We start from the raw sequence: 144,179 nt of genomic DNA, 5'->3' as shown, positions 1-144,179 counted from the left end.
GTCTTATAATGCTTGCAATATGTTCTTATGTAAGTTTTGCTGTACCGGTTCATACTTGAGTTTGCTTCAAACAACCTTGCTAGCCCTAAGCCTTGTATTGAGAGGGATTACTTCTCGTGCATCCAAAATCCTTGAGCCAAAACCTATGCCATTTGTGTCCACCATACCTACCTACTATGTGGTATTTTTATGCCATTCCAAAGTAAATTGCTTGAGTGCTACCTTTAAAATTCCATTCTTTGTCTTTGCAATATATAGCTCATGGGAAAAATAGCTTAAAAAACTATTGTGGTATTGAATATGTACTTATGTATCTTATTTCTTAATAAGTTGCTTGTTGAGCGATAACCATGTTCCTGGGGACGCCATCAACTATTTCATCTTTGTTGAATATCATGTGAGTTGCTATGCATGTTCGTCTTGTCTGATGTAAGGGTGATTTATCATGATCAAATGGTTTGAGTATGCATATTGTTAGAGAAGAACATTGGGCCGCTAACTAAAGCCATGATCCATGGTGGAAGTTTCAGTTTGGACAAGAATCCTCAATCTCATATGAGAATTTTATCTGTTGTTGAATGCTTATTCATTAAAGAGGAGTCCATTATCTGTTGTCTATGTTGTCCCGGTATGGATGTCTAAGTTGAGAATAATCAAAAGCGAGAAATCCAATGCGAACTTTCTCCTTAGACCTTTGTACAGGCGGCATAGAGGTACCCCTTTGTGACACTTGGTTGAAACATATGTTATGCAATGATAATCCATGTAAATCCAAGCTAATTAGGACAAGGTGCGGGCACTATTGGTAATCTATGCATGAGGCTTGCAACTTATAGGATATCTTATACATAACACATATGCTTTATTACTACCGTTGACAAAATTATTTCTTGTTTTCGAAATAAAAGCTCTAGCACAAATATAGCAATCAATGCTTCCCTTTGCGAAGGGCCATTCTTTTACTTTTATGTTGAGTCAGTTTACCTACTTCTTTCCATCTTAGAAGCAAACACTTGTGTCAACTGTGCATTGATTCTTACATACTTGCTTATTTGCATTCATCATATTACTTTGTGTTGACAATTATCCATGAGATATGCATGTTGAAAGTTGAAAGCAATTGCTGAAACTTATATCTTCCTTTGTGTTGCTTCAATGCCTTTACTTTGAATTTATTGCTTTATGAGTTAACTCTTATGCAGGTCTTATTGATGCTTGTCTTGAAAGTACTATTCATGAGAAGTATTTGCTATATGATTCAGTTGTTTAATCATTGTCTTTACCATTGCTTCGAATCACTTCATTCATCTTATATGCTTTACAATAGTATTGATCAAGATTATGTTGGTAGCATGTAACTTCAGAAATTATTCTTGTTATCGTTTACCTACTCGAGGGCGAGTAGGAACTAAGCTTGGGGATGCTGATACGTCTCCAACGTATCTATAATTTCTTATGTTCCATGCTACTTTTATGATGATACACACATGTTTTATACACACTTTATGTCATTATTATGCATTTTCCGGAACTAACCTATTGACAAGATGCCGAAGTGCCAGTTCCTGTTTTCTGCTGTTTTTGGTTTCAGAAATCCTAGTAAGGAAATATTTTCGGAATTGGACGAAATCAACGCCCAGTATCTTATTTTTCCATGAAGCTTCCAGAACACCGGAGAGAGACCAGAGGGGAGCCAGGGGGCCCCACATGCCAGGGCGGCGCGGCCAAGGGGTGGGGCGCGCCCCCCTATGGTGTGGCCCCACCAGGGCCCCTCCGAGGCTGCCCTTCCGCCTACTTAAAGCCTCCGTCGCGAAAACCCTAGGAGAATAAGCCACGATACGAGAAAAGTTCCAGAGCCGCCGCCATCGCGAAGCCAAGATTCGGGGGACAGAAGTCTCTGTTCCGGCACGCCGTCGGGACGGGGAAGTGCCCCCGGAAGGCATCTCCATCGACACCACCGCCATCTTCATCGCCATCGATGTCTCCCATGATGAGGAGGGAGTAGTTCTCCCCCGAGGCTGAGGGCTCTACCGTAGCTATGTGGTTCATCTCTCTCTTTGTGATCTAGTTGAATATCATCTATGTGCTACTCTAGTGATGTTATTAAAGTAGTCTATTCCTCCTCCATGATGTAATGTTGACAGTGTGTGCATCATGTAGTACTTGGTATAAGCTATGATTGTGATCTCTTGTAGATTATGAAGTTAACTATTACTATGATAGTATTGATGTGATCTATCCACCCTTTCATAGCCTGACGGTGACGGTGTGCATGCTATGTTAGTACTCGGTCTAAATTGCGTTGGTCTATTATGCACTCTAAGGTTACTTAAATATGAACTCCGGATGTTGTGGAGCTTGTTAACTCCGGCTTGAGGGAGCTCTTGTAGCCCTACACAATGAATGGTGTTTGTTATCCAACAAGAGAGTGTAGAGTAGTTTCAGTTATGTGATCAATGTTGAGAGTGTCCACTAGTGAAAGTAGGATCCATAGGCCTTGTTTCCGAATATCGAAACTCCGTTTGTTTACTGTTCTGCTACATGTTTACTCGCTGCCATATTTTATTTAGATTGCTATTACCACTCATATTCATCCATATTACTTGTATTTCACTATCTCTTCGCCGAACTAGTGCACCTATACATCTGACAAGTGTATTAGGTGTGTTGGGGACACAAGAGACTTCTTGTATCGTGATTGCAGGGTTGCTTGAGAGGGATATCTTTGACCTCTACCTCCCTGAGTTCGATAAACCTTGGGTGATTCACTTAAGGGAAACTTGCTGCTGTTCTACAAACCTCTGCTCTTGGAGGCCCAACACTATCTACAGGAAAAGAAGCCAACAGTAGACAGCAAGCAACAATGGAGGTGAAGAAAGGGGAAGAACTGTTTGTCTCAAGGTGGAAGAAAGCTATTTATAGCAAGGGAGGAAGAAATAACCGTTGGGGAGAAAAAGACAAAGAAAACGCAAGAAAAACGGGCAAGAAAAACGGCCCAGCCGGCCTGGAAGCCGGCTGACCGGATTACGGGCTGGGGAGGCCGGCCATGCGTCCGGTCGGGCCGGCCCACCGACCGGACGGGGCGGCGACCGCGCGCAGCCGGCGGTTAGCAAGGGGCACGCGGGGGTGGGCCGCAGCAGGGGCATGAGGCGGCCCAGGCCGGATGAGGAAGGCGGGCTGCGTGGGGGAGACGCGGGGGCAGGCCGCGGGTGGGCCGCGCGGCGGTGAGGCGGAGAAGGCCCGGCTGGGGCGGGCGCTCAGTTGGACCGGGGCTTACGCCGGGTGGGCCGGTGGCCGCCGGATCCTGGGCCGGACCCAGCCGGTGCAGACCGGGTGGGCCGGCGTGCCGCCCGGCAGGCCGGTCGGCCGGCCGGCTGCACCCCCCTTTTTCTTTTTCCTCTTTTTATTCCTTTTCTCCTCTTTCCTTTTTCTTTAATAACTAATGCTCCCCAACTCCGATTCGCATGAAACCAATTTTGTTTGGAAGATAACAATAAATGCTATCTCATAGAAAGTGAAAAACCCAAGAATCTGTAGGAGGGGATTTTATCATGAATATAAAAGGTAGAACCTTATATCATGAATAACCGGTAAAATCACCCAACCTCGAAAACGCAATAGAAGATGCATGCGAACTCCGTTTTCAATGAACTTGGGCTTGTTGTAAAGCTAGCAACAAGCTAAAGAACCTCACACCGAGAAATACCAAGAAGCAATAAGAATATGCAAAGTATGCAAAGGATTGAGCTCCCTAAGACGATGTGATCAAGTTACTCAACCGAAAGCCCCTCTTAATAGTGCGGCTATCTATCCTACAATCCGGTCTCCCATCAACCACCTCGAGACCGGTAAAAGGAAAACCTATCAAGGTCATACCTTTGCCTTGCGCATCCCGCTTGATCTTGATGATAACACTTCAAGCTCCACTCAAACCGGAATGCCACACTTGATCATCGTTGCTTCAAGCATGTGATTCACTTGAGATGCTCATCATGAACTTTCCCAACTCAACCTTGTATCTTCTCATACTCACTTAAGATAGAGCATGGCTAATATTGAGTTCCACATAAGAACTCCATCTTCATTTCTTCTTCTTGATCATATCACATATGTATCTTTAAACCGATGATCTTGATGCCAATACACAAGGTATGCCTTTATCTTCATGGCATCCATACTTGAATCCAACACATGGAGTACAAGTAGTACCTATGGGATATTCCTTCATATAAACTCAATGAAAACATTAGTCCATAGGGGTTGTCATTAATTACCAAAACCACACATAGGAGCAATATACCCTTACAAGGCTACGCCCACGCCCACGACGTGGAGACGGCCGACTGCTGCCCGCCAGGGCCGAGCCTCATTGCCGCCGCCTCGCGACCATGTACCTTGCCACTGCCGCCCTTCCGCCCCGCCGAGTTCCTCCACACCACCATGTCCCCCGCCATGATCCAGGTGATGTAGACGAAGGCCACCACCACTAGACCCGCCATCCACCGTCGGCGCCCCTGAAAGACCCCGCCTCCGCGTGAAGGGGAGTCCATGGACGCACCACCACCGCCCCTGCCTTTGGCAGCCGGGCGCGGCCGCCACCGCTGACCCCGATGGCGGCATCAGCCGGGAAAAGGAAGATCAACTGCCTTTCTAGGGTTTGGGTCGTCGCCCGGATCCGCCTTGCGCGAGACGACCCGGGGCGAAGATCGGGTGGGGAGGAAGAAGAGGGGGAGGGAGGGGACGGTGGTGGAGGGTGGAGGGGCCGCGCTGCAGGGAGGGGTCGGTTGGGGAGGGAGCCGCCGAGGCGGTGGCTGGGTGGGGAGCAGATCCATCTTAGCTAGACTCCCTGTTTTCCCTGTTCAAATTGTTCGTCGCGATTGCCTTTCGAGTTTCACATTCACACCTGTAAACCTTCTTTGCAAGCCTTTTTGAGTTTAGCAGTTTACCTAAAGCAACAGTAGAGAATCATGTACTAGATCATTCCCTTGGCTACAAAGGTACTGCAGAATTTGCTTCAGGTCCAACCAAACACACGCGCACACACGCACCCAGGTGACCGGCCGGGCAGATGAGTTGGGTTTGGTGAACGTCAAAGCAAATGTCAATGTGTCTATTTGTATATGCATGGTAGCCAATCTGCATTCCAACCACAGCAAGTGTTAATATCCTACCTACATAATTATAGATTTTTGTACTTCTTAGCGCTTGATGACTTCTTTGTGGCCTGTCAAACTTTGTTGATTAAGCTCCGTTTTGGTTGGATTAATGTTACGCTATATGCATTGATGATGCAGAGCGCAGGGTAACGAAAGATTCCATTTTCTAGAAAAAAAAAGCACATATTTGTTTCCTTTGAAAAAAATCACATGTAGAAGAGAATACAAAAATACTAGCTACTGGCTAGTTTATTTTGGTTCACTTGTGTACATCTGTGCCAGAGCCTTCTGTGATGGGTTTCACCAACTCTGCCTTCGCACATAACATAAGTAAGGTGGCGCCTGAAGCAAAGAAATGACAGGGGTGAGTGAAATTAAAACACAGACATGTAACCAAAGAAGACATAAACGGACCAACTGAACAGTCAGGGTAGTGTCTTAGGTTTGGAAGATCATGCATGCAACTCCACATGTAAAGTTTTGCAGGCTCAGCACCAGGATTATGTTTTTGGCATTCAGGTGACTGGTTCCAAACACAAGCGAAAGGGACCAGGGCTTCCTGCCTGCACGAACTTGTCAACCATGCTGGTCTCTTACTTCCTCACCTGCCCATTGCCAATTCTATATATATATATAACTTCATTTGTTGCCTGGCTTGGAACTTTCATTTTGCCTCTTGAGAGTCCCCCTTGATCACAGCTCTCTTTTTACCTTGCTTGTACATACATATATGTGCCTATCTATGTAAAGCACACCTATTGCTTGCTTTGTTTTGTGATATCGAGCAGTTCTATGATTTGAACAGCTCCATTCTTTGGGTTGATATACAATGAAAGAAGATCAACAATCAGGGTGCAAGTGACAAGGAAGGTACTTAGGATTATCAACAAAGTTCATCTCGGGGTTACCTTGTGCTGCCTGAAGAAGAGATAGGTACATACTGAAGATTTTTGGTCAGAGGTGCTTCCATCAAGATGAGAGGTTTTGCGTGTGCACATGCAGAGAAGAGGCATCGCCTGGATAGAACTTTGTGAGTTTCTGCTCTCATCAGCCCTGCCTCCATCTGCAAGCTTAATTTCTAACTGCTACATCATCATCTTATTATCTTCTGCATCATTCATGCCGATACCGCAGTATTCCATGGTATGGATATGTGATTAAGTCAAACTGTTCTTTCTTGATGTGCTGCTCCAAGTCTTGCTCAGTTTTTTTATTATTATGAAGTATTGTTCTTCTTGTGAGATTATAACTTTAGGTGATGTTTTGATCTACGATATAAGTTTACATACAATTTTCACATATGTTGCAGTGTATATTATTGTTTGCTTATCGAGTAAGTGTGGTTTTTACCTTCAGAGTGAGTAAGCATCTCATTTTGGTAACTTCCAAAGCACAAGTAACTATCCAATATAGTAATATTCTCTATTAAATAAAATAAAACCATAGTAACGTGTGCATCTAAGAAAGAGAACTCATTTTTTTCCAAAGTTGGCGTGTAATAACCAAATTTCTTCGTCATGTGGTTGAACGAACACATAGTAAAACACGCACCGAATCAGTCACGTAAGGACTAACATCACGGTTTGCTCGCCTGCTTTGACCTAAAGCAACCAATCAGGGTGTTCATGCAGTTTGGCGAAGACAAAGTCACAATTTTTTAACACTGTTCCAGTTCGGGAGAATTGTTCTTTTCTCCTCCATCTTTCGCATGCCAAGTAAAGGCAGAATAGGTAGCTTCTGAAGAGACAAGCGAAAAGGGACAATACGGCAGAAGAGATGGATGGAGTCAAAGATCATTTGGCGAAAGCAACCGCGATACTGCAAATTAAAATAAGTCATTGATAACGATGAGAAATCGACGCGTACTAGATGTAAAGCCTGGACCGTTAGGAGTATGCATGGTACTAACTGTCCCTGATGACTTGTTCATAGATTGGGTGAAGATTGCATACCTGACTTTCAGTTTCAGGTCATGAAACTGGAAATAACAGGGAAGGTCTGCAGATTTTTTTTTTTCGAGAATACAAAGTCTGCAGAATTTATTCGTAATCCTCAGAGGGTAAATTAACATAGGTAGAAGTTAATATACAAAAAAACGAAATCAATTCCCGGTAAGAATTGATACTAATTCAATTGCAGATGATTTTGATCGCAAGCATGTATTTCTGTCCTTTAACTATTTAACTTTTTGACCTTGATGAAAACTCAGGTGCTTACTTGACATGTTGTGTTAATTTCAGGAACTGTGTTAGCAAGAAGGGCTATGTGGGAAGCTGCTATGCTAAGGACGTCAAGTACAAGCCGTTGGGCGCCCTGTTACCTGAAGGTTTCAGCGGCAAGATGTTCTATGTGAAGCTTGTCCTCCTCGTTCTCATGTGCGGCTCCTTCATGGGCCTTCTCCACTCGCCATCGATCCACCATGGCGACGACGAACACAACACGCAGTGAGCAAAACATTTTACATATTAAGGGCGACCCTGGTGTCTGATCTTGGAGATGAGTGACATTAGATTGATGATTTATTCTCAATCTGCCTGTCTGGAAACACAGGTCCCCTGAAGCGTCGAAAGTGATGTGGACATCGAACGCCGATCACAAGGACTCGGGTTACTTGTCGAACGTGAGGATCGACTGGTCGCGGATTTCCATGGCGGTGCAAGAAGTTTCTATAGCAGAAGATCAGTTACGAGTAGGGCTCCTGAACTTCGACGGGGAGGAGATGGACCAGTGGAGGACGCTGCTTCCGCGGGATGCGGCCGTCTCCGCGGTGCACCTGGAGCGCGTCTCGAGCAACGTCACCTGGGAGCACCTGTACCCGGAGTGGATCGACGAGGAGGAGCTGTACGCCGCGCCGACGTGCCCGGACCTGCCGGAGCCGGCGCCGGCGCCGGAGGGACTAGAGTACGACGTCGTCGCGGTGAAGCTCCCGTGCAGTGGCGCTGCGGGCTGGTCCAAGGACGTGCCGCGGCTGCACCTGCAGCTGGCGGCGGCGAGGCTCGCCACCGCGGGCAGATCGGAGAAGGCGGCGCACGTGGTCGTGGTGAGCCAGTGCTTCCCGGCTCCAAACCTGTTCAGGTGCAAAGACGAGGTCATACGCGACGGCGACGTGTGGGTTTACAGACCGGACGTGGGCGAGCTCCGGCGGAAGCTCGCGCTTCCCGTCGGGTCCTGCAAGCTCGCCATGCCGATCAAAGCACTCGGTACGTACTTGAGCTGCGGCTGCGCGCGCCACACATTTTTTTTCCGTCTCAACATTGCAGTCTCTTACTGATTATTCGCGCGATTGACCGAACAGGGGAATCGTACGTGTCGTCGGCGCCGCGGCGGGAGGCGTACGCGACAATCCTCCACTCGGAGCAGCTGTACGCGTGCGGCGCCATGGTGGCGGCGCAGAGCATCCGGATGGCGGGGTCGGACCGCGACATGGTGGCCCTCGTCGACGAGACGATCAGCGAGCGCCACCGGAGCGCGCTGGAGGCAGCAGGTTGGAAGGTGCGCACCATCCGTCGCATCCGGAACCCGCGGGCGTCCAAGGACGCGTACAACGAGTGGAACTACAGCAAGTTCTGGCTGTGGACGCTGACGGAGTACGACCGGGTGGTCTTCGTTGACGCCGACTTGCTGGTGCAGCGCCCCATGGAGCCTCTCTTCGGCATGCCGGAGGTGAGCGCCACGGGGAACCACGGCACGGTGTTCAACTCCGGCGTCATGGTGGTGGAGCCCTGCAACTGCACGTTCCGGCTGCTCATGGACCACATCGGCGACATCCAGTCGTACAACGGCGGCGACCAGGGGTACCTCAACGAGGTCTTCTCCTGGTGGCACCGGCTGCCGTCGCACGCCAACTACATGAAGCACTTCTGGGAGGGGAACTCCGCGGAGCACGCCGCCGCCAAGCGCCGGGTCCTGGCGGCCGACCCGCCCGTGGCCCTCGCCGTGCACTTCGTTGGGATGAAGCCGTGGTTCTGCTTCAGGGACTACGACTGCAACTGGAACGCACCCGAGCTGCGGCAGTTCGCCAGCGACGAGGCGCACGCGCGGTGGTGGAAGGCGCACGACGCCATGCCGCAGCGTCTGCAGGGGTTCTGCCTCCTGGACGAGAGGCAGAAGGCGCTGCTGCGGTGGGACGCCGTAGAGGCGAGGAAGGCCAACTTCTCCGATGGACACTGGAGGGAAAGGATAGCCGACCCTCGCCGGAGGATCTGCGCCGGCGATGAGGGGTGCCGCGAGAGGGAGATCAAGGGCAGGCGGGTGGAGGGGAACAGGGTCACTACGTCCTACGCCAAGCTCATTGACAACTTCTGACTTTTCCTTATGAGAGCAGAAGCCCCGCATCACAACCGTCGTCTGCTGATTGGACGGCCCGTGTGTACCGCCACATATGCCCGCAGCTAGCTAGGGACGCAGAGAAGAATAGTTTTAGTTTGGGCCTTCGACTTGAGATGTTCAAGGTTTCATGCTGTTCACCGTTTTTACGAGCTGGTGCAAAGCATATATGCCACGAGGAGGAATGTATACTAATTACCCTAGCCCCGATCATTGCCCGGGGGGGGCAGATGTGAATAATCTAAATCTAACATTATTACTCCCTGCATTCCAAACTAAGTGCCACGATATTTATTTAGATTCACATGTATCTAAATATGGTTTAGTGCATAGAATGCGAGTCTAGATAAATCAGCCACACTTAGTTTGGAATAGAGGGAGTACTAGATTATAGCAGTAAAAAATGTTCTCGCAACAAAATACAATAGAAAAAATAGTACAATATTTTTTTTTTTGAGCAACACAGTACAAACACAGACGCTCACATACACGCGCATACACTCACCCCTATGAACGCACACACGCACACCCTACCCCTATGAGCACCTCCGGAAGACTGAGCCGTCGGATTGGATCTTGAAATTCACGAAGTCACCACAGGCGCCTCGCTGTCGACGGGAACGTCGCCTCCCACTGAATGAATATTCCGCCTTTACGAGACACACAGATGTCAAACCTGGGGTTTGAACTCTGGTGGGCTGGGGATACAACCATCCTCCTAACCACCCAACCTCAGGTTGGTTCTCAAATAGTACAATATTTTTGTTTTCTCTTTCTAGCTAAAACATATTTTTTCGTAACAAAAAACTTCGGTTACTTAAATTTACATGGGGTACATTAGGCCCCAAATCGTAGCTTAACTTAGAGTGTGTGATTTTAAAACATAATAGGAAGTTTGTCACGGCGGCACTCCGCACCATTGGCTATTAGACGGTTGGTCATATTATTGTAAAAGTACTATAATATCTAAGTTACTAAATTACTTTAGAAGTATTGGAGTGGAATATCAGTTGAAGAAACATAAAACTGGTACTGTAGCACCATGGTTTTGTTTTTTAAAACGCCCATAAGTATTAACGAGGCGATGAAAAAAGAGGTTAGTCTGTACGAAAAACACGGGATAATCATAGGGCAATGAAAAAAAAAGATTAATAGGCTAGTAGCACTACACTATAGCTGCAGTGTCCAAAGCAAGGATAACTCACACCGGTTTAAAGGATTGACTGGTAACGGAGCAAGTCTTGTTCAAGAGATATCATTAAGAAGGCAATACTATTTTCCCCAACTAAAAGATGCGATGGATGGGGGAATTTCTTTGTTTTCGGAGTTGCTAGTGTGGAAAATGGTAGTGTATTCTTCGGCTGAAAGAGATAGCAGGTGAAGTAAGTATACCTTTGTAAAGGTATGGTAGAATAAGGCAATAGTATTCTCTCGAGATAAGAGAGGCGATAAAACGTGGAGTAAGTATATGTTTTTTCGATGGTACGGTAGAAGGGCATAATATTATTTTACCTAGGTAAAAATGGCGGCCAATGTTGTAATTATTTTCTAAAGTGCCATCAAAGAATTATGCACCAGTGAACAATTACTACGGGTAACTACCATCCAGAACTACAGTTGAAGCTGAAGATTCATGTAAATATTACCACACTTGTGTGTCATTGAGAAATTACCATTGCTAAGATGTCCATCCTTAAAGAATTGCTATTAGGTAGTTAAAACTATATTTTGTAATATTGCGACAGTTGAATATTTCTAAAGATGAATTACTGCGAAATATTACTATCGAAGATGAAAAAAGTCTATAAAAAGTGCAAACCTAAAAAATGACTGTGAAAATCAAATTACAATGAAATTTGAATATTTTCAATGAAGAATTATTGCGGAAAATACGATCGCAGACCTGACAAATTACTACGGAAGTTGTACATGTCCACTAACGAATTAAAGTAAAAAATGAATATAACAAACTTTTTAAAATTACTGTGGGTAATTGAAAAAGAAAAAATAATAATCCAGCCCTTACCCTGGCCCATGATTCGGCGGCGCGACAGAGCAGCCGGCTTGCTCGCAGTAGCCTCGACCAGCATGTCCAGCCTCGGTCCGACCAGTCTAGCCAGCCGGAGTGTACCAGCCAGGCCCGGAAGGTCCGACTGGGCCAGAAAAAGCCCTCGCTTTTCCCAATGGCTAGTTTTATATAAAGGGGTCTCCTCCTATCTTGAAACTTTGACAACCCACACTCTCTCTCCACCATTACTACGCTTCATAAATTCATTTAGATATCCTCATTGCTCCATCCAAACACCTTATTTCTTGGAGGAGTGAAGGATAAGCCCTAGATCTACAATCCCACCAAACCGATTTGTTACCACTGCTCAAATCCTTCGCGTTTCTTCATGTGTTATTTGTGGATATTTGTGAGGTCACCACAAAGCTAGTTCTTGTGTAAAGCTTCAAGGGCGTTATTTGGGAGCCTCCAATTTGGTTGTGGATATGCGTCTCATACTTGGTCTAAATGTTCTGGTTGCCACCTTCAAGGCTACCACTTAGTGGAGCACGAGTTAAACTTCGTGGTTTGCTTATCGGGGAATAAGGTGAGGCCTTTGTGGTATTGGTAGGACTTGTGGCACCACACCACTTCAAAGTAGATGTACTTCCCCTCAAAAGGAAGGAACTACGAGAATCAACCCTTGTGTCTCCGCGTGCTCCTCTCTCGGTTACCTATATCATTTTACCGCACTTCACTACGTGTATGTTGTATCTTGTGTTATCGCTTGCACGTTATCATTTAGGTAGGTTCACATAGGTGCATATCTAGAGAATTTACCTTTGTGTCAAGCCTAAACTAAAAAAAAATCAAATTTGATTAGCACCATTTCACCCCCCCCCCCCCTCTAGGTGCCCATACGATCCTTCCAGCTATAAAGGAGTATTCTTCCCCAATTTATAGAGTTCTTGAGCATGAAAATATACCTCCATTGTTTTCCTTAAAAAGCTTGCTTCCTCTCAATCCATCCTATGATTTTTGCATCTTTTTGAGGGGTTTGAAAGAGGAGATCCAAATCTACAACCTCCACCAATCAATTCCTCCTCTAAGTAAGGGGAAATCATTCTCAATTGTACTTCCTCTCTAATTTCTCCCTAGCACTTGTTGTTGTGTGCGATTTGAGAGTGAAGGATTTGAGCACCCTTGGTGTTCTTGCTTTGCATTCTTGCATAGGTGTTGAGTTGTCCACCACAATTTGTTTGACTAAGAGACCATGCACTTGTTACTGTTGAAGAGTTGCCTCCTAGTTGGCTCAGCGGTTGGTGTTGTGGTGACCTCTTCGTGGAAGATTGTGAAGAGTCCAGGGATTTTCCTTTCATGGGATTTGTGATGTGGTCGTGGGATTCCGTTACGTCTCTTATTGGTGATCCCAGTGCCAATTGATTTTCCTGCCCAATTGCCATTCGTTCTCTATTTGACTCTAACCCTGCACAAAGGAAAAACAAATTATACTCTAATTAATATCTAGGCCCATGATATATTCAACGATTATTCTATCTGAGCTACATTCCTCACATTAATATAGAGTGTGGCGGCTCCCAGCATAGCTCATTTCCAACAGAGTGTGGCGGACTGGCGGCACCTGGTATAGATGACGGTTTTTCCGGAGGCCCGTTGGGGGCGACCAGAGGGCTATTATGGTCGCTCTCTTCCGGCAAAGACTCCGACGACGACAAAGACTCCAACGACGGCTCTGACAACGGATCTGACGAAGGTAACGTTGAAGACTCGCCGGTGGGGATCTCCCTCGAGGCGTTATCGGTGTACTGCAAGACGCCAGACGCAGAGCTCTGCACTCTTCCGTCCTCGACGTCATCTGCGGTTCGCCGGCGAGTGCAGAAGAAACTTCTGCAACGAGCAACGGCGATTCAGCTAATACCAGGTACGCCGAACAGACATGGAAGTTCAGTTTCACCTTGTTCGAAGTTCACTGCAAAGGCGAGGAAAGTTCAGATTCAATCGCCAATCCTTTCTCCGGCTACCTTCTTGCTCGACTCTTTTGATGCATCCGAGTGGGTAGTGGTGCATAGGAGGAAATGAAAGAATCGCTTCTGGCGACGTCGGGGCGTATGGCCGCCGGCGAGATCTGCTCGATCTGTCTGTCAACGTTCAAATCCTTTCGATCGGGTTTCAAAAATTTTGCCTTTGGACCAATTGGGCTTTGTAATGACATGGGTTAATGACAATACTGCGACTGATGGTCGTATGGGCCAACGCATTGCTGATACGTCCAAAACGTATCTACTTTCCCGAACACTTTTTCTATTGTTTTGCCTCTAATTTGTGTATTTTGGATACAACTAACACGGACTAACGCTGTTTTCAGCAGAATTGTTCTGGTGTCTCGTTTTTGTGCAGAAATTCAACTTTCAGGAAAATTCCCGGAATTTATGTCGAAGGTCTTATTTTTCCAGAAGAATCACGGAGCCAGAAGGGCAAGCCTGGTGGAGGCCCGAGGCCCCCACACACTAGGTCGGCGCGGCCCAGGAGGGGGGCGTGATGCGTGTGGTTGGCACGTCCGTTGGGAACCCCAAGAGGAAGGTGTGATGCGCACAGCGGCAAGTTTCCCTCAGTAAGAAACCAAGGTTTAATCGGACCAGTAGGAGTCAAGAAGCACGTTGAAGGTTGATGGCGGCGGGATGTAGTGCGGCGCAACACCAGGGATTCCGGCGCCAACGTGGAACCTGCACAACACAACCAAAGTACTTTGCCCCAACGAAACAGTGAGGTTGTCAATCTCACCGGCTTGCTGTAACAAAGGATTAACCGTATTGTGTGGAAGATGATTGTTTGCAGAAAACAGTAAAACAAGTATTGCAGTAGATTGTATTTCAGTAAAGAGAATTGGACCGGGGTCCACAGTTCACTAGAGGTGTCTCTCCCATAAGACAAGCAGCATGTTGGGTGAACAAATTACAGTTGGGCAATTGACAAATAAAGAGGGCATGACCATGCACATACATATCATGATGAGTATAGTGAGATTTAATTGGGCATTACGACAAAGTACATAGACCACCATCCAACTGCATCTATGCCTAAAAAGTCCACCTTCAGGTTATCATCCGAACCCCCTCCAGTATTAAGTTGCAAAGCAACAGACAATTGCATTAAGTATGGTGCGTAATGTAATCAACAACTACATCCTTAGACATAGCATCAATGTTTTATCCCTAGTGGCAACAGCACAACACAACCTTAGAACTTTCTGTCACTGTCCCAAGTGTCAATGCAGGCATGAACCCACTATCGAGCATAAGTACTCCCTCTTGGAGTTACAAGCATCTACTTGGCCAGAGCATCTACTAGTAACGGAAAGCATGCAAGATCATAAACAACACGTAGATATAACTTTGATAATCAACATAACAAGTATTCTCTATTCATCGGATCCCAACAAACGCAACATATAGAATTACAGATAGATGATCTTGATCATGTTAGGCAGCTCACAAGATCCGACAATGATAGCACAATGGGGAGAAGACAACCATCTAGCTACTGCTATGGACCCATAGTCCATGGGTAGACTACTCACACATCACACCGGAGGTGACCATGGCGGCGTAGAGTCCTCCGGGAGATGATTCCCCTCTCGGCATGGTGCCGGAGGCGATCTCCTGGATCCCCCGAGATGGGATCGGCGTTGGCGGCGTCTCTGGAAGGTTTTCCGTATCGTGGCTCTCGGTACTGGGGGTTTCGTCACGGAGGCTTTAAGTAGGCGGAAGGGCAAGTCAGGAGGGCACACGAGGGCCCCAGATGACAGGGCCGCGCGGCCAAACCCTAGGCCGCGCCGCCCTGTAGTTTGGGTGCCTCGTGGCCCCACTTCGTTTCGTCTTCGGACTTCTGGAAGCTTCGTGGAAAAATAGGCCCCTGGGCTTTGATTTCATCCAATTCCGAGAATATTTCCTTACTAGGATTTCTGAAACCAAAAACAGCAGAAAACAGCAACTGGCACTTCGGCATCTTGTTAATAGGTTAGTTCCAGAAAATGCACGAATATGACATAAAGTGTGCATAAAACATGTAGATAACATCAATAATGTGGCATGGAACATAAGAAATTATCGATACGTCGGAGACGTATCAGCATCCCCAAGCTTAGTTCTGCTCGTCCCGAGCAGGTAAAACGATAACACAGATAATTTCTGGAGTGACATGCCATCATAATCTTGATCATACTATTTGTAAAGCATATGTAGTGAATGCAGCGATCAAAACAATGTATATGACATGAGTAAACAAGTGAATCATAAAGCAAAGACTTTTCATGAATAGCACTTCAAGACAAGCATCAATAAGTCTTGCATAAGAGTTAACTCATAAAGCAATAATTCAAAGTAAAGGTATTGAAGCAACACAAAAGAAGATTAAGTTTCAGCGGTTGCTTTCAACTTGTAACATGTATATCTCATGGATATTGTCAACATAGAGTAATATAATAAGTGCAATAAGCAAGTATGTAGGAATCAATGCACAGTTCACACAAGTGTTTGCTTCTTGAGGTGGAGAGAAATAGGTGAACTGACTCAACATTGAAAGTAAAAGAATGGTCCTCCATAGAGGAAAAGCATCGATTGCTATATTTGTGCTAGAGCTTTGATTTTGAAAACATGAAACAATTTTGTCAACGGTAGTAATAAAGCATATGCATCATGTAAATTATATCTTATAAGTTGCAAGCCTCATGCATAGTGTACTAATAGTGCCCGCACCTTGTCCTAATTAGCTTGGACTATCTGGATTATCACCGCAATACATATGCTTTAACCAAGTATCACAAAGGGGTACCTCTATGCCGCCTGTACAAAGGTCTAAGGAGAAAGCTCGCATTTGGATTTCTCGCTTTTGATTATTCTCAACTTAGACATCCATACCGGGACAACATAGACAACAGATAATGGACTCCTCTTTTAATGCTTTAAGCATTCAACAACAATTAATTCTTTTCTCATTAGAGATTTGAGGATGTTTGTCCAAAACTGAAACTTCCACCATGGATCATGGCTTTAGTTAGCGGCCCAATGTTCTTCTCTAACAATATGCATGCTCAAACCATTCAACTCAGTGTAGCTCGCCCTTACTTCAGACAAGGCGAACATGCATAGCAACTCACATGAAATTCAACAATGAAAAGTTGATGGCGTCCCTAGTAAACATGGTTATCGCACAACAAGCAACTTAATAAGAGATAAAGTGCATAATTACATATTCAATACCACAATAGTTTTTAAGCTATTTGTCCCATGAGCTATATATTGCAAAGGTGAATGATGGAATTTTAAAGGTAGCACTCAAGCAATTTACTTTGGAATGGCGGAAAATACCATGTAGTAGGTAGGTATGGTGGACACAAATGGCATAGTGGTTGGCTCAAGTATTTTGGATGCATGAGAAGTATTCCCTCTCGATACAAGGTTTAGGCTAGCAAGGCTTATTTGAAACAAACACAAGGATGAACCGGTGCAGCAAAACTCACATAAAAGACATATTGAAAACATTATAAGACTCTACACCGTCTTCCTTGTTGTTCAAACTCAATACTAGAAATTATCTAGACCTTAGAGAAACCAAATATGCAAACCAAATTTTAGCATGCTCTATGTATTTCTTCATTAATGGGTGCAAAGCATATGATGCAAGAGCTTAATCATGAGCACAACAATTGCCAAGTATCACATTACCCAAGACATTAATAGCAATTACTACATGTATCATTTTCCAATTCCAACCATATAACAATTTAACGAAGGAGAAACTTCGCCATGAATACTATGAGTAGAAACCAAGGACATACTTGTCCATATGCTACAGCGGAGCGTGTCTCTCTCCCATAAAGTGAATGCTAGGATCCATTTTATTCAAACAAAACAAAAACAAAAACAAACCGATGCTCCAAGCAAAGCACATAAGATGTGATGGAATAAAAATATAGTTTCAAGGGAGGAACCTGATAATGTTGTCGACGAAGAAGGGGATGCCTTGGGCATCCCCAAGCTTAGACGCTTGAGTCTTCTTAATATATGCAGGGGTGAACCACCGGGGCATCCCCAAGCTTAGAGCTTTCACTCTCCTTGATCATGTTGCATCATACTCCTCTCTTGATCCTTGAAAACTTCCTCCACACCAAACTCGAAACAACTCATTAGAGGGTTAGTGCACAATATAAATTGACATATTCAGAGGTGACACAATCATTCTTAACACTTCTGGACATTGCATAATGCTACTGGACATTAGTGGATCAAAGAAATTCATCCAACATAGCAAAAGAGGCAATGCGAAATAAAAGGCAGAATCTGTCAAAACAGAACAGTTCGTATTGACGAATTTTAAAATGGCACCAGACTTGTTCAAATGAAAATGCTCAAATTGAATGAAAGTTGTGTACATATCTGAGGATCATGCACATAAATTGGCTTAATTTTCTGAGCTACCTACAGGGAGGTGGACCCAGATTCGTGACAGCAAAGAAATCTGGAACTGCGCAGTAATCCAAATCTAGTACTTACTTTTCTATCAACGGCTTAACTTGGCACAACAAAACACAAAACTAAGATAAGGAGAGGTTGCTACAGTAGCAAACAACTTCCAAGACACAAAATAAAAACAAAGTACTGTAGGTAAAAACATGGGTTGTCTCCCATAAGCGCTTTTCTTTAACGCCTTTCAGCTAGGCGCAGAAAGTGTGTATCAAGTATTATCAAGAGACGAAGTGTCAACATCATAATTTGTTCTCATAATAGAATCAAAAGGTAACTTCATTCTCTTTCTAGGGAAGTGTTCCATACCTTTCTTGAGAGGAAATTGATATTTTATATTACCTTCCTTCATATCAATGATAGCACCAACAGTTCGAAGAAAAGGTCTTCCCAATATAATGGGACAAGATGCATTGCATTCAATATCCAAGACAACAAAATCAACGGGAACAAGATTATTGTTAACGGTAATGCGAACATTATCAACTTTACCCAAAGGTTTCTTTGTAGAATGATCAGCAAGATTATCATCCAAATAACAATTTTTCAGCGGTGGCAAGTCAAGCATATTATAAATTTTCTTAGGCATAACAGAAATACTTGCACCAAGATCACATAAAGCATTACAATCAAAATCTTTAACCTTCATCTTAATGATGGGCTCCCAACCATCCTCTAGCTTTTTAGGAATAGAGGCTTCGCGCTCTAGTTTCTCTTCTCTAGCTTTTATGAGAGCATTCGTAATATGATGCGTGAAAGCCAAATTTATAGCACTAGCATTAGGACTTTTAGCAAGTTTTTGCAAGAACTTTATAACTTCAGAGATGTGGCAATCATCAAAATTCAAACCATTATAATCTAAAGCAATGGGATCATCATCCCCAATGTTGGAAAAAATTTCAGCAGCTTTATCACAGGCAGTTTCAGCAGTTTTAGCAGTTTCAGGCAATTTTTCGCGCTTTGCATTAGAAGTGGAAACATTGCTAACACCAATTCTTTTATTAGTATTAGTAGGAGGTGCAGCAACATGTATAGCATTAGCATTACAAGTGGTGGTAATAGTCCAAACTTTAGCTACATTCTTCTCTTTAGCTAGTTTTTCATTTTCTTCTCTATCCCACCTAGCACGCAGTTCAGCCATTAATCTTATATTCTCATTAATTCTAACTTAAATGGCATTTGCTGTAGTAACAATTTTATTATGATGATTCTCATTAGGCAAAACTTTTGATTTCAAAAGATCAACATCAGCAGCAAGACTATCGACTTTAGAAGCAAGTATATCAATTTTCCCAAGCTTTTCTTCAACAGATTTGTTAAAAGCAGTTTGTGTACTAATAAATTCTTTAAGCATGACTTCAAGTCCAGGGGGTGAACTCCTATTATTGTTGTAAGAATTCCCATAAGAATTAGCATAGCCGTTGCCACTATTATAAGGATATGGCCTATAGTTGTTACTAGAATTGTTCCGGTAAGCATTGTTGTTGAAATTATTATTTTTAATGAAGTTTACATCAACATGTTCTTCTTGTGCAACCAATGAAGCTAACGGAACATTATTAGGATCAATATTAGTCCTATCATTCACAAGCATAGACATAATAGCATCAATCTTATCACTCAAGGAAGAGGTTTCTTCGACAGAATTTACCTTCTTACCTTGTGGAGCTCTTTCCGTGTGCCATTCAGAGTAGTTGATCATCATATTATCAAGAAGCTTTGTTGCTTCACCAAGAGTGATGGACATAAAGGTACCTCCAGCAGCTGAATCCAATAAATTCCGCGAAGAAAAATTTAGTCCTGCATAGAAGGTTTGGATGATCATCCAAGTAGTCAGTCCATGGGTTGGGCAATTTTTAACCAGAGATTTCATTCTTTCCCAAGCTTGAGCAACATGTTCAGTATCTAATTGTTTAAAATTCATTATGCTACTCCTCAAAGATATAATTTTAGCAGGGGGATAATATCTACCAATAAAAGCATCCTTGCATTTAGTCCATGAATCAATACCATTCTTAGGCAGAGATAGCAACCAATCTTTAGCTCTTCCTCTTAATGAGAAAGGGAACAATTTTAGTTTAATAATATCACCATCTACATCTTTATATTTTTGCATTTCACATAGTTCAACAAAATTAGTAAGATGGGCAGCAGCATCATCAGAACTAACACCAGAAAATTGCTCTCGCATAACAAGGTTCAGTAAAGCAGGTTTAATTTCAAAGAATTCTGCTGTAGTAGCAGGTGGAGCAATAGGTGTGCATAAGAAATCATTATTATTTGTGGTTGTGAAGTCACACAACTTAGTATTTTCAGCGTTGGCCATTTTAACAACAGTAAATAAAGCAAACTAGATAAAGTAAATGCAAGTAAACTAATTTTTTTGTGTTTTTGATATAGCAAACAAGATAGCAAATAAAGTAAAACTAGCAACTAATTTTTTTGTATTTTGATTTAGTGCAGCAAACAAAGTAGTAAATAAAACTAAGCAAGACAAAAACAAAGTAAAGGGATTGAGAAGTGGAGACTCCCCTTGCAGCGTGTCTTGATCTCCCCGGCAACGGCGCCAGAAATTTGCTTGATGCGTGTGGTTGGCACGTCCGTTGGGAACCCCAAGAGGAAGGTGTGATGCGCACAGCGGCAAGTTTCCCTCAGTAAGAAACCAAGGTTTAATCGGACTAGTAGGAGTCAAGAAGCACGTTGAAGGTTGATGGCGGCGGGATGTAGTGCGGCGCAACACCAGGGATTCCGGCGCCAACATGGAACCTGCACAACACAACCAAAGTACTTTGCCCCAACGAAACAGTGAGGTTGTCAATCTCACCGGCTTGCTGTAACAAAGGATTAACCGTATTGTGTGGAAGATGATTGTTTGCATAAAACAGTAAAACAAGTATTGCAGTAGATTGTATTTCAGTAAAGAGAATTGGACCGGGGTCCACAGTTCACTAGAGGTGTCTCTCCCATAAGACAAGCAGCATGTTGGGTGAACAAATTACAGTTGGGCAATTGACAAATAAAGAGGGCATGACCATGCACATACATATCATGATGAGTATAGTGAGATTTAATTGGGCATTACGACAAAGTACATAGACCGCCATCCAACTGCATCTATGCCTAAAAAGTCCACCTTCAGGTTATCATCCGAACCCCCTCCAGTATTAAGTTGCAAAGCAACAGACAATTGCATTAAGTATGGTGCGTAATGTAATCAACAACTACATCCTTAGACATAGCATCAATGTTTTATCCCTAGTGGCAACAGCACAACACAACCTTAGAACTTTCTCACATCGTCCTGTGTCAATGCAGGCATGAACCCACTATCGAGCATAAGTACTCCCTCTTGGAGTTACAAGCATCTACTTGGCCAGAGCATCTACTAGTAACGGAAAGCATGCAAGATCATAAACAACACGTAGATATAACTTTGATAATCAACATAACAAGTATTCTCTATTCATCGGATCCCAACAAACGCAACATATAGAATTACAGATAGATGATCTTGATCATGTTAGGCAGCTCACAAGATCCGACAATGATAGCACAATGGGGAGAAGACAACCATCTAGCTACTGCTATGGACCCATAGTCCAGGGGTAGACTACTCACACATCACACCGGAGGTGACCATGGCGGCGTAGAGTCCTCCGGGAGATGATTCCCCTCTCCGGCAGGGTGCCGGAGGCGATCTCCTGGATCCCCCGAGACGGGATCGGTGTTGACGGCGTCTCTGGAAGGTTTTCTGTATCGTGGCTCTCGGTACTGGGGGTTTCGTCACGGAGGCTTTAAGTAGGCGGAAGGGCAAGTCAGGAGGGCACACGAGGGCCCCAGATGACAGGGCCGCGCGGCCAAACCCTAGGCCGCGCCGCCCTGTAGTTTGGGCGCCTCGTGGCCCCACTTCGTTTCGTCTTCGGACTTCTGGAAGCTTCGTGGAAAAATAGGCCCCTGGGCTTTGATTTCGTCCAATTCCGAGAATATTTCCTTACTAGGATTTCTGAAACCAAAAACAGCAGAAAACAGCAACTGGCACTTCGGCATCTTGTTAATAGGTTAGTTCCAGAAAATGCACGAATATGACATAAAGTGTGCATAAAACATGTAGATAACATCAATAATGTGGCATGGAACATAAGAAATTATCGATACGTCGGAGACGTATCAGGGCGCGCCGCCCTACTGTGTGGCCCCCTCGGCTGGCCTCCGATGCCCTCCTCTGGACTACTTAAGGGTTTCGATCTAAAAACGCGAGAAGGGGAAGTCGAAGTCACCAGAAACCATCCAGTACGCCGCCACCGTCGCGAAACTCCGTCTCGGGACCAGAAACTCCGTTCTGGCACTCCGCCGGGACGGGGAATTGGAGGAGATCATCGCCATCATCACCACCGACGTCTCTCCATCGACCAGCAATATTTCCCCCATCCATGTGTGAGTAATTCTCCCGCTGTAGGCTGAAGGGGATGGTAGGGATTGGATGAGATTGGTCATGTAATAGCATAAGATTGTTAGGGCATAGTGCCTAGTGTCCGTAATTGGTACTTTGATGATATTGTTGCAACTTGTTATGCTTAATGCTTGTCACTAGGGCCCGAGTGCCATGATCTCAGATCTGAACATGTTATTGTTTCATCATGATATGCATTGTTTTATGATCTTACCTGCAAGTTGTATACACATGTCGCTGTCCGGAACCCGAGGCCCCAAAGTGACAGAAATTGGGACAACCGGAGGGGAAGGCGGTGATGTGAGGATCACATGTGTTCACGGAGTGTTAATGCTTTGCTCCGGTACTCTATTAAAAGGAGTACCTTAATTTTCAGTAGATTCCCTAGAGGCCCGGCTGCCACCGGCTGGTAGGACAAAAGATGTTGTGCAAGTTTCTCATTGCGAGCACGTACGACTATATACGGAACACATGCCTATGGATTGCTTAGTACTTGGACACCGTTTTATTATTATCTGCAAATGCCCTGCTTTGATTGTTACATGAGTTTTTCTCATCCATGCAACGCCCATTGACACGCGTACAGCACGCGTCCGTTGGGAACCCCAAGAGGAAGGTGTGATGCGTACAGCGGCAAGTTTTCCCTCAGTATGAAACCAAGGTTTATCGAACCAGTAGGAGCCAAGAAGCACGTTGAAGGTTGATGGCGGCGAGATGTAGTGCGGCGCAACACCAGGGATTCCGGCGCCAACGTGGAACCTGCACAACACAACCAAAGTACTTTGCCCCAACGAAACAGTGAGGTTGTCAATCTCACCGCTTGCTGTAACAAAGGATTAGATGTATAGTGTGGATGATGATTGTTTGCAGAGAACAGTAGAACAATTGCAGTAGATTGTATTTCAGATGTAAAGAATGGACCGGGGTCCACAGTTCACTAGTGGTGTCTCTCCCATAAGATAAATAGCATGTTGGGTGAACAAATTACAGTTGGGCAATTGACAAATAGAGAGGGCATGACCATGCACATACATGATATGATGAGTATTGTGAGATTTAATTGGGCATTACGACAAAGTACATAGACCGCTATCCAGCATGCATCTATGCCTAAAAAGTCCACCTTCAGGTTATCATCCGAACCCCTTCCAGTATTAAGTTGCAAACAACAGACAATTGCATTAAGTATGGTGCGTAATGTAATCAATAACTACATCCTCGGACATAGCATCGATGTTTTATCCCTAGTGGCAACAGCACATCCATAATCTTAGAGGTTTCTCTCACTCCCCCAGATTCACGGAGACATGAACCCACTATCGAGCATAAATACTCCCTCTTGGAGTTAAGAGTAAAAACTTGGCCAGAGCCTCTACTAATAACGGAGAGCATGCAAGATCATAAACAACACATAGATATAAATTGATAATCAACATAACATAGTATTCTCTATTCATCGGATCCCAACAAACACAACATATAGTATTACAGATAGATGATCTTGATCATGTTAGGCAGCTCACAAGATCCGACAATGAAGCACATAAGGAGAAGACAACCATCTAGCTACTGCTATGGACCCATAGTCCAGGGGTAGACTACTCACTCATCACTCCGGAGGCGACCATGGCGGTGTAGAGTCCTCCGGGAGATGAATCCCCTCTCCGGCAGGGTGCCGGAGGCGATCTCCTGAATCCCCCGAGATGGGATTGGCGGCGGCGGCGTCTCTGGAAGGTTTTCCGTATCGTGGCTCTCATGCGGGGGTTTCGCGACGAAGGCTATTTGTAGGCGGAAGGGCAGGTCAGGGGGCCACACGAGGGCCCCACACAGTAGGTCGGCACGGCCAAGGGCTGGGCCGCGCCGGCCTAGTGTTTGGCCACCTCGTGGCCCCACTTCGTCTCCTCTTCGGTCTTCTGGAAGCTTCGTGTGAAAATAGGCCCCTAGGCGTTGATTTCGTCCAATTCCGAGAATATTTCCTTACTAGGATTTCTGAAACCAAAAACAGCAGAAACAAAGAATCGGCTCTTCGGCATCTCGTTAATAGGTTAGTGCCGGAAAATGCATAAATATGATATAAAGTATGCATAAAACATGTAGATATCATCAATAATGTGGCATGGAACATAAGAAATTATCGATACGTCGGAGACGTATCAGCATCCCCAAGCTTAGTTTCTGCTCGTCCCGAGCAGGTAAACGATAACAAAGATAATTTCTGGAGTGACATATGATCATACTATTGTAAGCATATGTAATGAATGCAACGATCAAAACAATGTAAATGACATGAGTAAACAAATGAATCATATAGCAAAGACTTTTCATGAATAGTACTTTCAAGACAAGCATCAATAAGTCTTGCCTAAGAGTTAACTCATAAAGCAATAATTCATAGTAAAGGTATTGAAGCAACACAAAGGAAGATTAAGTTTCAGCGGTTGCTTTCAACTTATAACATGTATATCTCATGGATAGTGTCAATGCAAAGTAATATATCAAGTGCAATATGCAAGTATGTAGGAATCAATGCACAGTTCACACAAGTGTTTGCTTCTTGAGGTGGAGAGAGATAGGTGAACTGACTCAACAATAAAAGTAAAAGAAAGGTCCTTCAAAGAGGAAAGCATCGATTGCTATATTTGTGCTAGAGCTTTGATTTTGAAAACAAGAAACAATTTTGTCAACGGTAGTAATAAAGCATATGTGTTATGTAAATTATATCTTACAAGTTGCAAGCCTCATGCATAGTATACTAATAGTGCCCGCACCTTGTCCTAATTAGCTCGGATTACCTGGATTATCATCGCAATGCACATGTTTTAACCAAGTGTCACAAAGGGGTACCTCTATGCCGCCTGTACAAAGGCCTAAGGAGAAAGCTCGCATCGGATTTCTCACTATTGATTATTCTCAACTTAGACATCCATACCGGGACAACATAGACAACAGATAATGGACTCCTCTTATATGCATAAGCATGTAGCAACAATTAATTTTCTCATATGAGATTGAGGATTTGTCCAAAACTGAAACTTCCACCATGGATCATGGCTTTAGTTAGCGGCCCAATGTTCTTCTCTAACATTATGCAATGCTCTAACCATTTTGGTGGTAAATCTCCCTTACTTCAGACAAGACGAACATGCATAGCAACTCACATGATATTCAACAAAGAGTAGTTGATGGCGTCCCCAGGAACATGGTTATCGCACAACAAGCAACTTAATAAGAGATAAAGTGCATAAGTACATATTCAATACCACAATAGTTTTTAGGCTATTTGTCCCATGAGCTATATATTGCAAAGGTAAAGGATAGAAATTTTAAAGGTAGCACTCAAGCAATTTACTTTGGAATGGCGGAGAAATACCATGTAGTAGGTAGGTATGGTGGACACAAATGGCATAGTGGTTGGCTCAAGGATTTGGATGCATGAGAAGTAATCCCTCTCGATACAAGGTTTAGGCTAGCAAGGCTATTTGAAACAAACACAAGGATGAAGCAGTGCAGCAAAACTCACATAAAAGACATATTGTAAACATTATAAGACTCTACACCGTCTTCCTTGTTGTTCAAACTCAATACTAGAAATTATCTAGACCTTAGAGAGACCAATTATGCAAACCAAATTTTAGCAAGCTCTATGTATTTCTTCATTAATAGGTGCAAAGTATATGATGCAAGAGCTTAAACATGAGCACAACAATTGCCAAGTATCACATTATCCAAGACATTATAGCAATTACTACATGTATCATTTTCTAATTCCAACCATATAACAATTTAACGAAGAAGAAACTTCGCCATGAATACTATGAGTAAAGCCTAAGGACATATTTGTCCATATGCAACAGCGGAGCGTGTCTCTCTCCCACACAATGAATGCTAGGATCCATTTTATTCAAACAAAACAAAAACAAAAACAAACCGACGCTCCAAGCAAAGCACATAAGATGTGATGGAATAAAAATATAGTTTCAGGGGAGGAACCTGATAATGTTGTCGATGAAGAAGGGGATGCCTTGGGCATCCCCAAGATTAGACGCTTGAGTTTTCTTGATATATGCAGGGATGAACCACCGGGGCATCCCCAAGCTTAGAGCTTTCACTCTCCTTGATCATGTTGTATCATCTCCCTCTCTTGATCCTTGAAAACTTCCTCCACACCAAACTCAAAACAACTCATTAGAGGGTTAGTGCACAATCAAAATTTACATGTTCAGAGGTGACATAATCATTCTTAACACTTCTGGACATTGCACAAAGCTACTGAAAGTCAATGGAATCGAAATATCCATCAAGCATAGCAAAACAGGCAATGCGAAATAAAAGGCAGAATCTGTCAAAACAGAACAGTTCGTAAAGACGAATTTTATTGAGGCACCAGACTTGCTCAAATGAAAATGCTAAAATTGAATGAAAGTTGCGTACATATCTGAGGATCACTCACGTAAATTGGCATAATTTTCTGAGTTACCTACAGAGAATTAGGCCCAGATTCGTGACAGCAAAGAAATCTGTTTCTGTGCAGTAATCCAAATCTAGTATGAATCTTACTATCAACGACTTTACTTGGCACAACAATGCACAAAGCTAAGATAAGGAGAGGTTGCTACAGTAGTAAACAACTTCCAAGACTCAAATATAAAACAAAGTACTGTAGTAAAAACATGGGTTGTCTCCCATAAGCGCTTTTCTTTAACGCCTTTCAGCTAGGCGCAGAAAGTGTGTATCAAGTGTTATCAAGAGACGAAGTGTCAACATCATAATTTTCACGATTTGTCCCATTAGGTATCTTAGATGCTCCCTTATCTATAGTGGTTTTAAGAGCTTTATCAATTTTAGGCCTATAATAGCTTTTTGGTTTAGGCCCCTTAGAGACATACATGAACTTTTGCTCCTTACCCACATAAGCTTTCTCTCTAAACTTTATAGATGAAAAGGTTGAACCCAATGTTCCCATAGCCTCTTCAAGTTCACTAATCCTTTGGGTTTGATTATCATGAATAGCACAAGATTCCAAAATGGCAATTTTCTCATTAATTCCACCTAGAGATTTATCAAGTTTATCAGTGCTATCAAGTAATGCTCCCAAAGTAATATCAATACTTGGAAGGTTTTGCTCTATGGTTTCCAACTTTTTCATGACATCTTCAAGAGAGGTTTCAATTTTAACTTCATTAACAGGTGGTATTCCAAATAAACTTTCAATAATGCAACTAGCTTCTAAGGCAGGAGTACCTAGGAAGTTACCTCCCGCGAGACAATCAAGAACATACCTATTCCAGCTAGAGATACCAACATAAAAATTTCTCAGTAGGATAGTGGTGGAGTGTTTCTTAGTGCACCTATTATGGGCATCACTAATTCTATACCAAGCATCTTTTAAACATTCTCCCCCTTTTTGCTTAAACGCGCGAACTTCAACTTCAGGATTACTCATTTTAGCAATAGTAAATAAAGCAAACTAGATAAAGTAAATGCAAGTAACTAATTTTTTTGTGTTTTTTTTTTGATATAGAGATCGCAAACAAGATAGCAAGTAAAGTAAAACTAGCAACTAATTTTTTTGTATTTTGATTTAGTGCAGCAAACAAAGTAGTAAATAAAATAAAGCAAGACAAAAACAAAGTAAAGAGATTGCGATGTGAAGACTCCCCTTGCAGCGTGTCTTGATCTCCCCGGCAACGGCGCCAGAAAATCTGCTTGACACGCGTACAGCACGCGTCCGTTGGGAACCCCAAGAGGAAGGTGTGATGCGTACAGCGGCAAGTTTTCCCTCAGTATGAAACCAAGGTTTATCGAACCAGTAGGAGCCAAGAAGCACATTGAAGGTTGATGGCGGCGAGATGTAGTGCGGAGCAACACCAGGGATTCCGGCGCCAACGTGGAACCTGCACAACACAACCAAAGTACTTTGCCCCAACGAAACAGTGAGGTTGTCAATCTCACCGGCTTGCTGTAACAAAGGATTAGATGTATAGTGTGGATGATGATTGTTTGCAGAGAACAGTAGAACAATTGCAGTAGATTGTATTTCAGATGTAAAGAATGGACTGGGGTCCACAGTTCACTAGTGGTGTCTCTCCCATAAGATAAATAGCATGTTGGGTGAACAAATTACAGTTGGGCAATTGACAAATAGAGAGGGCATGACCATGCACATACATGATATGATGAGTATTGTGAGATTTAATTGGGCATTACGACAAAGTACATAGACCGCTATCCAGCATGCATCTATGCCTAAAAATTCCACCTTCAGGTTATCATCCGAACCCCTTCCAGTATTAAGTTGCAAACAACAGACAATTGCATTAAGTATGGTGCGTAATGTAATCAATAACTACATCCTCGGACATAGCATCGATGTTTTATCCCTAGTGGCAATAGCACATCCATAATCTTAGAGGTTTCTCTCACTCCCCCAGATTCACGGAGACATGAACCCACTATCGAGCATAAATACTCCCTCTTGGAGTTAAGAGTAAAAACTTGGCCAGAGCCTCTACTAATAACGGAGAGCATGCAAGATCATAAACAACACATAGATATAAATTGATAATCAACATAACATAGTATTCTCTATTCATCGGATCCCAACAAACACAACATATAGTATTACAGATAGATGATCTTGATCATGTTAGGCAGCTCACAAGATCCGACAATGAAGCACATAAGGAGAAGACAACCATCTAGCTACTGCTATGGACCCATAGTCCAGGGGTAGACTACTCACTCATCACTCCGGAGGCGACCATGGCGGTGTAGAGTCCTCCGAGAGATGAATCCCCTCTCCGGCAGGGTGCCGGAGGCGATCTCCTGAATCCCCCGAGATGGGATTGGCGGCGGCAGCGTCTCTGGAAGGTTTTCCGTATCGTGGCTCTCGGTACTGGGGGTTTCGCGACGAAGGCTATTTGTAGGCGGAAGGGCAGGTCAGGGGGCCACACGAGGGCCCCACACAGTAGGTCGGCGCGGCCAAGGGCTGGGCCGCGCCGGCCTAGTGTTTGGCCACCTCGTGGCCCCACTTCGTCTCCTCTTCGGTCTTCTGGAAGCTTCATGTGAAAATAGGCCCCTGGGCGTTGATTTCGTCCAATTCCGAGAATATTTCCTTACTACGATTTCTGAAACCAAAAACAGCAGAAAACAACAACTGGCTCTTCGGCATCTCGTTAATAGGTTAGTGCCGGAAAATGCATAAATATGATATAAAGTATGCATAAAACATGTAGATATCATCAATAATGTGGCATGGAACATAAGAAATTATCGATACGTCGGAGACGTATCACCCGTCATCCATCCCTGTGCCTACAGTATTTTAATCATGTTGTTTACTATAATCACTACTGCTGTCTTTGTTCCACTGCTGCTGTTATTTCACTACTGTTACTGCTATAAAACTGTTACTACTGATAAACTCTTGCGAGCAAGTCTGTTTCCAGGTGCAGTTGAATTGACAACTCCGCTGTTAAGGCTTTCAAGTATTCTTTGTCTCCCCTTGTGTCGAATCAATAAATTAGGTTTTACTTCCCGCGAAGACTGTTGCGATCCCCTATACTTGTGGGTCATCAATTGCACATATCAATTGATCAATCGATCGCATACCCCATTTTGCTCGGAGTTTACGATACCGGTTAGGGTTGAGTTCCAATTTTTCTCCCATGGTGACTATCCCATCGCAACCGTCATGCTTCTTCCCAGCACTGACGATGGCGAACCGTGGAGGTGGTAACCTTGGTCAGGGAAGGCCACCGGGAGGCCACAGTGGTTCTGGCTGGTAGGATTGCTTTGGTAGAGGCCGCAGTGGTAACTTCTATAATGGAGGACCAAGCGGAACAATGGGTAATGAAGGAGAGGCCGGAGATGGTGATGGCAATCAAGCGAACGTGTTTCGCGATGGGGTCTTCCGAGCGGCTCAAGGAAGACAGACTTTTGGTGGTGACCGCGGATACCACCAAGGCTTCAACAACTACAACGATGGTCGTCGTAATGCCGGGTATAATAATAGCTATAATTCCCGTCAGTTTGTTCCAAATTCGAATTCCAACTCCAGGACTGCGAGTAGTGGGTATGCCGCTGCTGTTCCTGGTCTTTCAGAAGCGCAACAGAGATTGGTTTCGGAGGCGGCAGAGGCGTTTGCGAGGCAGCTTGCTGGGGCCGGAGCTGTTTAATGCGGATACTCAATCAGCTGCGAGAGGTGGTGTCGAGCAGCCGACTGTTCCTCTTGTTAGACAGTCGGGGTTCGCTAGAACGCATCCAGCACAACAGCAAGTCGCGCCACAACCACATCCGGCAGAAGATGTTCTTATGGTTGTGGCCGGTATTGGGTCCAAGGACCAGGTGCTTTATCATGACGGGATGTCCGAGGCGGAATTTGTGGCTGCAAATAAGAGGAAGGGACCGAGCTGTTTTAGATGTCGCAAAAATGGGCACTTTCTCAATGACGGTGAGGCGATTTTGTGTGATTGCTATCAGAAACCAGATCATGCTACAAAAGATTGTCCTTTGCATAAGGCTCCACGTCCTCGACTAGCTATGTATGGGCTTGGTCATCCTGATTTGGAATTTTGGTTATTACCTCTATCTACCTCTGTTAGACCACGTGTGGAGAATACTCGGCTGGGTAGAGTAGAGGTGTCTGGTGGCACTCTTTCCTCGGAACAGGTGATCACACACTTGCAATGGATAGTGTCTGATCCTAGTTATCAGTGGGAAGTGCAATAGGTGGAGGAGAATGTTTTCACAAGGTCAATTTCCCAAGTAAGAATGAGGTGGTGAGAGTGTAACACTTTGGGCGGTTCCATGTTCCTGACTCTACTATCATTTTGTCTTTTGATTTTTGGAAGAAAGAGGTTCAGCCAGTTTGGGCTCCTGGAGATGTTTGGGTTGTTGGAGATATGCCCAAGAGGAAATAATAAAAGTGGTTATTATATATCTTTATGTTTATGATAAATGTTTATATACCATGTTATAATTGTATTAACCGAAACATTGATACATGTGTGTTATGTAAACAACAATGAGTCCCTAGTAAGCCTCTTAACTAGCTTGTTGATTAATAGATGATTAGTTTCATAATCATTAACATTGGATGCTATTAATAACAAGGTTATATCATTATATGAATGATGTAATGGACACACCCAATTAAGCGTAGCATAAGATCACGTCATTAAGTTATTTGCTATAAGCTTTCGATACATAGTTACCTAGTCCTTTCGACCATGAGATCATGTAAATCACTTATACCGGAAAGGTACTTTGATTACATCAAACGCCACTGCATAAATGGGTGGTTATAAAGGTGGGATTAAGTATCCGGAAAGTATGCGTTGAGGCATATGGATCAACAGTGGGATTTGTCCATCCCGATGACGGATAGATATACTCTGGGCCCTCTCGGTGGAATGTCGTCTAAATAGCTTGCAAGCATATGAATAAGTTCATAAGAGACCACATACCACGGTACGAGTAAAGAGTACTTGTCAGGAGACGAGGTTGAACAAGGTATAGTGAGATACCGATGATCAAACCTCGGACAAGTAAAATATCGCGTGACAAAGGGAATTGGTATAGTATGTGAATGGTTCATTCGATCACTAAGTCATCGTTGAATATGTGGGAGCCAATATGGATCTCTAGATCCCGCTATTGGTTATTGGTCACAGAGAGTTCTCAACCATGTCCACATAGTTCGCGAACCTTAGGGTGACACACTAGGTTTGATGTCATATTAGTAGAACTTGAATATGGAATGGAGTTCGAAGTATTGTTCGAAGTCTCGGATGGGATCCCGGACAACACGAGGAGTTCCGGAATGGTCCGGCGAATAAGATTCATATATAGGAAGTCATTTTATGAGTTTGAAAATGATCCAGTGATTTTATGGAAGGTTCTAGAAGGCTCTAGAAAAGTTCGGAAGAAATCACTTTGGAAGGCGGAGTCCCAAAGGTACTCCATCACCCATGGCCGGCCAACCCTAGAGGGGTGGAGTCCCATGTAGACTCCACCAAGGGGGCCGGCCACCCCCCTCATGGAAGGGTGGGAATCCCACTTGAGGTGGGAGTCCCACCTTGGGTAGGTTTCCCTACACATGGAAGGTTTTGGGTTGGGGTCTTATTCGAAGACTTGTAGTCCAACACTTGGGGGTTCCACCTATATAATGAGGGGCCAAGGGGAGGGGGCCGGCCACCACAACACCACCACCTTGGCCGCACCCCAAGGAGGCCGGCCACCTCCTCTCCCCAAACCCTAGCCGCCCCACTCCTCCCCCTCTCCCGCAAAGCTTAGCGAAGCTCCGCCGGAGATCTCCATCGCCACCGCCACCACGCCGTCGTGCTGCCGGATTCAAGGAGGAGTTACTAATTCCGCTGCCCGCTGGAATGGGGAGAAGGACGTCGTCTTCATCAACACCGAACGTGTGACCAAGTACGGAGGTGCTGCCCGATTGTGGCACCGTCAAGATCTTCTACACGCTTTTGAAAGCGGCAAGTGATCGTCTACCGCAGCAACAAGAGCCTCATCTTGTAGGCTTTGGAAATCTTCAAGGGTGAGTCTCGTTCATCCCCTCGTTGCTCCCGTCTTCTAGATTGCATCTTGGCTTGGAATGCGTTCTCGCGGTAGGAAATTTTTTGTTTTCTATGCAACGAATCCCTACAGTGGTATCAGAGCCATGTCTATGCATAGATGGTTGCACGAGTAGAACACAATGGTTTTGTGGGCGTTGATTCTTATGTTGTCTTTAGTTTGAGTACTTTGCATCTTTGTGGCATAGTGGGATGAAGCGGCTCGGGCTAACTTTACATGACCGCGTTCATGAGATTTGCTCCACACTCGACATGCAACTTGTATTGCATAAGTGGCTTTGCGGGTGTCTGTCTCTCCTACTTGTTATCACCAGAATTTGACCGGATCAGAGGTGGGCCGTGATTAAAGATGGACTTGAAGAATATATACGGAAGATATACATGAATCGGCCTTGTACACGAAGTTTGGGCTAGTTTGGCCGTGTATCTGTAAATATAGTAGGATACGTGTCGGTTAGTTAGAATTTGGCTCGTACACGGTTGGGATTATTCCCACGTTAGAAAGTCTACGGACTATAAATATGTATCTAGGGTTATTGAGATAAACAACAATCACGTTCACCACAAACCAATCTAGGCGCATCGCCAACCCCTTGTTTCGAGGGTTTCTTCCGGGTAAGCATCATGCTGCCTAGATCGCATCTTGCGATCTAGGCAGTATATGTTTATTCGTTGTTCATGCGTTGCTCGTGCTGAAGCCTTGTTGATGGCGAGCAACGTAGTTATCATAGACGTGTTAGGGTTAGCATTGTTTTACCACGATACATGCTTTGCTCCATGCTATCCCTAGACGTCTAGCCGCCTTTACACCTATCTTAGGTGTAAGGGCGGCACCTTGCTTGATCCATGTTTAGTAGATCCGATCTGTTATGATTGTTCCTTGTCCTTCAAGGATTAGTTTAATATATGTGTAGTTAGGCCTTGCAAACGGGTTGAAGGATCCAGTAGCACGTAGGGTGTAGTTTGCTAGCCCTAGATAAGATGTTCCGGGAATCAACTCCATGTTGGTTTTTAGGCCTTATCTAGGGCTGGTTTACCATCATCTTGCGTGGCTGCCAGGCTCAATCACGTGTAGGATGTTCCGATTATGCGGTGAAAACCCTAAATCGTCGTAGGTCGTTTTAGCTATATATTGATCAAGCAGGACCACCATGTGATCGTAGACCTCATACGAACCATGGGTGGATCGGCTCCTTGAGCCGATTCACAGGACAACCTGAGAGCCGATCGAGGCTCGTATTTAATGTTTACGTGTATGCCATGCAGGAAACTAAGCGAAGCAGATCATCACCTTCCTGACCAGGTATAGGTCAGGTGGCACGCCCTTGCACCAGCATCGGGACGTGCGTGCCGGAGCTTTGCGGGCCGTCGCTCGAGGGACCAGGGCCAGCCGCAGTTCTGGGAGCCTCCCGGCTCTTCGTGTTGCCAGCCGCTACTCGCCGGTGGGTTTCGGACGCCAACACATTCTGGCACGCCCGGTGGGACAGTCTTTGACATCAACAGCATCAACGGCATCGCCATCTGCATCTGAGATGGCAGAAGGTCCTCCAGTTACGTACGAAGATCTGACTGAGGAGCTCAAGAAGAAGTATGACGATGTCAAAGCTATCTTCGAAGCCGACCTCATCGGCTCTTTCCAGAGGACCCGTTCACACGGCATCAGGTGGAAAGGGTTCTCACCTGAAGGCGCGCTCGATGGAGTGGACCTGTCTACCCCTTCAGAAGAACGCACCAGGTCTCTTCGTCAGGAGGTTAATCACATGGTAGCTCATTCGCTACACCGCCATTCTGAGAGCCTGGTGAACGCTTTGGAGCGTGTCGCGCTTCGGGTGATCCAGGAAATCATGAGGCACCAGTACTCTCCGACAGGACCTGCTCTGGGGACTCACCAAGGAGAGATACCACTCCAGACCCGACCACCGCTGCCGTTCGCGCTGGCAGCACCAGAAGTGCCGAGTTCACCGGCATTCGTCGTCCACAAGATCGGTGGTGATCCTAGTGATTACCAGTTCTTGTATGAGGCGCCTAAGGAGATCCCGCATGGATACACGTGCACCTATGTGCCAGACTGCAGTAACTGGGCACTCACGAACCAGACTGCAACAGCAGGGGTTTCTGGAACAGCAGGAGGGGCTTCTGGATCCGATCTTGAGAAGCAGACGTGGCTAACTAAGTATGCCACTCCAACAAATCTCCAAAGCTCAACTCCTGCAGCTAGCTCAGATCTTGAGAAGAAAGCGTGGCTAGCTAAGTATGCCACTCCAGCGAATCTTCAGAGTTCGCCTCCTGCAGCTAGCACCGCGGATCAGATCAGTACCATCTTGAGAGACCAGTTCGGCATGGTGCCGAAAAGGAGGGCAATCGGCTATTCCAAGCCGTACCCCAACGAGTACGATTTGATCCACTACCACCCAAATATCGGCTCCCTGAATTCTCCAAGTTTAGTGGGTCAGATGGCTCCAGTTCAATCGAGCATGTGAGCCGATATTTGGCGCAGCTGGGCACAATCTCAGCGGCAGATGCACTACGCGTGAGGTTCTTCGCACAGTCCCTCACAGGATCGGCTTTCGGGTGGTACACCTCGCTGCCACCAGATTCAATCCGGACTTGGAAGCAGATGGAAGAGCAGTTCCACATGCAGTATCACTCAGAGGCTTCCGATGCTGGCATTGCCGATCTAGCACAAGTACGGCAGAAGCGCGGAGAAACAGTGTCAGAATACATCCAGCGCTTCAGGGCCATCAGGAACCGATGCTATTCGGCTCGTTTGACTGAAAAAGAAGCAGTCGAGTTGGCGGTGGTGGGTCTCGCATCGCCGATCAAGGATATGGCTTCCCAAGCAGATTACCCTTCACTGGCGCACATGGTTCAGAAACTGTCATTATATGAACAACGCCACCCAGAGTTGTATCAGGACAAATTCAAGCGTGCGGTAGTCCTGGTTGAGACAGAGGAAGATGAAGGCTCTGCGGGAGATCAAGAGGTAGCAGTGGCTGAATGGACTCGGGGGGCAAGCCCCGTGTCCTGCAAGTGGGTTAAGCCACAAGGTCCTCCAAGAGGGTTTGACTTCGACGTGACCAAAGCTGAGCAAATTTTCGACCTCTTACTCAAGGAGAAGCAGCTAAAGTTACCCGAAGGCCTCAAAATCCCCACGGCACAGGAGTTGAACGGAAAGCCATACTGCAAATGGCATAACACGTTCACCCATACCACCAACGACTGCAGGGTGTGGCGTCAGCAGATCCAAATGGCGATAGAGCAAGGGCGTCTAATCTTCAGCCAGTACGCCATGAAGGTCGACACGCACCCCTTCCCCGCCGTTAACATGGTGGAGTGCACTTACCCTGGGAGGTGCCAGCCAGGTTTCTCGTTCAGCATTAACATGGTCGGGCCTGGGCACCACTCTGGTAAGGACAGAGACGAGGGCACCCGCTCTCGTGGCAAGGACAAGGAGGAAGCCGCTCCACGCGATCGGCTCCGACACGATGGCAAGCGCTACATCACAGAGGGAGAAGTGAAGAATGTGCGATATCAACGACCTCTCTCTGATCATCTCCTCAACAAATATGTGAGTCAGTACGACCAGCGCCGGTGATACAGCGACGACGAAAGAGATCGTCTGGCTAGCAGGGACGCCAGGAGATATCGTCGGCATGATCACGACGAGGAGAGATATGAGCGCCACGCCAAGGAAAAATCAAGAGAGCAGGACGACCTGGACAGGCACTGGGACTGTCCCTTCTTCAAGCACTGCTGGGATTCAGGAATGAGCCGATTGCCCACAATCGGCAACTGCCCGAAATGTAGACACAAGAAGAAGAGCGCAGGAGACGTGTCAGTGTTCAAGCGTCTGGGACCTCTCCCATCTCGGAACAAGCAAGATGAGTCCTCTCGGGTGGAAGATCTCGAGGAGTTGGAAGACGACGATGAAGAAGAAGAAGATAAGTACCACCGGCCAAGGTGGTGCCCTGATGGACTCAGCCGTTCCCAAAAGCGTAGGGTTCAGCGATTACGTGGCTTGGAGGAAGCCGAAAGGTTATACCTGCACACGTTAAGGAAGGCGTGGCCTGATCTAGCCGCAAAAATTCAGCGAACTCTGGACGAAGAGGGTCGACCACAAAAGAAAGAGTGGCGCCCCAAACAAAGGAAAGCCGATGACGAGACATCGGCTGGCACAAACATGGTGTTCATCCTGCCAGCAGAGTTTTGTGCTCCTGGAGCAGAAGAGGCATCTGTGGCACAACTTGACTGCGGCCCACGGCCGGTTATTTTTGAGAAGCCACGAGAAAGAAGCTACAGACACCTGAAGGCCCTGTACTTATGAGGTTATATCAATGGGCAGCCTGTCAACAAGATGCTGGTGGACACCGGAGCGGCAGTCAACATCATGCCATACTCCATGCTACGTCGTTTGGGACGCTCTAGCTCGGATCTGATCAAGACCAATGTCACACTGAGTGATTTCAACGGCCAAGCATCAGAAGCTCTCAAGGTGTTCTGAACGTGGATCTGACCGTGGGGAGGAAAACCATCCCTACGACATTCTTCATTGTCGATAGCAAGAGCACCTATGCTGTCCTGCTAGGGAGAGATTGGATCCATGCCAACTGTTACATTCCATCCACGATGCACCAATGCTTAATACAGTGGGATGGAGATGAAGTCGAGGTCGTCCACGCAGATGACTCAGCCGAGATCTCAATGGCTGGCATGAACGTTTGGGAGACGGCAGGCCAAGAGCCACTCTCCGGAATCACTTTGGACGACTGCGAGCGCATCGACGTGACAAAAAACGGGGTGAGGCTGGTCTTATCCACCGGCCTGACCGTGTAACAAGAGCAAAGGCTATGGACGCACGTGGCAAGGCCGATCCTTGTGATCGGCCCCAAAAAATAAAAAGTGTGTAGGAAAACGTTGCATAGAAAACAAAAATTTTCCTACCGCGAACACGCAATCCAAGCCAAGATGCAATCTAGAAGACGGTAGCAACGAGGGGGTATCGAGTCTCACCCTTGAAGAGATTCCAAAGCCTACAAGAGGAGGCTCTTGTTGCTGCGGTAGACGATCACTTGCCGCTTGCAAAAGCGCGTAGAAGATCTTGATCATGATCGGTTCCGGCGCCACGAACGGGCAGCACCTCCGTACTCGGTCACACGTTCGGTTGTTGATGAAGACGACGTCCACCTCCCCGTTCCAGCGGGCAGCGGAAGTAGTAGCTCCTCTTGAATCCGACAGCACGACGGCGTGGTGTCGGTGGCGGTGAAGAAGTCCGGCGGAGCTTCGCTAAGCTACGCGGGCAATATGGAGGAGAGGGGGGCGGCTAGGGTTTGGGAGGGGTGGCCGGCCACTCTATGGGGGGCGGCCAGCTTGTGGTCTTGGGGTGGCCGGCCCCCTCCCTTGGCCCCTCATTATATAGGTGGATCCCAAGTGTTGGTGTCCAAGTCTTCGAATAAGACCCGAAACCAAAACCTTCCATAAGAGGGGGAAACCTAGCCCAACTAGGACTCCCACCCAAAGGTGGGATTTCCACCTCCCATGTGGGGGGTGGCCGGCCCCCTATGGTGGAGTCCACTTGGGACTCCACCCCATCTAGGGCTGGTCAAGCCATGGAGGTGGAGTCCCATGTGGACTCCACCTTCCTTGGTGGTTTCTTCCGGACTTTTCTAGAACCTTCTAGAACCTTCCATAGAACCTTCCGCGACATTTTATTTCACATAAAATGACATCCTATATATGAATCTTATTCTCCGGACCATTCCGGAACTCCTCGTGATGTCCGGGATCTCATCCGGGACTCCGAACAAATATTCGAACTCCATTCCATATTCAAGTACTACCATTTCAACATCCAACTTTAAGTGTGTCACCCTACGGTTCGTGAACTATGCGGACATGGTTGAGTACTCACTCCGACCAATAACCAATAGCGGGATCTGGAGATCCATAATGGTCCCACATATTCAACGATGACTTTAGTGATCGAATGAACCATTCACATATATTACCAATTCCCTTTGTCTCGCGATATTTTACTTGTCCGAGGTTTGATCTTCGGTATCACTCTATACCTTGTTCAACCTCGTCTCCTGACAAGTACTCTTTACTCGTACCGTGGTATGTGGTCTCTTATGAACTCATTCATATGCTTGCAAGACATTTAGACGACATTCCACCGAGAGGGCCCAGAGTATATCTATCCGTCATCGGGATGGACAAATCCCACTGTTGATCCATATGCCTCAACTCATACTTTCCGGATACTTAATCCCACCTTTATAGCCACCCATTTACGCAGTGGTGTTTGGTGTAATCAAAGTACCTTTCCGGTATAAGTGATTTACATGATCTCATGGTCATAAGGACTAGGTAACTATGTATCAAAAGCTTATAGCAAATAACTTAATGACGAGATCTTATGCTACGCTTAATTTGGTGTGTCCATTACATCATTCACACAATGATATAACCTTGTTATTAATAACATCCAATGTTCATGATTATGAAACTAATCATCCATTAATCAACAAGCTAGTTTAAGAGGCATACTAGGGACTTCTTGTTTGTCTACATATCACACATGTACTAATGTTTCAGTTAATACAATTCTAGCATGATATATAAACATTTATCATAAACATTAAGATATAAATAATAACCAATTTATTATTGCCTCTAGGGCATATCTCCTTCAGTCTCCCACTTGCACTAGAGTCAATAATCTAGATTACATTGTAATATACCTAACACCCATGGTATTCTGGTGTTGGTCATGCTTTGCCCTAGGGAGAGCTTTAGTCAACGGATCTGCTACATTCAGATCAGTGTGTACTTTGCAAATCTTTACTTCTCCATCTTCGATGTACTCGCGAATCGAGTGGTAACGCAGCTTGATATGCTTCAGCCTCTTGTGTGACCTTGGCTCTTGTGCATTGGCGATGGCACCCATGTTATCACAGTAAATGATTAATGGGTCCAATGCACTAGGAACCACACCGAGCTCTACAATGAACCTCTTCATCCATACCGCTTCTGATGAAGCCTCTGAAGCCGCTATGTACTCTGGATTCTCGTTGAAGACTTCGCCACCGTGCACCGCTTCGAGCTTGCCCAGCCATCTGCAGCACCATTCAATATAAACACGTACCTGCATTGTGACTTAGAGTCATCAGGATCAGTGTTCCAACTTGCATCGGTGTAACCGTTTACAACGAGCTCTTGGTCACCTCCATAACAAAGAAACATATCCTTAGTTCTTTTCAAGTATTTCAGGATATTCTTGACCGCTGTCCAGTGTTCCATTCCTGGATCACTTTGATATCTGCTAGTCAAACTAACGAAAGATGTGCTATATCCGGTCTAGTACATAGCATGGCATACATGATAGATCCTACTGCCGAGGCATAGGGGATGTTACTCATCCTTTCTCTTTCTTCTGCCGTAGCCGGTCCTTGAGTTTTACTCAATACCTTGCCTGGTAACATAGGTAAGAACCCTTTCTTACTTTCGTCCATTCTAAACTTCTTTAGAATCTTGTCCAGATATGTACTCTGTGATAGCCCTATTAGGCGTCTTGATCTATCTCTATAAATCTTGATGCCTAATATATATGATGCTTCACCAAGGTCTTTCATTGAAAAACTATTATTCAAATAACCCTTAACACTGCTTAATAGTTCTATATCATTCCCGATCAATAATATGTCATCTACATATAATATCAGGAATGCTACAGAGCTCCCACTCACTTTCTTGTAAATACAGGCCTCTCCATGACACTGTATAAACCCGAAGTCTTTGATCACCTTATCAAAGCGTCGGTTCCAACTTCTTGATGCTTGCTTCAGTCCATAGATTGAACGCTGAAGTTTGCATACTTTGTCAGCATTTTTAGGATCGACAAAACCTTTGGGTTGTACCATATACAACTCTTCCTCAATGTCTCCATTAAGGAACGCTGTTTTGACATCCATCTGCCAAATCTCATAATCGAAAAATGCAGCTATTGCTAACAAAATCCTCACAGATTTTAGCTTCGCTACAGGTGAGGAAGTCTCATCGTAGTCAACTCCTTGAATTTTTCGGAAACCCTTTGCGACAAGTCGAGCTTTATAGACAGTAATATTACCATCAGCATCTGTTTTTCTCTTGAAGATCCATTTATTCTCGACAGCCTTTCGGCTATCAGGTAAGTCTACCAAAGTCCATACTTTGTTATCATACATGGATCCCATTTCGGATTTCATGGCTTCTTGCCATTTGTTGGAATCTGGGCTCATCATCGCTTCTTCATACGTCGCAGGATCCTCATCATTGTTATCCACAATCATGACATTTAGACAAGGATCATACCAATCAGGAGTGGCACGTTCCCTTTTCGATCTGCGAGGTTCAGTAGTTTCCTCGTTCGAAGTTTCATGATCATTATCATTAACTTCCTCTGTTGCCGGTGTAGGCGGTACAGGTACAACTTCCGATCGCGCTACTTCCGATCAACGAGTATAGATTCATCAATCTCATCGAGTTCTACTTTTCTTCCAGTCACTTCTTTAGTGAGAAATTCTTTCTCAAGAAAGGTTCCGTTCTTAGCAACAAAGATTTTGCCTTCGGATCTGTGATAGAAAGTGTACCCTATAGTTTCCTTAGGGTATCCTATGAAGACGCATTTCTCCGCTTTGGGTTCTAGCTTGTCCGGTTGTAACTTCTTTACATAGGCTTCGCAACCCCAAACTTTCAGGAACGACAGCTTAGGTTTCTTATTAAACCATAATTCATACGGTGTCGTTTCTACGGATTTTGATGGTGCTCTATTTAAAGTGAATGCGGCTGTCTCTAATGCATAACTCCAAAATGATAACGGCAAATCAGTAAGAGACATCATAGAACGAACCATATCTAAGAGAGTTCGATTACGACGTTCGAACACACCGTTACGTTGAGGTGTTCCCGGCGGCGTCAATTGTGAAAGTATTCCGCATTTCTTTAAATGCATGCCAAACTCATAACTCAGATATTCACCTCCACGATCAGATCGTAGAAATTTAATCTTCTTGTTACGTTGATTTTCTACTTCACTTTGAAATTCCTTAAACTTCTCAAAAGTTTCGGATTTATGTTTCATGAAATAGATATACCCATATCTACTCAGATCATCTGTGAAGGTTAGAACATAACGATAACCACCGCGCGATGCTACGCTCATTGGTCCACATACATCGGTATGTATGATTTCCAATAAGTCAGTAGCTCGCTCCATTATACCAGAAAATGGAGTCTTTGTCATTTTTCCCATTAGACATGCTTCGCATCTATCAAGTGACTCAAAGTCAAGTGATTCAAGTAATCCATCAGTATGGAGTTTCTTCATGCGTTTCACTCCAATATGACCAAGACGACAGTGCCACATATAAGTAGAATTATCATTAAGTTTAATTCGTTTAGCATCAATGTTATGTATATGCGTATCACTACTATCGAGATCTAACAGAAATAAGCCATTCTTTTGTGGTGCTCGACCATAAAAGATATTATTCATAAAAATAGAACAACCATTATTCTCAGACTTGAATGAATAACCGTCTTGCATTAAACAAGATCCAGATATAATGTTCATGCTCAACGCAGGTACATAATAGCAATTATTTAGGCTTAAAACTAATCCCGAAGGTAGATGTAGAGGAAGTGTGCCGACTGCGATCACATTGACCTTGGATCCGTTTCCAACGCGCATCGTCACTTCATCTTTCAGCAGTTGTCGTTTATTCTTTAGTTCCTGTTTCGAGTTACAAATATGAGCAACCGAACCAGTATCAAATACCCAGGTACTAGAACGAGAACCAGTGAAATGAACATCTATAACATGTATATCAGATATACCTTCTTTCTTCTTCTTGACAAGGCCGCTCTTCAGATCAGGCCAGATACTTGGAGCAATTACGCTTCCAGTTGTCCCTTCTCCTTGCAAGAATAGCACTCAGCATCGTGCTTAGGGCCGTTCTTAGGTTTCATAGGAGGCGTGGCAGCTTTCTTGCCACCCTTCTTGAATTTTCCCTTAGACTTGCCCTGTTTCTTGAAACTGGTGGTCTTGTTGACCATCAACACTTGGTGCTCTTTCTTGATCTCAATCTCAGCAGCTTTTAGCATGCCAAAGAGTTCAGGTAACTCCTTGTTCATGTTCTGCATATTGTAGTTCATCACAAAGTTCTTGTAACTTGGTGGCAGTGATTGAAGGACACGATTAATCCCCAGTCTGTTAGGAATCACTATTCCCAAGTCATCGAGTTTCTTCGCATGCCCGGTCATGGCGAGCATGTGCTCACTAACGGAGCTGCCTTCTTCCATCATACAGCTGAAGAAATGTTTCGATGCTTCATAGCATTCCACGGCCGCATGAGTCTCGAATATAGCTTTCAGCTCATTCATCAACTCATGAGGATCATGGTGCTCAAAACGTTTTTGAAGATCGGATTCCAGACTGCACAGGATGGCACACTGAACTTGAGAGTACCGAGTTTTCCGAGTTGCGTAAACAGCTTTTACTTCATCGGTTTCATCTTCTCAGAGGGTCACCTAGCGGTGCATCAAGCACAAATTGCAGATTTCCGCCAGAGAGGAAGATCCTCACATGACAGAACCAGTCGGTGAAGTTGCTACCGTTGCTCTTAAGTTTTTCTTTCTCTAGGAACTGATTAAAATTGATTGTGGACGCCATCTCTACAACATATATTTGCAATAGTTTAGACTAAGTTTATGACAAATTGAGTTCAAATTTTAATTTAACATAATTAAAAACCTAAGTGAACTCCTACTCAAAACAATATCCCTCGCATTGTCTTAGTGATTACACGAACCAAATCCACCGCACCTAAACCCGATCATCACGAGAAAAGGTGTGATTTCAATGGCGAACACTCAAAGTGTTCATCATATCAACCATATGATTCATGCTCTACCTTTCGGTATCACGTGTTCCGAGACCATGTCTGTACATGCTAGGCTCGTCAAGGCCACCTTAGTATCCGCATGTGCAAAACTGTCTTGCACCCGTCATATGTACTTATTGAATCTATCACACCCGATCATCACGAGGTGCTTCGAAACGACAAGACTTGGTAACGGTGCTACTAAGGTTGAACACTTTATTATCTTGAGATTTTAGTGAGGGATCATCTTATAATGCTACCGCCGCGATCTAAGCAAAATAAGATGCATAAAAAGGATTAACATCACATGCAGTTCATATGTGATATGATATGGCCCTTTTGTTCTTGCGCCTTTGATCTTCATCTCCAAAGCACGGACATGATCTCCATCATCTTCGGGCATGATCTCCATCATCGTCGGCGTAGCGTCAAGGTCAATGGCGCCGTCTTCATGATTGTCCTCCATGTAGCAACTATTACAACTACTTTGAAATACTACTCAACATGAAATTTAAAGACAACCATAAGGCTCCTGCCGGTTGCCACAATACAATAATGATCATCTCATACATATTCATCATCACATTATGGCCATATCACATCACCAAACCCTGCAAAAACAAGTTAGACGTCTCTAATTTGGTTTGCATATTTTACGTGGTTTAGGGTTTTCGAGAGAGATCTAATCTACCTACGAACATGAACCACAACGTTGATACTAATGTTTTCAATAGAAGAGTAAATTGAATCTTCACTATAGTAGGAGAGACAGACACCCGCAAAGCCTCTTATGCAATACAAGTTGCATGTCGAACGAGGAACAAGTCTCATGAACGCGGTCATGTAAAGTTAGTCCGAGCCGCTTCATCCCACTATGCCACAAAGATGCAAAGTACTCAAACTAAAGATAACAAGAGCATCAACGCCCACAAACCATTGTGTTCTACTCGTGCAACCATCTATGCATAGACACGGCTCTGATACCACTGTAGGAAAACGTTGCATAGAAAACAAAAAATTTCCTACCGCGAACACGCAATCCAAGCCAAGATGCAATCTAGAAGACGGTAGCAACGAGGGGGTATCGAGTCTCACCCTTGAAGAGATTCCAAAGCCTACAAGAGGAGGCTCTTGTTGCTGCGGTAGACGATCACTTGCCGCTTGCAAAAGCGCGTAGAAGATCTTGATCACGATCGGTTCCGGCGCCACGAACGGGCAGCACCTCCGTACTCGGTCACACGTTCGGTTGTTGATGAAGACGACGTCCACCTCCCCGTTCCAGCGGGCAGCGGAAGTAGTAGCTCCTCTTGAATCCGACAGCACGACGGCGTGGTGTCGGTGGCGGTGAAGAAGTCCGGCGGAGCTTCGCTAAGCTACGCGGGCAATATGGAGGAGAGGGGGGCGGCTAGGGTTTGGGAGGGGTGGCCGGCCACTCTATGGGGGGCGGCCAGCTTGTGGTCTTGGGGTGGCCGGCCCCCTCCCTTGGCCCCTCATTATATAGGTGGATCCCAAGTGTTGGTGTCCAAGTCTTCAAATAAGACCCGAAACCAAAACCTTCCATAAGTGGGGGAAACCTAGCCCAACTAGGACTCCCACCCAAAGGTGGGATTTCCACCTCCCATGTGGGGGGTGGCCGGCCCCCTATGGTGGAGTCCACTTGGGACTCCACCCCATCTAGGGCTGGCCGGCCATGGAGGTGGAGTTGGGACTCCACCTTCCTTGGTGGTTTCTTCCGGACTTTTCTAGAACCTTCTAGAACCTTCCATAGAACCTTCCGCGACATTTTATTTCACATAAAATGACATCCTATATATGAATCTTATTCTCCGGACCATTCCGGAACTCCTCGTGATGTCCGGGATCTCATCCGGGACTCCGAACAAATATTCGAACTCCATTCCATATTCAAGTACTACCATTTCAACATCCAACTTTAAGTGTGTCACCCTACGGTTCGTGAACTATGCGGACATGGTTGAGTACTCACTCCGACCAATAACCAATAGCGGGATCTGGAGATCCATAATGGCTCCCACATATTCAACGATGACTTTAGTGATCGAATGAACCATTCACATATATTACCAATTCCCTTTGTCTCGCGATATTTTACTTGTCCGAGGTTTGATCTTCGGTATCACTCTATACCTTGTTCAACCTCGTCTCCTGACAAGTACTCTTTACTCGTACCGTGGTATGTGGTCTCTTATGAACTCATTCATATGCTTGCAAGACATTTAGACGACATTCCACCGAGAGGGCCCAGAGTATATCTATCCGTCATCGGGATGGACAAATCCCACTGTTGATCCATATGCCTCAACTCATACTTTCCGGATACTTAATCCCACCTTTATAGCCACCCATTTACGCAGTGGTGTTTGGTGTAATCAAAGTACCTTTCCGGTATAAGTGATTTACATGATCTCATGGTCATAAGGACTAGGTAACTATGTATCAAAAGCTTATAGCAAATAACTTAATGACGAGATCTTATGCTACGCTTAATTTGGTGTGTCCATTACATCATTCACACAATGATATAACCTTGTTATTAATAACATCCAATGTTCATGATTATGAAACTAATCATCCATTAATCAACAAGCTAGTTTAAGAGGCATACTAGGGACTTCTTGTTTGTCTACATATCACACATGTACTAATGTTTCAGTTAATACAATTCTAGCATGATATATAAACATTTATCATAAACATTAAGATATAAATAATAACCACTTTATTATTGCCTCTAGGGCATATCTCCTTCAAAGTGATGATCTTGTCTCAAGCATGTCACGTAGTTATAGTAAAACACGACCAAGATGTAAACCTTCATTGAGCAATCCAATCAAAATGGGGGCCGATTCCAGCAATCGGCCCATACTATTATCCTCGCCATACGTTTTGCCTGTGTTCAGCGTCGATCTAACAGGTGACGAAAAGCTAGGGTATGGGTTTACATCGGCTGATGAGCTAGAAGAAGTCGACATTGGTCCTGGGGATAAGCCACGACCAACTTTCATCAGCAAAAAGTTAGATCCACACCTCAGGAGCCAGATGATAGCTATGTTAAAGGAATACCCAGATTGCTTTGCATGGGATTACACAGAGATGCCTGGGTTAGACAGGAGCATCATTGTGCATCGGCTCCCTCTCAAGAAAGGATTTCGGCCGTTCCAACAACGAGCACGCCAGATGAAGGCCGAAATTCTTGAAGAAGTCAAGAAGGAGATCGAGAAAATGTTAGCCGCCGGGTTCATCAGGCCATGCAGGTACGCTGAATGGATCTCCAAAGATCGCACTGTAGAGAAAAAGGACGGCCGATGGCGTGTGGCCATAGATTTCCGAGATCTCAACAGAGCCACTCCAAAGGATGAATATCCAATGCCTGTGGCAGAGACATTGATCAATGCAGCTGCTGGCCACAAGGTGTTAAGCTTCATGGATGGCAATGCCGGCTACAACCAAATCTTCATGGCTCCAGAAGATATACACAAGACTGCATTCAGAGTACCAGGATCGGTGGGCTTGTTTGAATATGTGGTCATGACTTTTGGGCTGAAGAATGCCGGTGCAACGTACCAACGAGCCATGAATTATATTTTTCATGATTTGATCGGCAAGTTGGTGGAAATCTACATCGATGATGTGGTGGTCAAGTCTGTCTCCATGGAAGGACACTTGGATGATTTGCGACGCATCCTAGACCGGACTCGGAAGTTCGGACTGAGAATGAATCCAAAGAAGTGTGCCTTTGGTGTGATGGCCGGTCAGTTCCTAGGTTTTCTGGTTCATGAACGAGGGATTGAGATCGGCCTGAAAAGTCAGGAGGCAGTACGTACCATGCAGCGGCCTACCACGAAGAAGGAGCTCCAACGTCTTATCGGCAAGATCAACTTCGTCCGACGGTTCATCTCTAATCTGTCAGGACGAATCGAGCCGTTCATGGCGTTGGTGAAGATCAAATCTGATGACGAGTTTCACTGGGGGGCAGAGCAGCAGCAGGCGTTTGATGAGATTAAGCGGTATCTAACAACGCCGCCTGTGCTAGTTCCACCTCAGCAAGACATGCCGTTCTATATCTACTTATCAGTAGCTGACACGTCCATCGCTTCAGTGGTGGTGCAACTCTACGAGGGTGCTGAAAAGGTCGTTTTCTACCTCAGCAGAAGGATGTTGGATGCAGAGACAAGGTATCCTGAGGTCGAGAAGTTATGCCTCTGCCTATTCTTCACCTGCACCAAGCTTCATCATATCTTGTTGACGGCAGAGATCATCGTCATATGCAAGTCAGACATTGTCAAGCACATGCTGTCGGCTCCTGTTTTGAAAGGCCGACTTGGTAAGTGGATGTTTGCGTTATCGGAGTTCGATCTCCGGTATCAGCCTGCGAAAGCAGTCAAGGGACAAGCGTTGGCCGATCTCATAGCTGAACGGATCAATACTAATATAGCAGCACTATCTGTACGTGCATGGGCTATGTTCTTTGATGGATCGGCTTGTGACGATGGTTGTGGCATCGGCATTCTGCTCGTGTCGCCTCGGGGGGCAACATATTCCTTCTCTATCAGGCTATCTACCCCTTGCACCAACAATGTCGCTGAGTATGAGGCAGTGCGCAAGGGAATGGAGTTGCTTTTGGAAGCCGGGGCAGAGGCGGTGGAGCTTTTTGGAGACTCGAAGTTGGTGATCTCCCAGCTCACGGACGAATACAAGTGCGAGAGTGAGTCACTCTTCCCATATTGGATGGAATGTCGTGAGCTGATGACACATTTTCGGTACATCAACTTCAATTGGGTCCCAAGATCTCAGAATACCGACGCTAATGATCTCGCACAGATGGCGTCAGGATACAAGGACATACCAGATGGGTCAGAAGTTCAGGTGCAGTTCCTGGAACAGGATGACTGGAGAGCCGATATCTTCAATTACTTGAAGGATTCGGCTCGGGGGGCACCTAAACGGATAAGGTACAAGGCCATGAAATATGTCCTTATAGGAGATGACATGTTCTACAGGACGTTGGAAGGGTTACTACTCAAATGCCTGGGACCAGCTGAGTCTAATCGGCTCTTACATGAGGTGCATGAAGGCGCCTGTGGAACTCACCAATCGGCTCATAAGATGAAGTGGCTGATCAGGCGATCAGGGTTTTATTGGCCCACCATGCTTGAGGACTGCTTCAAGTACTACAAGGGATGCCAAGCGTGTCAGATGTTCGGGAAGATTCAGATGGTACCCGCATCAGCAATGAACCCCATCATCAAGCCTTGGCCATTTCGAGGTTGGGGCATGGATATGATCGGCAAAATCCATCCTGCGTCAAGCAAAGGCCACGAGTGGATCCTGGCCATTACAGATTACTTCACCAAATGGGTGGAGGCCGTCCCTATGAAGAAGGTAAAATCAGAAGATGTGATCAAATTTGTGAAAGAACACGTCATTCATAGGTTCGGGATTCCTCAAACCATCACGACCGATGGAGGTTCGGTCTTCATCTCTAAAGAATTCAGAAAATTCTGTGATGAGATGGGAATTAAGCTGATCCGATCATCTCCATACTATGCTCAAGCCAACGGGCAAGCTGAAGCGTCCAATCAGAGCCTGATCAAACTGATTAAGAGGAAGATTGACGAAAACCCTAGGGTTTGGCATGAAACATTGTCAGAAGCTTTGTGGGCCTATCGCATGTCATGCCATGGAGCTATAAAAACTTCGCCATACCAGCTCGTCTATGGGCAGGAAGCCGTATTGCCTTGGGAAATTACGGCTGGATCGAGACGTGTCACGTTTCAGAATGATCTAACAGCTGAAGAATATGCAGCCCTGATGAGTGATACTATTGAGGATGCAACGGAACTTAGACTTTGGTCCTTGGAGAAGATTAAAGAAAATAAAGCCAGAGTAGCTCGTGCATACAATAAGAAGGTGAGACCAAAGGAGTTTCAGGTTGGTGATCTAGTATGGGAAGCCGTGTTGCTGTTAGGAACCAAGGATAAAGCATATGGCAAATGGTCTCCTAATTGGCACGGTACGTACAAAGTTGTCCAGGTTTTGAAGGGTAATGCATACATGTTGGAACAGCTGGACGGTGTTAAGTTCCCAGCAGCCGTCAATGGTCAACACCTCAAGAAATATTTCCCAAGCATGTGGGACGATGGACAGTGAAACGTGGGGGCCGATGTATAAAATCGGCCAATAAAAAAAATTTATATACATCTCACAGCCGATGCTCGGACATCGACTTTAGAATAATGAAAAAGCCGATGCATGTTCATCGACTCTAGAGGAACAAGCTCAGTTGAGCAGGATAACAGATCAGTTCAGGCCAGAATCCATGGCATTTGAGATGATTCTCCCATTGAATCTGGTGAGGGGTTGAATCTGCATGTTCGAGATTAGAGGATGGCGTGGACACGTATTGGATCTGTTTGACCGTATGAATAGGCAACTGGTTTGGCCTTAAAGCATGTTTATGGTGCAAGCCGATGCCCTGCCATCGGCTCTTTGTGCATTGACTTCGTTCGACAATCGGCAAAATTAGCAAGAAAGCAGAATTAATAGAGGAATATATTCTTCATTAATAAAAGGGACTTCTTACAAAGAAAGAGCCGATTGCTCGAGGGGAGAAGAACAAAAGAAAGGCCTATTGGCCAATCTGCTACTACTACTAGACCTATACTAGTAGACCCTACTCTACGGGCCGTCGCTGCCCTCGTCGTCGGAGCTCTCGTCGGTGCTGCTGCCGGCGAGCTCCTCGTCGCTGCTCCCATAGCCCTCTATGGGAGCTTCCTCCTCCTCGTCGTCGTCGTCGTCGTCGTCATCATCCGATCCGGCGTGGAAGCGCTTCGCCGGCGGATAGTCCTCGAGGGAGTCGTCGTCGTCTTCTTCTTCCTCCTCCTCGGAGGAAGTGTAGCCGTCCCAGGAGAACGAGTCGTCCTTGCTCGTCGCCTCCAGTTCCCCATCGGCAAGGAACTGGAGGTCATCGTAGCCGCTGGTCAAGGAATTGTCGTCCTCGGACCAGACGTAGGGCTCGTGGTCCTCGTTGTCCCACTCCGTTGCGGCGAGGATGTCGTGCGCCGCCAGCGAGCCCCACTCCGGCGTTGGCTCACGAGATGAAGAAGAATTGGAGGAGAGATCTGACGATGTGGAGGAGGACGAAGAGGAGAAGGACTGGGAAGAAAGATCCGACGAGGCGGAGGAGGAAGAAGAGGAAGACATTGCTACAGGAGATGGGGAATTTTTGGGTGCCGATGGCTAGAACAGAGCAAGGGGATGAAGAGGCGAACTGTTCGGCACGGTTAAATAAAAGGGGGTATAGTGGATTTAATGCCACAGCAGTTTCCGAGGAAGTGGTGCCAAGAAAAAAAAACAACGGTCAAATCACGCGGAGAAGTTGAGAAGGCAAGGCATCATGATGAAGGATACTGCGACGGTTTTACCCTGCCACGACATGACCCGACGAGGAAAAAGCAGAGTGGTTTTGGAATTATCATTTCCAAAACCAGGGGGGCATGTGTTATCACCAGAATTTGACCGGATCAGAGGTGGGCCGTGATTAAAGATGGACTTGAAGAATATATACGGAAGATATACATGAATCGGCCTTGTACACGAAGTTTGGGCTAGTTTGCCCGTGTATCTGTAAATATAGTAGGATACGTGTCGGTTAGTTAGAATTTGGCTCGTACACGGTTGGGATTATTCCCACGTTAGAAAGTCTACGGACTATAAATATGTATCTAGGGTTATTGAGATAAACAACAATCACGTTCACCACAAACCAATCTAGGCGCATCGCCAACCCCTTGTTTCGAGGGTTTCTCCCAGGTAAGCATCATGCTGCCTAGATCGCATCTTGCGATCTAGGCAGTATACGTTTATTCGTTGTTCATGCGTTGCTCGTGCTGAAGCCTTGTTGATGGCGAGCAACGTAGTTATCATAGACGTGTTAGGGTTAGCATTGTTTTACCACGATACATGCTTTGCTCCATGCTATCCCTAGACGTCTAGCCGCCTTTACACCTATCTTAGGTGTAAGGGCGGCACCTTGCTTGATCCATGTTTAGTAGATCCGATCTGTTATGATTATTCCTTGTCCTTCAAGGATTAGTTTAATATCTGCGTAGTTAGGCCTTGCAAACGGGTTGAAGGATCCAGTAGCACGTAGGGTGTAGTTTGCTAGCCCTAGATAAGATGTTCCGGGAATCAACTCCATGTTGGTTTTTAGGCCTTATCTAGGGCTGGTTTACCATCATCTTGCGTGGCTGCCAGGCTCAATCACGTGTAGGATGTTCCGATTATGCGGTGAAAACCCTAAATCGTCGTAGGTCATTTTAGCTATATATTGATCAAGCAGGACCACCATGTGATCGTAGACCTCATACAAACCATGGGTGGATCGGCTCCTTGAGCCGATTCACAGGACAACCTGAGAGCCGATCGAGGCTCGTATTTCATGTTTACGTGTATGCCATGCAGGAAACTAAGCGAAGCAGATCATCACCTTCCTGACCAGGTATAGGTCAGGTGGCACGCCCTTGCACCAGCATCAGGACGTGCGTGCCAGAGCTTTGCGGGCCGTCGCTCGAGGGACCAGGGCCAGCCGCAGTTCTGGGAGCCTCCCGGCTCTTCGTGTTGCCAGCCGCTACTCGCCGGTGGGTTTCGGACGCCAACACTACTATAGTGAAGATTCAATTTACTCTGCTATTGACAACACTAGTATCACCGTTGTGGTTCATGTTCGTAGGTAGATTAGATCTCACTCGAAAACCATAAACCACGTAAAATATGCAAACCAAATTAGAGACGTCTAACTTGTTTTTGCAGGGTTTGGCGATGTGATATGGCCATAATGTGATGATGAATATGTATGAGGTGATCATTATTGTATTGTGGCAACCGGCAGGAGCCTTATGGTTGTCTTTAAACTTCATGTTGAGTAGTATTTCAAAGAAGTTGTAATAGTTGCTACATGGGAGAACAATCATGAAGACGGCGCCATTGACCTTGACGCTACGCCGACGATGATGGAGATCATGCCCGTTGATGATGGAGATCATGTCCGTGCTTTGGAGATGAAGATCAAAGGCGCAAAGACAAAAGGGCCATATCATATCACATATGAACTGCATGTAATGTTAATCCTTTTATGCATCTTATTTTGCTTAGATCGCGACGGTAGCATTATAAGATGATCCCTCTCACTAAAATATCAAGATAATAAAGTGTTCATCCTTAGGAGCACCGTTGCCAAGACTTGTCGTTTCGAAGCATCTCGTGATGATCGAGTGTGATAGAATCAACAAGTGCATACAACGGGTGTAAGCCAGTTTTGCACATGCGGATACCAAGGTGGCCTTGACGAGCCTAGCATGTACAGACATGGTCTCGGAACACGTGATACCGAAAGGTAGAGCATGAATCATATGATTGATATGATGAACACTTTGAGTGTTCGTCATTGAAGTTACATCTTGTCTCGTGATGATCGGACTTGGTGTGGTGGATTTGGTTCGTGTGATCACTAAGACAATTCGAGGGATATTGTTTTGAGTGGGAGTTCACCTAGTTTTTAATTTTGTTGAATTAAAATTTGAACTCAATTTGTCATAAACTTAGTCTAAACTATTGCAAATATATGTTGTAGATATGGAGTCCCCAATCAATTTTAACCAGTTCCTAGAGAAAGAAAAGCTTAAGAGCAACGGTAGCAACTTCACCGACTGGTTCCGTCATGTGAGGATTTTCCTCGCTGGTGGAAACCTGCAATATGTGTTTGATGCACCGCTAGGTGACCCTCCTGCAGAAACTGAAACCGATGATGTAAAGAATGTTTACGCGACTCGGAAAACTCGGTACTCTCAAGTTCAGTGTGCCATCCTATGCAGTCTGGAAGCCGATCTTCAAAAACGTTTTGAGCACCACGATCCTCATGAGTTGGTCAATGAGCTGAAAGCTGTCTTTTAAACTCATGCGACCGTGGAATGCTATGAAGCATCGAAACACTTCTTCAGCTGCATGATGGAAGAAGGCGGCTCCGTTAGTGAGCACATGCTCGCCATGACCGGGCATGCGAAGAAACTCAGTGACTTGGGAATAGTGATTCCTAACAGACTGGGGATTAATCGTGTCCTTCAATCACTGCCACCTAGTTACAAGAACTTTGTGATGAACTACAATATGCAGAACATGAACAAAGAGTTACCTGAACTCTTCGCCATGCTAAAATCTGCTGAGATTGAGATCAAGAAAGAGCACCAAGTGTTGATGGTCAAAAAGACCACCAGTTTCAAGAAACAGGGCAAGTCTAAAGGTAAATTCAAGAAGGGTGGCAAGAAAGCTACTACGCCTCCTGTGAAACCTAAGAATGGCCCTAAGCCTAATGCTGAGTGCTATTACCGCAAGGAGAAGGGACACTGGAAGCGTAATTGCTCCAAGTATTTGGCTGATCTGAAGAGCGGTCTTGTCAAGAAGAAGAAAGAAGGTATATCTGATATACATGTTATAGATGTTTATCTTACTGGTTCTCGTACTAGTACCTGGGTATTTGATACTGGTTCGGTTGCTCATATTTGTAACTCGAAACAGGAACTAAAGAATAAACGAAGACTATTGAAGGATGAAGTGACGATGCGCGTTGGAAATGGATCCAAAGTCGATGTGATCGCTGTCGGCACACTTCCTCTACATCTACCTTCGGGATTAGTTTTAAACCTCAATAATTGTTATTTTGTACCCATGTTGAGCATGAACATTATATCTGGATCTTGTTTAATGCAAGACGGTTATTCATTCAAGTCTGAGAATAATGGTTGTTCTATTTTTATGAATAATATCTTTTATGGTCGAGCACCTGAAAAGAATGGTTTATTTCTGTTAGATCTCGATAGTAGTGATACACATATTCATAACATTGATGCTAACGAATTAGATTGAATGATAACTCTACTTATATGTGGCACTGTCGTCTTGGTCATATTGGAGTGAAACGCATGAAGAAACTCCATACCGATGGATTACTTGAATCACTTGACTTTGAGTCACTTGATAAATGCGAAGCATGTCTAATGGGAAAAATGACTAAGACTCCATTCTCTGGTATAATGGAACGAGCTACAGACTTATTGGAAATCATACATACCGATGTGTGCGGACCAATGAGTGTAGCATCGCGCGGTGGTTATCGTTATGTTCTAACCTTCACAGATGATCTGAGTAGATATGGGTATATCTATTTCATGAAACATAAATACGAAACTTTCGAGAAGTTTAAGGAATTCCAAAGTGAAGTAGAAAATCAACGTAACAAGAATATTAAATTTCTACGATCTGATCGTGGAGGTGAATATCTGAGTTATGAGTTTGGCATGCATTTAAAGAAATGCGGAATACTTTCACAATTGACACCGCCGGGAACACCTCAACGAAACGGTGTGTCCGAACATCGTAATCGAACTCTCTTAGATATGGTTCATTCTATGATGTCTCTTACTGATTTTCCGTTATCATTTTGGAGTTATGCATTAGAGACAGCCGCATTCACTTTAAATAGAGCACCATCAAAATCCGTTGAAACGACACCGTATGAATTATGGTTTAATAAGAAACCTAAGCTGTCGTTCCTTAAAGTTTGGGGTTGCGAAGCCTATGTAAAAAAGTTACAACCGGACAAACTAGAACCCAAAGCGGAGAAATGCGTCTTCATAGGATACCCTAAGGAAACTATAGGGTACACTTTCTATCACAGATTCGAAGGCAAAATCTTTGTTGCTAAGAACGGAACCTTTCTTGAGAAATAATTTCTCACTAAAGAAGTGACTGGAAGAAAAGTAGAACTCGACGAGATCACTGAATCTTCACTCGTTGATAAGAGTAGCGCAGTACCGGAAGTTGTTCCTGTGCCGCCTACACCGGTAACAGAGGAAGCTAATGATAATGATCATGAAACTTCGAACGAGATAGCTACTGAACCTCGCAGATCGACAAGGGAACGTGCCACTCCTGATTGGTATGATCCTTGTCTAAATGTCATGATTGTGGACAACAATGATGAAGACCCTGCGACGTATGAAGAAGCGATGATGAGCCCAGATTCCAACAAATGGCAAGAAGCCATGAAATCCGAAATGGGATCCATGTATGATAACAAAGTATGGACTTTGGTAGACTTACCTGATAGCCGCACGGCTGTCGAGAATAAATGGATCTTCAAAAGAAAAACAGATGCTGATGGTAATATTACTGTCTATAAAGCTCGACTTGTCGCAAAGGGTTTCCGACAAATTCAAGGTGTTGACTATGATGAGACTTTCTCACCTGTAGCGAAGCTAAAATCTGTGAGGCTTTTGTTAGCAATAGCTGCATTTTTCGATTATGAGATTTGGCAGATGGATGTCAAAACGGCGTTCCTTAATGGAGACATTGAGGAAGAGTTGTATATGGTACAACCGAAAGGGTTTGTCGATCCTAAAAATGCTGACAAAGTATGCAAACTTCAGCGTTCAATTTATGGACTGAAGCAAGCATCGAGAAGTTGGAACCGACGCTTTGATAAGGTGATCAAAGACTTCGGGTTTATACAGTGTCATGGAGAGGCATGTATTTACAAGAAAGTGAATGGGAGCTCTGTAGCGTTCCTGATATTATATGTAGATGACATATTATTGATTGGGAATGATATAGAACTATTAAGCAGTGTAAAAGGTTATTTGAATAATAGTTTTTCAATGAAAGACCTTGGTGAAGCATCGTATATATTAGGCATCAAGATTTATAGAGATAGATCAAGACGCCTAATAGGGCTATCACAGAGTACATACCTGGACAAGATTCTAAAGAAGTTTAGAATGGACAAAAGTAAGAAAAGATTCTTACCTATGTTACCAGGCAAGGTCTTGAGTAAGACTCAAGGTCCGGCTATGGCAGAAGAAAGAGAAAGGATGAGTCAGATCCCCTATGCCTCGGCAGTAGGCTCTATCATGTATGCCATGCTATGTACTAGACCGGATATAGCACATGCTATTAGTTTGACTAGCAGATATCAAAGTGATCCAGGAATGGAACACTGGACAGCGGTCAAGAATATCCCGAAGTACTTGAAAAGAACTAAGGATATGTTTCTTTGTTATGGAGGTGACCAAGAGCTCGTTGTAACTAGTTACACCGATGCAAGTTGGAACACTGATCCTGATGACTCTAAGTCTCAGTCTGGGTACGTGTTTATATTGAATGGTGCCGCGATGGCTGGGCAAGCTCAAAGCAGTGCACGGTGGCGAAGTCTTCAACAGAATCAGAGTACATAGCGGCTTCAGAGGATTCATCAGAAGCGGTATGGATGAAGAGGTTCATTGTAGAGCTCGGTGTGGTTCCTAGTGCATTGGACCCACTAGTCATCTACCGTGACAACATGGGTGCCATCGCCAATGCACAAGAACCAAGGTCACACAAGAGGCTGAAGCATATCAAGCTGCGTTATCACTCGATTCGCGAGTACATCAAAGATGGAGAAGTAAGATTTGCAAAGTACACACTGATCTGAATGTAGCAGATCCGTTGACTAAAGCTCTCCCTAGGGCAAAGCATGACCAACACCAGAATGCCATGGGTGTTAGGTACCTTACAATGTAATCTAGATTATTGACTCTAGTGCAAGTGGGAGACTGTTGGAGATATGCCCAAGAGGCAATAATAAAAGTGGTTATTATATATCTTTATGTTTATGATAAATGTTTATATACCATGCTATAATTGTATTAACCGAAACATTGATACATGTGTGTTATGTAAACAACAATGAGTCCCTAGTAAGCCTCTTAACTAGCTTGTTGATTAATAGATGATTAGTTTCATAATCATGAACATTGGATGTTATTAATAACAAGGTTATATCATTATATGAATGATGTAATGGACACACCCAATTAAGCGTAGCATAAGATCACGTCATTAAGTTATTTGCTATAAGCTTTCGATACATAGTTACCTAGTCCTTTCGACCATGAGATCATGTAAATCACTTATACCGGAAAGGTACTTTGATTACATCAAACGCCACTGCGTAAATGGGTGGTTATAAAGGTGGGATTAAGTATCCGGAAAGTATGAGTTGAGGCATATGGATCAACAGTGGGATTTGTCCATCCCGATGATGGATAGATATACTCTGGGCCCTCTCGGTGGAATGTCATCTAAATAGCTTGCAAGCATATGAATAAGTTCATAATAGACCACATACCACGGTACGAGTAAAGAGTACTTGTCAGGAGACGAGGTTGAACAAGGTATAGTGAGATACCGATGATCAAACCTCGGACAAGTAAAATATGTAGGGATTCGTTGCATAGAAAACAAAAAATTTCCTACTGCGAGAACGCAATCCAAGCCAAGATGCAATCTAGAAGACGGGAGCAACGAGGGGATGATCAAGACTAACCCTTGAAGATTTCCAAAGCCTATAAGAGTAGGCTCTTATTGCTGCGGTAGACGATCACTTGCCGCTTGCAAAAGCGCGTAGAAGATCTTGATCACGGTGCCACAATCGGACAGCACCTCCGTACTCGGTCACACGTTCGGTGTTGATGAAGACGACGTCCTTCTCCCCGTTCCAGCGGGCAGCAGAAGTAGTAGCTCCTCCTTGAATCTGGCAGCACGACGGCGTGGTGGCGGTGGCGGTGGAGATCTCCGGCGGAGCTTCGCTAAGCGTGCGGGAGAAGAGGAGGAGAGAGGGAGCGGCTAGGGTTTGGGAGAGGGGGTGGCCGGCCACCTATGGGTGCGGCCAAGCTATGGGCTTGTTGTGGTCAGCCCCCTCTCCTATGCCCCTCATTATATAGGTGGAAGCCCCAAGTGTTGGACTACAAGTCTTCGAATAAGACCCGAACCAAAAACCTTCCATGTGTAGGGAAACCTACCCAAGGTGGGAATCCCACTTGGGGTGGGATTCCCCCCTTCCATGAGGGGGGTTGGCCGGCCACCCTTGGGGAGTCCACCTTGGACTCCTCCCCTTTAGGGTTGGCTGGCCATGCAAGGTGGAGTCCCTCCGGGACTCTACTTTCCATGGTGATTTCTTCCGGACTTTTCTAGAACCTTCTAGAACCTGCCATAAATGCACCGGATCATTTCCAAACTTGGAATATGACTTCCTATATATGAATCTTATTCTCCGGACCATTCCGGAACTCCTCGTGATGTACGGGATCTCATCCGGGACTCCGAACAAATATTCGAACTCCATTCCATATTCAAGTTCTACCATTTCAACATCAAACCTTAAGTGTGTCACCCTACGGTTCGCGAACTATGAGGACATGGTTGAGTACTCACTCCGACCAATAACCAATAGCGGGATCTGGAGATCCATAATGGCTCCCACATATTCAACGATGACTTCAGTGATCGAATGAACCATTCACATATGATACCAATTCCCTTTGTCACGCGATATTTTACTTGTCCGAGGTTTGATCATCGGTATCACTCTATACCTTGTTCAACCTCGTCTCCTGACAAGTACTCTTTACTCGTACCGTGGTATGTGGTCTCTTATGAACTTATTCATATGCTTGCAAGACATTAGACGACATTCCACCGAGAGGGCCCAGAGTATATCTATCCGTCATCGGGATGGACAAATCCCACTGTTGATCCATATGCCTCAACTCATACTTTCCGGATACTTAATCCCACCTTTATAACCACCCATTTACGCAGTGGCGTTTGGTGTAATCAAAGTACCTTTCCGGTATAAGTGATTTACATGATCTCATGGTCATAAGGACTAGGTAACTATGTATCGAAAGCTTATAGCAAATAACTCAATGACGTGATCTTATGCTATGCTTAATTGGGTGTGTCCATTACATCATTCATATAATGATATAACCTTGTTATTAATAACATCCAATGTTCATGATTATGAAACTAATCATCCATTAATCAACAAGCTAGTTAAGAGGCATACTAGGGACTCTTTGTTGTCTACATATCACACATGTACTAATGTTTCGGTTAATACAGTTATAGCATGATATATAAACATTTATCATAAACATAAAGATATATAATAACCACTTTTATTATTGCCTCTTGGGCATATCTCCTTCAGTCTCCCACTTGCACTAGAGTCAATAATCTAGTTTACATTTGTAAAGATATAACACCTTGGCCTTCTGGTGTTTTATCATGTTTTGCTCACGGGAGAGGTTTTAGTCAACGGATCTGACATGCTCAGAAACGTATGTATTTTATAATTCATTTGCGTCTCAACGCATCACTCATTTCCAAATGAGTCGGCATTAAATATGTTCGGTCTTCTGGTGGAACCTTAATTCCGCGGTCTGAAATATGTTACTAATATTGTCACACACAATATAGCTTCAAAGTTCGATCATTTTAACTACACCAAGTTCTCAAAGAACCTCTTGACTTTAACATCCTTTGTCATTGTCAAAACAATGACATATTCTGCCTTCTTTTGTAGAATCCGTCATAATATTTAGAACTCTTCTAAATCTAGCATAGACAACTTCTAGCTCATAGTGCTACCTTTTAAATAACACTTAGTCTAATTTGAGATTGAAATTTTATTTTGATATGTGACAAAAAAAAATATCGGTGCAACATCTTACAGCGATTTGTTTGTCATTTCCCATACAAAACTATATATATATCCTTAGTTCTTCTAAAGTACTCAAGCATATTCTTACTATCGTCCAATGATCATCATATGAATCATTCTGGTATATGCTCATAACACTTTATAGCACATGACATCTGATTGTGTACATATTATTCGTGATCTATAATCACTCATGTGTTTTTACTCATTGAGTGTCAGATACACTCAAGTCTTGTTAAAACTTAACATGACAAGAATATTTTCTTAATATTTTTATATTGAACTATTTCAATATCCATTCTATGTACTTTGACTTGAACATATTATGTGTTTCAATCTATCTTCATAGATCTTGACACAAAATTTGTTTCAGTCCATATCACTTTCATTGAAGTTAATTTTTCAATGAAACCTTTTAATCAAGTATGTAATTACATTATTTATAACCAACTATATGTCTTCTATATAAGTATTATAAATATGTCTCAGCGCTCCCACTTAATTTCTTGCAAATGCAAGCCTCTTCATCGTCTCTGATGAAATCAAAAACTCTTTGACTATTTCATCCAGTGAAGATTCAAACTCCGCTATACTTACTTCATCAAATTGAAGTTTGTATACCTATCTAGTATTCCACGGACCAGCAAAACTCTTGGTTGTATCTTGTATACACCTTTTAATACATACTTCTGATAAGTAATGTATTTTGCCATCCTACTAGCATATCTCATAAAAGAAATATGTAGTGATTACTAGAATAATCCACATAGACTATAAGCATTGCTACGGAAGATCTAATCTTATCGTAGTCAACTCTTTGAACTTTGTCGTAAACAATTTTTCGACAAGTCAAGCTTCTTCAAAGATATTTCATCCATGTCCATCAATTTTATAGATCCATTTACTTTCAAAAAGTATTCATCTATCTTGGATTTCATGGCGTATAGCCATTTTAACGGAGTCAGGGCCCATCATAACTTCTTTGTTTGTAGTTGGTTTATCATTGTTCAAAATCAATCCTTTGTTCACAAATCATTTATTTGATCACAAAGTAAACCATACCTACAAGGTTCAATATGTACTTCGATCTCCATGGCTAAAACACTTTGTAGTCATGGGAGCCATGTTCGTCATGGTCGCTTCCGGAACCAATTTCCGATGCTGCGCTACTCTGATCATTATGCTCAGGTTCATAAACCTTATCAAGTTCTATTGTCCTCCCACTCAAATACTTCGCTAGAAAAACAATTTCTTGGAAATAAGCAAGTAACATTAACAAACACTTTTGTCGTTTACTTCATAGTGGAAAGAATTCCCAATCAATTCTTTGGGATAACCAACAAAGACATTCATCCGATTTTGGTTGTTAACTTTTAGACCAAAATTTAAAGAAAGAACTATTAGGGTTTATACCCATGCCATAACTCGTATGGTGTCATTTCTACGGATCATGATGATGCTCTATTCAGTGTAAAAGCGGTAGTCACTAAAGCATAATCCACAAAAATATAATGGCGTCATAATATTTTATCTCATCATTAATCCAACAAGGCTTGGATACATCTCTCGGATACTATATCATCATTATGATGCTCCAAGAAATGTGAGTTGTAGAACAATTTCATGACTCTCTTAGATGTTCGCTAAAACTCGTAATTCAAATATTTTCACCATGATCCAATCATAGATATTTTACTTTTCTATTACGATGATTTCCACTTCATGCTGAAATTTATTTGAATCCATTCAAATGTTTCAAACTTCTTCCTTATTGAATATATCCACATATATATACTCAATTCATTGTTGAAAGTTTTCATGAAGTAGAAGACTCTCCCGCACACAACTATGCCCAGTGAACCACATACATCATCATGTATTTTTCACTAAGTTAGTTGCCCGTTCAACTCTTGGCCTATGAACGGTATTTTAATCATTCTCTTTAGAAAAGATTTGCAAGCGCCAAATGATTCAAAAATCAAATGACTCCAAAATCCATTTGCATGGAGTTCCTTCATGCGTTCCTTTCTAACATGACCTAAATGGCGGTTCCACAAATACGTGGAATTCAAATCATTTGCCTTATGGCATTTTAGCGTCAGTGTTATGTATGTGTGTTTCACCATTAAGATTTATAATAACTTATCCATCGTACATGGAGTAATGTCATAATTTGAACAACTCATTGTTTTCATTTGACCAGAGCAAAATAACAATTATTAAGTTCTTTATTATAAATTCTAAGGGCTAGATAGAATGCCAACGACGAACATAATAACACTTTATTTTGTTCTAGACGTGTATTCCTATCATATTCCTTGTTAGTCACTTAGGCCATTGTATTCTTGTATTGTGTTGTTTTGTATGACACTTCATACCAACCAATATAGTACTAATACCCAAGAATTTCATAGTGTGACCTAACTAGGAATACAACCATAACATGTATATCACTTATATACACCTGAGCTAGACTTTCTAGTCTTTTCTTTCTTTCTGCCAAAATATCTTTTGCAGTTTCTCTTATAGCTTTCCTCATTATTCAGAGAAACACTTCAACATCAATAACTTCTAGGTTTGTTGGTCAAATACCAATAACCTTGAGGTTCTTACTTTGAAGTTGATCATCATATGACAAGTGTTCCAGATTTCTCTATTAATAACCTTTTAATATGATGAACAATTTCACTCATAATTTTATCCATCATATCATGACGAATTTTCGAGACCATGTCTGTACATGCTAGGCTCGTAAAGTTTAACCTTAGTATTCGCATGTGCAAATCTGGCTTGTACCCGTTGTAAGCACACGTAGAATCTATAACACCCAATCATCACGTGATGCTTCGAAACGACGAGTCTTAGCAACGGTGCATACTAAGGACAATCACTTCATGGATATGCGAATATAGTTAGTGCCCCAATAGTTGGAGGATTGGGACGCCTTGCGTCTTCAACCTTCGTACATTCCCATAAAACTTATGAGTTTATGTAGTCTCACCAAAATATATTCTATCATCTTGCAATAAGGTCTTAGATATCACATATATCTCATACCTTGATTATTTCTGAAAACTAAATTTTCAGCTCCTTATTTTTCAAACAGATTTGAACTTCAAGTTTTACGGAGACAAGATAACTTTATGTACTAATTGAAACCATAGCTCTTTGAATCAACAATGTGAGGTTTACTAAAAGTTTGCAATAGGACTTAATCAATACTTGATTCTTTAACAATACGGTACCAATCCGTAAAGTTTCTTGTCAGATTTTAACAGTATTTCTATCTCAATAACAAGACTAGTGCATGGTAGAAACCGGATGCCAATACTACAAAATTAATACAAAATACTACTCAGACTATGTTTATGATAATTAGTTCATGTTTTAATCTAATTATTGATGAACTCCCACTTAATACAACATCCCTCATAGTTGTTAAGTGGTACACGATCCAAATCCACTACACCAAAACCGATCATCACGTGAGATGATGTAGCTTCAATGGTGAACATCAATCATGTTGATCATATCATCCATATGACTCGTGTTCAACCTTTCGGTTTTCGTTGTCCCGAGGCCATGTCTATACATGCTAGGCTCGTCAAGCAAACCCAAGTATTCCGCGTGTGCAACATGGTTTACACCCGTTGTATGTAATCGTTGAATCTATCACATCCGATCATCACGAGATGCTTCGAAACGACGAACTGTACAACGGTGCATACGAGGGGAGAACACTTTATTATCTTGATATTAATGTGAGGGATCATCTTATAATGCTACCGTCGCGATCTAAGCAAAATAAGATGCATAAAGGATTAACATCACATGCAATTCATATGTGATATGATATGGCCCTTTAGTCTTTGCGCCTTCGATCTTCATCTCCAAAGCACGGGCATGATCTCCATCATCAACGGGCATGATCTCCATCATCGTCGGCGTAGTGTCAAGGTTCATGGCGCCGTCTTCATGGTTGTTCACCTCATGTAGCAACTATTACAACTACTTTGAAATACTACTCAACATGAAATTTAAAGACAACCATAAGGCTCCTGCCGGTTGCCACAATACAATAATGATCATCTCATACATATTCATCATCACATTATGGCCATATCACATCACCAAACCCTGCAAAAACAAGATAGACGTCTCTAATTTGGTTTGCATATTTTACGTGGTTTAGGGTTTTCGAGTAAGATCTAATCTACCTACGAACATGAACCACAACGGTGATACTAGTGTTGTCAATAGAAGAGTAAATTGAATCTTCACTATAGTAGGAGAGACAGACACCCGCAAAGCCTCTTATGCAATACAAGTTGCATGTCGAACGAGGAACAAGTCTCATGAACGCGGTCATGTAAAGTTAGTCCGAGCCGCTTCATCCCACTATGCCACAAAGATGCAAAGTACTCAAACTAAAGATAACAAGAGCATCAACGCCCACAAAACCATTGTGTTCTACTCGTGCAACCATCTATGCATAGACACGGCTCTGATACCACTGTAGGATAACGTTGCATAGAAAACAAAAAATTTCCTACCGCGAGAACGCAAACCAAGCCAAGATGCAATCTAGAAGACGGGAGCAACGAGGGGATGATCAAGACTAACCCTTGAAGATTTCCAAAGCCTATAAGAGTAGGCTCTTATTGCTGCGGTAGACGATCACTTGCCGCTTGCAAAAGCGCGTAGAAGATCTTGATCACGGTGCCACAATCGGACAGCACCTCCGTACTCGGTCACACGTTCGGTGTTGATGAAGACGACGTCCTTCTCCCCGTTCCAGCGGGCAGCAGAAGTAGTAGCTCCTCCTTGAATCCGGCAGCACGATGGCGTGGTGGCGGTGGCGGTGGAGATCTCCGGCGGAGCTTCGCTAAGCGTGCGGGAGAAGAGGAGGAGAGAGGGGGCGGCTAGGGTTTGGGAGAGGGGGTGGCCGGCCACCTATGGGTGCGGCCAAGCTATGGGCTTGTTGTGGTCAGCCCCCTCTCCTATGCCCCTCATTATATAGGTGGAAGCCCCAAGTGTTGGACTACAAGTCTTCGAATAAGACCCGAACCAAAAACCTTCCATGCGTAGGGAAACCTACCCAAGGTGGGAATCCCACTTGGGGTGGGATTCCCCCCTTCCATGAGGGGGGTTGGCCGGCCACCCTTGGGGAGTCCACCTTGGACTCCTCCCCTTTAGGGTTGGCTGGCCATGCAAGGTGGAGTCCCTCCGGGACTCTACTTTCCATGGTGATTTCTTCCGGACTTTTCTAGAACCTTCTAGAACCTGCCATAAATGCACCGGATCATTTCCAAACTTGGAATATGACTTCCTATATATGAATCTTATTCTCCGGACCATTCCGGAACTCCTCGTGATGTACGGGATCTCATCCGGGACTCCGAACAAATATTCGAACTCCATTCCATATTCAAGTTCTACCATTTCAACATCAAACCTTAAGTGTGTCACCCTACGGTTCGCGAACTATGAGCACATGGTTGAGTACTCACTCCGACCAATAACCAATAGCGGGATCTGGAGATCCATAATGGCTCCCACATATTCAACGATGACTTCAGTGATCGAATGAACCATTCACATACGATACCAATTCCCTTTGTCACGCGATATTTTACTTGTCCGAGGTTTGATCATCGGTATCACTCTATACCTTGTTCAACCTCGTCTCCTGACAAGTACTCTTTACTCGTACTGTGGTATGTGGTCTCTTATGAACTTATTCATATGCTTGCAAGACATTAGACGACATTCCACCGAGAGGGCCCAGAGTATATCTATCCGTCATCGGGATGGACAAATCCCACTGTTGATCCATATGCCTCAACTCATACTTTCCGGATACTTAATCCCACCTTTATAACCACCCATTTACGCAGTGGCGTTTGGTGTAATCAAAGTACCTTTCCGGTATAAGTGATTTACATGATCTCATGGTCATAAGGACTAGGTAACTATGTATCGAAAGCTTATAGCAAATAACTCAATGACGTGATCTTATGCTATGCTTAATTGGGTGTGTCCATTACATCATTCATATAATGATATAACCTTGTTATTAATAACATCCAATGTTCATGATTATGAAACTAATCATCCATTAATCAACAAGCTAGTTAAGAGGCATACTAGGGACTCTTTGTTGTCTACATATCACACATGTACTAATATTTCGGTTAATACAATTATAGCATGATATATAAACATTTATCATAAACATAAAGATATATAATAACCACTTTTATTATTGCCTCTTGGGCATATCTCCTTCAAAATATCGCGTGACAAAGGGAATTGGTATTGTATGTGAATGGTTCATTCGATCACTAAGTCATCGTTGAATATGTGGGAGCCATTATGGATCTCCAGATCCCGCTATTGGTTATTGGTCGGAGAGAGTTCTCAACCATGTCCACATAGTTCGCGAACCGTAGGGTGACACACTTAAGGTTTGATATCGTATTAGTAGAACTTGAATATGGAATGGAGTTCGAAGTATTGTTCGAAGTCTCGGATGGGATCCCGAACATCACGAGGAGTTCCGGAATGGTCCGGAGAATAAGATTCATATATAGGAAGTCATTTTATAAGTTTGAAAATGATCCGGTGTTTTTATGGAAGGTTCTAGAAGGTTCTAGAAAAGTCCGGAAGAAATCACTTTGGAAGGCGGAGTCCCGAAGGGACTCCACCACCCATGGCCGGCCAACCCTAGAGGGGTGGAGTCCCAAGTGGACTCCACCAAGGGGGCAGGCCACCCCCCCTGATGGAAGGGTGGGAATCCCACTTGAGGTGGGAGTCCCACCTTGGGTAGGTTTCCCTACACATGGAAGGTTTTGGGTTGGGGTCTTATTCGAAGACTTGTAGTCCAACACTTGGGGGTTCCACCTATATAATGAGGGGCCAAGGGGAGGGGGCCGGCCACCACAACACCACCACCTTGGCCGCACCCGAAGGAGGCCGGCCACCCCCTCTCCCCAAACCCTAGCCGCCCCACTCCTCCCCCTCTCCCGCAACGCTTAGCGAAGCTCCGCCGGAGATCTCCATCGCCACCGCCACCACGCCGTCGTGCTGCCGGATTCAAGGAGGAGTTACTACTTCCGCTGCCCGCTGGAACGGGGAGAAGGACGTCGTCTTCATCAACACCGAACGTGTGACCGAGTACGGAGGTGCTGCCCGATTGTGGCACCGTCAAGATCTTCTACGCACTTTTGAAAGCGGCAAGTGATCGTCTACCGCAGCAACAAGAGCCTCATCTTGTAGGCTTTGGAAATCTTCAAGGGTGAGTCTCGTTCATCCCCTCGTTGCTCCCGTCTTCTAGATTGCATCTTGCCTTGGATTGCGTTCTCGCGGTAGGAATTTTTTTGTTTTCTATGCAACGAATCCCTACATGGGTACAGGTCTATGGTCTACCACAGGTGGTGCTCGATGATTATCTTGCTCTTTGGGCCTTAGGAGATGTGTTTGGTAAAACAAAAGAGATTGATATTGTGTTCACTCGATAGAATAATGTGCTCTGCATGCTCATCACTTGTCTGGACACTGCTATTATTCCAGAGACTTGGGATCTCAAGATTAAACATGAATTCTTTAGGCCCAGATTTGAGGTTGAGGGGGTGCCACACCACACGGTTACAAATTTTACTATGTCAGAAGACCCTGGGGGTGGAGGAGATGATGATCCTCAGAAACAAAATCAAGATAAAGGAGTTGAACCAGAGCATGATGCAAAGAGAACTAAGAATGCGGGAGAAAATGAGGGGGGTAAGGGAAAGAAAGGTGGTTCAACATTGCCACCCAATAATAGTGCTAATACTTTCAGAGTGGTTAAACATACAGTAAGGTATGACACTGTGTTTAATTATTCAAATGAACGTTGTCTAAATCCTAAGAAACTTCTTAATTTTTTCAGTGATGTCGCGGATAAGAGTGGTGAGTGTATGCCGAACTTGGTCCCTTTTGCTGCTTCGCTGATGCCTGCTGCTGAGACTCACGTGATGGAATGCAGCGGGGAGGGGAGTGGGGCTGCGACGACGTAGATCATGGCGTCGTCGATCATGCGATGTCCGCAGCCCAAGGCATGCATCGGAGGATCGGGAGCATCATCGCAGTGGGCTGCTTGGGGAGGCTCGGGTGGGGGTCGGCCCAACGAGCGTGCCTCGCTCAGGTGCGTCCACCGGCGCTGCAGTGGGTCGGCCTGGTGTGCATGGGAGCCCATTTTGCATGGCTGCTACAACTAATGCCTCTACGTCGATCAAATCGACCAAGGTGACAAACTCTCCATGTGACTATGTTTTTAAGATGAATCTTGATACAACTTTTCAGCAACCCTCTTTGGATGAACAGAATGCGGTCAAGGCTGGGTATGCTCCAGTTGCCGCAAGTAAGGAAGTAACTAAGGAGTTTATGCATACTCATCAACAAGTGATAGCTTTTGTAGGGATTCGTGAAGAGGATGTGCGTGGAGTACGTTCAAGTGGAAGACTAAGTGCTCAGCCTAACACAGATGCCACACAGATGGAGAGAGCGATGAAGATTGATACGTCCAAAACGTATCTACTTTCCCGAACACTTTTGCTATTGTTTTGCCTCTAATTTGTGTATTTTGGATACAACTAACACGGACTAACGCTGTTTTCAGCAGAACTGCTCTGGTGTCTCGTTTTTGTGCAGAAATCCAACTTTCGGGAAAAACCTCGGAATTTATGCAGAAGGCCCTATTTTCCCAGGAAACTAACGGAGCCAGAAGGGCAATTGAAGTGGAGGCCCGAGGGCCCCACACCATAGGGCGGCGCGGCCCAGGGGGGGCCCGCGCGGCCCTGTGGTGTGGCCCCCTCGGCCGGCCTCCGACGCCCTCCTTCGGACTACTTATTCGCCTCGACCTAAAAACACCGGGAGAGAAGTCGAAGTCGCCAGAAACCCTCCAGAACGCTGCCACATCGCGAAACTCCGTCGCGGGAGCCAGAAGTCTCCGTTCTGGCACTCCGCCGGGACGGGGAATTGGAGGAGATCATCACCGCCATCACCGCCAACGCCTCTACATCAACCAGCCATGTTTCCCCCATCCATGTGTGAGTAATTCCCCCGCTGTAGGCCGAAGGGGATGGTAGGGATTGGATGAGATTGGTCATGTAATAGCATAAGATTGTTAGGGCATAGTGCCTAGTGTCCGTTATTGGTACTTTGATGATATTGTTGCAACTTGTTATGCTTAATGCTTGTCACTAGGGCCCGAGTGCCATGATCTCAGATCTGAACATGTTATTGTTTCATGAAGATAATCATTGTTTATGGTCTTACCTATAAGTTGTATACACATGTCGCTGTCCGGAACCAATGGCCCCGAAGTGACAAGAATTGGGACAACCGGAGGGGATGGTAGCGATGTGAGGATCACATGTGTTCACGGAGTGTTAATGCTTTGCTCCGGTACTTTATTAAAAGGAGTACCTTAATATCCAGTAGTTTCCCTTGAGGCCCGGCTGCCACCGGCTGGTAGGACAAAAGATGTTGTGCAAGTTTCTCATTGCGAGCACGCACGACTATATATGGAACACATGCCTATTGATTGCTTTGTACTTGGACACAGTTTTATTATTATCTGCAAATGCCCTGCTATGATTGTTACATGAGTTTCTCTCATCCATGCAACGCCCGTCATCCGTCCCCGTGCCTACAGTATTTTAATCCTGCTGTTTACTAAAATCACTACTGCTGTCTCTGTCACTCTGCTGTTATTTCACTATCGCTATCGCTATAAAATCGTTATTATCGATAAACTCTTGCGAGCAAGTCTCGTTTCCAGTGTGCAACTGAATTGACAACTCCGTTGTTAAGGCTTCCAAGTGTTCTTTGTCTCCCCTTGTGTCGAATCAATAAATTGGGTTTTACTTCCCTCGAAGATCGTTGCGATCCCCTATACTTGTGGGTCATCAAGACTATTTTCTCGGCGCCGTTGCCGGGGAGCATAGCTTTATTTGGAAGTTCACTTGGATTAATATTGTTCGCTGCAAATTCTCCATCATGGGTAAACCTCGCGATACTAAGATCGCCATATTACCATCCACTACAAGAAAAGGTACAATTCTGAATACCTCCGCTACACTTGATTCACCATCTCGTGATTGATAAACTTGTTTTCACCGCCACATGCTTCGCATGTGGGTACATCCGCTGAATCTGAACACTCTCATAATATTGATAATGCTTCTGCTGTGCTTGATGATAGTGGTTCATTGGGATCTTTTCTAGATGCTACAATTGCTAGGTCTAGACAAATTGAAAATACCGAAACTCCTAATGCTACTACACCGTTAGTTCACCCGAACTTGGTTATTTTAGTGATGATCCCGAGGAAGATTATGTGGAGCTTAATGATGATTTTATTGAAAAATGCAATGCTACTACTGATGCAAGAAAAATTAAAAAGTTGCTTGCAGAACATGCTGTTAGATATAAACTGTCTCCTGATCCTAAGTTTGCCACATCTCCTATAAACATTAGGGATAAAAATTATGATTTTTCTCTTGATCTATCTCATATAGCTATTGTTGAGAAAACACCCTTTTGTGGTACTGAAAAAGAAAGTGCTGTTGAACACATGACTGAGTTATCTACTCTTAGTAGCTTGTTTTCTGATGATGTTAAGATGCGTACTTACTTTGTTGCTAAAATATTTCCATTCTCATTAAAGGATGACGCTAAAACTTGGTATAATAATTTGCCACCAAATTCTATTAAAAGTCCGAAAGAATTGCTTGATGTTTTCTTCCGCAAATACTTTCCTGCTAGTGCTCAACATATTGCTTTGCAGAGAATTTATAATTTTAATCAGGAAGATGAAGAGAAATTGCATGAGGCTTGGTCGAGATTCTGCTCTCTTAGTAGAGCTCGGCCTGAGCATGATCTGGAAAAGCATGATTTACTTGATATATTTTATAGTGGACTAACCATTGAGTCTAGGGCATACCTGGATAGTTGTGCTGGTTGTGTTTTCAGAAAAGAACTCACGGATGACGCTGAAGAATTATTGGCTAAAATAAGCCGGAATCATGATGAATGGACTACGCCTGAACCAACTCCAACTCCAATATTGAAGAAGAGGGGTTTAATTGAATTGAATGATGAAGATATGAGGGAAGCCAAGAAGTCTCTCAAGGAGAAAGGTATTAAATCTGAAGATGTGAAGAATCTACCTCCTATTGAAGATATATGTGAGATAATTCCCCCTTCATCCATGATTAAGGTAAATTCCCTTCAACGCTTTACTAGGGAGGATATTCCGTATTCAAAGCCTCCTGCACAATGCTTAGATGAGTTTGATAATTATATTGTTAAGCAAGAAAATTTTAATATGAGAGTAGAGAATCATTTAATGGAAAATTCTCAAGCTATTAGTGAATTGCATGATATTGTGGAGAGAACCTCCAATGATGTTAAGATGCTTGTTAAACATTTTCAAATGATTCAAACTCAAATTGATCAACTCACTAAAGTGCAAAATGACTTGTTAGGGAATAATTCTAAAGAGAAACATGCTTATGAAGTAACAACTAGAGGTGGTGTCTCTAACCAGGATCCTCTATATCCTGAAGGGCATCCCAAAAGAATTCAACAAGAATCTCAACGAATTGAACCTAGTGCTCATTATAGTAATAAAAAGAAGAAGAAACATAAAAATGTTGTAGAATCCTCTGAACCTGTTAATGATCCTAATAGTATTTCTATTTCTGATGCTGAAACTGAAAGTGGTAATGAACATGATAATGATAATGATAATGATAAGAATGATACTCCCGATAAAGAAGAGGTTGAAGAAGAACCTGAAAAGCATGCTAAAAATAAAAAGTACACTAAAGAAGACTTTATTGCTGAGAAACATGGTAATGAAAGAGAACCTTGGGTGCAAAAGCAAATGCCTTTTCCTGCTAAGAAACTAAAATCAAAGGAAGAAGAACACTATAATAAATTTTGCGATTGGATGAAACCTTTATTCTTGCAAATCCCTTTGACTGATGCTATTAAATTGCCTCCTTATTCAAAGTATATGAAAGATATTGTTACTAACAAAAGGAAAATCCCCAATGAGGAAATTTCCACTATGCTTGCTAATTACTCTTTCAATGGCAAAATTCCAAAGAAGTTGCGTGACCCAGGTATACCTACTATTCCTTGTTCTATCAAGAATAATTATGTTAAAACTGCTCTATGTGACTTGGGAGCCGGTGTTAGTGTTATGCCTTTTTCTCTTTATAAGAGACTTTACTTAGATAAGTTGATACCTACTGATATATCTTTGCAAATGGCTGATAAATCTACTGCTATTCCTGTTGGTATATGTGAGAATGTTCCCGTTCAAGTTACTACTAACCGCTTGATATTAACTGATTTTGTTGTGTTGGAAATGCTCGAAGATGATAATATGTCTATTATTCTTGGGAGACCTTTTCTTAACACCGCAGGGCTGTTATTGATTGCAATAAAGGAAAGGTTACTTTCAATGTTGATGATAGGGAGCATACCGTTTATTTTCCCAAGAGGATCGAGAAAGCGTGTGGAGTTAATACTATTTCTAATGTGAGAACTATCAAAGTGGGAACTATTGATTGTCCTATATATGAGCCTAAGGAAGAATATCAAACTCTCGTGATTGGATCCATATCAATACAATTCAAGGTAACATGATTGATTTGAGGTTTATTTCTTCTTATGCTATGTAAAATTTATTTGGTGACAAGACTTGATCAACCTTGTTAACGGATACTTTTTATATGCATAGAGAGGTAAACAACAAATCTTTCTTCCTCCACTTGCTCTAGTTGTCGTAGCATTTTTAATTTGCAAAGTTCTTGAGTTATTCGAAGATTTCAAAATTTTTCCTGGCCGTAATAATAAACTAAATACCCAGAAATGTGCGTTTTTCAAAGTTTTCAAAAATTCACAAAAATTATACCGTTGGTCCTATTTTTCCACGAGGCACTGGGAGCACCAGAGGATGACCTGTGGGGCACCAGAGGGCGCCAGACCACAGGCCGGCGCGGCCAAGGAGGTGGCCGCGCCACCATGTGGTGTGGGTCCCCCTCTGCCCCACTTTGCCATCTCTTCCTCCCAGACTCTTCTCTCTCCCGAAAAAATCAACACCAAGTTCCTCTCACTCACATTTTTGCTCCAGAGCTCCAGATTTTTCGATCTCTTTGCTCAGCCCAGATTTCTGTCTGAAATTTGGCACATTTGCTCTTCGGTATGTGACTCCTCCACCCATCCAAGTAGAATTTCGTTTGGTTGAGTATATCTTGAATATTTTGCTGCTGTAGGTAACATGTTTAGTGAGCTTGCATGCTTGTTCTAAGTGGTAGAAACTAGTTTTGATGCATGATTAGTACTCTAGCAAGTTCCTATGGTAGTTTCCCTCAATTATATGTCACCAAACCAAATTTTTATGTCATTTGTTGAAAATTTCAGAGAAGCTATGAAGAAGTTTAGCTTTGGGGAGTTGTTCAAGAAGGGGACAACCAGCACCGGGAGGCCTTCTAGGGCCGCCACCCGGATTAGGCAATCATACAATGAAGACATCCTCGCGCCTAGTTTCGCGCCTGAAGAGCACAACGGTCCCCCTAATGCTTCTACTTTTCCATGTTATGATTTTCTAAGGAATGCAGGGATACTGGAGGATTTCTTAACCCTTGTCAACAGGGCAGGGTTAACCACTTATATGGGCGATGAAAGGGAGCAATACTACTTGCTCACCAAAATCTTCGTCGAGAGTTTCCAGCTCAACAACAAACACTATGAGCCAACAAGCCATGCGTTCAGGATTTATGGTAATACTGTGACTATGCCATTGAAGGATTTTTGTTGTGCCCTGGATATTGCCCCTGTAGGTACAGCAAGTAGGATTGATGACAACCCCCGGGACTTGCTGGAGCTCTACCGTGGAATCACCGACGATGATTGTCGCACCAGTCAGCGGGGCAAGATAAGGAACATTCAACTCCCCGCCATTAAATATTTTGCATACTACATTGCTACTAGCATTCTTGGTAGGGAGAACACTAGTAATATCTCTAGCTACCATCTTGCTTTCCTGAATATTGCACTTACTGGTCATACATCTTATCACCTTGGTGCTCTTATTGCTCGCCTGACTACCAGGGGGCCTATTTTTGGAGGAACTATTGCGCTGCGTGTTTTAACTTTTCTTAATCTTCCTATTGATCCTAATGATGTGCCATTGGCCCCTAGGAGACTCGATATTACTGCTATGAAGAGTCATCAGTTTGTTACTACTGACTCTACTTTAGATAGTATGGTGTATAGAATGTTGTTTTCTGACGGGGAGGAGAAGGAAATCCCTCTTCCCCAACCTGGTTTGTTGAGTATTGACAGGCAGTCATGGTCGTGCACTAAGGAGGAGGTGGATGAACATTTGAAGATAAAAGACTTCCACCAGCAACATGACTCCGAGGACGTCGGGACCTCCTACGACCACACCGTCACATATCCGGGTGCTTCTTCTAGCACATACCCGGAATACGACCCATCTTCATATTACGGAGACACTACCTCATGGGATCGATGGGATTGAACTCCACTTAGGCCAAAAGCCTAAGCTTGGGGGGAGGTATACCGGCATCACTCATTCTTTGCATATTATGGTTGCTGGATACTTGTACATACTTGTTTTGTTCGTTTGAGTGGTTTTCTAATGAGAGGAAGATGATATTTGGGGAAATGCTGCCTGAAAACAGATTCTGGAACGTTACTGTAAAAATCGTCAAAAATAGCCAGAGCGTCATTTTGAGCTGAAAATTTTTGTGCAGGTTCCCCAGGTTGTTATCTAACTTTCATTAGTTGAACACTTTTCGATCTGAGCAACGTAAGATTTTTGTTAAAATCGATTTCTGTACTGCTGTCAGGTTTTGGCAGATTTCTGCCATCTCGCTTTTCTGTGTTTCTTTTAGTTTGCTATTTCTTGTTTTCGCTTTGTTTCCTTCGCAAAACACAAAAAGACCAAAAATATTTCTGTTGTTTCTCTTCACCATTTGTTTGCTTTGGTTTCTTGCATTTGTTTCACTTTATTTGCTATTGCTAGTTTGCTATAAGAAAACCCAAAAAGATTTTGCTTTGTTTGTTTGTTTCCTTTTGTTCTTATTTGCAATTTGAAAACACCAAAAATATTTGCTGTTCTTCTCTGGTTTGTAAAGTTCTTTATGAGTTCAATGGTCTTCGGTGGCTGGAGCGTGGTTTTCATTTCATATTATCCAAGCTGCACAAGTGAAAAGGCAATAATGACGATCTACGACAACCTGATTGTGGTGAGAGGCTGGTATGAACTCTATTTGTTTTCATTTTTGTACATATACTCATCCATGTGAGCATGCTTAGTTGGTTCATGTGAGGTATATGTTATTTGAGAAAGTCTAGTAGTTTATGATCTCTCATGTTTAGCTCCAATCTATTAATATGAGTAGCATGTCATGTATGTTTGTTTGCATTGTTTTATTCATAAGTAAGTATGGCATTGTGGTATCCTCCTCTGAATAATTCATTTATATCGACTTGGCACATGCTCACGCATGCATATGACTGAACAAAAGTCAATTAAGCCTCGATGATCTATATTGCTTCAGAGTTCTTGTATCACTTTTATGCCTCCGTTAATTTATTTTGCCGCAAGCATGATTATGACAAGCATCGCTCTCTTGATTTGTCGCTCCCTAGTCTATTGCTAGCCTTCACTTGTACTGAGCGGGAACGCTGCTCGTGCTTCCAAACACATGAAAACCAAGTTATTCCAGAGTGTCCACCATAAATACCTATGCATGGCATTTCAAACCATTCCAAGTAAATTCTCGTGCGCTACCTTTAAAACCTTCAAAATGCTTCTCAATTTGTGTTTATGTTTCATAGCTCATGAGGAAGTATGTGGTGTTTAGCTTTCAACCTTGTCATTTACTTTTGACGGACTCTCATATGGACTAGTGGCACATCCGCTTATCCAATAATTTTGCAAAAAGAGCTGGCAATGGGATTCCCAGTCCCAAATTAATTAACTTAAATAGACACTCCTCCATGGTTTGTGATTGTTGGAGTGAACCCGAAGGATTGGGTTAGCCATGGCTTGTGTAAGCAAAGGTTGGGGGAGTGTCATCATCATAATAAAACTAAAATAAAAGGGCACTCCTTCATGGTATGAGATTGTTGGCAGTGCACCCGAGGATTCGGTTAGCCATGGTTTGTGCAAGAAAGGTTGGAAGGAGTGCCAAATAAATATGCAATAATTCATGGGAGCCGCTCTTGAAAGTCCGGTTGGCGAGGTAGTTAGTGTACCCATTACCATTCATTGACAACAACAAACACCTCTCAAAATAATTTTACTCATGTCTTTATAAAAATGAAAAGCTCTAGCGCATGTTAATCCCTGCTTCCCTCTGCGAAGGGTCAATCTTTTACTTTTATGTTGTGTCTCCATTATTTCTTTGAGCACTATCTTGAGAGCACAACTGTCATTCTTAGTACAATATGCTTGTCTCAAAATATGATTGATTGTGGTATAACTTTGATGCATTTATCTTTTGACAATCACTACTTCTAGTCTTTCTATGAACTCCAGAGGTGCCCGGGCATTTATGTTTTGCCAATCAAATACAGGCAAGCGAGATACCACTTTATCATACTCTCTTATGAACATTGCAATCTTGCTTATATACATGATTCATGATGCTTCTTATTAATTGTTGGTACCTCTCCATGATTGACATAGCTGTTAGATGATCTTATTTGCATGTATCTCATTATGAACTGCTTAAGTATTAGCTATTGCATGAGAATATATACATCATATGAGCAAATGTGTTCGTGAAAGTTCTTTTATCGCTCAGTTGTTAACTGAATTGCTTGAGGACAAGCAATAAGCTAAGCTTGGGGGGAGTTGATACGTCCAAAACGTATCTACTTTCCCGAACACTTTTGCTATTGTTTTGCCTCTAATTTGTGTATTTTGGATACAACTAACACGGACTAACGCTGTTTTCAGCAGAATCGCTCTGTGTCTCGTTTTTGTGCAGAAATCCAACTTTCGGGAAAAACCTCGGAATTTATGCGAGAAGGCCCTATTTTCCCAGGAAACTAACGGAGCCGTAAGGGCAATTGAAGTGGAGGCCCGAGGGCCCCACACCATAGGGCGGCGCGGCCCAGGGGGGGCCCGCGCGGCCCTGTGGTGTGGCCCCCTCGGCCGGCCTCCGACGCCCTCCTTTGGACTACTTATTCGCCTCGACCTAAAAACACCGGGAGAGAAGTCGAAGTCACCAGAAACCCTCCAGAACGCCGCCACATCGCGAAACTCCGTCGCGGGAGCCAGAAGTCTCCGTTCTGGCACTCCGCCGGGACGGGGAATTGGAGGAGATCATCACCGCCATCACCGCCAACGCCTCTACATCAACCAGCCATGTTTCCCCCATCCATGTGTGAGTAATTCCCGCTGTAGGCCGAAGGGGATGGTAGGGATTGGATGAGATTGGTCATGTAATAGCATAAGATTGTTAGGGCATAGTGCCTAGTGTCCGTTATTGGTACTTTGATGATATTGTTGCAACTTGTTATGCTTAATGCTTGTCACTAGGGCCCGAGTGCCATGATCTCAGATCTGAACATGTTATTGTTTCATGAAGATAATCATTGTTTATGGTCTTACCTATAAGTTGTATACACATGTCGCTGTCCGGAACCAATGGCCCCGAAGTGACAAGAATTGGGACAACCGGAGGGGATGGTAGCGATGTGAGGATCACATGTGTTCACGGAGTGTTAATGCTTTGCTCCGGTACTTTATTAAAAGGAGTACCTTAATATCCGTGAGTTTCCTTGAGGCCCGGCTGCCACCGGCTGGTAGGACAAAAGATGTTGTGCAAGTTTCTCATTGCGAGCACGCACGACTATATATGGAACACATGCCTATTGATTGCTTTGTACTTGGACACAGTTTTATTATTATCTGCAAATGCCCTGCTATGATTGTTACATGAGTTTCTCTCATCCATGCAACGCCCGTCATCCGTCCCCGTGCCTACAGTATTTTAATCCTGCTGTTTACTAAAATCACTACTGCTGTCTCTGTCACTTTCTGTTATTTCACTACTGCTATCGCTATAAAATCACATTATCGATAAACTCTTGCGAGCAAGTCTGTTTCCAGGTGCAACTGAATTGACAACTCCGTTGTTAAGGCTTCCAAGTGTTCTTTGTCTCCCCTTGTGTCGAATCAATAAATTGGGTTTTACTTCCCTCGAAGACTGTTGCGATCCCCTATACTTGTGGGTCATCAAAGATCGCCAAGCAGCGTGCGGAGATACCTGTGCTAGGTAAGTCTCCTTTGAAACCTTCTTCAATTACCTCGTTTACTGATGATCATATAATTGAAAATGCTTTATTGTTGGGGGTTTCTTTGGGTAATTCTCATTCCGAGTGTGTTGCTTCGGCTAGATTAATTAAGAATGTTGAATTACAAAGAACTTTAACACTGCTTAAAAAATCAGATAGTTTGGTAAATGATACTGCTTCTTGTTTGGCGGTCACACATGCATGAGATATATGTCTTGATTTGGAAGAGGAGGATAATTTGGATGATGAACCTTTGGTTATTCCTAATGAGAGAAAGGGTCGTAAGAAAAAAACTTTTGATAACAAAATGGTGAGGAGGAGTAACCGGGTGAGATTTAAAAATACCAAATATCAATGAATAATCTTAAGGGTATTGCTTGGAATAGTGAGGGGTTTAAGGATCCGGGGAAACATTTGTTTGTAAAGGAATCAATTAGGTAGTATGGCCTGGATTTTATAGCTTTGCTTTTTTTTTGAAAATTTTAACAGTAGGAAAGGTTCCTACTGTTTTATATTAATAAGTAGGATCCAAACAAGGATCCCAGATTTTACATGGTGGGTATATACAGGAGACTGTGTTCAGTACAAGGGTATTTTTTGTGAATTACAAGCTAGAGATAAGATGATCAATGTAAGGGTGAATCCCTTCTTTGGTTCTATGTTTGAGTAACCCTAAATCTTCTATGAATCTTCTCTTCCAAGCTGCAATAGTAGGAGTAATATTTCTGAAGTGCAAATTGTTTCTTTCCTTCCAAATATTCCAAGCACCAATGAGAAAAACTTCCATGAATAAAGGATTCTTCCATTGTATCTTTCCATGCTCAATAATTTGCAATCTGTTATGTTCCAGTGGCCAATTTATATGCATCCTGGACCAGCATTCTTGACTAAATGGGCAATGAAAAAACAGATGCTCCACCGTTTCCTCAGGTGGGTTGTCACACAGTAAACAGTTATATCCAGTATTGAGAGTAAAATTCCTTCTCCTGAGCATATTTCTTGTATTGATTCTATCAGAGAGCAATAACCAACCAAAGAATTTCATCCTTGGGATGCTTTTTGATTTCCAAAGCCATTGTATAGATATGTGCGGCTTAAGTTCTCTGAAACAATATTTATAATATAGCCTTGATGAATATTTATCAGATTTCCATTCATAAACCCATTTATCCTGTGTATTCTGCTGTAGATCAACATGCTGTGCATCTATCTGAAGCTATCGTACTTCTTGTAATGCCTCTGGAGATAAAGGGAGATTGAAGTTTTCAGCAAGTGAAGTGGCAGAAAGAAAATCTGTCACAGGGATGTCTTCAGTTAAGGCATATGAGAAAGCCCTGGGATATCCATCAAACAATATTGTATTCAACCACTTGTCCTTCCAGAATAGAGCAGTCCTCCCATTACCAATTTTATAGCTTTGCTTGAGACTGGAAGATCTAATTTTGCGGTACCTTTCCTTAGTGATCTAGCAGCGGGTAAGCAGTTCGCGTGGTTTTGCTTGCCGCCACTTGGGAGATCTGGTGGAATTCTTGTTGCGATTAACACCGCTACTTTGGTGGTCAATAGGGTAGATAGTGGAGACTATTGTGTCAATTTGTATATTACTTCAAAAATAGATGGTTTTGAATGGTTACTTGTGCCAGTGTATGGGGAGGCACAAGATAAAAATAAGTATGAGTTCCTTGCAGAATTAGTCAGGACTTGTGAATCTGAAACGATACTGATGTTATTAGCCGGGGATTTCAATATTTTGAGAAAACCCGAGGATAAAATTAATGCTAACTTTAATCCCCGTTGGCCTTTTATTTTTAATGCGATCATTGAGAATCTAAACTTAAGAGAAATTGCTATGTCTGGGTGCCAATTTACATGGGTAAGTAGAAGAGAAACTCCTACATACGAAGAACTGGATAAGGTGTTAGCGAGTGTTGAATGGGAACAAAAATTCCCTTTGGTCACAGTCCGGGCTTTGTCTTGATCTGGATCTGACCACACCCGCTTTTGATTGATGCGGGGATTCAGGCACATATAGGTAATAAGCCGCACTTCTCGTTTGAGTTAGCTTGGTTAGAACAGGAGGGGTTTTATGATCTCATTGCATATGAATGGGTGGCGGGTCCTCTTGGGAAAACTCCGATTCAAAATTGGCAGAATAAGATTAGGCATCTGCGCAGATTTTTACGGGGTTGGGCAAAAAATTTAAGTGGAAAATATAAGAGGGAGAAGGTAAGGTTATTGATCATTATAGACATTTTGGATATTAAAGCTGAAAAAGTGCCGCTATCTTTGGTGGAGCGCACTGAGTTCAAACAAGCTAATGAAAAATTGAATAAGCTCCGACGAGAGGAAGAGATTAAGTAAGCGCAAAGGGCTAAAGTAAAATATATTCAGGAAGGGAGTGATAATACCAAATATTTTCACCTAATAGCGAATGGTAAACATAGGAAAAAAGAAGATCTATCAACTTGAGCAAGATGAGGGGACTATCGTTGGGGATGACAATCTAAGGGTTTATATTTCAGAGTATTATAAAAAAATTATTTGGTAACTCAGAGCCTAGTTCTGTTTCTTTGGATGAAGGTAGAATTGCAGATATTCCGCAATTGTCAGCGGATGAGAATAGAGTGTTAATTGCGAATTTCTCAATGCAGGAGATTCACGATGCTATATTTCAAATGGAACATAATAAATCACCTGGACCAGATGGTTTCCCTTCAGAGTTTTACCAACATTTTTGGGGGGTTATTAAATATGATCTGATGGCTCTATTTGAGAGTTTTCAGAAAGGAGAGTTGCCCTTGCATAAATTTAATTTTGGAGTGATCACGTTGCTGCTTAAAAAGGAAAATGCAACACAGATACAACAATATAGGCCGATATGCCTGTTTAATGTGAGTTTTAATTTTTTTTTACTAAAGTGGCGATAAATCAAATTTCCGAAGTAGCACAGAAAGTGATTAGACCAACGCAGACGGCTTTTATCCTTGGTAGACACATTCTAGAAGGAGTAGTTGTTCTCCATGAGACAATACATGAAATGCATAGGAATAAACTTGATGGGGTGCTTTTTAAGATTGATTTTGAAAAGGCGTATGATAAGGTTAAATGGCCCTTTCTGCAGCAAGTTCGACGTATGAAAGGATTTGATCCTATTTGGTGCGATAGAGTAAAGAAGTTTATGGGGGGAGTGTTGGTATAAGATTTAATGATGTTATAGGCCATAATTTCCAAACCAGGAAAGGACTACGCCAGGGGGACCCCTTATCTCCAATTATTTTTAACATTGTCACTAATATGTTAGCGATTCTTATTGCTAGGGCTAAGGACGACGGTAAAGTGGGGACTTTGTTGCCTCATTTGATTGATGGGGGAATCTCCCTTTTACAATATGCGGACGATACAATTCTGTTTTTGGAACATGATATTGCTAAGGCTGTTAATATGAAACTAATATTATGCATTTTTGAACAGCTATCGGGGTTAAAGATTAATTTTAACAAGAGTGATTTTTTTAGCTTTGGTAAGGCAAAGGATATGGAGGACCAGTATAGACATATTTTTGGTGCGAGTCTGGAACCTTACCGTTAAAATACTTGGGAATTCCGGTACACTATAGGACACTGCGGAATGCGGAGTGGAACCCTATTGAAAACCAGTTTGCATCCAAATTGGGGTGTTGGCAGAGTAAAATGTTGTCTTATGGAGATAGGTTGGTTCTTATTAATTCGGTCCTTACTAGTCTTTCTATGTTTATGCACTCCTTCTTGGAAATACCAGTTGGGGTTAGAAAAAGGTTAGACTATTATAAATCCAATTTTTTCTGGCAATCAGATGAGCACAAAAGGAAATATAGATTATCTAAATGGAATATTTTGTGTAGACCGAAGGATCAAGGTGGGTTAGGAATTGAGGTTTTCGAATTGAAAAACAAATGTTTGCTGAGCAAATGGCTGTTTAAACTTCTCTTTGAGGAGGGTATGTGGCAGCAGCTCTTATGTAACACATACCTTACAAATAAAACATTGGTACAAGTAGAGGTTAAGCCGACTGATTCACCTTTCTGGAAGGGTCTCATGCATGTTAAATAGGACTTCTTCAAGAGAGGTTTCTTCAGAGTGGGGGATGGAACATCTGTTAGGTTTTGGGAGGATGTGTGGATGGGAGATACTCCTTTGTCTCATCAATATCCGACATTATATAACATTGTTCAACATAAAAATGTGTTAGTTTCGACTGTGCTTGCAACTGATCCTATCAATATTTCTTTTAGAAGAGGTTTGGATGACAACAAGTGGGTACAATGGTTACATCTATGCCAACGACTATTACAATTAACCTAACATCTGAACCTGATAAGTTTATTTGGAAGCTTACTGATTCGGGAATTTTTTCAGTTAAGTCTATGTACCTTGATTGGATAAATGGGCATGCTATTTATCTTCATAAATATCTATGGAAGTTAAAGATTCATTTGAAAATAAAAAAATTTATGTGGTTCATGAGCAATAAGGTGCTCTTAACTAAGGACAATCTAGCTAAACGGAAGTAGAAAGGATGTCAAAAGTGTTGTTTTTGTGATTCCACAGAAACTATTAATCATTTGTTTATTTAGTGCCCTTTTGCGAAGATAATATGGTGTATGATGTACCTTATATATAACATTCGAATTGGTGTGAAGATGGCTGAATGATGTGAAGAAATATGACAAACAAAAAATTTGAATTGGTGTGTCGGCCATTTGTTGGGCTATTTGGAGGACTAGAAATGATATTATCTTTAACAAGAAAATTGGAACTAATTTTTTGCAGGTTATCCGGCGAGCTGGTCATTCAATCCAGCAATGGGTTTTCCTTCTCCCGGTGGAGCAGCGGGAGGGTATGGTTATTGGATGCAACCGGATGCAAGTGGTTGCTCAGGACATCCCTACCACACTACTACCTCCATCATTGCAAGATGAAGATGAAGCTGCTGTGAAGTTCAAGTCCAATGAAGTTAGGATTGGACCTATTACAAGGGCTCGTGTGAAGCTACTTAAACAACAGGTGAACTTATTCCTAAACGATACTTTGATTGATGAGAACTTTATACTACCTAAGTCCTGTTACTTATGTATGATCAGGTATGAAGAGGGAGCAAACATCGCACAAGGAGGAGAGGATCAGCTGGACGTGAAGATGGACGTGAAGCTGGACATGCAGCTGGACATGAAGACACCCCATGGACGCGCGAGGGAGGAGCGGGAGTCATGCGCGAGAGGAGATATCACACTCCAGGCCAGCCCAACATCCGGTTAGACCGGCCGCCACGCCGGCGCGCCCGGTCCTTGGCCCGATCCAACCGGGCGGCACGCCGGATCCACCCCGGCGCCAACCAGACGATACGCTCATGCCAACCGGGAGGTGTACTGCAGGACAATTCCCGCACCCGGTCTGCACTCGGCGCCAGGCCCGGTATGAACCGGACTGGCCCAGTCCCAGGCCCGGTCGACCGGCCCCAGACCGGCCGAGTCCGAGTCTGTCTCGACCAGATCCCGACCCGGGTCGGTTATTTTTGTATCTTTTCGACCCCTGGTCATCCTGAACGCCTATATAAGTGCCCATGGCGCCCCCATAATAGCTTTAGACCACGTTTAAGATAAACCCTAGTTCATAGTTGTTTGCTACGCAAAACTATTGATACCAACTCTCCAATTCGCATCGATCTGTAGTTTTATGCTACTTAAAGTTTGTGTGATCTGCTGTTCCATTGGAGATTAGAAGATTGCAATTTACCGCTTCGTGGTCGGCGGCTACGTGCGCAAGTGTGTGGAGTTGCGAATATCTTGCAGGGTTGAGAGCTGTTGCATTGGCGACAGAAATCAATTGAGAGACTTCATCGGCGCCATACAAGTTATCCTCCTCGTATCATCGATTCCATCTGATGTGTTCTTCGCGTGTTCATCACCACCCTGTCGCTTACTGAGAAGATCGGGCAACCCCTTATCATGCCCCCAATAGCCATTTTATCAGTTGTGGAAAAAAAAACATAGCCCAACAACGTTGCTATATACGGTGCCCCATTCTTTTGTCCCATTGAGATGTGGGCCTCTATGTGTGCGTCGTTTGTTGGGCACGTGTGTGATGGGTGCATGTGCTTGTGGTTGTGGCACATATGAGTGTAAATATGTGGGATGGATGTGTGTGCGTGTGTTGAGTGTATGCGCATGTGTGTTGTGTGCATGTTATCGTTGTGTGTTCATATGCGTGTTGGTGTTGGGAAAATATAGCAATCCAGTTTCAGAAATGCTGGCAAAGTAGTTTTTTTTGTTTGCATTTCTGAACTCCCCCTCCCCTCTTGCCGTACCATTTTCAGTTTTTTCTACTTCCTCTACCTCATGATAGATGTCTTAACTTAGCCAAATTTAAACAAAGTCCATACATGTTTTCATAGGAAGGAGGGAGTGTTAGCAATGTTGTTGCAAATGATGTTAGATGAAGAGAACGTGCATTGAGAGTTCGAGACCAGCCTAAACTAGCAATCCCGGTGCCAGCTCGATTTGCCCACAACCGGTTCATGCTCTTGCATCTTGATGCTTGCATTTGCAAGGCAGCTGGAACGTACAAGTGTCAACTCTGGATTCAAAAGACCAGCGTGTGGGATCGCTGATAACCACCCATTTGGCACAGTAGGTAGAAGCCATGGCGCCACGCCATCACCAGTTTCCCCGGCTCGCCGCGGTGGGCCCAGCAGGCACAAATTTCGTGCGACACTCTCATTCCCATAATGGGCCCACCAGACCAATGACCCCAGAGGCCCGATCAGCGATCACCATGCCGCATTCCGTACGGCTGGGAACGAACGACAGCCGCCGCTCACTGTCCAGGCGGGCCCACAAACCTGGACAGTGGCATTAACCCCACGCGCACAGCAGAGCAGAGCACGACGACACTTGACACTCGTCGTCGCTACCTGTGACGCACTCATTACTGCTGCTCTTCACATTCTCCTCTTCCTCCACGAAACCAAGACCGCCTCCGGAGCTCCGGCGGAACCCTAGCGCGGCTCCGCGATGCCCCTGTGGTGGCCCGGCCGGAAGTGCAGGTCCAAGTCCAAGCCCAAGCACAGCGCGGCGTTGGCCTCCGCGGCCTCCTCGCCGCCGCGCAACTCCGTCGACGCCGGCACATCCTCCGCGTACGAGTCCGCCTGCGCCTCCCCCTTGCCGTCCACCCCGCGGGGCGCGGCCAAGCCGCACGGCCTCGACTCGCCGGCGGCGGCGGCGGCGCGGCAGCAGGCCGGCGCCGCCTCGCGATGCGGCGGAGCAAGAGGAGGGACGGAGCTTCGGGCGGAGGGGCATCCGCTCCCGCGGCCGCGGTACAAGTCGGCGCCGCTTCCCCTCGCGTCCTCCCTGGCTGCCGCGTGCGGGGGCTGCGCGTCCGTGTCCAGCGCCAGCTCGTCGGAATCGTTTGATGAGGACGAGGAGGAGGATCGACGAACCTACAGGTAATTGTTTGACTGCCTGATGGTCTTTTACTGATTTTTGTTGTGATTGTTAGCGTAATCGCCACGTTTCCAACCGTGACTGCTACTCAAATTCGATATCATTACTCCGGCCAATTCAGTCGGTCCTGATTGTGCTGGTGAACTGCCTACGATCTACCAGTACTAGGGGTTTTTAGTTGAGTCCCAACTCCAGGCAGTGGCAAGGCCGTTGACCTCTTCCGTGCTTGTTCCGCTTTGTCTGCTCACGACCTTTTATCTTTGTTTACTAGTCGCCCTGGACTTGGGGTCTAAAAGTCCCAAACCGCGTGATGAGTCCTTCAACCATCTTTCATTTCTTTATACTCTCTACATACTAGATTGTCTACTCTATAGTGCCGTCCAATAGGAAACGGTGTCGAGGCGCCAATCATAAGGACAGCATTGTTTAATTAATCGTTGCAACAAATTATGCACTTGAACTTGATTCACTTTATTTTTTGGGTGTGACTATTTGTCCGTCGACTCAGAATTAACTTCATGCTCAGTCCGATGGTGTCATCAAATCTCACTTGTAACTTACAACTATGTTGCAACTCATAACTAGTACGGATCACAATGCAAATTAAATGGTGTAGGACTCGACTAAGCAGGAGGTTAGTTCCTTACTTATTACCTCTTGGTAAATCTGAACACGACAATGCTGTTTTTCCCCCTTCCTTCTACGCTCTGTAACTGTGGAGGATGTTTAATACAGTGTGCTCTTGCCAAATTTGGCCTATGTTGTTCTCTCTCAGCTTCATTTTATTCAGTCCTTGTATATTCTCTGACATTTACTGTTCTTTTTCTGACAAAGCTCTGATATTTACTGTTGGTTGGTGCACTCTGCAGATATACAGATCCAGTTGTGTACTCTAGAGGGAAGACTATGCCGCCTGACGGGCTTAAGGGCATGGTGGAAGGCAAGCAGTTCGCTTCATGCAGTGCTCTTCAGGAGCACCACAAGTTCTTTGAGGTACCTATCAACAATGTGGGGGAAGTTCATCGGCAAAGCTTTGAGCCTTCAACGGGTGAAGCCAGCCGCTCGCTTGGCAGAATGCCCGATGATGCATTCAGTGCAAGAACAGGAAGCCTATCCCCTAGGCCACGAGGACATGCGTTTTCTGCCAGTGATGCAGGTCAGAGAGATTTTGGTTTCAGCCCAAGGTCACCACTGAGAAGGATGGATGAGCTGAGGATGTCACCTCAACCCTTGCCTCTTCCTCCGGTCCCGGCTTCTAGCCTGCCCCTCCCTTCATCCAGCATTGCTTCTACCCAATCCCAATCACAGTGGAAGAAGGGGAAGCTGTTAGGTAGCGGCACATTTGGCCAGGTATACCTTGGATTTAACAGGTATGAAAGTGGAAGTACGATTCAGATTCTTGTCTCCTGAAGTTTCAATATTCATATAAAAGTATAGAATACACTCCCATACTGTGTTTATATTGTGTAGATCATAAATCTATAGTACATCATGCCATTAAGTGCATCCTAGCTATGCAGCTGGGTGTAAAACTCTGATTGCTTGGCACCCTTTATAGGAAAAGATAGTTATAAAATACAGCATGACATTAATGCAGCTCCCACTTGACCATTGTGTCCACTTGCTCTATTTGGCGATCTTTTTAAATCAAAGTAGTGTAATTCTGACATGCATGCATGAATGTTTGATACTGATGTGGACACACTTATTCAACTCGGTAAGCTAGTAAATGGGAAATCATAACTATTAGATTTATATGGTTCTAGTTGTCCAAAACGAAAAGCGGTGTATGTTTCACATTTTAGCATCAGATGCAAGAAAGCCTTAGAACTAACTGTAAAATTACTTCATTCTTGATGCCTCTGTTGTTGGGATCTTCTGATTGATCTTAACTGTGTGTTATGCAGGGAAAGTGGGCAGTTTTGTGCAATCAAGGAGGTTCAAGTTATTTTGGATGATTCAAATTCGAAAGAACGCCTTAGACAGTTGAATCAGGTTAATTTCTCCACCCCAATCTATCCGAAGCAACTGTATTTTTATACCTGTAGCATGCAACCATCCATCTTTGTGAGATCTCGTTCAGCATGTATATTGTCGATTTATTTACTAACTTGTTATATTTTTTTTTGCATTGCCAGGAAGTAGATTTGCTTAGTCAACTCTCACACCAAAACATTGTGCAATACTATGGGAGTAAACTGGTGAGATTCATGTGATAACTCCTTGCAAAAAAGAAAAGAGATTCATGTGATAACTGATACTACCATTTGAGTGCTGCGTAGGCTCAAAATTTATGTGTTTTCACCCTACATGTTCTTGTTATGGGCCCTTTCAGGCATATTTTATTCTGTGTTCTGCATTATCTTTTCGTAATTAGTACTCCCTCAGTCCCTCGGTCCACGAAAGGATGTCCCAACTTTGTCAAAATATGCATGTATCTAAACACTAAAATATGTCTAGCTACATGCATATTTTGTCAAAGTTGAGACATCCTTTTGTGAACGGAGGGAGTACAATGTTATGCCGTGAGAAACTTTCTCTCTCAGAATACTACCTCTGCTACCTTTGGATGTGATAGGTAAACTGTACTAATGGTATAGTAGAGATGAAAGCTTCACCTCAGTTTCTCTTGTATTTTCTATTGTTTCACTACCTCTGTATTATATTAAGTAATTACCATTTTGTATATAAACATACATCTTGAAATACTAATTAGCACTGACATAGTTATGTATTATTCTGGACAGACTGATGAAGCTCTCTCCATCTATCTTGAATATGTTTCTGGCGGTTCAATTCATAAATTACTAAGAGATTATGGTCCTTTTAGGGAACCTGTGATCCGTAACTATACTCGGCAGATCCTTTCTGGACTTGCCTATTTGCATGGAAGGAATACCGTGCACAGGTACTGTAGTGTAAACTATCCTATTCCGTTTATTGTTTCTTGGTCAGAATTGAATACAAAGCTAATTTCATAATGTGCTTGGCAGAGATATAAAAGGAGCAAACATACTTGTCGGCCCTACTGGCGATATCAAACTTGCTGACTTCGGCGTGGCTAAACATGTATGCGGTTTCTCTTATTTTTTTACAATGTTTTGTGCATATGTGCAGAAGGGTCATTAGAAAACTCATTCGCACATCCACTCAAGTAGTAATCTTGTCTCCTTGGCCAGTCAACCAAGCAACTCAGGGGATTATCTTTGAATCTCTCACATATACTGGGGTTTGGACATAAACACTTGCATCATAAGGTTGATAATAGGGAAATAGTCAAAAGTATGTTTTGTGCTTTCTTTTTCATTTCTTTCTACACACTTCAGATAATCTCCTTAATATAGGGGCTGGAAATATATATGATTAAAACAAAATATGTTTGAACATAAACACTTGTGTCATAAGGTTGAGAGTAGTCAAAGAATGTTTCGCAAGGTTCAGGAAAGCGGAAAGCGTAATCGGTGCGGTGGCCTTCTGCTTAGAGCTTATGCATTTAGTGCGTGCTTAAGCGGTGCTAAAGCGTTCTTGACTTAGTCAACGGCAGGACCAAAAACTAGCGAAAATCAGGAATTTCAGGCCAAAGAACAAGTATTATTTGAACAGAACAGTGGAATAAAGATAGCTTACCGAATCAGATCAGTACACAACAACACAAGTACACACTAGATCGTATCATACAATCAGAGATCAATTGTTCATACTTTCAGTTTTAGTTTTAGTCCAGGGTAACGATTCAGAATTCAGGAATCATATCATATTAGGTATATCACAGAATTCAGAATTCGGAAATCAGATCAATACACAACAAGTTCACAACATAAATTCAGAAATCATAGTAGGTGTATCACCAATCAGAATTCAGAAATCATACTAGGAAAAAGGAATATCACAAGATTGGGTGCGCTAAACCCCGCGCTCAATTTCCCATGGGCCCAAAAGTTACCGTGTCCCAACAATTTCCCATGGGCCCAAAAGTTACCGTGTCCCGACAATTTCCCATGGGCCCAAAAGTTACCGCACATAACTCTTCGGGATTGCTTTTTCAACTCTCTTGCGTGCCTAATCAAGATTTTTAAAAAAGCGTAATGATTAATCGCGCCTAGCGCTTAATTAGCCGCTTTGGCCCTAATCGATGTGGTACCCCTCAGCTTCACGCTTCATCGCGCTTAAGCGACCGCTTTTTTCCGCATTCCCGAACCTTGATGTTTCGTGCTTTCTGCTGTCATGATTTTGCACAAACTCCAGAAAAATTCTCAATTTTGGGGCTCACAATGTATTCCAAAGAAAAAAACATGTTGTGATGTTTATTGATATCATTTCCTGCAATCGACAAAGAAAATTTTCTATAGTTTTGTTTCCTTCTCCATCTCACTTTCTTGCTTATGATGAAACTTGAAACAGATAACTTCTTTTGCTGAGATACGATCTTTCAGAGGAAGCCCATACTGGATGGCTCCGGAGGTATGCTATTTTGCAGTTATGCCATTTGAAGAAAATTTGCGTACGATTTAAACTTCTAACAAAATTTTCTCCCAAATTTACTGCAAAATCTGCAGGTCGTAATGAATAACAAAGGGTACAGTCTTGCGGTTGATATCTGGAGCCTTGGTTGTACAATTATTGAAATGGCAACTGGTAGACATCCTTGGCATCCGTATGAAGATGTATGCTTTCAGTTCATCTTATATTTTGATGACACTTTTCTGTTTGCTTGGATCTGCCATTTCGCTCTTTGTAGTTGAAATAACTGCATTCTATGCCTTTTTTATTCTGATAGTGGAGCAACAATCATCTTCTCTGATCCTTGGTTTTGCAGGTGCCTGCGTTATTTAAGATTGCAAATAGTAAAGATGCACCAGAAATTCCACTAAGTATTTCGAAAGAAGGGAACGATTTCCTGAGTTTGTGTTTGATGCGTGATCCAGCACAGCGCCCCTCTGCAACACAGTTACTGGGTCACCCTTTTGTTCATGACCATCAAGCAATAAGAGCGGAAAAATGCAGAGCAACCCCGTTGAGTAATGGACTATCTACCCCTGTGGAGGCAAAGCATAAAAAGGCGAGTTCTTCTTTCTACAAGCTTTCTTCCCATTTTAGTGTTCGTTTTCCAAAGATTCTTAACATTTCCAGATATTGTGTTCTGCCCTTTCCAAGCACCAGTAAAATAAATAGAAGCTTGCTTTTTAATTCTAGTATGGAAATGAAATCTTGTGACACACGTTTGTTAGTAACAGTGCAGCAATTGGTTAGTTGGTTACGAATCAAACTGTCAATATTCTTTAGATAATTGTGCCTTTTGGTTTTGAAAGAATATTGAGCACCTCTTTTCTAGATTCTGCCATTACTCACTCTACATCATTCTCTAAGATGGTTGGTCATATGTGCTGATTATGTTTGCCCTTCCTCGAATTTGGTTCAGTCAAACAGAGAATCTTTAAAAAAGAGAGGCATTACCCCTCTACAGGATATTGGTGGACTGCGTGCGAGAGATTTCGCTGGATTTGCCACAGCTTATCCTTCGCCTCGCAATGCCTCCAGGTACAGTAACCTACATTAGTGACTGCTCTTTTCAATCTATGCTGGTATCCAAGCATCTCGACTGACAACCATCATCTTCATATACCAGTCCTATTGCTGCGAGAGCAAACATGTCTCTGCCGGTGTCCCCGTGCTCAAGCCCGTTGCGGCAGTTCAAGCAATCAAACTGGAGTTGCCTGCCTTCCCCACCACACCCAGTGGATTACACGCAGAACCAGATGAGACTAAGCACGGCGGTTCCAGATCCTTGGCTCGACATTGGCCAGTTGAGACCACCGAGCCCATATGGCTCACCCAGGAGATACTGAGTCTGATCTGTAGGTTCTATGACAGTATTTAGACATTTGAGACCAAGGGTAGGGAACAGAGATGTTTTGGTCGACAAAATCTGTTGTAACTATGACTATTCTGATCTGATATCTGATGCGCTTGTAGACTATTGACATTGGGGACTCTGCAGAATTTGTAAACAGTCATTGTATAGCAATATACTAATTTAGAAGCACAGATAACCTTCAATGATGTGATTTTGATGTACCGAGGATTTTTGAAGGTTGTAGAGACGGCATGCCTGCAAAAACCAGCCAGTTCATTTTTCCGTGTCGGCATATTGCTACGAGAAGATATATAGTACCGCATATTCCTGTTTACCAACAAAAGCCCCAACAACATTGCACTTGGGTAACCAACTAAATGATGCGTTTGAGCCCCATGGCAGGCAGGCTGTTAGCTTCTTTTGCCGCCGAGGTTTTTGCATCATCCCAAATGAAAATGTAAAAGGTCGTTAAAAAAAACAGAACATGTAAAAAGGAAAAAAGTGTAAATTGCGGTGAGGGTGGATCGAACACCCGACCTTCAGATCTTCAGTCTGACGCTCTCCCAACTGAGCTATCCCCGCTGTTCTGACAATTTCGCTAGTTCAAAGTATACATTCTCTTGTAATTTTTTTTTTCCTTTTTACATGTTCTGTTTTTTTTAACGACCTTTTACATTTTCATTTGGGATGATGCAAAAACCTCGGCGGCAAAAGAAGCTAACAGCCTGCCTGCCATGGGGCTCAAACGCATCATTTAGTTCAAAGTATACATTCTCTTGTAAAAAGGAAACAAAAAATGCGTGCCTTTGCGGTGAGGGTGGATCGAACACCCGACCTTCAGATCTTCAGTCTGACGCTCTCCCAACTGAGCTATCCCCGCTTTTTGCTAATTTAAACGATACAACTATATATTACATAAACTACGGCTACGAAAGTTCTAAATCAATCTATTCCCACCTGTTTAATAGTAGAAGGGTCTTTGTTCACCTGATTCATTTTATTGCTTCCTATCACCGCCAACAAGAGAAAATTGCATAATCATCCGTCCTTGAATTAGTATATGTTTATATTTTTAATTTATTTTTTAATTTTTTTTGACCACCTGTAACGTAAAAATAGCAACATATATGCTACAAATTAGTATATTATGGAACTACATGTCAAAATGAATCTAGTAATAATAATTCAGCGTCACAAATGCATCTAATCCCTCCATCCATAAAACGATGTCATGAACGGAGGGAAAAAATCTATGAAGTTCATAAAATTTAATAAAGTTTAACCATAGGCAAAGCTATATTAATTACCACTTCGTCGATTATTTATCTGGAGAAACTTTGGGACCATAAACAATCAAGAACTTGAAAACAAAGTGTGCATTGCCCCGTTGTTATATTAATTACCACTTTGTCTATTTCTATGTCCTATTGAGAATTAGACATACGGTACACTTTCAGATGGTCTAGAAATGGTACTCCACTTCTAGACTATTGAGTTACCAGAATTAGACATACGGTACACTTACAGGAAGTAGGATTTTTGGCAAAGTCTTTCTGGTGGTGAATCACTTTCTGTGGATTCGTGCATACTTTGTGTGAAACACATACTTTTCAAGTATATTTTATTCCCAAATATTTTAGAAAAAGAAATGCACGGGCATGACGGGTGTACAAATCAGAACATGATGAAGAGTTTGCATCCACCAACCGGCTCGCTAAAAAAAATGCACGGGCATGACGGGTGTACAAATCAGAACATGATGAAGAGTTTACACCCACCAACCGGCTAGGAAGTGAGCCTAGCTCAACTGGCTGGGGGAGTGGATGTACAAACCCAGCACCTGAGTTCAAATCCTCACGGATGCGAATTAAGGTTCCTATTTATACATAAGGTCCAGGCTGGTCCTGGTACTCATGCAATTTATGTGCATCCCTGGTTGGTGCAGAGGCCGGGAAGTGAAATTCTCCCCATTTTTAAGATAGAGTTCATTCATCGATATCAATACGGGGTGTGCGAGGACGAAGATGGCCAGGTGGAAGTGACGCCGGAGCAGGACTGGGCTTCCATGCGATATGGATGCCATACTCCATCGCCGGCGAGTGGTAGGGATCTGGCTAAGAGCTCGACGTCACTAGCGAGGCGGGCGCTCAAGAGGGTACAGCGGCAGCAGGCGCAGCGGCTCGCGGCTACGGCGGCGATCGAGCTCAACGAAGGTATGGTTTCTCCTTCTTCTCGGCCGTTGGGCAGATCGTCCTCAAAGATTAAGGTTCGGCCGGTGTTGGAGCCATCTGTTTTCCATGATGAGAGCTTGCACGGATGGAGCGTCGTTCACCGGCGGCGTTGGCTGCCGGCGATCGGCAAGAAAAGGCATGATCCGTTAACTTCGCTAAATTCAAATCGTGATTGCTCGGGCTAGCAAAAACCGTGGGCCGATGACAAGGTGCAGGGGGCTCGTCGGGGCCCATTGCCAATTGTACATCGTGCCTTACAGGTTGCCAGGAGGCACACACACATCGAATCATGGTATCAACGGGTCGAGGTGGGGGGAGTCGTCGCTGGACGTTCCTTTCACAAATTTTTAGGGTTTACGTGGAAGCGTCTGGAGACTGGGGCGCCGGCGGCTTTGCAGCGTTCCCAACCTTCCGAGATGAGCGGTGATGGCGGCCAGAATTTCAACCCAGGTCGTGGCTCTTTCAACCACGGCTGTGGTGGGTTCCAGCCGCGAGGTGGTGGTGCGGGGCGTGGCGCCTTCGCTGCGCGCGGACGCCAAGGATTGCGAGGCCGGGGAGGATATGGTGCTGGACCTGGATATGGCTTCGGTGGAGGCCGGGCGGGTCAGGCTGCTAGCATGAACTCCCATGACCGTAACTATGGGCGTGGCGATGCTGGTGGAGCAGCCGGCAGGACCGGTGGACATGGTGTCCAGGAAGAGAATTGGGATGCTGGTCCTAGCAATTATCAAAGGGGGCCTAGGTTTGGCTTTGGCGCAAATCAGAGATGGAACAACAACAACTATGCTGGTCGAGGGGGCTACCAGAACCGAGCTACTTCACATGGCGGAGTGGCACGTGGTGGTTTTGATGCTGATTTACTTCAACAAACAGTGCAAGCGGTGGTAGCAGCAGTGACTGCGGCGCAGAAGGTGCCAGAGGCTGCTGGGATGGCTCAGGTGCAAGCTACTCCACCATTAGAGACTGTGGCTGTTAACCGTGAGGAAGTGGTGCTGGTTGCGGCGCCTACTGTGGGTCAGCAGCAAAGGGTGGATGCACAGCAGGTGGGGGTTGATCCCCAGATTGTAGCAGCAAAGGGAAAGGAGGTTGAGGGACCGGGTCCTTCAAAGAAGAAGAAAGAAGAAAAGTCGGGTTGTTTCAGGTGCAAGCAACCAGGACACTACATCGATGATTGTCCTACACCCTTTTGTGATCTATGCGAGTCTGTTAATCATACCACTGCTGCTTGTCATCTTTTACATGCCCCTAAGCCCACTGCGATTTTGCATGGTTATGCTAATGAAGGCCTCATGTTTTTTGAGTTATCCTGTGGGTCTTTTAAAGCCAAAGTAGAAAATCCTAAATTAGCTAAGGTTACTGTTGATGGTGATGCCATGACTATTCCAGAGATTATAGAACAGATGAAGAAAATAGTTCCTCATGAGAAATTCAATTGGGAGGGTTTTCATCTCAAAGATAATATTTTTAGAGTCAAATTACCAAGCAAGCAGGAAGTTCAGAGATTGAAGAACTTTGGTACTTACATTTGCACAGACAGGGAATCATGTCTCTCTTTTGATGTTTGGTCAGTTCTAGAGGATCCTCTTTATATGTTGCCAGAGGTTTGGGTCAGAGTCTTAGGGTTGCCTTCTGATGTGATTACAGATTATTTGTCTCTATGGGGAGTAGGTACTCTGTTTGGGAAAACATTGGACGCGGATATGGCATACACTCGCAAGAACAAAGTTTTACGAATCAAAATTGGATGTTTGGATAGTAGACTTATTCCTGCTGATAGTGATATGTTCATTAGGAGGGGTTTTTTCAAACTCAAATTTGAAGTGGAGAATGCTCAGGGGACCCAAGAGGACAACACGGTTCAAATTAACAATGGTAATGATGGCAATGGTGATGCTAAAGATGGTGAAGGGAATAATGGTGATGACAGTGCTATGGACATGGATCCTAAGAAAAATGAGGCCGATGATATATCGAGTACTAAAGGGAATGTTGAATCAAAGGGGACTAATGGAGGAGACGGGATGCAAGAGCAAATTGAGCATTTTGAGGCTATTCAAATTGGTTCAATAAGTCTCAAGTTTTTCTTTTGACCCAAATATGAGCAATTTTCATGCACCATTGAATTCTAATAGTAACTTTGAAAATCTGATAGAAAATGACAAGTTCTGCACTGAATTTAATGCAGATTGTATGCATGGAGGATCTGCCTCGGGATTGACCCCAGTCAGACCTAGGGATCAGTGTGCTGCTGTCACTGTGCAGGGCAGCATCTCTGCACGTGGCCTCTCATTCGAGCAGAAGAGGCAGTGCGGTGGCAGCCAGTCGCGGCGCGACACGTCGGGGTCGCCGGCTGGGCGTGGCACAGTGATGCGGGACCGGCTGTCGCTCGGCCAGCCGCAAGCTACCGCGTGGCCATCTGCTGCTGGCGGGAGTGCCCCAAGTGGGCTGCCGCCCCCGACGCCATGTGCCCTGGTCGTCCATGAGCACATGGAGGACGGATCTTCTGCGCCATGTACAGCCACGCCGGGTATGACTGCTCCTGTCCTCTCGCCGCAGAAGATCCGCCAGGATGTTTTGGAGGGGCCCGGTCAACAGTTTCAGATGCCAGATGCTCATGAACCAATTATTGCCAAGGTTTTGCAATGATTGGAGATTCCAGGGGGATCTTCTGTGGCTGCTGATGCTGTAGCTTTTGGTATGGAGTTGCCCTTACCAAATTTTACACCTCATGATTTTGTTAGCCCTGAAATTTCTAATTCAGATCCTGAGTTTTTTGAAGTATCTAATGTTGCAAATGTATGTGATTTAGGTTTGCCTAAGATTAGTAATGAAGGTAATATGGATATTGCGATGGTGAATACAACGAATGAACAGGGTGTAGGTATTCATGGATCGATGGGGATTGCCTCATCTTCACAACCTAATGGTGGGTCATCTACATCTCTAACTCCTTCATGCTCACTGTCTTTGATTGAAGATGACACTAAGACACACTATATTTCTACAGAGGAGGTTATTGCTTTTGGGGGTATTCCAAAGCCCTCGGCTGGGTTGAGGTCAAGTAATAGGTTGGGTGGTCAACCTAATGCGGATATGCCTCTAATGGAGAAGGCCATGAAGAATGCGCAGCTTTATGAAGATTCTTTTAATTCAGGTAAATTAGCAACCTCCAAGTACTCTATTGTTAATATTGCGGATGTAGACATAGTTAAGAGAGCTGAGAAGTTAGGTGTGTCATTAGGAGCTTCTCAAGCAGAAATTGATCAATCGATTAGAGGGATTAAATTGGTGGAAGAGGAGAGAATTTTAACTATTTTAAAGAAGAATGAGAATGATAGAGTGAATAGAGAGGAAGGTTTGGACACTCTTGTATTGTCAAAAGTATCCACCTTATGTGAGGATTTATGTGAGGATGATGACATCCCCCTGGATTTTGATGATCAATTGGAACATCTCAAACCAGTGGTCAAGGCAAAGAAAAATAGACAGAGAAAAGTATACGATACAAGCAATATTCGTAAAAGTACTAGGAAAAGATTTAAGAAACAATTTTCATGATGCAAAATATAAAAGGAATTTATTGGAATTCAGGGGGTTTTAGTGATACTGCTAAACATTTGTTTGTGAAAGAGGCGATTAGAGAACATAAGTTAGACTTCATAGCCTTATTGGAGACTAGAAGATCTAATTTCTCTATTCCTTTTCTGAACCAATTAGCTGCGGGTTATAATTTCTCCTGGTTTTGCTTACCACCACATGGTCGTTCGGGGGGTATTCTAGTGGGAATAAATTCCGATACTCTTCATGTGTCGAAAGTAAGCACAGGCGATTTTTGTGTTAAGATGCATAATAAATGTAAGAGAGATGGTTTCGAATGGATTCTGGTGCCGGTTTATGGGGCTGCCCAAGACGTGCACAAAGCAGAATTTTTGTCGGAATTAGTGCGCACCTGCGAGTCTGAAACATTACCTATGTTGGTAGGGGGTGATTTCAACATTATTCGCAACAGAGAAGAAAAAAATAATGCTAATTTCAAAGCGCGTTGGCCCTTTGTTTTTAATGCAATTATTGAGCATTTGAACTTAAGGGAAATTGCTCTAACAGGTAGACAATATACTTGGGCAAGTAGAAGAGATATACCTACTTATGAGAAGCTAGATAGAGTTCTAGCATCGATAGCATGGGAACATAAATTTCCTTTGGTTACGGTTAGAGCTTTAACTAGAGCTGATTCAGATCATACTCCCTTACTTATTGATTCAGGGGTGAAAGCACACCTGGGTAACCAAGCTAAATTCTCTTTTGAGCTACATTGGTTGCGACAAGAGGTTTTTTTTTTTGACATGATAGTATAGGAATGGAACTCAGTTCTAGATGGAGCTAGCCCAATGGAGACCTGGCTAAATAAACTCAGACATATAAGAAGATTCCTTAAGGGTTGGGCTAAAAATCAAAGTGGTAAGTATAAAAGAGAAAAAGAGAGATTGTTAAATATCATTGAGAGGCTGGACTTGAAAGCAGAAACAACTTTGTTGAATACAAATGAAAGGGATGAGCTTAAAAAAGCCAACGATATTCTGAATAAATTAAGAAGGGAAGAGGAGTCTAAATGGGCACAACGAGCGAAAGTTAAACATATTCAAGAAGGGGGAAATAATATGAGATACTTCCACTTGATAGCAAATGGTAAACATCGTAAAAAGAAGATATTTCAATTAGAACAGCAAGAGGGAACTATTGTTGGGGAGGATAATTTGAAGGTGTATATCACTGAATTCTACAAGAAATTGTTTGGTGCACCGGCACCAACCAATATTTCCCTGGTTGCAGAGGAATATCCGGATATTACACAAATATCACCTATGGAGAATGAGATCTTGACGGCGCCTTTTACTGAAAAGGAGGTCTTCGAGGCAATTTCTCAGATGGAACTGAATAAAGCTCCTGCTCCTGATGGATTTCCAGCTGAGTTTTATCAAAAAATTTGGGATGTTATAAAAAAGGACTTGATGGCTTTATTTGCTCAGTTTAGTAATGGGGACTTGCCTCTTTACAAACTAAATTTTGGTGTCATCACTTTATTACCCAAGAAGGAGAATGTTGTTCAAATTCAACAATACAGACCTATATGTTTGTTAAATGTTTGTTTTAAGATATTTACTAAAGTTGGCACGAATCGCATCTCGGGGATTGCCCCTAGAGTCATCAAACCAACCCAATCTGCTTTTATGCCAGGAAGGAACATTTTGGAAGGGGTAGTGATTCTTCATGAAACAATTCATGAGTTACATACTAAAAAAATGGATGGAGTATTATTTAAAATCGACTTTGAAAAAGCTTACGATAAGGTGAAGTGGCCTTTTTTGCAACAAACTTTGAGGATGAAGGGCTTTGCGCCTGAATGGGGAAGATTAGTCCAACAGTTTGTTCAAGGGGGTAGTGTTGGCATAAAGGTGAATGATGATATTGGTCATTATTTTCAGACAAAGAAAGGTCTAAGGCAAGGGGATCCGTTATCCCCAATGCTTTTTAATATTGTAGTGGATATGCTTGCCATCTTAATTGAAAGGGCAAAAGAGGATGGTCAAGTAGGAGGGCTAATTCCGCATTTAGTTGAGGGAGGACTATCTATACTACAATATGCAGATGACACCATACTTTTCCTGGAACATGACCTTGATAAAGCGGTTAATATGAAATTAATTCTATGCCTCTTTGAAGAGTTATCGGGTCTTAAGATTAATTTTCATAAGAGCGAGATTTTTTGTTTTGGAAAGGCAAAGGAGGAAGAGGCTCAGTATAAACACATCTTTGGGTGTGATGCTGGACAACTCCCCTTTAGATACTTGGGTATCCCAATTCATTACAAAAAACTGAAGAACTCGGATTGGTATCCGGTAGAAACACGGTTTGAGAGTAAATTAGGATGCTGGAAAGGGAAGTTACTATCCTATGGAGATAGGTTGGTTCTTATTAATTCAGTGTTAACTAGCTTACCGATGTTTATGTTGTCTTTCCTACAAATACCTGTTGGGGTAAGGAAACGATTGGATTTCTATAGATCCAGATTTTTTTGGCAATCAGATGAAAACAAAGAAAATACAGCCTAACAAAATGGAATATTGTGTGCCGTCCCAAAGATCAGGGGGATTTAGGTATTGAAGTACTTGAAATCAAAAATAGATGCTTACTGAGAAAATGGCTCTTTAAACTTCTTAATGAAGATGGGGTCTGGCAAGAATTGCTGCATAACAAATATCTTGGACATAAGTCATTATCGGAGGTTCAAGCCAAGTCTTCTGATTCTCCTTTTTGGAAAGGATTGATGGAGGTGAAACACGAGTTTTTTTCAAGGGGCTCTTTCAAAGTGGGTAATGGTATGACCATCCGCTTCTGGAAAGACACCTGGTTGGGAACTACTACATTGGCTTAGCAATATCCTTCACTGTATAACATTGTCCATCATAAAAATTTCACTGTGGCACAGGTGCTTGCACAACCTCCTTTGAATATTACTTTTCGAAGAGTGTTGAATGGTAATAAATGGACTTTATGGCTACAATTATGTCGGAAACTCATGACGGTTACTTTGAAAGACGAGGATGATAGGTTTTGTTGGAATTTGACATCTAATGGGGGTTTTACTGTCAAGTCCATGTATGAAGATCTTATGTGTGATCATACCCCCTTCTTGCGAAAAATATCTATGGAAAGTCAAAATACCCCTTAAGATTAAGATTTTCATGTGGTTCTTGAGTAATAAGGATTTGTTAACAAAATGTGTTTTCTGTGGGGAACAGGAGACCACTCAACACCTGTTTATTGATTGTCCGTTAGCTAAACTTTTATGGCGTACAGTTAATTTCACTTATGATCTTCCACCTCCTACCAATATTACCAATATGTTTGGTAATTGGCTTAAAGGAGTAGATAGAAAATCTAAGGCGTTTATCCGAATTGGGGTTTCTGCCTTATGTTGGTCTATTTGGAGGGTCAGAAATGATATAATCTTTAATAAAAAAAGTCTCTTTTCATTTCTTGCAAGTTATTCACATGGTCTCCCATTGGGTCCAACTTTGGGCTCTACTATCCCCGGAGGGATTGCGGGATACCATGGCTTCTGAATGCACACGTCTCCTGATGGTCGCTCAGGATATCTTGTGCCAGGCTGGTTGGCGGCATACTAGAAGACTATGTTGAGTTGTAGTCGTAGTATGCATTTCTTTCGATGGTTGATTCTTGTATCAATCCTCGAGCATGTGTGATTTGTAAACTATACTTTTGGATCTTTATTTTAATAAATGGCCGTGTGCATCGTCATGATGCAGAAGCCGGGGTACATCCCCATTTCGAAAAAAATCCACCAACCGGCTCGCTAAAAAATCAGAGGAAACTGCGAAATGTGAGCAATACACATATAATTTTGAGACGTGGCCACACGCGTTGCTCTCTCAAGTCTACACGTGCACTAGTAGAAATAAGGGTTTTGGTTTTTTGCTCCAAAAAGTTTTTGCACCGGATTTGACACGAACTGGTGCTAAAGGGGTCATTAGCACCGGTTCGTGTAGTCTGGACATCCAGGGACCAGCCGCGGCATTAGCACCGGTTCGTGCGGGACCTTTTGCACCGGTTCGTAACACGAACCGGTGCTAAAAGGTTGGCGTCAGCCGTGAACTCTTTAGCACCGGTTCGTAACACATAAAGTGATTCACCACCAGAAAGACTCTTAGCAAATTATAAGATTTTCAAATTTTTAGGTTTTAGGTTTGGCGAAAAAAAATTAAAAAATTGAAATTGAAAATAATTAAAAATAATACAAATTATAAAGTTAATGTTTATTTATTTATTCAAGATTACAACATTACTTTGGTTTATTAAAATAATTATTTGAAATTCGAACAATAAAGAAATATGACATCGATCGACATGTTAATAGGATTGATATGATACTAGTATCACATATATGCGCGCGAAGCACTTGGATGCGGGATGGAAAGGAACTTGGAAGTTAAGCATGCTAGTGCTAGAGTAGTGGGAGGACGGGTGACCGAGCGGGAAGTTTGAGCACGAGTAAGTAATTGGACTAGAAATAAGGGTAGTTAGACACTAAACTTGTGAAATAACTAAAATATTAGAAATTCTGAAAAAAGAAAAAAAATAGGGAGTAGAAAAAAATAAAAAAAATTACGGCAGCGGGGTTCTACCGCGGCAGCGTTTTGGGGCGTTTTTCTGCCGCGGCAACCGGTGCTAAAGATCCTCCCACTCGGACGCCCGGCAACCGCCACGTGGTGCACCCTTTAGCATCGATTCGTAACTGAACCGGTGCAAAAGGGGGGTCTTTTGCACCGGTTGGGCATCCGGTGCATACAGCCCTTACCAACCGGTTTGTAGATTAGCTGCATTATCATGCTTCTGTGGAACTCAAGAGTCAAAAACTTTTGCTTCTGATATCAAATACTCTCTCCGTTCTAAAATAGTCTACATTATAGCCTCAAAATTTGTTCTAAAATACTGTATATTTTAGCTTTTAGTCAACAACAACACTGCAAATGAAGTGGTTTTGCTCTTTTTATTGGTTGTTGTTATTTTTAATGTAGCTTGGATTAACTGTTCGCATATCTAAGTAGTACTAATAAATGCAATACTCGTTTATCTTATTTTTTCCAGAATGTAGAGTAAATTAGAATGGAGGGAGTAGAGTTGCACACCAGCTAGTCCAGCTAAAATGCAATCTGCTTAAAAAGGTATGGAAAATACACTTACATATCAACGCATTTCACGCGAATTATATCCTGAATGCATAAAATTGAATCAAATGCGCCGAGGACTAGCTCAACATTCATATGGCCATGTGAAGCAAATCATGAAACCTTGCAGGATATGGTCCATATGGAGACATGGTACATCATGAATTGAGTTTATAGTTGGAGGCAGGCATGTCACATGCGCCCCTCTATTAGGCTTTGGTCCCTACCTGATCTCGGCCAGTCCGGCCACGTATCGTGCCAAACGGACCAGCGTTTGTGCCTAAGCATTTCTTGGAGCTGGTCCAATCACACAAAGATTCCACTTAAGTATGCCAACCAAACACTGGGAAGATACTGTGTTGGTTTTCGCTATACACTGATCGGCGTCACGCTACCACCGTACATCACTAAGCTCTGGTAAAACAAGAACATGTATTCTGTAACCGGTGGCAGTTGGTTACTAACTATTTTCTTCTACTTCATATTCCACCTGGAGTAACAAAATAGGTGAAACTAATTGCTACAAATTTGTTAGTCCACTAATTGCCCTGTAATTGATCAGTCAACATCCATTAGGGGTCTATAAGATGCACTTGTTTTTCTCTCAAGGAGAGCTTTAGTTTACTCCTTTGGAGTGGATAAAACAATAATGTCAAAATTTGCAACACGATTCATCTGAAAAAGTTCAATAATACAAGGACATTAGATGTTCTCATGAGTTCCTATGAAATCCTCGCGTTTCAAGAATCTTGATGACACATAAAATAATTGTGGAGTCTGACATTTTTAACTTGGTTGTTGGCCAATGAAATGAGGTATTTGGGAGCCCAGTGAGTGAAATTAGACTAAAAATTAAGGATCTGAAATTTATTGAAGAGAGAGATTTGAAACACCAGGATGTCTGGCAGGGAGGGTCAATGTCCTTGGTTGGGAGGAAAGTTTTAATTGACTCTTCCTTGAATAGTTGACCAATTTATTGCATGCCAATGTTCATGTTTCAAAAACCTTTTGCGTGTGTGTACAAAATTCATTCTCGTATGGTAAAGTGGAAACTTATGTGTAAACAAAAAAAGGGATTTAGGGATAAAATACATGGGAAAATGAACATTAGCTTACTTTGCAAATGGTGGTGGAAGTGACATGGGCATGCCCAATAAGCATGCCGAATAAGGCACCCGGATTATCTGGCAAGCATACGAGGCCCACAACCCAAATGTTTGGAGGCCCAGAAGCCCAGAGAATCTCGGATAAGTAACATAGAGTTGTATTAGAAATCGTGTAACAATACGGGAAAGGCCCGATAAACCTTCTCGCAGTTTGTAACTTGTACGACACGAAGTCCCTCGGCTCTGCCTCCTATATAAAGGAGAGCCGAGGGAAGAGAAAAGGATCGATTCATTGTCAACATAAATCACCGCAACTTTAGTCGAAACACCTTTGTCGGCTGAAACCTTCGAGATCTACTTCCCTCTACTTCTTACGAAACCCAAGTCTACAATATGTAGGCATTGACAAGTTAATACCTTGTCAATTGGCGCTGTCTATGGGAATTGGAGGTCGCAAGGTCGTGATTTCGATGGCATCGTCAACATTATCATCTGTTGCAAGCAACGCGATGGACGGAGGTAAACGAGTCCAACCTGATCTCGCCGATTTTGTTCCTCATCCTCCCGCCCATTTGCATGCATATGCCGATCTGGAGGAGTCGACGGAGATGACGTTCGGGAGCTTCCACTTTCTCGTCGGGAAAGAACGATCGCATCGTCTTGCGGCACCGATTTTTTCGGGACCATCAGCGGTCGTGTTGGCGTCCGAAACCCACCGGCGAGCTACGGCTGGCAACACGAAGAGCCGGGAACAACCTAGGGCTGCGGCTGGCCCTGGTCCCTCCGAGCGACGGCCCGCAAAGCTCCTGGTACGCACGTCCCGATGCTGGTGCAAGGGCGTGCCACCTGATCTATACCTGATCAGGAAGGTGATGGATTTGCTTCGCTAAGTTTCCTGCATGGCATACACGTAAACATTAAATACGAGCCTCGATCGGCTCTCAGGTTTTCCTGTGAATCGGCTCAAGGAGCCGATCCACCCATGGTTCGTATGAGGTCTACGATCACATGGTGGTCCTGCTTGATCGATATATAGCTAAAACGACCTACGACGATCTAGGGTTTTCACCACATAATCGGAACATCCTACTCGTGATTGAGCCTGGCAGCCACGCATGGTGATAATAAACCGACCCTAGGCAAGGCCTAAAAATCAACATTAAGTTGATCCCCGGAACATCTTGTCTAGGGTTAGCAAACTACACCCTACGTGCCACTGGATCATTCAACCCGTTTGTAAGGCCTAACTATGTAGATATTAAACTAATCCTTGAAGAACAAGGGGCGATCATAACGGATCGGATCTACTAAACAATGATCAAGCAAGGTGCCGCCCTTACACCTAAGAAAGGTGTAAGGACGGCTAGACGTCTAAGGGTTGCATGAACAAAAGCATGTGATACGATGAAAACAATGCTAACCCTAACACGTCTACGATAACTACGTTGCTCGCCATCAAAAAGGCTTCAGTACGAGCAACGCATGAACGACGAATAAACGTATACTGCCTAGATCGCAAGATGCGATCTAGGCAGCATGATGCTTACCCGGAAGAAACCCTCGAAACAAGGGGTCGGCGATGCGCCAAGATTGGTTTGTGATGAACGTGATTGTTGTTTTTCTCAATAACCCTAGATACATATTTATAGTCCGTGGACTTTCTAACGTGGGAATAATCCCAACCGTGCACGAGCCAAACTCTAACTAACCGACACGTATCCTACTATATTTACAGATACAAGGGCAAACTGCCCAAACTTCGTGTACAAGGCCGGTTCACGTATTTCTTCCATGTATATTCTTCAAGCCCAATCTTGATCGCGGCCCACCTCTAATCCGGTCAAATTCTGGTGATAACACATGCCCCCCTGGTTTTGGAATTGATAATTCCAAAATCACTCTGCTTTTTCTTCGTCGGGTCATGTCGTGGCAGAGCAGAACCGTCGCAGTAACCTTCATCATGATGCCTTGCCTTCTCAACTTCTCTGCAAGATTTGATAGCTTTAGCATCACTTCCTCGGAAACTGTAATGGCATTAAATTTCCACTATGCTCCCCCTTATTTAACCGTGCCGAACGATTCGCCTCTTCATCCCCCTCCTCTGTTCTAGCTATCGGCACCAAAAAACCCTCTTTCCCTGTAGCAATGTCTTCCTCTTCCTCCGTCTCATCAGGCCTTTCTTTCCAATCTTCTTCCTCGAGTGAGCAGGAGTGGGACTTCGACTTTGTGCCAGATGGCCCACCCGAGGCCCTCATCGGGTCAGATGGTGACCTGCCCCTAACCGATGGGGAGGACGACCTCCAGTTCCTCATCGAAGGGGAGCTGGAGAGCGAGAGCGAGGACGACCTCCACTCCTGGGCGAACCCCACCTCTTCCGACAAGGCGGAGGAAGAAGAAGAAGAAGAAGAGGAGGAGGAACAGGAGGAAGAGGAGGAGGATGACTCCTCTTCCTCTATTGGGTATCCGCCGGCGAAGCGCTTCCGCGCTTGGGCGGACAGCGAGGACGATGATGATGACGAGGAGGAAGAAGCTCCGGCCGAGGGCTGGGGTAGCAGCGACGAGGAACTCTCCGGAAGCAGCGCCGACGGCAGCTACGATGCCGACGATGAAGCCAGCGAGGATTAGTAGTGTAGGATTAGTAGTTCCTGAGCAATCGGCTCTTCATTGTAAGAATCCCCTTTTATTAATGAAGAAGTGTTCCCAATCAATTTTTTGCCGATAGTCAAAGTCAAACAACCCCCCCCCCCCCAAAAAAAAGAGCCGATGGCATCGCATCGGCCTCTACCATAAAACGCGAGCAAGGCCAACCCAGTTGCCCCTCCAAACGGTAACCTGCGACCTCCGTCTGAGAAAGCAAACTCAGATCCCCAAATCGCCGCCCGAGCAGTTCCAACTCACGGCCACCCGCATCTCAGATCTCGACCGCACCACCCCAACTCCACAGCGCATCCAATGGCGGAATCATCCAATACCAACGCCATGGTCTCCGGTCTGAAGGTAATCCTTAATCGCCTCCCGCCATTCGAATCAACGTTAGGATTAATAGCAAACACCTGAATTAATGTTCTGTTCCGTTATTAATTTTAGGTTTCAGACATCCTGCTGCCACATCCTTCCCTCGCAAATTCTATGTGCCTCGGTCCCCGTTCTTCCAAGAGTCCCGCTCTTTTAATTTCATGCGAGGCTAACAGAATCCCCTTCGTGAACAAGAACTTAGATCTGTCTTCCTGGGCCGACTGCCTGCGAGCCTGGCCTAATCCTCCTGAGGGTTGGGTGGCCTGGTACAATAGAGTGTCCAAAACCCACTATGCCACCTGGGAAGCCATAGGGATAGCCGATGCCTTGTCATTATCATTGTCTCCCCTTGAAAAGAATGAAAATATTCTGAAAACCATCGGCTACTTTTGGTATGATGCACTGAACTGCTTCATGTTTGGCCATGGCCCTATGACACCAACTCTGCTGGATGTGGCCATGATCACAGGCCTAGACATTGCATCCCCAAGCCCCTCTGCATTCAAGCTGCTGAAAGTTCCTTTCACCCTTTCCTCCAAAAAAGAGTGTACCAGCTGGGGTGCCTACCTCAATCGTTATATGAAAACCAAAGGCCCTGTGCCAGAGAGAGAGCACACAGCCTTTCTGAACTTCTGGTTGGAGCACTTCATATTCTGTGGCCCATCACTCGCCCCAACCAAGAATTACCTTTCCCTGGCCTATGAACTTGCCAAAGGCACCCAATTTGGCCTTGGCAAACTGTTTCTTGGAGAGGTCTATCGATCTCTTCAATCGATGTCCACAACCGTTTCTCTCAAAAGACGATTAAAAGCTGGAGGCCCTCGGTGGTTTATTCAGTTATGGGCTCACTGTACTTTCGTAACCAGATCCTGCACTTCCCACCTTTGGCCACCTGCACCTTCCCAGATGCTAATGGAAAGGAGATCCGATGTACCAGCTATGGCCAAGCTTTGTATGGTCTCCCAGGCAGCAGGCTGATCCCTAAGGAAGCAGCAGGGTGGCTCAAGATTTTCTTCCAAGGCTTGGACAACCCCCTATTCTTTCCTTATACTGAATCGGAGAACTTTGAGAACCCAGTCTCCTTCCGATTGGATAACTTTGCCGATGACGCTAGCACCCGGCATTTGTACTCTATCATGATTCGTCCTTGCTTTCTCCCAGTTGGCATGAGTACCTCAAACCGGATCATCAAGCCTGGTTATGAGTCTTACCAACCGGTAGTAGTAGCCCGACAGCTTGGTCTCGGGCAGGTGCCTCCACACTTCTTCCTGCACCACCTGACGGCCAAGCGTAGCTGAACTGCCTGACATCCTCACTGGCCAAAGGTGCTACACCTTCTTTGATGCTCTGGCCGTTCCAATTCCCCACAACCTCCGTTTCACCTCCACTACCGATGGTTTCGAGACTTGGTGGTCCATGTGGAAGACCCATGCCTTCAGAAGAGCTCTAGGACCGTTGCTGAGACAACTTGATGCCGAGTATGACGTTCCTGCAGACCAGGTACCATTACTTATAAATTTCTTGCAATGGCTCATGGTAATTGTCTGTAACCCGACTCTATCTCATGGCAGCAACAAGATGGCCCAGAGCCCACGCAAGCCGATGGTTCCCCCTTCGAATTCCTTCCTCCGGCCCCAGTGGTTCTCTTCTGCCAGAGCTCGCCACCCCGAAGAAAGTCATAATGCGAGTCGGCCGATTTCACCGAAATCGGCTCCCAAGAGTAAAGCATCTTCGGGGCCGCTTGCCCCCGAGCCTCAACTCGGGCGAGGACGGCGGTGAGGAAAGTGGCTGCCGTAAAGACCCCGAAGCGCAAAGCTCCTGCCCAAGAAAGCTTGCACGTAAGTTGACTTGTGCCTTGACCACATTTATCTGCCTCCCCAGTCTTTTGCAACATGCTTGTACTTCTTTCTACAGACTTCCACCGAAGAGAACTCCAGCGGGGACGCAGAGTCCAGCCAGAGGGATTCAAGCTCGGGCAACTCCGAGACGTCCACCACACAGAGCCAGACGGCCTCGCCAGCGCCGGCTTCTAAGAAAAGGTCGACTCCCGAGCCTACTGCTCCCCAAGCCCTGATCAAAACAGGGTCACGCGTGAAGCGTCGATGCGTCAAAAGGGCTTGCAAAGACCCACGAGCTTCTCCATCAAGCCAGGAGGTCTCAAATGTAATTATCTCCCTGGTTTATATTTCATGCTAACCCATTGCCACTTGGATCGCCTAATTACTTCCTTTTGCAGATCAATGATACCTCTAGCGGAGACGTCGAGGAGGTACTGATGCCGTCCGCCACGCTAGACCTAGCCACCTCGACGATCGTGGCTGACCAAGTGGCTAACCTAGCCAAGTCCATGGAAAAGCCGATTATCACAACATCGGCTGCTCCTCCTACCTTGGGAGAGGTACACTCCACTTCCTTGGCTCTATCCCTTTCTTCGTTGTATACTAATACCACTTTTGTTCGTCTTGTCAGGGTTGTGACCTTTCAAGCTTGCTGACGTTCGATCCTGAATCCATCGAACCAGCTACTTCCAAGGCAAGTGAAGAGCCCATTCCCAGCACGGTCCATGGTCCACTCCAGCGTCTCAAGGCTTTGCTCTCTTCCTCAATTGAGACCCTGGTTGAAAATCCCGAGGAAGTCAAGGGCATCCTCGAAGATATCCAGCCCCATCTCCCTGTGACACTGCAGGTGAAGCTTTGGCCAGCTGTGACTCTGTCGGTCTTCAAGTCAAGGGTGCAGTCGGCTCGTCAAAGAATTAATCTTCGCCACGCCCAGCTTCCACTGAGAGCCGATATTGCAGACAAGTGTCAACGGCTCAACGAGAAAAAGGCTGCTTTAGATGCCAAAACTGACACTTCTGCCAATAGTGCCGAACTCGAGACCCTGCGTAAGGAACTGGAGAGCCTTGAAGAGAGGGTCAGGGTGACCAAGCAGCTTATCCAGGACAAGGAAGCCCTTATTGCCCGCTCTCAAGAGGAAGCAAAGGGCCTCACAGCCGATCTGAAGACCGATCTGGCTGAAATTCGCACTACAGCGATCACCGGTGACGGGCAAAGACGAGGACGACGAGGCTGAGATCGCCGAGGTGGATCGTATCCGTGCTGATGCCCTTCACGCCCTCAGCGCGTTTCTTCAGTAGAGCCTTTCCATGTAAACTGTCAAATGTTTTGCTGAACTTGTACCTCTAAAGTCGATCACTATGCATCGGCTTTTTATTCTGAAGTCGATGTCTTTGCATCGGCTGTACTTGTATGCTGTTGTCTTCGTGCCTCTCCTCAAGTCGATGTCTGTGCTTTTTTTTTACTGGCCGATTTTTCTATCGGCCCCTCACATCTCACTGCCCATGTATCGCACATGTTCCTCTGATTATGTGCCCCCCCGAGCCGAATCTGTCAGGTTACTGCAGATATCGGCTCTGCAGTTATCCAAAGAACTAAACCTGAACATCGGCTCTGCAGACATGACTAATGCCGATTTCTTTGAGCTCACAAGCCGATGTAAACCCATACCCTAGCTTTCCGTCACCTATTAGATCGACACTGAACACAGGGAAAACGTGTGGTAAGGATAATATGGGCCGATTGCTGGGATCGGCCCCCATCTTGATTGCATCGCTCAAAAGAGGTTTACATCTTGTTCGTGCTTCACTATGACTACGTGGCATGCTCGAGACAAGATCATTACTTCTTATTTTTTGGGGCCGATCACAAGGATCGGCCTTCCCATGTACGTTCATAGACTTTGCTCTTGTTACACGGTCAGGCCAGTGGATAAGACCAGCCTCACCCCGTTTTTTGACACGTCGATGTACTCACAGTCGTCCAAAGTGATGCCTGAGAGTGGCTCTTGGCCTTCCGTCTCCCAAACGTTCATGCCAGCCGTTGAAACCTCGGCTGTATCGTCTGCATGGACGACTTCTACTTCATCTCCATCCCACTGGATTAGGCATTGGTGCATCGTAGATGGAATGCAACAGTTGGCGTGGATCCAATCTCTCCCTAGCAGGACAACGTAAGTGCTCTTGCTATCGACGATGAAGAATGTCGTAGGGATGGTTTTCCTCCCTACGGTCAGATCCACGTTCAGAGCACCTTGTGCTTCTGATGCTTGGCCGTTGAAATCGCTCAACGTAACGTTGGTCTTGATCAGATCCGAGCTAGAGCGTCCCAACCGACGTAGCATGGAGTATGGCATGATGTTGACTGCCGCTCCGGTGTCCACCAGCATCCTATTGACAGGCTGCCCATTGATATAACCTCGTAAGTACAGGGCCTTCAGGTGTCTGTAACTTCTTTCACATGGCTTCTCAAAGATAACCGGCCGTGGGCCGCAGTCAAGTTGTGCCACAGGCACTTCGTCTAATCCTGGAGCACAAAACTCCGCTGGAAGGATGAACACCATGTTTGTACTAGCCGACGTCTCATCATCGGCTTTCCTTTGCTTGGGGCGCCACTCCATGTTTTGTGGTCGACCCTCTTCGTCCAGGGTTCGTTGAATTTTCGCGGCCAGATCGGGCCGCGCCTTCCTTAGCGTGTGCAGGTATAACCTTTCGGCTTCCTCCAAGCAACGCAGTCGCTGAACCCTACGCTTTTGGGAACGGCTGAGTCCATCAGGGCACCACCTTGGCCGGTGGTACTTGTCCTCTTCTTCTTCGTAGTCATCTTCTAACTCCTCGAGGTCTTCTTCCCGAGAGGACTCAGTTTGCTTGTTCCTAGATGGGAGAGGCCCTAGACGTTTGAACACTGACACGTCTGTTGCACCCTTCTTCTTCTGTCTACATTCTGGGCAGTTGCCGATTGTAGGCAATCGGCTCATTCCTGAATCCCAGCAATGTTTGAAGAAAGGACAGTCCCAGTGCTTGTCCACGTCTTCTTGTTCTCTTGACCTTTCCTTGGTACGGCGCACATATCTCTCCTCATCGCGATCATGCCGACGATGTCTCCTGGCGTCCCTGCTAGCTAGACGATCCCTTTCATCGTCGCTGTTGTACCGCCGGCGCTGGTCGTACTGACTTACATATTTGTTGAGGAGATGATCAGAGAGAGGTCGTTGATACCGCACATTCTTCACTTCTCCCTCAGTGATGTAGCGTTTGCCGTTGTGCCGGAGCCGATCGCGTGGAACGGCTTCCTCTTTGTCCTTGCTACGAGAGCGGCTGCCCTCGCCTTTGTCCTTACCAGAGTGGTGCCCAGGCTCGACCATGTTAATGCTCAACGAGAAACCTGGCTGGCACCCCTCGGGGTAAGCGTAGTCCACCGTGTTAACGGCGGGGAAGGGGTGTGTGTCGACTTTCATGGCGTACTGGTTGCAAATTAGACGTCCTTGTTCTATCGCCATTTGGATCTGCTGACGCCACACCCTGCAGTCGTTGGTGGTATGGGAGAACGTGTTATGCCATTTGCAGTATGGCTTTCCGTTCAGCTCCTGTACCGTGGGGATTTTGAGGCCTTCGGGTAACTTCAGCTGCTTCTCCTTAAGTAAGAGGTCGAAAATTTGCTCAGCTTTAGTTACGTCAAAGTCAAACCCTCTTGGAGGACCTTGTGGCTTCACCCACTTGCAGGACACGGGGCTTGCCCCCCGAGTCCATTCAGCCACTGCTACCTCTTGATCTCCTGCAGACCCTTCATCTTCCTCTGTCTCAACCAGGACTACTGCACGCTTGAATTTGTCTTGGTACAGCTCTGGGTGGCGCTGTTCATACAAAGACTGTTTCTGAACCATGTGCGCCAGTGAAGGGTAGTCTGCTTGGGAAGCCATGTCCTTGATCGGTGATGCGAGACCCACCACCGCCAACTCAACCGCTTCTTTTTCAGTCAAACAAGCCGAATAGCATCGGTTCCTAACGGCCCTGAAGCGCTGGATGTAATCTGACACTGTTTCTCCGCGCTTCTGACGTACTTGTGCTAGATCGGCAATGCCAGCCTCGGAAGCTTCTGAGTGATACTGCATGTGGAACTGTTCTTCCAACTGCTTCCAAGTCCGGATCGAGTCTGGTGGCAGTGATGTGTACCACCCAAAAGCCGATCCTGTGAGGGACTGTGCAAAGAACCTCACGCGTAGTGCATCTGCAGCTGAGATCGTGCCCAGCTGCGCCAAATATCGGCTTACATGCTCGATAGAGCTGGAGCCATCTGACCCACTAAACTTGGAGAATTCAGGGAGCCGATATTTGGGTGGTAGTGGGATCAAATCGTAGTCGTTGGGGTACGGCTTGGAATAGCCGATTGCCCTCCTTTTCGGCACCATGCCGAACTGGTCTCTCAAGATTGTGCTGATCTGATCCGCTGTGCTAGCTGCAGGAGTGGAGCTCTGAAGATTCGCTGGCGTGGCATACTTAGCTAGCCACGCTTGCTTCTCAAGATCTGAGCTAGCTGCAGGAGTTGAGCTCTGGACGTTCCTTGGAGTGGCATACTTAGCTAGCCACGTCTGCTTCTCAAGATCTGATCCAGAGGCTCCTCCTGCTGTTCCGGAAGTCCCCGCGTTGACCTTTGGTTCGTGAGTGCCCGATCGCTGCATGCGGCACGTATGTGCACGTGTATCCGTGAGGGATCTCCTTAGGCGCCTCATACAAGAACTGGTAATCGCTAGGATCGCCACCGATCTTGTAGACGACGAATGCGGTGTACTCGGCACCTGCAGTCTTTGCCAGCGCGAACGGCAGCGGTGGTCGGCTCTGGAGTGGTAGCTCTCCTTGGTGAGTCCCTAGAGCCGGCCCTGACGGAGAGTACTGATGCCTCAAGATTTCATGGAGCACCCGAAGGGCGACACGCTCCAAAGTGTTCACCAGGCTCTCAGAATGGCGGTGTAGCGAATGAGCTACCATGAAATTGATCTCCTGACGCAAGGACCTGGTGCGTTCTTCTGAAGGGGTGGACAGGTCCACTCCATCGAGCGCGCCTTCAGGTGTGAACCCTCTCCACCTGATGCCGTGCGAGCGGGTCCTGTGGAAAGAGCCGATGAGGTCGGCTTCGAGGATAGCTTTGACGTCGTCATACTTCTTCTTGAGCTCCTCGGGCAGATCCTCGTACGTTACTGGAGTACCTTCCGCCATCTCAGATGTAGATGGCGCTGCAGTTGATGTCGAAGACTGTCCCACCGGGCGTGCCAGAATGTGTTGGCGTCTGAAACCCACCGGCAAGCTACTGCTGGCAACACGAAGAGTCGGGAACAACCTAGGGCTGCGGCTGGCCCTGGTCCCTCCGAGCGACGGCCCGCAAAGCTCCTGGTACGCACGTCCCGATGCTGGTGCAAGGGCGTGCCACCTGATCTATACCTGATCAGGAAGGTGATGGATTTGCTTCGCTAAGTTTCCTGCATGGCATATACGTAAACATTAAATACGAGCCTCGATCGGCTCTCAGGTTTTCCTGTGAATCGGCTCAAGGAGCCGATCCACCCATGGTTCGTATGAGGTCTACGATCACATGGTGGTCCTGCTTGATCGATATATAGCTAAAATGACCTACGACGATCTAGGGTTTTCACCACATAATCGGAACATCCTACTCGTGATTGAGCCTGGTAGCCACGCATGGTGATAATAAACCGACCCTAGGCAAGGCCTAAAAATCAACATTAAGTTGATCCCCGGAACATCTTGTCTAGGGTTAGCAAACTACACCCTACGTGCCACTGGATCATTCAACCCGTTTGTAAGGCCTAACTATGTAGATATTAAACTAATCCTTGAAGAACAAGGGGCGATCATAACGGATCGGATCTACTAAACAATGATCAAGCAAGGTGCCGCCCTTACACCTAAGAAAGGTGTAAGGACGGCTAGACATCTAAGGGTTGCATGAACGAAAGCATGTGATACGATGAAAACAATGCTAACCCTAACACGTCTACGATAACTACGTTGCTCGCCATCAAAAAGGCTTCAGTACGAGCAACGCATGAACGACGAATAAACGTATACTGCCTAGATCGCAAGATGCGATCTAGGCAGCATGATGCTTACCCGGAAGAAACCCTCGAAACAAGGGGTCGGCGATGCGCCAAGATTGGTTTGTGATGAATGTGATTGTTGTTTTTCTCAATAACCCTAGATACATATTTATAGTCCGTGGACTTTCTAACGTGGGAATAATCCCAACCGTGCACGAGCCAAATTCTAACTAACCGACACGTATCCTACTATATTTACAGATACAAGGGCAAACTGCCCAAACTTCGTGTACAAGGCCGGTTCACGTATTTCTTCCATGTATATTCTTCAAGCCCAATCTTGATCGCGGCCCACCTCTAATCCGGTCAAATTCTGGTGATAACAGGTCGATTCCGATTTCTCGGGATCGTCATCATCATCCATCGAGTCAGGCGACGAGGAAGTTTTGATACCATGCTTGACCAAGCCCGCCGACGGCAGGGCAATCGCCGATCTGTTCGGTGACATGACTTTCTGGTCGTTCACGGATTCCGATCTGGAAAGCGACTCGAAAAGCTTCAACAACAACAACCTCAACAACCACGGCTTCACCAGCTTAGACTTCATCGACACCACTGCTGATAGTAGGGAGGTCTTCGCCGATCTATACGACGGTGTCACCAACCCTGAAGATAATGAAAACACATATGAAATATATCATCAAGTCTATGCAATAGGTGAATCAAGCAGACAAGAGGATGACGAATCTGAGTCTTTCGATTATTTGGGCAATCGTTTCATCGATCCCGCAGATCTCACACGTGGAACCGGCAACAAGTACATCAGAACCACGCCGCGAGAAAAAGTATGGCTGCCGCATGAAGCATGGGATAGAGCTCAGAAAGCCATGGATGGCATGGAGCCAGTGACCACTGCAGCCACGCCGGAGACATTACAATCTTATCAATATAAAATTGCTTGTTCTAAACGAGAGTTAGAAAAACAGATGGCACTACTCGATGAAAGAAGAGCTGCAGCCGCTGCATCAAGTGAACGCAGGGCCAATCTGAGTCTACACTCGAGAACCTCGGGAGATAGTCACATGAACAATCCTTTAAGAGTGAGATCTCGATTAGAAAACGTGCCTGAGGCAGATCGGAAGAACTTGATCCAGAATCTTGACATGTCCTTTATATCAATAGATACAAGAGGGAACATCGTCCCGAAAACTCCGGAGGCAGAGTATATGGCAACATATGCTTTCCTAATGGCATCTAGACCACCCCAAGGAGATCCTAGGGCGTCACTGTATCAGATGGCCATGTCAGGAGTCGGTGTTATGGGCGCAACAATAGTGGGAAGAGAAGTTGCACCACAACCCGAAAGTACTCCACGAAGAAACAGTCCAAGATAAAATAGTCCTCGACCCACTGCAGTAGCGGCGCGAGATCCTCCAAGAGATGGTGACGCGAGGAATACGGTGACCCAGGCTCGAGTCGATAGAGCACGAGAGAAGACGAACCGTGAAAATAGAACACGAGAACGTCGGCATTCACCGGAAGTTAGTGAGGAGGATTTGTGCGGACTGCCTTGCTTTACCCGACGAGTTCGTAAAACTAAAGTACCTTCTAGCTTCAAGTTACCTGACAACTACAAAAAAAAATCGACGGATTGCAAGATCCCGAGGATTGGCTAGTCGGTTACTTAGAGATAGTGAAGCTGATGGGCAGAACCAGGGCAACGGCCATGCAGAGCATTCAAGTCCACCTTAGCGGAGCCGCAAGATCCTAGATGAAGAAGCTACCGGAAGGATCCATCGACAGCTGGGAAACTTTCGAGGACTTGTTTGTGACAAATTTTTGTTCCATGTGCAAGAAACCTGCGTCAATAGAGCAGTTAAGGACCTGCAAGCAGAAGTCGGATGAATCAATGAGGATGTACATCCAGAGGTGGAGCATCATAAAAAATTCGGCTGAGAACATGTCTGATGAAAGAGCAATCGACGCGTTTGTTGTAGGAATCCGAAGAAGAGATCTAATCGAAGAATTGGGTAGGTCCAGCCCATGAACAATAGCGGGCCTCATGGAGATAGCGAATCGTTGGGCTGACGGAGAAGATGTTTTTCATAACAAGCGGCAGAGGTCACCCGAGGAGGATCACAACAGAAACAAAAATCAAAATAGGCGACGTTTTTGCCACTTCACAGATTATGACGGTCCCAGCCAAGTGGCAGCTGGCTTCCGAGGAAATAGTGGAGGAATTCATCGGGACGATTACCATATGAGTAATGATCAGCCCACCGATCATAGAGATGCACCGAGTTCTAGTAGGAAAAATAATTGGCCAAGGTTTCCAAGGTCATACAACGTGTCACCTGAAGATCTATTGAACGGGCCGTGCCAGATGCATTCTTATCTCGATAATGACAGAAAGAGATAGTCGGGTTACCTTCAGAAGGACTGCCGAACTTTCGAAGCTTTGCGGAGATACACGGAGAACACAAACACCCAAGCAGCAAGCAGGGGATACGTGCAAGGGCCAGGGAGTGAAGTTCACCTGCCATCATGATACGTCTCCAACGTATCGATAATTTCTTATGTTCCATGCTACTTTACTGATGATACCTACATGTTTTATATACACTTTATGTCATATTTATGCATTTTCCGGCACTAACCTATTAACGAGATGCCGAAGAGCCAGTTGCTGTTTTCTGCTGTTTTTGGTTTCAGAAATCCTAGTAAGGAAATATTCTCGGAATTGGACGAAATCAACGCCCAGGATCTTATTTTTCCACGAAGCTTCCAGAAGTCCGGAGAGGAAACGAAGTGGGGCGACGAGGCGCCCACACAACAGGGCGGCGCGGCCCAGGTGCTGGCCACGCGGCCCTAGCGTGTGGGGCCCTCGTGGCGCCCCCTGACCTACCCTTCCGCCTACTTAAGCCTTCGTCGATAATAGTTCCAGTACCGAGAGCCACGGTACGGAAAACCTTCCAGAGATGCCGCCGCCGCCAATCCCATCTCGGGGGATTCAGGAGATCGCCTCCGGCACCCTGCCGGAGAGGGGAATCATCTCCCGGAGGACTCTACACCGCCATGGTCACCTCCGGAGTGATGTGTGAGTAGTTCACCCCTGGACTATGGGTCTATAGCAGTAGCTAGATGGTCGTCTTCTCCTAATTGTGCTATCATTGTTGGATCTTGTGAGCTGCCTAACATGATCAAGATCATCTATCTGTAATGCTACATGTTGCGTTTGTTGGGATCCGATGAATAGTGAATGCTATGTTATGTTGATTATCAATCTATCATCTATGTGTTGTTTATGATCTTGCATGCTCTCCGTTGCTAGTAGAGGCTCTGGCCAAGTTTTTGCTTGTAACTCCAAGAGGGAGTATTTATGCTCGATAGTGGGTTCATGCCTCCATTAAATCTGGGACAAGTGAGAAAGTTCTAAGGTTGTGGATGTGCTGTTGCCACTAGGGATAAAACATCAATGCTATGTCTAAGGATATATTTATTGATTACATTACACACCATACTTAATGCAATTGTCTGTTGTTTGCAACTTAATACTGGAGGGGGTTCGGATGATAACCTGAAGGTGGACTTTTTAGGCTTAGATGCATGCTGGATAGCGGTCTATGTACTTTGTCATAATGCCCAATTAAATCTCACACTACTCATCATAACATGTATGTGCATGGTCATGCCCTCTTTATTTGTCAATTGCCCAACTGTAATTTGTTCACCCAACATGCTTATTCTTATGGGAGAGACACCTCTAGTGAACTGTGGACCCCGGTCCATTTTTTACATCGAATACAATCTACTGCAATACTCGTTCTACTGTTTTCTGCAAACATCATCATCCACACTATACATCTAATCCTTTGTTACAGCAAGCCGGTGAGATTGACAACCTCACTGTTACGTTGGGACAAAGTATCTTGGTTGTGTTGTGCAGGTTCCACGTTGGCGCTGGAATCCCTGGTGTTGCGCCGCACTACACTCCGCCACCATCAACCTTCAACGTGCTTCTTGGCTCCTACTGGTTCGATAAACCTTGGTTTCTTACTGAGGGAAAAACTTGCCGCTGTACGCATCATACCTTCCTCTTGGGGTTCCCAACGGGCACGTTAACTGCGCGCCAGCATCACACCACCACCCGCAATTAATGGGAGCAGTGTCGATGATACAGAAGGGCAGACCCTCCAACAGAGCGCAGAAGCTAATTTCTCAGCAGGTGTACATGGCAGAACTCCACCAACCATGGAATATCTCAACTGGTCGGGACATCCAATAGGATTCACTCAAGAGGATCATCCACCTCAAGTTCCACGACCAGGGCAATCAGCTATGATCTTACCGGTGGTGATCGCAGGGTTTGAGGTCTCGTGTATATTCATAGATGAAGCAGTTTAAATTTCATATATGCAGAAACACTATGGAACATGAATATTTCCTTGGACAACTTGACACCAACATACACATGTTTCCACGACATCGCACCCGAGAAACCAAATTATCCTTTGGGCAAGATTGCACTAGATGTGCAGTTTGGAACACGAGAAAACTTCAGAAAGGAGAAGCTGGAGTTCGAAGTTATCGATTGGCCGTCACAATATCATGCCCTCTTGGGACGACCCGCATATGCCAGATTTATGGCTGTGCCGCATTATACATGCCAGTTATGGAGGATCCCTGGACCCAAGGGCCCAATAACAGTCAAAGGAAGTTTTGCTCTGGCAGATAAGTGCGACAAGGACTTTCACAAGCTTTCTGAAACCTTCGAGATGCAGGCTGAGTACGAAGCATCCAAGCTCACTACCAACTACGACATGTTACCTGATAGAGGTAGATCCATGCAAGAGCAAGCTTTCGACACCTCCAAGAACTCAAAGGAAGTACAGATCGACCCAACGGATCCAAAAAAGACGACCACCATCGGTTCTAACTTGTACAACGCATAGGAAAGCGTGCTCGTCAAGTTCCTCCGTGAGCGCTGGGAAATCTTCGCATGATGTCCAGCTGACATGCCAGGAGTACCCAGGGAACTTGCCGAGCAACCCCTCAATTTAGATCCAAGAGCTAGACCAATACGTCAACCTTTCCGGCGATTCTCCGAGCCAAACCGCAAAGCTATGTTATCTGAGATCCGTCGACTCAAAGAAGTGGGTTTCATCAAGGAGTTGCACACCGAGGCCACGTGGGTCGCTAACCCAGTGCTGGTCCCAAAGAAAAAACACTGAAGTCCTTCGCATGTGCGTCGACTTCACATGTCTCAATAAACATTGCCCAAAGGATCACTTTCCCCTCCTGAGGATCTACCAAATTATTGATTCCATGGCAGGTTGCGAACGTCTTTCCTTCCTTGACACGTATTCTGGTTACAATCAGATCCGCTTGAAAGAAGAAGATGAAGTCAAAATAGCTTTCATAACACCTTATGGCGTATTCTGCTACAAAACAATGCCCTTCGGGTTGAAGAACATGAGAGCCACGTATCAGCGGATGATGCAGAAGTGCCTCGCCACGCAGATTGGAAAAAATGTCCAAGTGTGCATCGACGATGTCGTCATAACAACAAAGCAAGGGTCATCCCTGATCGATGATCTTAAGGAAACCTTCGACAACCTAGACAAGTTTCGTCTTAAGTCGAACCCGAGAAAGTGTTCCTTTGGTATTCTTGCGGGAGAACTCCTCGGATACTTAGTGTCAGCTAGGGGAATCGAGGCCAATCCAGAGAAAATACAGGCTATCTTGATGATGTGAAAACCAACCAAACTCAAGGAGAAACATCAGCTGACTGGACGAGTCGCAACTTTGAGTAGGTTTGTCGCCAGGTTGGTAGAAAAAGCGTTGCCCTTTTACACGCTCATCAAGCAAGGGGAAAAATCGAGTTGAACGAGGAAGCAAACAAAGCTTTTGAGCATCTGGAGCGAACTATTTCGACACCACCAATATTGGTGGCACCCGGAGAAAAAGAACCCCTGTTGTTATACATCGCTGCTACACCTCAGGTGGTCAACACAGTCCTCGTGGTAGGGAGAGAGGAAGAAGGGAAAATTCACGGGGTTCAACAACCAATATATTTCCTTAGTGAAGTTTTGTCGCCATCCAAACAACTTTACCCGCAATATCGGAAGTTGGCCTACGAAGTTTTCATGTTAGCACGAGAGTTAAGGTACTATTTTTCGGCACACCCGATAATAGTGGTTAACGAGGCACCCCTCTCGAACATACTGAACAATCCGGAAGCCACAAGACGTGCATCCCTATGGGGAATTGAGCTTTCCCCTCGGGACATCACATATGGAAAAAGAAAGGCAAGCAAGTCGCAAATTCTACCGGACTTTGTTGCAGAGTGGATGGAACTCCAAAATACATGACCCCAAGATTTATCGAGCACCTGGCATATGAATTTCGACGGGTCCAAGAGATTGGAAGGAGCTGGAGCAGGCATGGTACTTGTTTCCCCACAGGGCGACAAGATGAAGTATATATTGCGGATGACCTTCCCCAACACATCCAACAATGAGGCAGAATATGAAACCCTTATTCACATCATTAAGATGGCAAAAGCATGCGGCGCTACTCGCTTAAAACTCTTCGGCGACTCCCAGTTGGTGGCTCAACATGTGATGAACAAGTGCGACGTAGTCAACGACACCATGATAGCATATAAGGAGGTATACAATGAACTCGGCAAAACCTTCGACGGTTGTGAAGTTAATCACACGAGCAGGCTCAGCAACGATGAAACCGACGTTTTGGCAAACATTGGCTTACAGTTTCTTCCCATACCACCTGGAGTTTTCTGGGAAGAAATCAGTGAAAGATCAACCAAGGCGAAGAAGGTGCCGAAGCAACCAAAGAAAAAAAAGGTGAAATCCAAGAAAGACTCTGGGGCTCCAGCAGCTCCAGAAACACATACATCGGAAGATGAGGAAGAACCAGAGGAGGTCATGATGATTCAAGTTCCCTGGATGCAGGTTTATTTCGCGTATATCACGAAGAAAGTGATACCAGAAGATCCGGTTGAAGCAAGGCGAGTTATTCAACGATCCAAAGCGTTTATTGTGCTCAAGGGAGAACTATACAAACGAAGCATCTCAGGAGTGTTGCAAAGATGCATCACATCCGAAGAAGGGCGAGTTATACTGAAGGACATACACGAAGGAGTATGTGGCCACCACACAAGCAGTTGAGCAATAGCAGCCAAAGCTTTTTGAGTAGGATTTTATTGGCTGACATCAATAGAGGATGCAAAGGACATAGTGCGCACTTGCGATGCTTGCCGGAGATTTGCGTCCAAGCCTCAGTCTCCAACAACAGAATTAATGTCAATACCATTGGCCTGGCTTTTTGCACAATGGGAGCTTGACATGGTAGGAAAATTGCACAAGTCTTGGCCAGGAGGACACTTGTATTTATCGTGGTTGTCGATAGATTTACCAAGTGGATCGAAGCAGTACCAGTAACTTCGGCAGACGCAACATCAGCGGTAAATTTCATCAAGTGGATAGTTTTTCGGTTCGGCATCCCCAACAACATAGTTACTGATAATGGAAGCAATTTCACCTCCAAAGAATTCAAGAACACCGTTCTTTTTGGTCCATGGAGCTGAAGCAGTACTCCCGATAAAAATAGAACACAACTCTCCCAGAGTCGTGGAATATGAAGAAGAAGCTTCGCGAAGGCGCTGGAAGATGATGTCGATGCACTCGACGAAGCAAGAGACGTGGTGCTATCACGAGTAAGCGCGTACCAGCAGAACCTCAAAAATTACCACAACTGACATTTGCGGCCAAGGTCCTTTGAAGTCAGCGATCTAGTCCTTCGACTCAAGAAAGATGGACACGTGAAATTCGAATCTCCATGGTCGGGACCATATATTGTTGTTGAAGTTATTCCGGGAGGAGCCTATCGGCTGAAGGAAGAGAAATCAGGCAAGGACGAACCAAACCCGTGGAACGTGGCATAGCTACAACATTTCTACGCTTAGAAGAAAACCAATATAGTACCAACTATGTAAACATACATTGTATTTGAAGAGCTCGCAAGTTTTCAGAAGCACTCTTTTCCTTTCAGGGCACCGAGTGGGGCTGAAAGGTTTTTAATAAGGCGGGCTTGCGATACTGCAATATAGCATGGTTGAAATAAAAATAGTGATGGAATATACTTTTTTTCTTCACAAACAAGGCTCGGGGGCTCGAACCCGACAAACTTACAATATATTCGACTTCGAAACATTTATCAACTTACACGCCTTGGTTCCACAAAAAACCTCGCGAAAAATAAGCATAGTCATGCCAGCCGAGATACTCGGGGGCTCAAGGGGAAGATCATAACACAATCAGAAAAATTTGCCTTGACTGTATAAAGGTCTCGCAATAGAATTACAATATATACGAGATATATACATATACAACTTTGTGTTTTTGGCTCAAACCTAACGCATTGGAAAAAACGAAAAAAGGGTTCCTATATCAAGTTACGGATGAAGCTTGCTACCCGCATGGGTAGCTACACACCCATGCAATATACCAATATGTAAGTCATATTAACTTGTTTTAGCTCGGTTTCCTAGTAGAACGTGGAATTCTAGTGTATAAAAGTGGTTTCCGAATTTTGATTTGAACTTTTTTTTTGTCAAAGTCAACTCAATATTCAAAAAGTCAATGCAAAATACGTTGGTGAGTTGACTTTGATCAAAAAATATTCATATCAAAATTCGGAAACCACTTTTGTACACTAGAATTCCACGTTCTACTAGAAAACCGAGCTAAAACAAGTTAATATGGCTTGCATATTGGTATACTGCATGGGTGTGTAGCTACCCATGCGGGTAGCGAATGCACTCTCTATCAAGTTATCTATGTTTATGTTCTCTCTTGCAGCATGAACATTTTGAGTGGAATCATCGTATCAAAATTCCTTGAAGAAAGCAGTGTCTACCCGAAGAAGTTCATCAACCATTATCTCGGCGACAGGGGACACAACTGCATCATATTTGTCAATCTTTACTCTTCTCTTCGACACCTTGCGGTAAAAGGTGTTGACAACTATGCCAAAATCCAACTTTGAATGGCAGATCTTCAACGAGATTAAGGACAACTTAGCACCATAAATCATCTGAGACTTCACGAAGTCATGGATTCTGCGCACGTCCTTAAATTTGCCCATAAGTTTAAGAAGATTACCAGGCTATGGGTTCCGAGGAAACATGGCATTATACACCATGGCCAAGATACAGGTGCAGAAGTTAAGGAAATCCTGAACTTGGGCGGCTTGATACTGGAATTGAACAATTCGGTGAGTACGGTCTTCATCTGCCCAGAAATCAACATCATTCGCCTTGGAAAGTCGAAGAAGGGCTTCAACTCGCGAATTTACCCTTTGTTCTTCGGTGGCAGTATCTAGAAATGAGCCTATGAATAACATAAGGGAAAACAATGGAGCACAAGGAGGGGCACAGGAAAAATATAAATCAAACATCAAAGATAGAAACAACATACCAGCCATGTCGTCATCAAGTCAAGCATATAGCTCTCGCGTTGAGAAGATCGCGTGGAGTTAGCAGTCACCGATTCCTTCAACTCAAGAGCTTCCTGTGCATGATGAAGGGCAGCTTGCTCGCGATCCAAGGATTTGCGAGAATGATCCAGAACTATCATAGCATGTTTCTTCATCGCCTGCAATTGCTGTCGCAGATCGGCCATCTCTTGATGAATCGAGTCAGGACACGAACAAATATCCAAGGAAACATCACCAGGGACTCTCGCAGAATGAGAAGTAGCGGGAGAAGCGTTGGAAGGTCCAGCTCCAGTATAGTTGTCAAAAATAAACTGGAAGACAAGCAAGTATCGACATCAATCATTTGGCAACACACATTTTTCCATTCATATTCAACACATTACATAAAGTGAGTCCTTACAAAATACGGCTCCTAGAGAGCCCATACAAATCATCGGGAGCAACAAAAGGCGGCAATGTCTACAAAAAAGAAAAAAGAAAAGGAAACGCGAGTTGGTCTACTTGACCTCCGTCCAAGCAGTGCTAGCAGAAGCGGAGGACATTGGGTCAAGGAAGGTGATGAGCTTCTTCGAGAAAGCTTTGGCGTCCTTCACCAGAACCTTCCACTTCTTCGAGTTCAAGCCCTTGGGAGTACCAGCCTTCACCCAGTCGACCTTTTGGCCGGTGGCCGCGACAAGGGCGATAGCCCTTTGACTCCAATCTTCAAGCTAGTTTGACGATAGACAAAAGCTGGATCATCCTTCTCCAGGAAATGTTGGGCAAGCTGGGAGAAAATCTCCGGTTAGGTATCCTTCGGGAAGAAGTGGGTAAAGCCGTGCTTTAATGCATTCCGCGCGGAAGATATACGTTTGTGAGCCAAGTCGCATTTTAGCTCAAGAATGTCGAGAGCATCCAGAAGACGGTCATCAGATTCTTGGCTCAGAGTATACTGCTCACCCATTTTCCCCGCTGAAGAAAAGCAAGACGTCATCAACAACAAAAGATAATTAAAAACAAGGAAAAGCCAAAGAAAAAAGGAAAGCAATTCTTACTCGAAAATCTCCGGGATTGCGTTTTGAAGCGCGTCACAATGTTCTTTTCGCGCTCGACCTGCTGGGCCTCTTTGTCGCTCAAAGCATCTTCAGCGTCTTGAAGCCTTTGGCGAAGATCTTCGACAACAGCGACATCTTTTTCAGCTTTTTTGCGAGCTGTCTCGCTGGCTTTGAGCTTGGCCTCCAGATCATCGGCGCGTTCCTCGGCACGGCGAAGAGCATCTGAAAGAAAAAGGTAAGAGGACGCAGAATCAAGATAGGGATATGTAACATGTCAAGAGCAACAAAGTTTTACCTCTTAAAGTCGTGGCCTCGTCGTGGAACCCGATAAATCAGGAGCCCAAGTTGACCAGCTCCTTTAAAGGATGTAAAAAAGATGACAAGAAAGAGATATAGCGCCAGGAGGTAAAAAATCTTTCCAGTGAAACGAAAAAATTTGACAAGCAGGTAGAAGAAAATTATATCCTCAAGGAGCGGACTCGACGTACTCCCGGTAGCAAGCTCCTGTGTGCTAGCAGCCCCGGTTTTCATCTTCTTCGGTTTCGATGCTCGCGGGCTGGGCACTGGATTTAGTGCTTTGGGGTCATGCCGCGGGGGAGGCGGGGCTTCCAAAGCAACACGATGTTCCTTGGAAATAATTAGCGCGTTGGACGTGCTCGTAGGAGCTAGCCCATGAGCTTCGGGTTCTTCTTCTTCTTCTCCATCATCAGCCCCGTCTATATAGAAGCAAAATAAAATATAAGGGACCCGAAAGAAAAGGAGATAGGAAAAGACAAAAAAGGACAACTTACGAGCTAACAACAACGGTCATGGTGAAGGGTTCGAAGGCCTCTTGATTGTCCGGTGAAGATTCCTCGGTAGCTGGTTCGACGTGTTTGGACGTGCCGGAATCTTCGTCATCATTTCTCTTCCTCTTGCGCCCATCTGGAGAAGAGGCGGGAGGAGGAGAGATGGAGTGGGCAGAGTCAGAATGTTGTTCTGACTCTATGTCTTTTTCAGAGGAAGCCGTAGATCTTTGAGATCCTGCGGGTTCACTCTCAGGAGGGAGGATTCTTGCGAGTCGTCGGCAACAATGACACGCTCATCCACTTCCCCACCTTCAGGTAGTGGGGGAAGAGAGGAAAGAGTTTGATGGTTCTGCAAGTCAAAAAACAAGAGAAGAAAAGAAAGTCAGTACACAAAGGAAAAAACAACAGCAGTAAAAAATTTGGAAATACAACTCGAAAGAAAGCACTTACTTTGGGAAGGGCGTGACTACCACTGAATGGCTCCATGCGACAGGATGAAGGGACTTCATGGTTTTTGTTCAAGGAGGTGAAGCGGTGGACGAGTTTCTCCAAATCCTTCACAAAGATCATCGAAAATCCGGTAAGTATCTTCAACACCCGAATACATCCAGAGGGGATTTTTGCGAGCCTGCAGAGGCTACACTCGAATCTGAAGGAAATGTGCAATGATTTGCACACCCGACAGTTCTGCCCCGTCGGTATTTTGAAGTTCGTGGATGCGGCTAATCAGAGCGTCAGTGGCCGCCTTTTCTTCGGCTGTAGCCTCTGCGACACAGGATTTACGCCTCTGAATTTCTTCGGTAGTGTCAAAGGGCGCAAGGACATATTCTTGGGCATCAGAATACTCGTTCTTGATGTACAACCACTTCCTGCGCCAGCCTTGGACGGATTCGGCGAACTTCACATCAAAATAGTCGACATCGGGACGGACGCAGATGCAAACGCCACCTACATTGTAGATGACGTTCTTCGAGTTGTTGCGCCGAAGGTAGAAGATGCGTTTCTAGAGGCCCCAATGAGGGTGGATGCCCATGAAACATTCACAAAGTGTGATAAAAATGGAGATGTGAAGGAGAGAGTTCGGGGTCAGCTGGTGCAGCTGGATCCCATAGATAAAAAGCAGGTCACGAAGTTCATGGACAAGAACAAAAAGGCCGTGAGTGAGGAAGTCGACGAAAGTTACCCAGAATCCAATGGGAGGATGAGGAGAATCTCTCGTCTCCGGGGATCTTCATGGCCTCCTTCTTGAGCAGGACCATCTTCAGCAGCAGCTTGTGGTCTTGAGCGGAAAGCTTCAATTTCTCCCAGCCCGAGACCTTAGCTTTCTCCACAAGCTCGTCGGTGCCTGGGACACGGTTCCTGCACTACTTGGAGCACAGATCCATGGTGCAAAGCTCGGTGGAGAAAAGAGGGAGAAGGAGGAGAGTGCTTGTGCGAGGAGCTCGAGGAGGAACAATGGCAGAGAGAGAGGGATTGTGCGACGCAACGAAAGGGATAAATGAGGACAAAGGCTCAATTTATAGGAAGAAGATGATGCATCCAACCGTCAGATGAAAAGAGGAGAGTTCCGAACCCTACGCGTGTCCAAAGGGTAGAATGGTCTTACCGCTTCAATTTTATTTGAGTTGAATTACTGCGCGCGTGTCGGGAATTCCGGAGGATGTGTGCTCCCCACTTGCGCGACGTGTCGACGGTGCAGAGTTTTGGACCCACGGACCAATGGATTGCCAGTAGTCGTGGCTTCCCAAGGTGGGCATACGTGGCTGTGGTCTGCAACAACGTCATTCAAGAAAACTTCGTGTGTGGAACAAAATATAGCGACAAGAAAACTTCGAGAGCTAAAAAAGTGCATGGTTAAAAAAACTTCAAGAGCCTATGTTCAGATGCAAGCATCTATTCATATGCTCGGGGGCTACTCTTATGAGAAGTATTGTCTGTACTTCTGATAAGATGATGAGGCGAAAGAAAAAATACAGAGTTGATCAAAGTAGCAAAAGTTTAGCCTACAATCAAGTGCAAACACTCGGCTATAGCCTCGGGGGCTACTCCCATCGGGAGCGCTGGTCATGCACCCGATGAAATATGAGGAAGAAGAAAGAAGAGAATGTCAAGATAATATAGAATTGCAGACGAAGAATTGCCATCGTACATCTTCTAGTTACACATAACTCATCATGTACTCCCATCGGGAGATCAATATATTGTCATCAGACAACTCGAGGAAATTCACAATTCCAGCAGCCGACAAAGGCACTCGACAATATATTCTCAGAGCGCGTCCGCCACCATAAAAACTCTGAATGTCGTAACTCAAAAAAGCTTACGAAGATAAGTCCCCAGGATCTGTCCTGTGTGGCGTGGTATCGCACCCGAATGCGCTCTCCCACTTTATCCATATCAATAGATTCAAATAAAAATCCTAGCGGACGTTTTAGGTACTCGATAAAACATAGCTGGGATTCGGTTCACGGTAAGTCCTTAAGCGGCGCGTATCGAATTACACCAGTATCGCGAGTTCAAGTCCAGTGACTTGAGCTTGAAGTAGATTTATGCGGGTTTGCCACAGGAGCAGTTAACTGGTACCTGATCCGTCAGATGAAGCAGCCCCATCTACTAGTATCCCTGTACAAAATAGATGTTAAGCAAAATATTCGACTCTATGATGTATAAATATGCGACTCAATTCTACGATGGAGATTTTATTTGATTCTACGATTCAAGCAAAATCTCGGGGGCTACTGATATAGGCATAAGCATGTCGAATAAGGCACCCGGATTATCTGGAAAGCATACAAGGCCCGCAACCCGAAGCTTTGGAGGCCCAGAAGCCCAGAGAATCTCGGATAAGGAACATAGAGTTGTATTAGGAATCTTGTAACAATACGGGAAAATCCCGATAAACCTTCTCGCAGTTTGTAACTTGTACGACAAGAAGTCCCTCGGCTCTGCCTCCTATATAAAGGAGAGCTTAGGGAAGAGAAACGATCGATTAATTGTCAACATAAATCACCGCAACCCTAGTCGGAACACCTTTTTCGGCTGAAACCTTCGAGGTCTACTTGCCCTCTACTTCTTACGAAACCCAAGTCTACAATCTGTAGGCATTGACAAGTTAATACCTTGTCAGTAAGGTTGAAGCCAATGATGGTATTTGGTAAAGGAAAATATTTTCTTGGAAAACCTTAAGCTTTATTGATCATAAGAAATTTAATTCTGCTCGCTGGTATTGTCTTTTGAAGGTAAAACAAAAAAATTATACAACAAAAAAATGAAAATTGGAGAGTGGAGGGAAACCAGCTTTTGGGATGATATTTGGTGCTCATCACAACCTTTGAAAAGTTTATTTCCCAATTTGTATGAAATTTTTAATGAACAAAAGATGTCAATATCTTATGCCAATGACATAATATGGTCTCTTTCTTTTCGTAGATGGTTGAATGAGGATCAACAAATGCATAGGCACGAAATGCATGATTTAATTTTGACTTGTCAAGTAGGTGTAGGAAGAGACAAACTAGTTTGGTCTTGTAACATCCTAGATATATAGGACTATGAATGGTAGATCGCGTAGACATTTGTGCAACTTCATAGCGTGCATTTGATAAATGTGGGGAATTTTCGAACTTTTGAAATGAAGTTACAAAGTGATTGACATTGACATCTCATGTTTAACTAAGTTAAGTCAACACTAGGAGTAGAATTCAAATTTTGACATGAACGTTGTATTTTCAAATTTGGAGTAAGTAAAATTTTAATCCAAGGAGCCACTACTAATATACTAGTACTCATCACTATGCAACAATTAAGGTAATTTAAATAACCATAGAAAACCTTACACCTGCACCTCAATCCAAAATAGAGAGACAATTCAAAATAGTACAAGCACCTTAATTAGTCACCCATGTAGAGCATTGAGGTGTCACAACCAAAGTGATAAGGCCACACTGTAAATATCCCAGGTTCCCTGACCCCAAGCCTCACAACTCATAGCCTAGCATAGACCAAAAAGAGGAGCAAGCAAGGAGGAGCAGACAACATTTCTTCATCAATATCAAGCAATAATAAGAACTACTCTCCAAAGTTTACCACTAGATCCCTAGGAACATAAGTAATAGCCATATATGGGTTAGGAATTGCTCTAGAGGATCAAAATTATATGCAAGTAACAGTAGAGCATAGATTTCATGAATCTATTACTGTGAAGCAAGCACACCAACACCTATCAACATCTATTAAATCTTTTTTTTGTGAACAGTCAATAATTAGGAACCACATAATTTAAACTCAAATGGGTAGGGCATTTAGGCACAACCGATGACAATAAAGACATACGACACACTGCACCAATTAGCTAAGTATCGTAGCATTGAAAAAATGAACACAATTATCACAGTTAACTACTAGAACCGAACCCATGTTCAGTTGACACTAGAAATTTTGAAGCAAACCTAGCCAACTATGCACTAATTCGACCCCAATGTGATAAAGCACTACTCTAAACCACTTAACCTAGTTAATTTAGGACTTAAACCTACTCAACTATGAACAACCGAAGTTGGAACTCTAGAACGTGAAGAATGGTAGATGAATCGATGGAGCCACGCTAGTAGTATGACTATATCGAGAAGGATGATAAGAGGGATAACTTACCATAGCTAGTAAAATCCATGGGGATATTAGCTCAACCACACGGCTAGATCGGAGTCAATGACTAAGTAGTCGTGGAGACGATGACACATGGATAACATGTAGGGAAGCTTAACCTGCGCCTAGTCACACTAGCGGCAACACAATGTCATAGACAATGCTAGCAACCCAGGGTAGGCCACCACGCTCACTGGCGCACGACGACACGATGAAACCAAAACCCTAGGTTTTGGGAGAGGGATAGGGCAACCTCGAGAGAGCTCAAGAGTGAAATCAAATTGGATATGACGATAGAGCAGAGAGAACGAATGTTCGCGTGCGAGCACGGTGGAAGCAACGATCTGGCTGTTGGCAACTCTTTTAAGTGATTTTCCAGTCAATAAGTAAAATTCACATTAAACCAAAAAAGGGAAAAATGATAATTTCATCTGAAATAAGAAAAAAAGCACAATCAAAAGGGCGTTGATAATAGAACAACAATGCATTATTTGTATTTGCCTTATTGCATCATTTTGTTCTTTAAAAATTTTCCTTACGGGAGAATAATGCAATCTTCAGAACGCAGGGTCAAGGGTCAAGTAGAACCTTCGAATTGCATTATCTCGTAGATTTCAGGCAAGTTCAATATTGCACGTCTTCTTTAATATTTTCTAACAAACCATATTTGAAAAGTATCATTGCATCAAAAGCATATACTCCCCCCGTTCGTAAATATAAGCTATATAGTTTTTGGCATGGAAATTAAAGAACACATATTGAGAGAAAATTACACCAAGGTTTGGGCGGGATTACTCCTATACATTTGACATAGGAATATAAAGGACTTTGCATCGGATAAGAAAATATAATCAGATCCCTAAATTTTTTTCCATACAAGTGGTGAGTCACACTAAAGCCTATATTCTGGATTTTTTCTCGAAAAACTATATGGATTATATTCAGGAATCAAGGGAGTATGTTTATGAATGTTCAAATGAACTATTGCATGGAGGGAAATAGAGCCATGGATGAATACATATTTGAAACTCTGTGGTGGAGGTTTTTTTTGTACCGGACAAGGGAACTTAGTATTAAATAAACAACTATTGTTAGTCATTCTAAGTGTTGTATAGACAACACTGACCACATATCTTGTTATGGGGCGAGCGAGTCAGGAGTACCTTCTTTCTTTTGTATCTCCGTAGATACTTAGTGGGGATGTATTATGTGGTGGAACCAGCAGTTGGGAGCCATAACATCCCCATCCCGTGTTGCGGGATGACAACTCTAGTATCTTTGAAGGGAGCATAATTGAGCGTAGGTCTTAAACCGAACCTCGTTACAACGGGTTGAATATGGGGTTGCAGAGAGGGACTCAGCATGACCCGGTTAAACTTGGTGCATGCCTCATACCTCAGAAGTGTGAAAAGGGCACAAGGCCAAGGATGTTTGTGGAAAAAGTAGCGCACCTATGCACGGTGGATAAATGATGCTTGCCACTCCCTGCTCGGAGAATTGAACCACGACCACGTTGAGATAGGATCTCCATGAAGGTCTCACCCGTACCCGTGAAGGCTGACAGACATAGTTTTTATGAATAAAACTTACCTTTTACAAGAAATCATTTTCGAAAACTTGCATAAGTATTGGATCACCAATCCAAGACTTCAGATAGTGTATCAAAAACTCACTTATCTAGAACTTTTTGAGTAGGCCCTTCTTAACCCTTGCTTAAATTATAAGAAGACACAATGGAGGCTTCCAGAGGACTTGAAGATGGAGTCAACACCTACATAGAGAAACTATACTAGTATAGAGTCGATGGAGCGGAAGACTAGTTTGACATAAACAAGAAGTTAGATAAGCTAGACTAGAAGAGGAGCCTATATTGTCCACATTTCCCTCGTACAATAGCTCTTAGAGTTAAGACATTTAATTTTTGCATTTATTTGCAAATCCTTTTAGAAAAAATAATCTTGGATCTTTTGTACACTTTTGTAATGTAATAAGGAACAAAAAGAGTTTGCACCAACAATGTTTCTGTGATATCCCTCCACTGGTATGTAATACTTACATAACGATGTTTTGTGAGTGTTATGTCAACAACTTGCGCACTACAACGTGCGCAAGTTAACAGGTTGGGGTCACCGGAGGTCGTTGGCAAAAATGGATTTTTTTCTGTTAACTCCTTGTACAAAAAGTTAACAGGTTGGGGTAAATATGAATTTTAAACATCTTTGGAAAGCAAAAGTGCCTCCCAAAATCAAAATTTGGCTATGTCTTATATGGCACGATGATATAGCAACAAAAGATAATACGAAAAAGGGTTGGGTGGGTGGGTGATATGAAGTTTAGATTTTGTGATGAAGATGGAAATATTTATCATTTGTTTTTTTCTTGCTCAAAAGCTAAATATATAGGAAGTGTGGTTAGTTGGTCATTTGGAGTAAATACAAGACCTGGTAATTTTACTTAGAATTTTCATTTGGTGGGAACTTTTCTTAAAGTCGAAGTCAATATTAGGTAGGTCTCCGGAAAGAAGGACATAAAGTTGAAATTCTGAATAGTGGAAAAAATTTGCAAGGCACGGCGATATTGCTGCAAAAGAAATCTACATCTTCTATGATGCACATGAAAAACTTCCTGCTGTATGAGAAGATACTACATTTTTGTTGGTGTTGTTTAGTTTTTATTTTTCGATGGTGTCAGTCTTGTGTAGCTATCTCATGTTGTAAACTTTTTTTTTGTCTCGTTCATGATCATGGTAGGCTTTACTAGGTGTTTGGCTTTCCATGGTATGATGGTGCAGAACCTTTCATTTCCTTTTCAGTTTTCTTTTACCCCTGGGGGTGGGATCAAAAACAATTGTTCCGTTATCTAATGATAGTGGAACCTGCAGCTATGCTTCGTGTGGAAAAAAGTGATTGCCTGAGTTGGTAGAGGAGAAATTGGAAACAAAAATGTCTTATCTTAGTTGAAAGATATACTGTTAAACACGTCTTCGGTCACAACTTTTAGTTTCATTTCAATCATCCCATAACTTTAGAGCACCTAAATACTAGTTGCAAGCGATAATATTATTAGGTACTATTGGCATTTTTTGTACTACTATTGATTATTATTAATAGATTGGTGGATTTTTCATAAAATAAATAAATAACATATATTTTGTCTTCTCCATATAGTGCGAAATGGACAACAAAAGATCATTTCTTGACGTATAATAAAAATACCGTCTTTACAACCCTTTTACATACCCTCAGGCCATCTTGAGTTAAAGTGATCTCACTATATCACCGCTAACAACGCCTAGTGCAAGCCATAAACCATAATCATTCGCCCCACTCATATCAACAGCTTAACGGGGGTACGAAGCGAGAGAGAGAGAGAGAGAGAGAGAGAGAGAGAGAGAGAGAGAGAGAGAGAGAGAGAGAGAAAATCAAAGGATAGAGACCAAGAAATGTTCAGAAAACACAACTGAACACACAAAAATCACGAATCATGCTTTGCATTTCTTTCCGAACCACCGACCGCGCGCACTCTCTCCTCCCAGCAGCTCACAAAACAGCCGCTTGGAATAAACAAGGAGCTGCTGATCCGCTGCTCCCTGGAGAAAGAGGAGAGATCTGAGAAAGAAAATTGCAATGCCCTGTTCCATTCCACCACCACTACCCCGCCCGGCGCGCTCGGCAATTTGTTTAATGCTCCCCTCTGCTTCGCCGCGCTGTGCGTCACTGGAAAGATGGCCCTGTGGCCTGTGGGGGCTCCCCACCTCCTTGCGCCATGAATGATGACCCGCCTTTTCTTTCATCTACTCTTCTTCCTCCACCAGACCACCACTTCGTGTTTCTTTGCACTCCCTTCCATGCTCTCGTGCTGTCTTGCTCCGTTTCCAGAGGCCACCGGACGGCGGACTAGGTACTGTTGTCGGCTAGGGAGCTGCGGCGGCGGTGGTTGCCATGTCGAAGGAGACAGAGTACTACGACGCTCTCGGTGTCTGCCCCACAGCCTCCGACGATGAGATCCGCAAGGCCTACTACGTCAAGGTCTGTCCCAGCCTTCCTTGACCACCCACCTTCTCGGTTTCAGCTTGATTCTTTCGCTGATCTGCAGATTTCACTTCTGTTCTTCAGGCGAGACAGGTGCATCCTGACAAGAACCCCAATGATCCGCAAGCGGCCGAGAAGTTTCAGGTTCTTTCAACGACTGAAACCAATCAACATGTATAGAATGGTTTGATTCTGCGCGTATTCAGCTGACTTTCCCGTGGTGGTCTCTTGTATGTAGGCTCTTGGAGAGGCCTACCAGGTCCTGAGTGACCCTTTGCAGAGGAAGGCCTACGATGGGTATGGCAAGACTAGCATATCCAGGTAGGTGCCTGCCCGAGTTGGCCCCAGATGATAGATAGATAGAAGCTCAGCTCTCCAGCAGCAATTCAAGCTTCACACTGACAAATGAAACAATTTTCGTTTTGTAATTTTCAGGGACAACATTCTGGATGGTGCTGTGCTGTTCACCCTTCTGTTCGGGAGTGAGCTGTTCGAGAACTACGTTGGACATCTTGCAATGGCAACAATGGCTTCCTCAGAGATGGCCAGTGCCGACAACGACAACCCCGAGAAGCTCCAGGATAGACTGAAGGTGGGCACGTATTTTTTATGGATACATTATTGCTCCACACCAATCTTATCTTTTTCTTTTCTTCCAGAGAAGTTTTTGGTTGTTGTAACTGTCTGAAGAATGTTGAGGTAGAGTGGCTGGTAGTAGCATTTCCAACTTTCTAACCCTGATCTATTTTGTGTGATGAAGGGTGTGCAAAGGGAACGAGAAGAGAAGCTGGCTAGATTCCTCAAGGAGTTCCTCTCGCAATATGTTCGGGGTGACACCGAAGGATTCGCTCAACGTGCCGAATCTGAGGCAAAGAGGCTCTCCAGCACTTGTCAGTTTTATGATCCCTACAAACTATAGTCATTGTTATCAATCTGTTCTGTGAAAGATTTTCATCTGAATCTAGTGAAATGCCACTGACAGCATCTGCACTAGACATTCTTCGCACCATCGGGTACGTTTACTCTCGACAGGCTGCCAAGGAGCTAGGCAAGAAGGCCATGTACCTGGGAGTTCCATTCCTGACAGAGTGGGTGAGGAACAAGGGCCACCTCTGGAAGTCACAGATCACAGCAGCGAAAGGTGAAAACTTTCGCAAAGCGGGCTGTTATTGTCGTGGTTGTGACCGTTAAATTGCTGACTGATTTGGGGGCAAAAAGAACAATGCAGGAGCCCTGCAGTTGCTGCAGTTGCAAGAGGAGGCATGCCGGCAGAGTGCTAAGGATGGCGGCGCTGCTACCGAGAAGGACGTCGACTTGCAGATGAGGATGAACAAGGACCTGATGATGAGTTCAATTTGGAAGCTGAACGTTGTGGATATTGAAGTGACCCTCTTACATGTCTGCGAAATGGTATTTGTCTTTACTGAGATATCTTGTAAATTTATTACAGTGGTAGACAAATACTTCTAGTGTACTTCGAACAGATACTTTGTCTTCTCTCCCATGTTAAGTTGTTGAAGTGATTAATATATCAAACTGACCTGACAAGTTTTTGACTTCTACTCAGGTGCTGAATGAAAATAATGTCAAGAAAGAGGATCTCAAGACCCGTGCAATTGCCTTAAAAATCCTAGGAAAAGTATTTCAGGTACACTATTTGACATTTTCTTTTGGACAACTTCTGTGCTGCATGTGTTAGTAAACCAATATGATTACATACCATAAGTAAAATCTTTGATTACCTGGAATGTGAATAGAGGGAAAAGGAGGCATTACCAGGGCCATCAAAGCCAACCATTCTCGATGATGACAGCAGCTCAGATGAAAGTTCAGACGAGGACGTATCAAGAACAGTGACATATCGCACTCCTGCAATTACTCAGGCAATTTTTCAATCACTAGAAAAATACATGTATGCATTACACATTCAGATTTTCAGTAAGATAAATTCAGAAATGTTGCGTTACAGGGAATTGGCAGGCTATTTAGATGTTTATGCAACCCAGCATATGATGTTGATGATGACTTCGAGCCCCGTAAATGAGTGATTGAGAAGCATAGATACTGCAAATCCATTTCAAAGATCCCTGAGTTAATGCGAGATATATGCTTCAGATCCGCTTTGAACGTGCACCATGATCCTTCAATTATCTGCAGGGGCATACATGTATATGCTGCTTCAGCACCGGTGATCAGATCGACAATCCAAACTTTAGATTACCCCCTTTAACATCCCACGAACAGTAGTTTCTTATTTTTATTTTTTGAACTAGATCATATCGTTTGTGCCGTGCTTTCTGTAATTGTCCAGTTTTGGCGTTTCTAAAGAAAATTACAAAGAAGTCCACGTGGAATTTAATTTTGTTATTCCAAATTGGCATGGGAAGTTTCTGACATAAACAGAACAACAGTGTTTGATCCTGTTATCCTCACACTGTATCGCATCTGCATGGATTTATGACATCAATTATGGAGGCTTCTCCATTTATGAATAAAAAAAAGGTTTTGTGCATCACTCGAGACCAGGATCCCCTTCCCCTTTTGAAAAAAAGATGATACACTGCATTTTTTGGAGCATGAACTGGACAGTGATTCCACTATAAGTTGTTACTATGTGCGTTAGAATAATTATCCGGCCTAAAAATATTTTCACAGAAGTAAACTTCATGCTTCTGGAGAGGCTAAGGCAACAGAAAAATAATGTATTCAGTTCTTTAGCTGTGATGGTTCGAAATCACGGACCTGCGATTGGTAGGTTGGATGGAAAAGAAATTTAGTTGCTGAAAAGGCATGAATCTCTCCTCTGGGGGGTGACTCAGTGCTTACAAAGTATGTGCTCACAAGCATGCTGATGTTCCTCCTGTCCTTCTTCGAGTTTCCAGTAGGTGTGCGCAAACTATTTTTTGGTGCTCTCACTTGAGAAAATTTATGCTTGTAAACTGGGTATCCTTTGTAGCCTAAGAACAAGGGGCCCTCGGGATCCAATCTCTGGAAATTAAAAACAAATGCATTTTGAGTAAGTAGCTCTAAGCTGTTGAACGAGAAAGGAGAATGGCAACATTTATTTGAGAATAATACTTGCGAGGAAAGCCATTGTCAGCGGTCTTCTAGAAAGGACTTTTGGGTGCGGATGATAGAGTTGTTATTTTTCCCATAAAAGGAATTTTAATGGCTCAATCAGAGCATCAAGGCAGTAACAGAGCACCAAAACATTTTTTTAGATAAAAGAAAATTAGTGCCAACTTTTTTTTGAATGGTCACCGGGGGAGGGATTCCCCACCTTAATATTTCATTCATAGTGGCTCAAAAGCCAGATATTTTACACCAGAGGTACAAGGATCAGAGAGAACGAGGACAGAGGAGAAAGGAGTTCAGCCACGAGAGCTAGGCGTCTCCATAAAAACATGAAACCCTCAGTATCACGGTGTGTGCCTATTGGGAAACTCGTAACCACCCGCTGTAAGGTTTTTGTAAGCAAGCAACATATTGTAAAAGAATTAAAAAGCGGTGCTCGGAGTAAGCGAGACAAGAATCTTGAAGATCGTCAGGTAACTCTTTGCTCCCATGTGCCCTATAGAAGTTTAAACAAAAATGCCTCATGCACCATCGATGGTTCAAGTGAGCATGCCCGAGAATGTCAATCTCCACCGTGTTGAGAATTCCTTGACGATGTTCTGAGATGACACATACTTTCATTGAACGCAGTATAACCTTGGTTGTCGAGTGGATGATTTTGCCGATATGATTAAAGAAGAATGGAATTCTTTTGTTAAAGGAAAAATAGTGCTATAGAGGTTTGGCAAAATAAGATAAAGACACTTGAGACGCTTCCTCAAAGGATGGGCACGATAGAAGTGGTTTATATAGAAAAGAGAAAGAAAGACTTCTGGCTATTATTGATGAGTTAGATGTCAAAGCTGAAACATGCCCACTTAACATATCCGAAAGTACAATTCTGAGAGATGCAAATGATAAGTTGACAAAATTAAGACCCGAAGAAGAATCAAAATGGGTTCAAAGGGCAGAAGTTAAACATGTTCAAAAGGGGGAAATAACACAAAGTATTTTCACCATATTGCAAGTGGAAAAGCATAGAAAAAAAATTCCTATTAGAACAAGACCAGGGGACCATAATAGGGAACAAAAATCTGAAAGTATATATCTCTGAATTTTATAAGAAACCATTTGGTGCGCCGGCGCTAAATGGTTTGTCGATGTGCGAGAATACTATTTTAGACATTCCACATATTTCTACCGCTGAAAATGAGATTCTCACCGCCTCTTTCAAGGAACAGGAGGTCTTTGAGGCGATATCTCAAATGGAACATAGCAAGGCTCCGGTGTAAGAGCAAAATTCACACCCCAAGTTTTGTGTGTTTGATGACAACACTTGAGTAATCTCACCGTGTGCCTTGAGTATCATTGTTAGATTTGCAAGAGCACGGTGACCTCGCCGGACGCGTCAAGATCGGAAGACTGAAGCGTAGTTGATAGGTTTTCTGGTTTTGTGTGTGTTTAGCGAGGTGACATGGTTGGAGAGCAAAGGGAAGAAAACCAGATTTAGCCAGGCCGGTACTACCGGTACCTGTAGCGGTAGTACCGTTACCCCTATAGGTACCGCCCACGGTACCACTCTGAGTTCTGCACTGAATTCATCCCACAGAACGAGTTGCGGTACCTCTGCAGTACCTAGAGCGGTAGTACCGCTCACGAGCGGTAGTACCGCTCACGGTACCGCCCAGGTACCGTAAACGAGTTACGGTCGTACCGCCCTGGTACCGCTTCGAGTCCAGTAAGGTTTGGACCCTGTTGCGGTACCTCGTGCGGTAGTACCGCTCTGCGTCCTTTGACCAGATCTGGGGGGATTTCGAACTCAGAGCGGTAGTACCGCTTCCCTGAAGCGGTAGTACCGCTTAGGCAAAATCTGGACATAACGGTTGGATTTGGAGGAGCCTATTTAAGGGCCCCTTCTTCCCCAACACGTTTTTATCTCTTCCCCCTCTCTCTCCTCCATTGTTGCTGAGCTTAATCCTTGAGAATCTCCTTCCCCATCCAACCAATCTTGCCCAAACTTTGAGGATTGGTGGAGGAGACCCCGATCTATAGTTCTACCAAGAGAGATTTCACCAATACTAGCTATTCCTTAGTGGATCTTGGTGGTAGGGTTCCTTTAGTGGAGCATTGGAGAAGAGTTCCTTTTGTGGAGCATTGGAAGAGTTCCTTTGGTGGAGCATTGGAGATGGGTTCCTATGGTGGAGCATTGGAGATGTGCAGCTATGGAGTCTAGCTTGGTGATGTACTAGATCCATAGGGTGTTGGGAGCATCCTTGTGTGTGGAGCTCGCCTCAACGTTGTGAAGGAATCACCGCCTCGACCGGTGCCTTAGTGGAAGAGGGAGAGCACCTTCGTGGAGCTCTCTCGAGGAAGAAGGTGAGGCCTTCCTTCGTGGTGTGGCCGCCTAGTCTCTAGTGTGAGACTAGCACCTCCTCAACGCAGACGTACTTCCTGTTGTGGAAGGAACTGCGGGAAACAAACCTCGACTTGCCTCGCGCCCCCGGTTGTCTCGCTCCTTACTCTCGTTATCTTGTTGATTCCTTTACTTGTTGCACTTGTCCGATATTCATTGTAGGATCACCCCTATTGCTAAAGTTCTCACCTTTACCTTCCGTTGCATAAAAATTGAAAAAGACTAAAACTTGCCGTAGCGCCATTCACCCCCCCTCTTGTTCGCTACGATCCATTCAAGTTGTATCAGAGCAAGGTTTTCTTGCTCGGGCTTTACCGCCTAAGAAATGGCCGAACAAGAGGTGGATAAGAATGGGTCACCTTTCCTTGTGCCACCCGCTCCATCATCGCCCATCGATTCCGCGACGGCTACGTTGGATGACCTCAAGAAATTGGAGTCATCCATCGTTTCCCAAATGAAGGCGATGATGATGGAGTTGGTTGTACAAAAACCAAACCCTCCACCAAAAGCAAGTGCTGAGGATCCGCCACCAAAAGCTAACCCCCTTCCTCTTGTTGATTTTGTCGCTCAAGCGACAAAAAATCCACAAAAGGAAGGGCTTGGGGATACCGGCACTTCAACAAAAGGGAAGGATGATGACACACCGGTTGCGGAACGTCTAGGAGGTTATCATGCGGTGCCACCACCAAATGATTACACCATAAACGTTCCAATACCTATGCCGCATATCTTGTCGCATGGTTCACGACCGTTACTTGTCAAACAACTTTGAGAATTGGCAATTCTTAATGCGTTCTCATGTGCGCAGCGCTTCTACCGAGCTTTGGCGTATCATTGAGGAGGGCTATTCACCACGAGATCCAAAGAACTTGACAAGAAGAGATGTGGTGGATGACCAACTCAACGCCACCGCCATCAACATGATTCACATGGCCATCACGCCCCAGGACCGTGCTCATATCCGCTGGCTCAAGACGGCCAAGGAAGCATGGGACAAACTTGAGAAGCTCTTCCTCGGAAATGCAAGCATCCAAATCTCTCGTTTTGATGAAGTGAACAACATGGCCGACAACTTCGTCATGATTGAAGGAGAGACCCCCGAAGAAATGTATCGGCGCCTCATCGCTCTTGCCGTGCAAATGCAAGATCTTGGAGCAACGTTCGTGGATGACCATTGGATCAAGTGCAAGTTCTACAACGCTCTCCTCCCTTATGAGGAAGTGAAGTTGACGGCCATCCGCCAAAATGCCTCCTTCCGTTCTATGACATCCGATGAAGTCCTTAGCGAAGTCATCGCTTTGGACATTTCCAAGAAGAATGCGGAGGATCTTGTTGCTCGCGCCCACAACTCCCGCAAGCCCAACCTTGCATTGAAGATGAAGGTGCATGAAGCTACTGAAAGCGACGAGGATCCCGTTGAGTGGGGATCGGATGATCTCAAGATCAACTATCATGAGCACATGGCTCTCGCCGCCAAGAAATTTTGGGATGGAAACATGTCCCAAAGCACAAGACCAAGAAGATCACGTGATTCTCCAAGAAGATTCTCCAAGAGCCCAAGGGAGGGGGCAAAGGGAAGAACATGCTACCATTGCGGTGACAAGAATCATTTTGTCGCGGATTGTATGTTTGAGAGAAGAGAAGATCATGGTGGAAGGCTTATCCCAAAGGATAAGCACAAGTCACTCTCCAAAGGATTCTCCAAGTTCTCCCCAAGGTCCGATGACGACAAGGTCTCCTCCAAGAAGAAGCCTAGAGCCTTCATCATTCGAGAAGAGTACTCCTCCGATGAAGATGGAGAGCATGAGGACAAGCGCTCCAACAAGGAAGGAGAGGGAGTGGACGCCATCGCCATTTCCACTCCCTCTATCTCCCTCTTCGACTCTCCTAATGAGAACCTTGTCACCAACAATGGTCGTTGCCTTATGGCAAAGGTATCCACGGAGGTAAAATCCCCTTCCAAACCATCATCTTCGATTAATGCCTTATATATTGATGATGCCACTAGTCTCACCGTTAAACGTGAGATTATGGGTTTGGATTCTTTGGATTCTTTTCTCTCTAACATGAAAGGGGATACCAAGATTCATGTTGGGGCTCTCCTAGCCCAACTTGGTGCGGCACAAGATCTTATTGAGAAGAGGGAGAAGTTGGAAAGGGAAGCGGCATTTGAGCTTGCCAATCTCAAGGAGGAGCTTGATGATGAACGGAATCTTCGGATGTCTCTTGAAGCTAGTGTCATCGTCCTTGAAGACAAGAACGAAGCTATTGTTTCTTGACTCACCAAGGATCGAGACCATGCTCTTGAGTTGGTTGGTGACCTCAAAAAGAAGATGCTCTCTCTCGAGGAAGCCAACAAAGGGAAAGATGATGAAGACCCCAATCCTTGTCATGATGAGCTTGTGGATCAAGTTACTTCCTTGAGGAGGCACAATGCTCTTCTCTTGGAAGTCAATGCTCTTCAAGAAGAAGCCTTGGATGAATATTACCGCTTGTTCAAAGAGAAGACCTCATGTTGCAACCATGAAGAAGAAATTGCCGCTCTTGAGATCACCAAGGCCAAGCTATTGAGTTTGAGTAGCAAGCAAGAAGAGTCTTTGGTGGAATGTCTCCGCATGAGCAAGGAGAAGGACACGTGTTGTGATCATGAGGAGGAAATAGCCGCCTTGAAGAGAAGGGAAGCCAAGCTCATGGAAGTCAATTCCATGCAAGAGGAAACATTGAAGGAGTACTTTCCTTTGAGCAACGACCGTGCATGTTGCACTCATGAACGCGACATTGCGAAGATGGAGAATGACAAGCGCATGCTCATGAAGATGAACGCTCTCCAAGAAGAAGCTTTGATGGAACACTTCCGGGTGAACAAGGAAAAGGAGGTTCAAGTGTTTGATATATGCACTACTAGGAAAAGGCCTAGCCGTAAGATTGACATCAGTGGCGCACCATGGTGGCCGTGCGCCACTACTACTTAGCAGTGGCGCTCCAAAAAATGGTGGGCCACTGTTACAAATGTAGTAGTGGCGCACCTTGTTTGTGGTGCGCCATTGCTAAATACTGGCAGGAGGTCAGCTCCTACCCCAACCTAATAGTGGCGCACGTCTGAGTGGTGCGCCACTGCTACTTCGCTTACCTATGGCGCATGACGTCGTGGTGCGCCACTGCTAGGAGGTGACCAGGGCACCTTTAGAGATGAGGTCCTTAGCAATGGCGCACTTCCGTGGTGCGCCACTAGTAGTTATGGCGCACCACCAACAGGGTGCGCCACTGCTAAGTTGGGCAGGGGCGCGTGGTGCAGGTACCAGGTGAGCAGTGGCGCATCACATAGCAGTGCGCCATTGATATCTCACCCTAGCAGTGGCGCACGGCTAGGTGGTGCGCCACTGCTAACCTGGGACCATT

At 44.4% G+C, this 144,179-nt stretch overlaps 4 protein-coding genes and 2 non-coding genes across 7 annotated transcripts; 4 read left to right on the top strand and 2 right to left on the bottom strand.

Annotated features, from left to right (window-relative positions):
* Positions 1-5,782: 5,782 nt before the first annotated feature.
* Positions 5,783-9,676, top strand: LOC127334498 (UDP-glucuronate:xylan alpha-glucuronosyltransferase 1). Its single transcript, XM_051360960.2, has 4 exons — positions 5,783-6,186; positions 7,397-7,600; positions 7,707-8,356; positions 8,452-9,676. The coding sequence occupies exons 1-4, from the start codon at positions 6,131-6,133 to the stop codon at positions 9,459-9,461; spliced, it is 1,920 nt and encodes a 639-aa protein (XP_051216920.1). The 5' UTR covers positions 5,783-6,130; the 3' UTR covers positions 9,462-9,676.
* Positions 9,677-85,904: 76,228 nt separating this feature from the next.
* On the top strand, positions 85,905-92,535 carry LOC127334499 (mitogen-activated protein kinase kinase kinase 3). Of its 2 annotated transcripts, XM_051360964.2 has the most exons (12): positions 85,905-86,217; positions 86,260-86,462; positions 87,330-87,830; positions 88,368-88,455; positions 88,599-88,661; positions 89,208-89,368; positions 89,454-89,529; positions 90,862-90,921; positions 91,017-91,124; positions 91,277-91,519; positions 91,880-91,998; positions 92,087-92,535. In XM_051360964.2, the coding sequence occupies exons 1-12, from the start codon at positions 86,032-86,034 to the stop codon at positions 92,304-92,306; spliced, it is 2,028 nt and encodes a 675-aa protein (XP_051216924.1). In that variant the 5' UTR covers positions 85,905-86,031; the 3' UTR covers positions 92,307-92,535. The 2 variants fall into 2 exon arrangements, with proteins under 2 accessions (XP_051216924.1, XP_051216923.1); XM_051360963.2 differs by having other exon boundaries at positions 85,905-86,462.
* A 288-nt stretch (positions 92,536-92,823) lies between these two features.
* On the bottom strand, positions 92,824-92,896 carry TRNAF-GAA (transfer RNA phenylalanine (anticodon GAA)). The gene has a single exon. It is a non-coding gene; the product is annotated as a tRNA-Phe (tRNA).
* A 225-nt stretch (positions 92,897-93,121) lies between these two features.
* On the bottom strand, positions 93,122-93,194 carry TRNAF-GAA (transfer RNA phenylalanine (anticodon GAA)). The gene has a single exon. It is a non-coding gene; the product is annotated as a tRNA-Phe (tRNA).
* A 28,549-nt stretch (positions 93,195-121,743) lies between these two features.
* Positions 121,744-122,490, top strand: LOC139832499 (uncharacterized). The gene has a single exon (XM_071822274.1). The coding sequence runs from the start codon at positions 121,744-121,746 to the stop codon at positions 122,488-122,490; it is 747 nt and encodes a 248-aa protein (XP_071678375.1).
* A 12,214-nt stretch (positions 122,491-134,704) lies between these two features.
* Positions 134,705-137,687, top strand: LOC127334500 (chaperone protein dnaJ 10). The gene is made up of 10 exons (XM_051360965.2): positions 134,705-135,310; positions 135,398-135,457; positions 135,552-135,634; positions 135,749-135,905; positions 136,074-136,203; positions 136,296-136,454; positions 136,542-136,723; positions 136,881-136,961; positions 137,071-137,196; positions 137,283-137,687. Exons 1-10 carry the CDS (start codon positions 135,224-135,226, stop codon positions 137,355-137,357), a joined length of 1,140 nt encoding a protein of 379 aa, XP_051216925.1. The 5' UTR covers positions 134,705-135,223; the 3' UTR covers positions 137,358-137,687.
* Positions 137,688-144,179: the final 6,492 nt, after the last annotated feature.

Source organism: Lolium perenne, chromosome 6 (assembly GCF_019359855.2).
Source record: "Lolium perenne isolate Kyuss_39 chromosome 6, Kyuss_2.0, whole genome shotgun sequence".
Classification (NCBI taxonomy): domain Eukaryota; kingdom Viridiplantae; phylum Streptophyta; class Magnoliopsida; order Poales; family Poaceae; genus Lolium; species Lolium perenne.
Note: the sequence above shows the minus strand (reverse complement) of the source record. Positions and strands in the feature narration are given on the sequence as shown.

Excerpts from the sequence above, each read along its gene's own strand:
- LOC127334498 (XM_051360960.2), top strand. The coding sequence starts at position 6,131 with ATGAGAGGTTTTGCGTGTGCACATGCAGAGAAGAGGCATCGCCTGGAT. Across the intron at positions 6,187-7,396 it reads CATCGCCTGGATAGAACTTT|GAACTGTGTTAGCAAGAAGG; the intron begins GTGAGTTTCTGC and ends TGTTAATTTCAG. Across the intron at positions 7,601-7,706 it reads GACGACGAACACAACACGCA|GTCCCCTGAAGCGTCGAAAG; the intron begins GTGAGCAAAACA and ends CTGGAAACACAG.
- LOC127334499 (XM_051360963.2), top strand. The coding sequence starts at position 86,032 with ATGCCCCTGTGGTGGCCCGGCCGGAAGTGCAGGTCCAAGTCCAAGCCC. Across the intron at positions 86,463-87,329 it reads GAGGATCGACGAACCTACAG|ATATACAGATCCAGTTGTGT; the intron begins GTAATTGTTTGA and ends TGCACTCTGCAG. Across the intron at positions 91,999-92,086 it reads TCGCCTCGCAATGCCTCCAG|TCCTATTGCTGCGAGAGCAA; the intron begins GTACAGTAACCT and ends TTCATATACCAG.
- LOC139832499 (XM_071822274.1), top strand. The coding sequence starts at position 121,744 with ATGGTACTTGTTTCCCCACAGGGCGACAAGATGAAGTATATATTGCGG.
- LOC127334500 (XM_051360965.2), top strand. The coding sequence starts at position 135,224 with ATGTCGAAGGAGACAGAGTACTACGACGCTCTCGGTGTCTGCCCCACA. Across the intron at positions 135,635-135,748 it reads GGCAAGACTAGCATATCCAG|GGACAACATTCTGGATGGTG; the intron begins GTAGGTGCCTGC and ends TGTAATTTTCAG. Across the intron at positions 136,724-136,880 it reads TCTTACATGTCTGCGAAATG|GTGCTGAATGAAAATAATGT; the intron begins GTATTTGTCTTT and ends ACTTCTACTCAG.